Below are 144,179 nucleotides of genomic sequence, written 5' to 3'. Positions count from 1 at the left end.
CTACAAGAACTATACTAATGATTTTCAGAGGAGGCAGAAGGATGGCTTTTGTCCTGGGGAATATAAGACAGAATATATGTATAAGAATATAATAATTTCATCAGTGTTGCTTCTCTGCTGTAGATGGAAAATTAAACAAGTTGGTCTTGCACAGTTTGCGCTACTAAACTGCAAGTGGAAACTAGAGCAGCTCTAAAACAAGGGCTGTGAAGATCAGCAGATGTGCCAGTCATTGCTCTCTTCATCCTAATGCATTAGGAGAGTTGGATGTCTTTTGATCTGATACTTTACCACACTGAGGCTGGGTGGGGTTTGTGGTTACAGGAAAAGACATGAAACTGTAGAGCATGAAAGAATTGATTTGGAAGGAGGTTGAGTTTCAGTGTCCTGCCCATACTTCTGTATCTGGACAGTTTTACAGTTAAAGGAAGGCTTTTGTCACAGTTGTCTTTAACCATCTGTCTTATTTGCTCAGTTCCATTCAGTAATCCACCCACCCTCATATTATTTGGAAAAAACATTTCCAGGTTCAGCTACCTGTCTGAAGATGGGATGAATTACTCTGCAAAGTAGCCTTTTTCTAGATGACTACCTTATAAGAGTAGTCTGTTTTTCAGGTGAGTGGCATCAATCCCACCTAGAATGTCAACATCTAAGTCAGTTGTAGCCAACAAGAAATCTGTGGATTCCAGTGAGGACTGCTCCACCATCCAAATATCTGAAAAACTTCTCTCTGTATCTGGGCTTAAAATACTGATGTAGAGTATTCTTACAAATTTAAAAATTGGTACTAAATCCACCACTTGACAGGAAATATCTCTAATGGCAAGCAGAACTGGAAACAAGATGAATGAGATATGAAGTGAAAATATCATTTTTTAGGGTCAAGTCTGTGTCTTGTGCTAAAACGAAATCCTGCCCCTGGAAGTGGTAAAATTTTGCTCCTGAAAGGCCCATTTATTCACTGAAGAAGATAAAATCTCCATTGAGTCTGCTTTTTCCTTCACTTAACATCCTTGGAGTTCTGTTCCCACTGTGGGCATCTTCTGCAGCCCTTGGGCTGAGGGGTGGAATTCCTGTAAATCATTTCAACACCTAGAGAAGGCAGTTCTGCTCTCTGCAAGTACTGCACTGAGATGTCTCCAAGAAAGGAAAGAGACAAACAATAGGGTTCACAGGTGTTTTTTCCTTCCTCTGACTTCAAAGAAACAAAATAGCACTTGGCCAACTCAGCTGGGTACTGCATTCACCTCTCCCAGCACATCTTCATCCCACCTTCTGAGGTCCTGCAGGGTACCACTGTCTAAGGATGCAAGAGAACACAGCCACTGTGGCACATGCCTGGGACAGGAGGGGTGTGTAAGCTGCCCTTCAGCAAGCAGCTCCTGTTCCTACCTCCTCCCTCTTTCACATGCCTCAGCCTCCCACCATGAGCAATGCTCATACCTGGAATAAACCTCTTCTTGGCTTCAGGATCATCTTTCCAGCCTGATAAGCTGGTAGAGCTCATGCAGGAACAATTCTGCTGCCTGTAGCCTGTGCATTATGCCATATCTGAGTTTGAACCTGAGCCAGGACAAGAAACAGGGCAGGTTCTCTGCCCTGGCTGGCAGCAGGAAAGTAGCAGGACTTCCCTGATGAACTGGTCCCTCATCTCAGAGTACAAGTTTCTTACAAAAGTACCCTGAGTGTTTTTACCCTCTGCTTTATTGCATTTCTGCCTCCTTCCCATCCTTCCTATCTCTCCTTAATTTGACTAGGATTTTAATTTATTCAACTGTGCTTTTAAGTTCCAAAACTACATTTATAATACATGTACCATTTAAAAGTTCTGCTTGAATTTTTTATGTACACATTATTTAACAAGGCATAATATGACTTGTTTTTTTTTCCCTTGCAAGTACAAATATAAATCATTAGGTCTTCAGCCTTCTTTTCATGTTACAAATGAATGGGTGCTTTACCTAAGCTACAAGAATGTTATAAGATATCCTTGACTGTAAAATTTTCCGTCCCCAGTTTTATAAGAGATGTCATGAGCTTTTCAAACTGATCAGATATTGCACACTTGAAGAATATAAATCTTTAATATCCTTTGCTTTTAAAATCCATTTGGAGGTCATGTCTTTAACAGCTCTTAATTTGAGGGTAGGTAAGCAAGCTGACAGATAAACACTCTAGGGGCCTGCAGGATGCATTTTAATTAGTCATGAGCTGTCATGTTTCTACACAGAAATTATTTTATATTTGAAAAGACGTGTGAAGATTCTAGGAACTAAAATAACTTCTGCACACTGATTTCTGTTTTCATGCTTGCCTTTACCTCCATATTATCCCTGATGCACAGAGATTTTAGTGTCTTGGATATAAACACAGTAAGAACAATGGTAATTCAGCAGCTGTTCCTGAAGTCAGGAGGAAATTCTAAGCAAAAAGTGAGAATAATATTGCTGTTACACACAGACACACAGATAAACTAAAAGTAACACAAATGCAGAATTAAAGAAGAGAAAGGTAAAACTCCTCTGCCAACTTCAGAAAATCACGACAAAAGTACACATTTTTTCAAGAATGACTGCATTTTCAGTGTTCCATAATTAAATATATAGTAGATGTCTGATAATCAAGTAATGAAGACTGAAGTTTTCTTTTGAATGAGCAGCATCTTATGCTGAAGTGTGCAATAGAGTATCCAAGAGGCTTCATTGTCATCTGGAGTATTTGGCCAATCTTTTTTTTTATTTTTTAATTGAGTAAAAAAATGTTTGGGAGATTGTTTTGGTTACAGATACAGAATCTACATATTTAGGAATCTTATCACTTCTCTTCCATAAGATTCTTTGTCGTCTCTTCTGTGCACACTTCTGTATGATATGTGATCCTATATATAAATTTATCTTATAATAAAATGTGTAGTTTTACTAACATTTTTATTTAATACCTTCTGGCAGTAGAAAAGGAAAAGGGAACATGGTGAGGGACTAGAATAAAATTCATATTTTCATTAATATTAAAAGATAATCATTACATATCAGTTGGGTCAGTAGTATTACATGCTTCATCTGTACTTTATCTAGGCAAATAAATTTATTCATTGCACTGTGTTACACTTGTCAGCAGATACAAATGGAGAACATTTTCAACTGACAATATATAATTTTCAAATTTTTGGAAAACCTGTGACTGTGAAATCTGAGCTGTGACTCTGAAATCCCCTTTACTGAGAGCAGAAGTCCTGTACTCCTCTTCAGAAACAATAGGACCAGAATTCAGAAGGACTCTTCATAACTGAGTTAGAAGGAAAATGACTTGGATCTGATTTTATTACAATGTGTTTCTCCAGAGGAATGTGTTTTAGCCTGAGATGTGTTCCAACAAAGTATTCCTTCGACTTGGTTTAATTAATTGTTATAATTCTCTTCCAGTTACGTTTTTCCTTCTTTTCTTTTTTTTTTTTTTAACAGTATTTCCCATTTATCTTGGCCGCTAAAAAGTTGACTGTTCAAGTTTATAAATACTGCATTTACTCTGTGTGAAGATGAAATATGACAAAATAATTTGGGTAGATTCAAAAAAAAGATGTCTACTGAATTGGAGATATAAAGAGGAGTTGGCTACATTTTATGGAAAGATCATAATAAAAAACATTGGATAAAAATAAGATTCTAGCCAAAAAAGGGCAAGCCAAAATGTTCCTTCTGTTTTTTGAATATTTTTAATGACTTTTTACTCGCTCTGCATAAGTTTACAAGCACAAATCTGCTTTCCAAATACCAACCCTACAAACTCAGGACAAGATTAGAAAGTCAAGTTGTGGTATTTGTTGACTTCTATACTGTCAGGAATAAAATAATTCAAGCAAAATTAGTATTTTGCATTCTTGCACAGATCAGCATCTCTAAAATTCCAATACGATTTTTTACTCTGCGATGGCACTGACTTGGTAATACTGAAAGGAATAAAATACTATTATTGATGCTGCATTTTAGCCTCTTCGCAAAGCACTCAGAATTTCTACTTACCCTTTCTCATGCAATTTTTAAAAGTAATTTTGTTATTAACTGGTACATTATGCCATCTGTCATTGTTATAGAAAAAAACTCCACAGTAGTTAAAACAGTAAACCCTGTGGAGGTACAGACAAATAAATTTATATATTCAGTACTATGTTTTGCTCTCTCATACTACTTCAAAATTGCAGAAATGCACAGATTGTTTGGACTTCTAATCTCTATGTATGGGCACTTATTTTAACTATTAAATAGCTACAATATCTGTGTTTGTGCCTGGAAATTCATATGACTAAAAAAACTAAGTTTTATAAAATGGATAATGTATGAGGAGCCTAGTGGGCTGTTGTTTAAATAAAAACAGCACAAAACTGTATTCACTTCCTTGAAAATTCTTAATTTTTATTATTTGTCTTGGAGGCTGCAAAAACAGACATTCAAACATCTTTCATCGGTATATGTAGCTTTTGTGTAGTTAGGATAGGGTTAGATTGCTCTTGGTTTAGCTGTGATCAAAACTGAATTTTTGCCTGGCAAAAACCAAGTTGGTCGATATGATTGTTTAGAATCACTTTGCACCACTGAACCACCACTCTGACAACAGTCTCTCTTTTGTGATTATGCTCCTTCTGCCACTGAACCACCTCTATTCTTTTATTGCTGAATGTCTTCTACTGAGATATTTAACGTCAAGCAATTAACTTTAAACATGTTCCTGAAAATCTTGCCTTCCAATTCATGCCTTGAACATTTATGCGAGTCATAAGCTTTGAGTGGGTTTGACAGAGCTACTTCCCAGGGGTATAAAATATGCAAGAAAGATACTCTGTATTCAGAAACCCCTTTTCTATCTCTTAAACCAAAATTAGATTGGCTTTTATGTTGGCACCTACCCAAGCTTCCCAGATGCTGCTATGTTATTCATAATTAGATCTGCATACTCTTTTTCAGGGATTTCATTATAGTACTGTAATTCCTACGCACAGAACCACCAACATGAAGATAAACGAATTCCTAAATAACACCTCATTTATCAATATAAATTTGTAAATGGATTTTGCATCCACATTTACAACTGTGGTCTGAGAGATACTGAGAAAGCTGCAGGTTTCTTGATTTTCTTTTTCACCTATCAGAAAAGTGAAATAACAATGAATTCCACTCAGGAACAGTAGCACAAAGATTGCATGTGTGCCACACAGTTGATTATTGACCATATTGTTTATCAATACTATATAATGCTCAACATAATGGCTGAATATGCTTACTAGCTGTTTCTCCTCTCTAAAGACTAATTAAGAGATTAGCAGTGCATAAGACTAGGGGCCTAATTTATGAAAGCATTATAAATTTATAATGGAGGGAAGAAGAAGAAGAGGGGAAGGAAAAGAAAGCCAGCTATGACCATTGCTCACACAGATATGATGATACAGTTTTACTGTAATTGCAATTTTTCTGCAACAGAAAACTTTCTGGCACTCAAAACAGTTGAAAACTTCTTAATAAGCCAGAACATGTGCTAATAACCCAGAAAAAAAAATCATAGAAGTGCTGCAGTATATTTCTATGGCACTTTTAAAGTTAGACATTTTAAAGATTTATTTGTTTTTACATTCAGAAAGCTGTCTGTCTAGTGTATTGATCTTTAAGAACAAATTCAGATTTCTGCTTAAAAATGTCAACAAAATCACAAGGCTGGGGATTAAACCCCAGAAGAATGTGACCACCAAGAGATTCACTCTTTAAATAGATCTAAGATCTATTTAAATAGATTAAGATCTAACGTAACAGTGTGGGATACAAAGGAAATTTCCAGGCCACAGGTGAGCCCACAGCTGGCCAAAAGTTGGGGAATAGAAAATCATTAAATTCTTGCCAGTCTGCTTCTGCCACCAAGCTGTGAGCAGCCTGAAATAAGGGCATGGGACACTTCTGTACCCAGATATTCAATAGATCACACAAACGTGAGTCACTGTAGCTGTCGTTCCTTTGTTTGCACAAAACATTTTTGGGAACAGAGGAGTGAGAGGCATTCACATTCCTGTCCTGTCATACAAAACATGCTATCAAGGCATAGCTGCTGCTGAACTGCAAGTTCTGCACTCCTATCTCTCTGTTCCCCTGGTTCTCTCATCTGAAGTGTCTGATTTTTAAAGTGAAAAATAATCTCTGATTCCTATAGAAGCTGGAGTGGGGAACTTTTTAGATGAATTCATCCTGAAGAATTTATCACTTTTTTTTTTTTTTTTCCCTGTCACTGAAAACAGGTCTGGCTGACCTACTGCTTTTTTAACTTAGTTGAGCAAACATCTTCCAGATAATTCTGTATTCCTAACAGAATTCTTTCTCTCTCCTTGATGTGTGTGTGTATGTTTGGGTTTTATATGTTTGTTTGGTTTGTTGGTTATTGTTTGAGGTTTTTTTTTCTTTGGCTTCTTCCACACACTATTATTTTACTAACAGAATTCTCATTAAGTCAGTGATCTTCTCTCAAAATAGTTTTAATGTCACATATCTGATTTCCCTTTGGCACCCTCTTGCTGTCTCTACCTTTTCAAGACTATTTATCATGTCTTCCTTTTTAAAATTCAAAATGCATTGACAAGAAAGGAAAGCCTTATGGCTTTGGTGATGGATGAAAAAGACATAAACACACTTATTTTTCCAGATTTTTTTATCTTACAATTTCTTATTCACCTGAAAAAATGTTGCTTCACTTTAATTAGATACAGTTATTTAGATTATGATCATTTGTGATCATAAATAATTGTGCTTTCCTTTTTACATATTTGTCATTGGAAAATCTGAATTTCTGAGTGATAAACGGATGTTTTTCAACAGAAAATCATTGAAAAAATGGAAACAAACGAAAAAAGAAAACAAGGTGGAAGAAAAGGAAACTTCTTCAGAATCACTTGCATTCCAGGCCATGAGACAACTACACATGGATGGTTTGTCAAGACTTCCAAGTGTCCGAGTTTATGTAATCCCATAATTTTTACCAAATTATACCAAAGACTGAGTTTCCTCTCTGATGACTTTAACCACTTTAAAATTATGTATGTGAACTGAACTACCTTCCTAGACTCACTAGGAACAGGTAACTACTTCTGAGGACTGGTCATCTCACATTTAGGGATCTGAACTGTAAAAGTTCAGTCACCCTCTTGATACTCTGTCAACACTGAATAAAACCCTAAAAGTTCAAAGAGTTGAAAGAATATTATATGTTCAAATCACTGATAAAGAAGTTTTGTCTCAAGAATTGCTTTCTTCTGTCCAAGAAAAAAAAAAAAAGATTTCTGCAAATAATGGACTCGCTTAGAAATGGAAAATATTGCTCCCAGGAAACCACATTTGTTTTATGTCACTACTAAGGGAACAAATTATTTTCCATTATTGAATTAACCAGGGTGGATAAAGATCCCCATCAACCACCTGTTTACTCCTACTGTAAGAAATCACCCTCTCAGTCTCTGTGCAGAGAAAAAGCATCCCATGGATGGGCAGAAGGAGTAGGAATTGAGATGGTGGCACTCATAACAAAGCCACCACACAATTAAACCATGACCTGAAATGTTCCTTAGAGCTGCCCTGCCTGGTGTTTGATAAACTGTGAGATAAAATCTAACACTGGACTCAAAGCTGGGGAGCAAAAGCTTAATTGAGTTGACTAACCCAATTAATCCCTTTAATTCTCAGTACAAGAGACTTCATGACACTACAAGCTGCAGGGCTGGATACTGCTTGCATACAATTTTATGCTCTGCAGCAAAATGTCAAGTGTCTTGGATATTTCCATAAATTGAGTATGGTGCCAGTAGTGTCAGATGTATGTTAAGAATATATAAATATATTCACAGTCCTAAAGCACTGATGTTAATTTTGTTTATGCAGATAAAAGTCTGCAGTGATATAATTTTTGATGCTTACAGAGATTTTTCAAATTTAGGGGTTTTTATTACTCTACTGCTAGTCTGTGAATTATCATTCATCTAATTTACCAGTAGTGGCATATAACTTGTTCCCACCTGCTGGTTTTTTATTCACCACATGCACTTAATGTTTCCTTTTTGCCAGCATGTATATCTGTAAAAGCTCATATTTCAGACCTGAGTGGAAAGGTGATTTAATTTTGCTTTTTTCTTGGAACACAACAAACTTTTTAAAAATTAGGAGAGATCTTTCTTGGTAATTATTGATTGTTCATTTCTCTCAAGACAATGATAACTGATGTTATTAGTTTTCTTTAGAACATGCTGTTAGTACCTATAAGCAAGCACAAAAACTCATGCTGTAGCCATTGTAATGTCCTGTTTTTTCCTGGTGGCTTGTAAAATATGGAGCAGCACTAGAAGATGTACTTTGTATTCGGAAATCTAATATCTCTGCCATGTTTTCACTAATACTGTTTTTCTGAACAAAATTTAAATAATTATAAAAATGTGTATTTGATATGCAAAAAAATTTCCTTTTGTTTCACTGAATTACTGTCATAGTGACACAGAAATTACAATTCTACTCTGCTGCATGCTGTAAAATTAGTCAAGATGCTTGATTGTGGCCCTACATTATGAAGATCTGATTAGTATATATTTCCATTACATTCTTTAGGCTATAACCTTGGACTTGCACATTACATTTCAGTAACCAATACAGCATCAATCCTTTTCTCCATTGGCAGAAAATAAATCTTCCCAAGAGATATTGCTATAGTGGAAGCCTTGCAGAGTGTTTGTCAGATGTTTAGAAGACTGGGTTATATATCTGACTATTTTTACCACAGTGAGAGAAAAAATAATCAATTTTTGAACTTTGTAATAAGCATTGTCAGTCTAGGTCAGCATTTTTGACAGCTGAGAAGCTCTATTCAACACAAGGTGTTGAGATGAATATTCTCCTCTTAATAGGAAAAGGAAAGCAAAGGGCAAAGGAAAACAAAACAAAACAAAACAAAACAACAGAGGTTTGACGACCTCCTCTTGCAAAATGTGACATGAGCAACAAAGACAGCATTGTGCCTAGTAGGATTAACATCACTGTGCCAAATTACAATTCCCCAGGCAACTTCCTCCACATTTCAAAGGAATTTGCCTAGAAGTACTATCTTCTCAGAGTCTTTGGGGTAGTGATGTTTACAGACACATAAAGTATTCCCTCAAGTGGTGGTTAAACACTAACAATCCGTTAAGAACATGCACTGGCAAAACCTTTACAGATCATTACCATCACCCCTTGGCCTCTAAAAGACCTTTGAATACTACTCACAGTTAACCATCTCCAAAATGAATATTTACAAAGGAGGAAAAAGAGGAAAACTCACTCAAGATTCCCAGGGCATAGAAGGTTTTTTAGCCTCTTCTCTCACAGATCTTCAGTGAGAATTTTCCTTCATGGGAACAAAGCCACAAAAACCTTCCATGGGGCTGTTTGGTCTCAGAGATTCTGGGTCTCAGAGACACTGGAACACCTTCTATCTGACGGTGTCTGTCCATACTTGACTTCATATCAGCTTCTCTAGAGGCCTTACTGGAAAGTCAAAAGGATGTGGAGGAGTGGGGGCAGATCTTTCTGGTGCAATGCAGCAGATGCAGGGGGCCCAAGAGGCAGTTTGAGAACCAGAACCGGAGGACCTGCTTTATGAAGTAAGGCATGGTACTAATTGGTGTAAATTATAAACTCATGCTGCGGCACAGTGGTGAACAGGGACACATTACCTCTTTGAGCTCACCTCCAGAAGCTGAGACACAATTTCTTTCAGAATAATTAAAGAACCCGGCCACTCTAATTACTCTTTACTCCTTTCTGAAAAAGTCCTTTCAGGGGCCCTGCTTTACAAACTGTGGTGAAGAGATGATGTAATTTATACCTTTTCTCTTTGTGGTGCTCAGCATCTCTGAGGTGTTGCCACATGGAGGCTTTCTGCAAGAGGGACAGTTTTCTCTCCATCTGAATCTGAATAAAGGCATAATTTGTCACCCAGCATCCTTTTCATCCCTTGCATCTCTTAATTTCTTCTGAGGTGCTACACTTGGGGTGTTTATGAGCTTTTTCTTTCAATCTCTTCAGGATAGACCTCCTGCTGGAGACTTCCCATCAGGTAGAAGAGGATTCACAGCACTAATGGAAACCTCCCTTGGAGGGGCTTTGACTGCTTTTTAGGCTATGCGCTGTATAATCTTTCTGGGTGAACAGACAATCTTTTCAACAAGGGTATCCTGCAGTTTATGATGAATTAGAACATATCTCACATATTACCATCATGATTTGTAGTGTAATTTTGTGCCATGAAAAGGCCATCATTTGTCATAAAAAGAGGAAGCATTTGCAACTGAAAGTGTTTTAATTATTTCTTTTTGAAATTACTTGGTCATTCAGCATCTCACACTATGTTGCCTATTTGACAGAAGGAAATTAATAACATAAGTAAGATCTTAGGAAGCTAGATAATGAGCTCTCTAGGTATCAGTTCTTTAGTTACACTCATCTTACAATTTCTGATCTAATGTTTAAAGATCACCAGTTGGTCTCACTTCAACATCTCAGTGTTTGTAATAGATGATATACAGACCTTCAGAGTCTTAAAATGAGAGCTGCTGAATGCACCTCTATTTTTGTCTTAATAGTTCTCAAGGCCATTTGCATGGGAATAATTGAAGGTTACGGAAACTTTCACAGAAATGAACAAATTATTTTGATATCTTATTTAAAACTCTTGGTCTAACATGGTAATGTTTTACTGATTTGGAATGCATTTGAAGTAGATCTGTATGAAGATAAAGGCAGAAAAGTTGTTGCATGTCTACTTAGTACTGTCATAGAAACAATTGAACATGTCTATTTCCACCTTCTTCTGTTACCTCCTAAAGGGTCTGCAGAGTCATCCTCTCATTTCTTGTCGTTTTTTTTTCAAACCTGCCTACAAGACTCTGACACTTTGACAATTCTGATATTTCTTCTCCTGGCACTTTTTGAAGTTAATTATTTCAGCTCACTAACAAAAAAATATGATCAAGGGCAATCAAGCAATCCAAACAACAATTTAAAGTATCTTTACAGTCATAGACTGAATTTTTTTATTCCTGTCCCTTTTCCTTTGTAAGATATTTTCATGCTGTTCATTTGAAATGCAATCTGAGCAAGTTCTCATGCAGCTAAGGTCTGGAAACCAGACAACCTGCAGAAATGTGGTGACAGAGCAGAGGCCATTATCAGTGCCACCAAGCCACCTGTAGCTCAAACCTACGTGTGAGTCCAGATTCCCTGACTGGATGAATGAAACCATGGAGAATGGAGCTCTCCTGGCACAGCAGGATAATGCCGCTTGCAGCAAACACCTTTCTCTGCCATGTTCCTACAGCCAGAGCCTGAACCATTTCTTCTGAAGATTGAACCTCAAACTTCAGCACAATTGTCAAATGTGCTGTTCTCATATATTTCATGATACAATATATTATTCATATATTTCATAATATATTCTCATATATTTCAGCTTGTGCAGTATATGAGGGGAGGTGAGAGCAGCACTTTGTGTCCTCTGGAGACTGTGCATTGCTGGTCAGCCTGCAGGTAATATCCTGCAGAGGTATCAACATCTTTGTAAGAGAGACACCTGGGAATCTCTAAAACAGCTAACAGTGACAGGAAAAATATTTTTAGCCACTGTTTCCACCTATCCAACCAGGATTCTGGTTGTCTTGGTAAAATTCTGTCCCTCTGGTATTTGTGTGCAAAGTGTCTTTGCCAGGGAACCCTGGTCCCTCAGTAGAATCCTTAATTTTTTGCAGTTGAAATACCCATGCTGTGCACAAATAGGCTACAGGTGTCACACTGCATCCTCCTAATGGATTTTTTCAAATGCTGTAACAATCTTTTATTCTTTAACTGCTCTTTCATTTGTTAATTTTTTTCCTTGAAGCAAAATTTGCCAAGGAGACAATTGCAAAATGTATATCAGATATGAAAGCATTCATGTTTTATTTAAAACCCTGACTGTAAATTTACTTTTCCTAGTGGTGTTCCAACAGCCAATTGCCTCATTTTTTCCTTTCCTAGTGGAAGTTTTGTATTCGTTTGTAGCAGAGATTTGTGAGTCAAGTTTAGCAGTGGGAAAGCAGTAGCAGCCTGCAAACACAGCAAAGTGTATAATGGGCATATGTATCTGAACTATTACAACATTTAACAGTGATAATATTAGTATTTAAAAAAAAACTGAGCTTCCAAAAAATACCCCTGCCACAGATAAGAAAGGATCTTTCCCAGAAAATATTATACATAATAATATCCCAGAAAATATGCAATACAATGGTCATCACAAGCTATCTCTTCAGTATCTCTTAGAGGTATTTCCATGTCTCTCTCAGACAGAAGTGATGTTCTGATATCTGAGACTGGGACAGAGTGGTGATGAGAAGCTGTGGTAGTCGTGTGACCCCTGCTGGCAGGAAATAATTGAGAGTAAAACGTGAGAGGAAATGAGACTTTTGATTGTAATGAATGACATGCTGTGACTGAATCAGTAACCTATGTATAGAGTTGCAGTGCCAATAGAAGACATAAATAAAAGGTCCTGTTATTGTGAAACAGAAGACAAATGAGTAAAAGGCTCTTCATTTAAAATATCAATTTAGCATTTAACCAAGAGAGGATGAAAACCTCTGCCAGCCCACCTCTGCACTAGACTTGTCCTGATGCATTGTGCCTCACATACATCCCCAAGGGCCAAACCCATCTGTGATATATGATGTGCTGACCAAGTGTCCCCTCCTGAAACTAAAGCAGTGCTCAGAGCTTCCCTCCTGTCCCACTGACTGCAGCTAACCTGTGCCAGCATCCAGGCTGCTGCAGGAATGTCTGAGGCAAAAGAGAAGAGAATGTGTAAGTGCCAGTCTTGGGCATGGTTACTGGAGTTTTCTAATGATTTTGGCCACCACTACTGGCCACAACAAATCCAGGCCTCAGTGGCACAGAGTTGAGCGTGGTCCAGAACTAACACCTACTTCCCAGAGGGAACACACTGAAGTTAACAATATGCTGTAGTGTATTTCATACTGCACTTTTTCTTGAAGCCAAGTAAAGCTTAGGAGATACAGAAAGGAAAATGCTCCAACAGACTGTCTGTGATCTTATTCATTCCTGTTAGTATGTAACAAATACTTTAATTTGTATTACACATTATTCCCCGTTCAAAACAGAGTAGATTTCTAACACACTTTGACTAGTTCCATATCGATATGCTGTCATGTATTTTATTGGTAATTTGCATTACTAAGGCTAACACTGACTCATTACCCATCAGTCCAGTGCTCCAGACTTTCCCTTTTGGGCACAGCAACTGAGACATAATCCAAAGCTGAGGGCCTTTCCCACAGCTGGATGAGCTCTCTGCTAAAATTCACAGTTATTTTCTTTGAAATATCTATAGGGTAATGATGTTCACAAAAAGAAAAAGAAAGAAAAAAAAAAGGATGCAGGTGAAATAGAACAGCACAAATACAAGGAGTTTAGTTACATCTGCCATTTACATGGGAAGGAACAACCCCAGGTAGCATTACATAATGGGGGCCACCCAGTGATGAAAAGCAGATATGCAGAAAAGAACCTGGATGTCCTGGTGGTCGCTAAGTTCAAGCCAGACATATACCCTTGCCATGAAAAGCCCTTTGACATAAACCCTACAAAAGCTGCTTGCGGTAAATCATCAAAATTGAAAGCTCATAGTGTATAGCAAATACGTACAATTCTGGTATTGTTCATGCAGCTAATTAAAATTACTCCATATTTGCCAGACAAAATGCATATAAACAGTCCCCACATCCCAACCCCACCCCTTCCCTCAAGTCTGCCTATTTACAGACGGTCAGTTTTTCACAGTCTTCTGCTTGATTCACTGATCATTCCAAAACTCCATTTCATATACCAAGTCCATGTTACAGACAAACATACAAACAGTTTTTACACACCTTGCAATCCCAAATCACAAGGTGTTTCCCCACCAGGTACATGTTGGCACCTCCCATGGAGATATGGAATAAATGAGATGTATTTCCTGAAGAAGGTGTCCAAACAACAAGCTGAAATCAGCTATGTGGGAGTTAACAAGCAAGACTGCACAGGAGAGGACAGAAGAAATTGCAGGTTTTCCATGCAGGTGGGACACCCTACATGGCTTTGGCTTCCAGTGGTAATAGGAACAAACCTCTTTAACTCATTAGCCAAGGGCTGAACTTAGATAAAGAGTAATGAACTTGGGTGAACATTTTGGTCTATCAATTTTACTTTTACATTAGTTTTTTTTAAGTTTAGGGAAATTCAATACAACAAAGAAATCGAGTGCTGCCTGCTAGAAACTTGTGACTTAAAGCACTACAAGGCAAACACATACTGCAAGAAAGACTGGTAAAGGATCTCATTAAAGACATCATTCCTCAGGGGAGGCCCAAGAGCTGAACCAGAAATTTGGATGTAGTAATGACATTCAAAATTGAGCTAGCCCTTCACTCAATGAGCTGGGTAGGTCTTTTTCATTTCTTTCTCATGTATGCTCCTGTTTCTGCATCTGCACTCTAGAGATATAGACACTGAATATGTGCTTTCTATAAAAAACAGTGGACTCTTCAGGAAAATGGCAGTGAAGAATGACATTTATAATTGGTACTAATATGCATGGAAATTGCTGGTCTTAGGAAGCTAAGAGGGGTTTGGAAACATTACAGCATTTCTATTTGGTTGTGTGCATAACAAGATGTTGAATGCTGTTCTAACAGCATTTGCAGAGTAAATATTTCTTTGTCTTAAACACAGAAGCAAATATTCTGCAGGTTTGTGGGCTTGGAGGTTATGATTATTAATCACTATCCTCAGTATAACTTTTGGCACTGAATTTCTTAAGCATTTTAGTCCACAAAAATAAGCAAGCAGAATTTGTTTATTTTTAGACAAAACTAATATGAAACTTGAATTTAGCTAGCACTCACTGGACATATGTGGCTTGGCCACCCATAACAGTAGAGGAGATTCATTCTATAAAGAAAGTCTATAAAGGAAAAATTAATGCCTTATTTTAATTAATAAAGATATTACTGTTCTCAGTATAGCCTATTCCAGAGGAATTTAAAAGGCATGGCAGGTAAATTGATGGGCAGAGACAAACTAACAGCTGAGGTCACACAGACAGAAGCCTTCCCACCAGAAAGAATGTTTGCATTTGCACACATTATCATGTGTCAGGGTCACAACCAGCAGACAACACAGACACTGATGACCATAAAAGCATCGTGACAGGAATCAGCCAGACATGGTTTCTTTTGTCTCTTTTCACACTTTTCACATTGTGCTTTTACAAATGCCTCTACCCTTTTAGCTGTTTTCGCTGGTTTTAGCACTTCTCCTATCACAACACTTCATGCTGTCATTCCAAATCAATTCTACTCCTCTATGCTGGATTTTCTCCTTTCTGACCTTTTCTTTTCAGAATGAATGAAGATAAACACAAACAGGTTTACGACTGCAGCAGTATGTCCCCACATACAGCTAATCAGCAATAGCTGCAGTAGATTCAATTCACCTGGAAATAAAGGTAATTTAGATTGATTTGCAGGGAAATCTGTGTTTGGAAAACAGTAGACTTCCATTTTTGAAGATATAATAAATAGCTCATTACCACAGCTATTGTATTTTCCTTCCTCCCCCCAAAAATAAAAATTAAACAGTGCATTAAAATAGCCATCAGAGGGTGCATATACACCATGAGTTTGGCCTGATCCCTATTTTAGTGTTAGGCCCTGTTACCCTGGTTGATCATACACATTAAATGTGTCCATTTCACTTTTTGGACATAAAACTCCAATTGCTCCCCTGAGGATTCAGCCCCAGCCTAAAGGATGTGCCAGATCCCATTAATTAGCCCAAAGGAGCTCATAAAAATTGTATAAATGTACTCAAAGCATTCTTTTCCTAAAAGAGGAGGACTGACCCTTAAAATTTATAGACTGATCTGAATGTGAAGGATATTTCCATCTCAATAGATGATTTGAGAAAAGAATGCACTTGGAAGATGTAAATAATTTTTTTATTTCCTATTACATAGCCCATGAAAAATGAATCAGAGAAGAAGGACTTAAAATATAAATGGGATAGTTACAAATAAGTTATATTCAGATTTGTCTGTATAATGGTGCAGGTACCTCCCACTCATATGTTTCCAATTATAAATATAAAAAACTGCTACACTGAAATTAAGCAGAAACTTTAAACTATGACAAGAAGCAATCAGCCGGGAGAAAACCAAGAACTAATGCAAAAGTTACAATCACACATTTATGATTTTGTGTCTGTGGTTGTTCTCATGATTACTGATCTAGCCATGATGGTATTTCTGTGGCTACTAAAGAAACTCAAACTTGTCTCATTTTTCTACACTTCACTAAGAATGTCCAGAAATAAGGCAAAAGTTCTTCTACTACATAAAAAGAGATAGAAATTGTCTTTTGGAGAAACTCACTGGCATGTATGAGGATATATTTCATAATCCTTTTTCCCACGGTTCAGAATTTCACTTAGGTAAACAGGAAGGTGAAGCACCAAGTTTCATTTTCAAAATTTGGCTTTGCTTCATTTATGGCTGCAAAAAGAAATAAAAAGCAATATTGTTATGTTAGAGGGAGAAATTAAATTTTCCACTCCCCTCTTAAATAAAAAAAAAATGAGAGTTAGTCATGTTTTTTTAAAGCAAACAATTATCAGACTGAAACCAAGACAGAATGCCACAAACTGAGAAGTAACAATCTGAAAATCTGTTTGATCTTTTGTTCTTAATGCCAGTGGGGGCTCCACACTCTCACTTGAAATTATGTTCACTGAACACTGTTCAATACGTTATTTTGGACATCTTGAAGATAGATCTGCTCTGAAATGTTCTGATGAAAGGAAGTAATCACATGGCTTTGGCCTATACTAATAATTCAACAGCTTTATCTTGTTTTGCACATCCCCAGATCCACATGGTTTAGCACACATAGGTGTGCTATACATCCATGCATAGAGCAACATTTAGAGTATAGCCCCATCACAGCAAATGCCTCTTTTATGAAAACCATGAAATAGAGAACTTTATAATAATGGGTTAGTGTAAAGAATCTGAATAACAAATCATGGAATTGTTAAGGCTGAAGGCAGTGCTGGAGATCTTCTAATTCAATCCTCCAATCAAACCAGGGTCAACTAAAGCAACACTGACCAGGGAGGGAGACTCCAGAACCTCTCAGAGCAGAGCTTGATTACCTCCACTGATAAAAATACCAAACTTGTATTTAATTAACGTAATTTCCAGTATTTAGTTTTTATCCACTGCCTCTTGTCCTTCTACTGGCCATCACTTTGCAGAATCTTAACTGCTTCATTTTCTCTCTCAAATATTCATGCAATTGAAAAGGACTCCCTGAGCCTTCTCTTCTTAAGGTTGAACAATCCCAACTCTCTCAGCCCCTCCTCACACAAGAGATGCTCCAGTACCTTAATCATCTTACTGGCTCTAGGTGGACACAGTCGAGCCCATGTCTTTCTTTTACTAGGGAGCCTAGGACTGAACCTGGGATTCCAGATATGTTCACCAGAGCTGGGTAGAGAGGAAGAATCACCTCCCAAAATCTGCTGACAGTCCCCTTCCCAATTCAGCCCAGGATGGTGGAACTATTGTGCCAATTAAAAGCTTTAGCATCCTACAGAATCTATTCATAAAACTGGTGTCTTCACATGAATTTGATTTTTTTTATATGGAAAACCCCAACTGTTACATACATAACAGTTACAAAACAGAATATATCACTCAAGAATGTACAGCTTACAGAAAATCCAGTCTGCTTAGTAATGAAAAAATACTTTGTCTTGGAGTAACTGGGAAAAGACACAAGCTCTTTAGACAACACTAGCTCATAAAGCAAAAACATGAAAGTCAAAGCTATTTATAGTGACTAAAATTATACAACTTGAGGAAAAAAATTGTTTATGAAAACACTGCTCAGTTTCCCCAGACTGTTTCTGCAGTTGTTTGATCTAAATAAGAAAATAAATTTAATTATTTGAAATAAAATAATAAAACTTTAAGCATGATCAGAATTATCTTTCTTTCTTCAAGGTGCAGATAGGATGCAACATGCACAAATTAAAAGGGAATAATCACTTCCTGTGCTATATGAAAAGCTTTCTGTGTACTTTCTTGGGTATTTCTACTGCAATTGTCAATGGAGAAATATCCTAAAGTGTACCAGGGGCTGTAAAACCTTTGTCCTTATTAGTTTCAGGACCTGACAATGAAGTCCTAACAAATCTGGTTTTATCAGACAGCTGAGTCTTCTTTGAGAAAGTTGCTGGACTAACTACCCTCCAAGTTTTCTTACAACCTGAATAATTCCACGATTTGATGGTCCAGATTATTAGATTTCTTCTTTTGTGATATATATAGTGTTTGGACAGCTGAAAGGCTATGCAGTCCCATATGGAAAATAAGTTCTTTGCAAATTTGTTGTGCATTTCTTATTTTATTTGTACTGCGCTTCGTATGAAGCAGGAAGAATTATTCTAATTTGGAAGTGGAAATGCGCTCAGAAAATTCATTTATGTTACTTAAATTATAAGTAATTTCTTCTGTTCCTCAAAAGTGTCAACAAAAGACGAATAAACTCTAGTAAGTGAGGAGATTTGCAATCTGATGAAATAGGGGATGCAAAAATGTGCCAAAGACTTACTCTATTTAACCTTATCCCCAGATCTGAATGTCCTTTATGTGTTACAGAATTAGTCCCACTTCTCCTGACTTTCTGCAGACTCTGGTACTCAGAGAATTAGGTTCATCTTCCCCTGCATGATCCCCAAAGCAAGCATGATATGGAATATCTCCAGAATGAGAGGTACCTCTTTATCTTAAAACACATGTACTTCCTTGAATAAGCTTGTTTTTTAGATAATTTCACAAAGATGGAATGCAGAATTTCTCACTATACAAAAAATTTTATGAAGCAAACACAACTAAAAAGCTTTTGTCAATTGAAAGGAATATAAAGCTATTCTCTGTGGAGGAGAAGCTTTTAGAGGATAAAAAAAAAGCTTTTACAACACAATCCAAAGCCAAACAACATCCATTTCACTGCAAGTCTGTCCTCTCAAGTGTTTTGAAGAGCTTTACAAACCTAAAAATAAGTTTAGTTTGGTACAGAGTAACCTTGGGATAAAAACCCCAGATCCCGAGTTTAGAATCAAAATATCGCCACTGTTTTAATCACCTTTTAAACAAAATCTGTCAAAAGTGAAATTTGTAAAGAACTTTCCTCTAAATTCTCCCCTAAGAAAAAAAAAACAAACCAACCTGTTTTCTAATTTAAATCATTTAGATAAAGAATAAAAAAATCAAGAATTGTAGCCAGCTGAAACTGGTAAATTTCATACAACTTTGACTGTGAAGGTCTACTGACCTGGTATTCCTAGAGCATCCCTTTAAGATTTGCCAAGTAGCTCATCTCCAAAATAAGCAAAATAGTGAATCACACCAAGATACTGCAAGGAGTGAATTTAGACATAGCAGGATTAATTCAAAAGGAAATATAAAACTCAGTTTGATAACTACTAAAATTTCAAACAAATGGGTAAAGTTGGAGGTTTTTTTTTTCCCTTTGCTCTGCCTTCACACACACACACTTAGCACTGACCTTCTACTGCAACCTCCAGCTTCACAACTCTCTTCATTCTCCCCTCCCACACCTTCCCCCTGCAGACAAGACCCAAATTGTTCTACCCTGTGGGACCCCCACTTTGTTTGGTAACTTTGTGAATGTTGGAGCCACAGGCAGTGTCTGTACATGCCATAACCCGGGCAGGCTGAGAAGGATGTCTGTCCTGAGAAGGTGCCAAAAGAGGACAAACGTATTTACAGAACAAAATTTCCCTCCTTAATCTGTGTTTGCACAATGAGCTGTGCAGGGAGGATTCTCCATACCACCCTTTCAATGAACACAGCCCTTCTTTCAAATATAATTTTGAGGCAGAGCCATCACCCTTGCCTCCTGCCTCAGGCACCACAATTCCACCTTGGCAGCCTGTGTACGTCCATGTGCCAATCCATGGACATGCCAGTCAGTGTACGTGCCAGGGTGTATTATTTAAGGCCTTTTCTGCATGGAAGCTGGAGAAAGTGACTCAGGACTACACCCCTTAGCTCTCCAGGGCCAGACACCAGGAGGGCACACAGGTCCAGGTACTTAACAGGAGCAGAGGTCCCACAGGGCAAATGCAAAGAAACAGTTTTTAAAAATGGTTTGCAAAGTCTTTTTCTACTTATTTATTTATATCCTGAATGGCACTGGCTGAAGATTGAAAGACAGATGTGTCATTAGGGAGTGACAAGAGACAAATAAATATTCTGCATTAGAAAGCAAACAAGCCAAAACAAGGTGCTTTTTTGCTCTGTGGATATTCCCTCAAGGTCTCATTAACTGTCAGATATTAAGCAAAGTTCTAAACATTTTCCACTGTGGCTCTTGCTGCTGGGAACATTCATTTTGATGTCACCATTTCAGAAGTTATTCAGAGCAACTTGAAGGCAGAAGTCAGACAAACTTTCCACTGACAGTAATAACACTGGCTGCCATTTTACATTTTAATTTTGTTCCCTGTGCTGCAGCAGTGCTCAGTTCGTGTGACCTTCCTGGTACCAGAGTGTCAGACAAAAAGCTCAGGCATGGCTTTTATGTTTGTTTTTGATGAGTTTTCATAGTGACCTTGCTTGCCTTGGGAAGAAATGGACCAAAAGTTGCCCTTTGTTGTTGCTGCTCTTTAAACTCTGTCTTTGCTAACAGCTTTGGGAATCCCCAGGTAGACAGTGTTTTTAGGACTGTGCCATGCTCTTTTTCAGCTCAGCTCTTCTGGCACTGGGATAAGAGGGGAGTTATACCAGAACAGCTCTTTTTCTTCCTATTCTGTGCCCCTGAGGCACAGATACTCAAAAGCACATCAGCAGCTAATGCAGCCCCCATAGACACCCCAGCTGTCCCAGGAGGTGCCCAAATGTCTTTTTAAAATCCAAAAGAACTATAGAGGGAAACATACATGGGTCAAGTTGAACACAGCAATGGCTACAATAATCTATCTTCTGAATTCCCTCCCCCTGCACTTACATAATGAATGTGCTTAATAAAATTAAAAGTCTACCAGCCCAGCTGCGAAATAGCTCAACAATTTTGTTCTTAATGGCATTGAGCTCTTCTGCTTCTCACTGCACTTGGAATTGCTACTCCATATAGGAGCTGATCACAAATAGTTTTCATTAGTTAAAACAGAATAGCAAGATGAGGAACAATAATCTAGGGCAGAGTCACTGCAGATAAAATGAAACTAATTAAGTCAGTTGATGATTTGCCATTTCTCGTGTAATAAAAAGCATGAATTTTAATGATCTACACATTTTTAAAAGGAAATAAAATGCATACACTGAATTACATGACTGTGGCAGTAGCCCAAATAATATACCGTTTCTGCTAGATCATCTATTACAACTAATAGAACAATTTTATGTGTCGGATAAATATATTGAAGTCTATACATTAATTTTCACTACACTGTTCAAAGAACCTTTTAAACAGGGAAAAAGCTAAATCTGCAAAGGCCTGCTTTACTCTTGATGTGGGCATCATTGTCTCACCAATCCTTAAGAGAACAGTGTCCTACTGTTAACTTGGTTTCATTTAGCAGATACTGTCAGACATCACATTGTCAGGATCAGTAATACTTCTGCGAAGGAACAATTTAATAAAATTTGTCTAATTGGCTTTTACCTTGAAAGAGGGTATCTGAGTATTGCTGCAATGAGGAGCGTAGAGCAAATACCAAAAAAACCTCACAGCTTTGCCCATGATCTCCATTAGATGCTAGGGCATTGATCTTGGGTTTGCCTGTTTACAGCAATGAAGAACTGAGAAGCAAGAATTATCTGCTCTAAAAGATGTCTGCAGTCTAATTTTGTTTTCCAAATCCAAGCCAGAGTCTCATTCCTGCATGCCTTTATAAATAGCAGAGCTTTAGAAGTCCTGTAAGTTGCATTCTAAAATAGCTTGGAGTGATTTCTTTCAGAATGAAACATAATTGGATGTGTCAGATGTTCTATCATCATTTTCTTCAAGACAATGCAAACAGGTATGAAAAAAATCTTTGGGCTAGCACCTCAAAGCACAATGCATTACTGAAAATTAAAACATAAAGTTTAACTTGGTCACTCTTTTGCATCTAAATAGAAGACCTTGGGGTGAAGCAGGAAATCCCATGTTGTGGCTGAATGAAATCCAGACAAGTTTGCCTACATATAAGTTATGCAAAATGGAATTTAATTAATTCTTATCAACCAGCCTTAAATATATCAAACAGATGACATTTAAGATACTATTACCTATGTGGGAGGCATATTTTGGTCACCTCATCTATTATGGCAACACACTGCTCCTTCGTTCTCACTACACATAGATTCATGAGAAAGAGTGTTCATATACTGTTTCTAATCCAGGGGTTATAATGAGAGAATATATGTCTTAAAATACAACTGAAAACATATCAATTAAAACAGCAAAGATGCAAGACTTTCAGGTTTTCTTGGGGGTAGTGCTGGAAATGGTTATAATGAAATCTAGAGGTAGGAAAATGGAAATGCACATTATATTGTTTCCCCTCAGTGACAGGGTGTTAGAAGAAAAAGTCAATCCTGCCATATGCAATGTGTTATTCCAACACTGTCAGACTAGCATGTAGTTTTAGCAGTGAAAAATAACCTGGGTAGAAATAGAAATCAGTAGTATACAGGCACATGAATATGAAGGTGGCCATAAACAACTCTAATTTAGAAGTGTTACAGCAAAATTGTAGGGTTTTTTTAACACATCCACAGGGCTGTAACCTACATCACCAAGCAGAGCAGAACAGGAGGCACTGCAGAGTATGTGACAGCAGTTGTGCCTGGCTTCTTTTATAGGATGTGCCCTGGGGGGGTTGTTCTCTGTCACACATGAAACCAGAATACAGCAAAATGTGTAACCATAAGACATGAGGTCTTGTTTCAATATAGAAATGCACACCACAGTACAATGGGTTGGAATGGTCCTGCAGAATTTCCTACCCTTTTCCTTTCTTTCTTTAGGGTTCACTTGTCACACAGCTCTTTGTGTCATCTACTTACACACCAGAAGGACAGTATATCATTGCATATGCTGCCTCCAGAGAAAGAAGGTAGTAGAAATAATGATTTCACCAGGATCAAATTTTCATTATTTGGAAAACTGACATCAAAGCAAATTGGGAGAAGTGAAAGCAGATATAGCAGAAAGAATGACCCACTTTATAAGACTGGTGTCTCCCTCAGCAGCTAGCCACAGATTTCTTCTCAATGCATTCATCCCCATCTTTGTTCTTGCTGGGAGCTGGAAAAAAAGAAGGAAGCTGCTCTTAAAACACTTGTGCAGATGGAGGGATGATCAGTGCCACAGTCTAGTACCCAACACCTAATATCTATTTATTGACCACAGATGGAATGACTACTTTACTAGAAGTCCAGCATGACCCAGAGAGATAAGACCTGAGGTTACCAAACACTAAATTGTGGTGAGCCTTGTTTTGAACTTCTCTCTGCATTAAGTGGAAAGAGGGGGAGATCAAAAGAGATGTTTACAGATGACAATATGCATGGTTTTCAATGGGAAGATAGGAGGAATCACTAGAGGCATTTAGATCTCCCCAAACTCTGTCCAGTTCACGTAAGCAGTAAGATACTCCTCAGTTCTAGATTAATTAAACTATATGTGACAAATCTTACTCTAATTCCTGTTAATGTTTGCACGATCCCTTTGAAATTGTCTGTAGCTAAGCAACAAATAGCCAAAGATCTCTTTCATCCTCTTGTAGCCTGCAGTTGGATGGAAAACCATCCTTCAGGAAAACCTCCAGGAAAACCTGGACAGGAGAAAGGAATGGGCTGACTGGGATCTTCTGAAGTTCAACACAACCAAATGCAAGGTCTTGCATGTGGGACAGAACAACCCCTGCTCTATTGCAGGCTTGGGTCCAGCTGTCTGGGGAGCAGCTCTGCATAGAAGCTAACAAGGGGATTAGACTCAAAGACATCCAAAGGTCCCTTATAAACCAAAATATTTGGTGATTCCATGTTTTTTTTTTCTATGAAAAACTCTGTAAATAAGAATACTAGATGAGGATAGGGAAAACTTCCAGCTACTATGCAAAGCAAATTATGTAAATACAACTCCGTCAGGTCTGAAAAGAGCTGGAGAGAGAATACAAAAATTCAAGTGTTCTACATACCAGAGAAACACAAGATTTGGAGTAAAACATAGGACAGAATACAGATAAATGAGAAGAAAAAATTTGCTTTTAACTTCAGAAAATGAACAATATTTTGTCAAAATTTTCTTCAGCTACTGTCCTAGAACTGGACAAAAAAGGGAATACAGGGATACAGAAACCTAAAATGTGAGAAAGAATACCAAAAATACTTCTAGTGATAACTAAAAACATAAAACAAAAATTGGTCTAAGTGTCCCTTTTTGAGATATATGTCTTATTTCAAAGAAAACCTGTTTACAAATGGCCTAGGATTAATGATATTACATTGTTTTGTACAACAGCACTACTGACTTCTGCAGCTTTCAGCTAGCCATACATTTTTGCCAATGCAAACCCATAAAAATTAGTTTAATAACATATAGCTGTCATTTCTCTCAAAGATGACTTTTCAGTAAACAAAAAGGCAGACATACTAATATTTATAAAGTGGGAGCAGCATGAATTTGATACCCCTTTATCATACTGCTGTGACAAAATCTATTCTGTCATCTTGTTTTAAAAGACATACTGAAAGACAGCATTCCATTTCCTTTCAGATGAATGATGAAATGGTTCTGTTTAATGTCTTTTTGTACTCTGCCATGAAGCAGGTCACGATTCTCCTGCACACTTCTGAACCAGGATAAATACCTAATTATATGTAGTCAATATTTAAAAGTATGATATCTAATAGAGTAGAACAGATGTGACTCCTGCAGTACATGCTCTTTGCCACTAAGTGATGGTGAGACTGACCTGCAACTGTTACAGAAGCTAAATGCCAAATCTGCACATTATTCCAGAATATTCAGCAGGCAAATCCCTCAGGAACACTTGAAACCCCTGCCACATTTTCAGAAGTTCAGTCCTTTGCAGAAAATCAAAATAAAGACAGTGTTTGAGACAGTTATTATAAAAGAGGTCTGGTATTCAGTGACCCTTTAATATTTGCACAGCACATTGGCCAGAGATGCTAGAAGTAGAGATGAAGAAATAAAAGTAATTTCAAATGAAAATTATTCAAATGAAAACAGTAGAAAGCTGAAACACTGAAGAGTTTACAAAAGCAATAACAAAGAAATGCCAGTTATGCACAGTTTATACTCTCCATTTTTCCATCATTTGATTACTCTGGTTTATATACACTATATTTTCCAGTCATCACAGACTGGTGGAATGGGAAGTGAAGCTAGAAAACCCAGAAAAGAAGCTTGTCCAGAGATGTACCACAGTAGTTTGGATCAATGCTCTTTCCATTCAATGTCTGTAAAACAAAGAATAATTAAGGTGTTGTGTTTTAGAAGCTCTGATGCATTAAATACTCTTGGTTGGAAGGTTGTTAGTGGGATTACATTATAAGCTTTCCATTTGGTTCTGCAGAACCAAGCTCCTACATCTTTCAGCAAGTCTTGTTTATGTAAATATATCTTTGTCCTATAATTTCTTTGAATAGTATTATTAAAACTTTTAATATTTCTTTCTCTCTAAAATGTCTGGGTACAGCCCGAAGATAGCAAAAATGGAAAAACACATAGCAAAATGGAAAAACTAAAGACATTCAATGATTTAGCCATTCTGAAGAATATAAATTGCTACAGGTAAAACTGGCTGAAACAGCAAGAAAATCACATTCTAATTCAGACATCATCAATTTCCTTAGGCCCACAATATCCCAATGTTTTTTGGCTGCAATGCTAGGATTTTCTCTTTTGAGGTTGTTGTTTTTAAAATACCCTTTTGACTGGGTCTCCAGAATGTTGTTATGGTTACTGATATTTTGTTTTTGAAGAGCCTCATAATGAAAAGCAGCTCATTCTGTCATATGTGGAAGGACCATGCAGAGCTGGGGAAAATTATATATTGCGGTGGATTGTAAACAGAAGCCCAAAAAGATGTTGCTCTAGCACATAAGGACAATGACAAGGGAAACATGGGAATTAACTTGATCTAAAATAGGTGCTATTATTTTTGCCAGATTACTCTGGGCATTTGACCAACTATAAATGAACATACACAATCATTATAATCATTGTTCCCTAACTTTAAAACAGACTTAGAAAATCATCAAGAAATTAATTCAGTGTCATAGTAAGCAAAAAAAAAAAAAAAACCCAAACAAAAACCCCTACCTCTGAAAACATTTGATTCGCTTGTTAAAAAGACTGTCATACTTCTCAGAAAGACTTAATTGCTACCTTAGTGATATTTATCAGGATGAGCTATATGCTGAGCTGAGATCAGTGGGGTACATTTCCACTGACTTGACCAGAGCCATTTATGCTCGAAGACTTGAATCACTTTCTTTCTGATATTTATGGAAATATCAAACATTGGGACTCTCAGTGTAGCAAGCTTTTTTGAAACTAGTATGTATGCCAGCTGAGGAGCATTACATAGCAGCCTATGGTACCTTAATAATGCAAAATGCAGAGCTGAGTACTGTGAGCTGAAAGTAGGAATCATGATTACATAGGTCTTCATATCGGTTGATGGTGCTATATCTTGTGAAACAAGCTTTTTATAAATATTACTCCTCACAAAACATGCTGTTTAACCATGAAAGCTTAACTGTTCTCATTATTTGCAATAGACAGTTCATTACTTCATGTTATTACCCTAACAGCCATGCAAGGCAGAAATTACAGAGGTGCTTTACTCTCTGGTATTATAATCCTTCTATTTCAGATGCCAAAATCAATCACTCATGTGATCGCAACTTATTGACTTAGGTAGGAATTTTGAAAATGCATTCAAGAGCTAAGTTGAAAATAGATTTTAATGATATGCTGCTGAGTACTTTTCCCAGTTTTGAGGATGCTGTTCAAATTCCTTTATTGTAAAATATATTCAAAACAATCTTAAATACTCAAGCAAGTTTTAAATTTTGCCCTACAGACACTAAATTGATTCATTTGAAAAAGCCAATAAATTAAAAATTTTCATTAGGATAAAACCAAAACTTTAGCCAGATGTCACTCTGGTACTTCTTATGGAACAGATTTTCATAAGATGTACTTAAAGAACTTCAGTGCAGTGTGAATTACTACATATGCCAAGCAGAATTTGGTGACTGATGCTGAAGGCTGAACAGTATCTTGAGAATACAATCACAGAAGGATAGATTGAATCATAGAATCACAGTACAGTTTGGTTTCAAAGGGACCAATCGGGTTGGACTGATCACTCAGTTCCAGCCCTCCTGCCCATCTTCATGGCCCTTCTCCAGATTTTCTCCAACAGGTCCATGTCCTTCTTATTTTGGGAGTCCCAGATCTGGATGTTGCACTCCAGGTGGGATCTCATAGAAAGAAGTAGAGAGATAGAATTTCCTCCCTCAGTCTGCTGGCCATGCTGCTTTTGATACAGCCCAGGACAAGTTTGGCTTTCTGGGCAGTGAGCCCACAATAGTAAGTACAGGGCTTCCATTCTCCATCCTCAGTGCATCCTCTGGATTAAAAGCATGTGCTGCTTTTCACCCACTCTGCATTTTTAGACATAATATGCAAATTCTATTCCAAGTCTGACGCAAAGTTTCTTCCTCCAGTCCAGCTACTCGGATCTGCATTCTCTCAGTTGGCAAAAGAGACAGGATAGGAAATGGACGGTACCATGCCACTCCTTGGGATTCCCTGAAAGAAGGGTTTTGACTTATGTTTGTGAATGAAATAATACAGATTTCTTCTCATTGTTCATAAGACAATTTTAGTTGGGATAACAGCATGAACAGTGGATTTGTGAGAATAAAGGAGTGCAAAAGTCTCAGCTAATAAAATACAACAATGTACAGCAGAATACCAGAGCACCAACACTGGAGATGCTTAGTGAAGTGAAAGAATAAATTTCATAACCACAATCACAAACATTCTGTTTCTGTTCTTGTAGAAAATTATCTCTTTTCTTCCCTTCTCCCTTTGGATTATCATCTAGCAGTAGATACTAAGCAAAGTCTTCAAAACATGACATTATACAGAAATCATGCAAAAATTACAGCTCCAGTAAAACACAGGAATTTAAACAATATGAAATTATGTGAAATTAATCAAATGGAAGACAAATTAAAATTAATTCTTTCAGAACACAGACGCATTCATGCATTTCCGTCCTGACTGATGCTGAGAAATGTTAAGTTGCAAATTTTATTTGTTCTCTCATTTAGATCTGTTTATGGCTTCACCATACATATAGATTTTCCCAGGGAGAGAAAAACACTGCAAATGCATCTTTGAAGAGTTTAAATTTTAAATTATAAGCATATGTAAAACCAGAACAGTTTGCTGTGAGGTGGCTCTGAGATGCCTTATTGCATTAGAGGGTTAGGATTTTGTAACCAAGGCCATGGGGGCAGAGTTCTGTTCCTTGTAGGCTCCTTGTGGGCCGTGGGTTTGGTACCCAGTGATCAAGTCTTAGCAAGAACAGGAACAAAACAAAACAAACAAACAAAAAACCAAACCAAACCTGAACAAAAAAACAAACCAAAACAAAAAAAAAATACACAGTGAGATAAATTCCAAGATCTTTAGGCATGTAAACTCCCACCTGTAGGTCCCTTCAGAGAGCAGTGCAATGCTAGACTTCCACTGTTGTACATGAACAAAGATTAATGTTTTGGCAGTGTTTTTTCTTCCCCTAGTGCTGCCCTGGGTTATAGCTTGTAATCAATTTTTTAAACTTGGAAAGGGCCAATTTGTACTGTGGTTTTACAAAGAAATAAAGCTTGTGGAGTCATGTTTTGTATTTGGTGCTCCCATTAAGGAGTGGTTTTACTCTCTATTAAACACCAGAAGTTCCTCTAGTGGGGGTGAGGAAGCAGGGAATGGATGAAGAAAAAGAGATGCAGGCGGTTAGGCTACCTCAGTTCTGTTGTATTCCTTGCTTTTTATGTGTTCACTAACAGATGATCTTAGCAGACACAGTTTTCATCCTCAATGAGATGACTGTGACACCTATGCCTTTGAAGAGCTAATTAGAACTACCATCACAGAAAAACAACTTTTCCTGCGTCCCTTCAGAAACTGAACGACAACAGCTGCCTTTAGACCCTGTCCCTTGCTTTCTTAACCTTCAAACCATCCTGAAACTGCTATATTCTGCAGAAATTACAAGCTAAAGTGAAGGAAGAGCCATCACAGCACAAGTCAAACAAGACTATCTAGTCCCCTTAACTGATTTCTGACACGTCAGGGCAATAAAGTTATGTGCAGTTTGGGAGATAAGTGGTTACATTTCTGTTAGACTGTGTTGCCAAAATATGTCTAGAATGGTTGATTCCCTATGAAATCTTGAACCTCTGGTAAGAAAATTATTCCAACTTCACGTTGTATTTGTATACTCATCTTTTTACACAGTTTGTTTATTCAATCAATTAAATTCATTAGTTTTATGCAGAGCATAGTTCATAGAAGAAGACTTTAATCCTCTCTTATCCTCTATCACAGCCTAGACCCTCTGGAATTTCCCCAAAATACTATTTGCCAACTGTGCTATGTGCCACCTCACAAACAATACTTCTCTTTCCTTGTGCAGTAAAAGTGTACTTAGCTCAGCCCTTAGAAGTAACACCCTTTTAAAATACTTATCACTCATACACCATGGCCTGTATTTATTGCACCTTTGTTGCTGCTCTTCACTGGCAGAAAGACCACACTCCAGGAGCAAAGAGGTATTTCACCGTGAGGCAGCAGGGAGAGGTTTATTTCTTGTCAGTTTGTATGACAGTCCTCACTGCCTAACACACTGTTGCTGGCCATCTGAGAGGCACTTGTATTCTTGTTTTTGCAATTCCTATGGTTTACAAAAACTCTGCATCCCTTGGAAATAGAGAGTTAGTAATGAAATAAACTCATTTCAGTCTGCTTAGAAACACAGCTGAGCAGCCTTCCCAGCAATGCCAGAACACTTGCCCATTCCTGTTGCATTGCAGGTCTTACAAATTCCAGTGAAACCCCACTCAAGAGCATGAGAGTTACTTAGTTCTCCTTTTGTGTATCAAGCAGCAATTCCTTATCTGCAAGTACCAAATCTGTACAGAAGACACAGAAAGGCAAATGGGACAGCATCAATATGGGGTATGTCATACATTACCTAAAAAGAAATAAGAAATTAAATTTTCATCTTTATGATAACTGACTTGGTCCCTTGCTCATTTAAATGAAATTACATCACCCCTCTGCCTTGTTTTCCCTCTTACTTGTCTGCCCTTTTGACTCAAGATTCATTACTTTAAGTAGGGGAAAACATTCCAATGAAGCCACTCCACCTTCTCTGCCCTTTTTTCTCCCCCACCACACCATAATAGAAAGGCCACCTCAACCAGGACCTGAGAGAAGGAATGAAATTGATGGGACTGCTCCATTAATTTGCTCATCCTGCCAGCTCTGTTAAATCAAATCTGCATGCTGATACTTGCTTCCAAAACAGACGTTCCAAAATTATTTTTGCTACAGTTGATTTATAGCTACCAGATAAAACATTCATTTGCTCACAGTGTAGTTTACAGGGAATAGGGGTGGAGGGGGAAGTGTATACATATATATATACAGGTAATTTTTGGGGTTTACATGCTTATAAACACATTCAATATGTAAATAAACCATATGCTCAATTTAGTCACTGAATTAAAATTTTCTCATTAAAAATGAATTGAATAAGAGAATTGATAAGATTAGAACACAGGAAACAATTAAGCGTGGTAACAATTCAGAATAATAGCTAAGCCTTTGCATATCTTGAAAATACTGCCTTGAAAATACTGAAAATAAAGGGAGTATTCCATTGCCTTCAGTTAAAACTAGCTCAAGCCTAGCAATCACTTGCACTACAAGAAGAGTGGCAGTAATATTTATCTTAAAATCTTCTTTTAAGCAAAAAAAATAGATTAAGATGTAGATTTAGATTAGTTCAAGGAGCAAAGGTATATAAATAGCAAATGCCAGAGGTGACATGATGAAAATAAAATACAAAATTAGTCAAAATTCTTCATAACATAATATAAAAATGTTGTGCTAGCCAACTAATTACCATTTCATTTTTCCTGAATTGTTTTCCCACTCAGATTATCCATTTGTTTTTTTTTAAACTACTACTTCAAACACATTGAATTGCATGATTGCATTTGTAGCACATATAGTAATGCAATTGGCATTAAAGAGAAAATCATGTTCAGAACAAAAGCTTTAATTAGACCTAAATATAGAATTATAGTGCCACTAGTAATTTCAAAAGGCTTTTGAATCATCAGAGGTTAATTGCCAAGATAACACTGGCGTGATTAAAGGGAATAAATATGTCCCATTGATTTGTCTCAGCATTAACACACTAAGTAAATCCTAAATTACTGCACCCCCTCTAAATGAGACTACTGAAAGTATATTCTTTTAAAAACTATGAAATTATCTGCTTCCCTCCCAGGGATTATTGTTCTAGATAATTGGAATGCTATATGTCTGAACAAGCTGTCCATATATGAAGGTATTACACTGATTTAGCAAAGCAACTGTTAGACTGGGAAACCCCATGGGGTTTGAGCACTTTCTGAGTTATTTTGCTTACACTAATTTTTTAAAAATATTTTCAAAGATAGGAAAACAAAGAGGCATGTAAGAGTTGAAAGTGAAATGAGATTAAAATTTCATAGGAAGTGAAGGATCAGAGGCAACATCAATTTTAGCAAGTACTTGGGTGTGAAGTGGCTCAGCAGGGAAGTAGTCAGTGTTTGTCTTTTATAGCTGTACAAGACAGTACAGAACTTTTACCTTTTTCCACCCTTCTGGCAGCAGACTGAAGTTGTCCAAAGGACCATGATTGATTTAGACCCTTAGGTCTCTTAGGGGTTGGGGTGCACTTGATTCACAGCAGGAGCACAGATTCCTGTTTAATATTTATCAAAACAATATTTGAGTTTGTACATATCCAACTGTTCTACAAGTCAAAGCAGCGAACATGAAGCTAGAGATAGAGGAATTCACTACATGACTTTAGCTGTGTATCAAAGCAAAGTAATGTAAATGCAGCTATAGATCCCAACAACATGCTTCAGCAACTGGCAAGTAATATCTCCTATGACCTGCTTGACTTTACATCAGGATAATTAGTATGGAACAATTAAAAAATTAGAGACTGAAAAATAACTTTGAGATGTGCACATTAGTCTTTTGACATATTTGGTAGGCATGTGAAATATTCATGAAAATAAGAAATTTTAGGGGAGAGATTGTGGAAATGAATCCCACTATTTTGGTTAAAAATCACAATAAAACTAATACAACGCATTATTTCCTACTTCTTTTTGGACAGACAAAAAATCGTATATAATCTTACTTGATAAAAGGTTAACTAATCAGAACATTTTTTTTTTTTTAAGTAGAATAAATAGACTCTGAGAAACTGCACAATTCTTCAGGCAATGTTCTCCATGTGGAAAAGCTTTTGAGGCTACTTATTGCGCCTGTCAACAGTCTTGTCTTCACATTAAAAAATAAATAAATCACTTTTCTGCCATACAAAAACTTTTTCCAGCCTGAACTCCTTGCCTCCACAATTTCCTATGGAAATGGAATCCAAACTGTGATCCACTCTTTCTGTTACTAATTCCACGAAGTATGTTCTTGTTTAACTTCTCTTGGGACAGTTCTGGAAACTGCAGTGTATTATCAAGATAATAAATTAATAAAATAAAAATTCTCAAAATCTAAGTAGAGCTTGCAGAATTTCAGTTTCTTTGGGGGAGACAGCCTGTCAAAGTCCAAGTTTGTGTGCTTCTTGTTCTTTTTGTATGAGTTTGGGATCAGTGTATTGTTGCCCTTTATAGTCAGTATAAGGCTTTTTGGCCTTCATATGTTATATAGCAAATCCATTAATTTTGGTCTTAACAGTACTGGATTTAAATACATACATACCCGATTTTATAATTTCTGCTTCAATTTGACTAATCAGTCATCCCTAACTATAGTTTAAAATAAGTGTTTAAATTTTCTTCATCATTATCTGAAAAGTCTCAGAATAAAATTGCTTTGTAAGCACTGGGTAGAACACTGCCTTGAAAAATGAACAGAATGGGAAAGATGCATCAGGAACTGGAATTAATTGCTTTCTGTTCCCTTTCTGATTCAGCATGGCCAAACATGCTGAGCAGCTGATGACAAATGAATAATATCAAGAGGGAAAGGTGTAAAGTGGAAAATAATGACTAAGCAACCAGTCTATGCTTCAAAACATAATTCTTTTCTTATCACCTACCATGTGAAAAATTAGGTGTTATGATTTTCTCAATCTAATTCTTGGTCAACATGTTCTCCAACTATTTATTTACAAATGCAAGACAACCTTCCAGTTTAACTAATAGACTACACAAAAAGTCAGCATTGCTTACCATTACACTCATACTAAGAGCACAGAAGCAGGGAAGACAATATTCTAAGAAGCATTAAAAATCAGTTCTGTATTCATCATACATGCTTTCTGCTGACTAAACTCTTTAAATTTTGAAAAAAAACAGTTTTTAAAATTTTCAATTCAAAGTTTTCAGAATCATGAACACCAGCGAAACACACTTTTCTCCCTGAAAAAAAAGTGCAGAGAAATTTTCAAAAATATTTTTTTTTTCAGAAACCAAATACTTCAGTAATCAAAATTTTAGAATTCCTGCCATAAAACCTCATGAGAATTCATTGTCCCAAGTGTCCTTGTTTTCCTTAGATCAAAATCCCAAGCATGATTCAATTTTCCAGTATGGATTTCATATGGTACTCTTGGTGCAGACTCAGATGGTTTATCACACAGGAAAAACAGAAAACACAGCTTGGCTTCATTTGAGTCAAGGAATATCATCTATAAAGAAAAGCATGCCATGAGAAGCCTAAAAACAGTCCCTATGAGTACCTCTGAAATAGAGTTTTTTTTAAACTATTTTTCAATTTCTGAATTATTTTCTAATTCTTCCATAAGTAAGAAAAAAACTAAAAATATTTCCATTACATGATAAAAAACAAAATTAAATGTTCTCAAGGATTCATAGATTTCACAGTATCAAGTAGACACACATGAATTCCGGAGAAATGAATCTACTGTGGTTTCAGCTTTTAGTGGTGCAGTTTCATAATGGAGTTTAAAAGACACAAAACAGCAAATGAACAGTGTGTATTTTCTGTAGCACAAGAACCATTTTCCTTGACAAATATTCCCTTCTCAGTTGTTATCCAGGCAATATCTTAAATTCTGGTAAATTACAGAGCCTGCTACAAGACATGTTGACACATATACTACATTTTCTGCCAGTAATGGCTGGAGAGAAGAAGACATCTGATGAGGGAAATACCTCATGGTGGAAAAGAGATGATGGGCAATCTGTAGAAGAATGGGGCTGCTGAATGTTTTAATGTTACCTTCTCCATAATTTTTGATGTTACCTTGTCCACTTCACTGATGCTATAGTTCAAAAAGTTTTGAGAAATACAGAGCTGCAACCTGTGAATGAGATATAAGATTCCCTGTGATGGTAAACTTTGTTGGAAAATAATCTTTAAAGGTTATTTTAAAGGAGCAGCTAACACCCCTTGCAGAGAGCTTGTAATAACAAAATAATTGTTGTGTGACAAGCAATTCTGAAAAATATATGACCTACTCAAGTCCCACCCAACAATGAGTTGTTCTCCAGTCTGTAATGACTAGACCAAGTCAGTAAATAAGAAATAATTGCCAAGCTGCAATATATACCACAGCTGTCTGTGTTCTAGATGTCTGTGAGAGAGGGCTGAGGGGAGGATAGAGGACAGAGAAGAGTCACAGTGCACTAAGTAATTTTTTGCCATGTTCCTGGTGATTGCTGTAATTAACTTGCTGGGCATCTCAGCAACTTCTTAGCAAGTGAGTATTCCTAATTTGCCCATAATGCAGAGTATGGAAAGAGGAGCCAGTTTTCAATTCTTTCTATGCAGCAAAACTCAAATAGGTTTAAAAGAGAACAATTCCTTGTCACTGAAATTCTTGCCACTAGATACTTGTAGGATTTCTTATTTTTGCTTCTTCTTTCCAAAACTGTAGTACCACAAGATGCTGTGTGATCAGCTGTGCTGCCCTAGTGCAACTGATTTTCTGCTGATGGAATGACTGCCATTCCTGAAGTTTCTGAATCAACCCTTCCTTTCCAAAAATCAATCTTTATGGAAAGTATTTGGTTCAAGGGAAACATTGTCTTTCCTGATGTCATTTGGTGAAGAAATAAAAAGCATTTTGAAGAATCAAGCATACTGCAGACATAGTTTTCCCTTCCATTGAAGGAATGGGACTACTGCAGCAATTCCATACAGAGCTCAGAGTCCCTATTAGGTGCTCAGCAAATAATTCCCAGGAATGTAAGGCAGGGCAAGTGCATGGGTGAAACCTTAAGATTCTTTCCAACCCATTTCGTCACTACTCTGACAGCAATCCAGCATCCTCCAAAGCAGAGCAGATCTGAGACTTTGGTAGTCTTTAGTAGACTGCTTCCCTGTTTCATTGTCACCAGGACTGTCAGTGCTGCTGTTAACATTACTTCAGAAATTGCTGCTATTTTGAAATTCTCATGTGCTCCTATGTAAGAACTCTGGAAGGCTTCAGAAATTCTCAGCAGAGGTGTCATTATCAAACCAGCAACATCACAGTCACAACAGGAACCAACATGCTCAATTAGTTTTAATGTACTGTATTTCTGTTCCTAATTTAATAGCCTTGCAACCTTTTCTGCAGCATCTGTTAGCTGCAGCAAGGTCATCAACTCTTTCATTAGTGCTGAATGGCAGAAAGAACTGGCAACATGCAGAGTTTCCTCAGAACACCCAGTATTCCGGAGTGTCACTAATGCTTATTAGTACAGATAGCACTTCTTTCCTACAGAATCCCTCAGCCCTTCGATGGGGGTCGGAACTGGGTTAGTAATTGACAATTCTTCAAATTACAGTAATTACAAAGATGGGAAATACAGTGAAGGAAGAGTTAGAGCCAAAAGGTTTTTCAAAAGAGTCGGGAGTTTAATAATATGAACCTTACCTTTTCAGCAACAGGGAGAAAAAAAAGTCAGAGATGTGCAAACGTGTCAAAGGTACTGGTAGTAGCCACTTCTAACTAGCACTGTTAGAATTCAGTTGCCCATAAGAAATTCTTGAAAGAAGTGCAAAAGTAAAATAGTTCAATTAAAGCATCTAAAGCAGTAGAATAGGCAGGATAATCCAGAAGAAAATAGGTATCTTCTCTGGACTCATCATCTAAACTATAATAAATTGCTCTTTATTAATCTAACTGTTTTATATGTAGGCATAAATATATATATAGGACAAAAATAATGGAAACTAGAATTTCAAAATTCTGACGTACCCATAGGTTTTAAAGAAAACCGAGAGAAATGGCAGGGCTGAGATATGACATACCAAGGAAATCAGGCTCACCATGTAAACCAAATGAGATCAATATTTGGACTGTTTGAAACACCTCAATTGTGAAATTTGTTAGGGTTTAATTAGAGTTAGTTTACATTAATTTAATTAAATTATTCACAAGAAATACTACCTGTGTAAATCACTTAGCTGTTCTTTTAATTAACTTCTGAATAAATCTTTCAGCAAATGTGTAAGGGTCAAGGTTCCTGTTCCTGATATTTCTAACATTAGAGAACAAACCCAGAAAAAATTCTCTCTGAAGTGCTGATCATTCTTCAAACATGAGACCTTTTCTTCTTTTTTTTGTTTTTATTTTTTTTAAAGAGAACTGATAGATTTCTTTGCAGATGCCCTATAGTTAAATAGTAGATACGTTCTCACTTGTTGATTGAAAGTCAGACAAATTTGGACCAAGACCAGAGCACTAAATTATATTTTGTCTCTGTACAGCCACATAGAATGGTATATGGCATGCCAAGACTCAGTGCCACATGCCAATTTTGCAGATTAACCTTTCCAAAGCAACTAATATATCAATTTGTTCCAGCCATTTGATAAAAATGTTTTACTTTGTCTAGGTCAAGATAGAGCCATGGGGTTTTAAAAATTAGTTTATTCCCTTAATCTTAAACACATTTCATTTCTGTGACACTGAATAAGCATGCATAAAGCAAATATAAACAATTTTCATCAAGAATCATTCTTATCAGCTATTCCTTGCCAAAGGTTAATACCCTGCAAAGCACCTACACAAATAATGGCTTGTGTTTGCACATACATTCAATGAATATGCAGAGAAACTTAATGTTGATACCACTAGCTCTCCTGTTCCAAACCCTCTATTACCAGGCTTGTATTGCTTTGCTGTATTTCTTCTGTGCTGTGCATTTTTCGTTTTATTTCTGTTCCATCTCAGATCAACCAACAGAGAATACAGATTTCCAGGAGCTAATATCAATCTTCTAGTAAGCTGTGGTATGGTACCAGTAAAACACATCAAGAGGAAAAATATACTTACAGCGACATTTTTATGATTAGCCGCCAAAAAAAGAGGCAAAGAAGCAGGGAAATCAGCTCACTGTACTACAAAGCACATGCTGGTTGGCAGAATTAATTCCTTAATGACATTCTTATTAAATTATTGCTGCCAAATGCTGTTTGCTTTTGCTGTCAGAATTGTCTGCATTTATAATGAATAACTGCTTGGAAGCTACTTACATAAAGCACTGTTTTCATGTCATGGCCACAGATTGCATTTCTGGGCAGATGAGAGAGCACCTTGTGAATGAGTTCATTGAATAGACCTTTTCATCACATTTTTGCTGGGACAGTGTTTCTCTGGACACAGTCACATTGGTTTGGACCACAGCATCCTGAGGATGGAGACCTTCAGACCTAACGTACTCTTAATCTGAGTGATCTGATACAATATTTTCATTAAGTTTGCAGTTGGGTTAACTGTATTGTGAAGGCAGGCTATCAAGAGTAGTTATGAGAGTAGTGATGTGCAGTGGTTGTGGGAAACCCTCCAGATAAATGCAAATACACAGTATGCCAATGCCCTACTGTAATACAGTCCCAGAGGCAAAACCCTCTTGGCAGATGGTGAAGGATTGCAATACATAAATGAGCTTGCTGAGTAGTCTTGCAAAATCTTGCCAAAAATTACACTATTTACACAACAAATAAAGTAGAGGAAGATATCTCTTCCTTTCCACACACTGCACTTCCTACCTTTATTGTTTTACCTCAAATGTTTTATTTCCCCCTGGCTGACACCAGCTGTGTATGCAGAACACATAAAGAATGCATAATTTAGAGTGAATGTCTCACAGCGAAATTTCCACTATGGAACTGGTTTGCTTACAGTACTTTGTTACTGTGATGCTGTGGCCTGTGTGAATTCTGGAAACTGCTGGGAAGTTGCTAGAGTAAAACTCTTCCTTTGTGAATAATTTTGTGTATAAATGTAATCCAGTAATTGTTGATGGATCACTAATATGTCTTTTACAAATAAAGTCCTACACAGATTGAGCCCTGGACAACGAAACTGTTTTTGAAAACAGCCACCTAGACTTTTAACAATCAGCTATACATAGCATGCACTAGAGTCCTTCTCAGCTTTAAGAAGGTTTTACTAGAAAGAAGTTTTCTAATGTGGAAAAAAAAACATGTGGTGGCAGAAAGAATTTAAAGGAGAGAAAACTATAGGAGAAGCCTACAAACCTTCAAAAGGCAAGACAGTCAATCCTAAAATGCAGTAGTCAAAGTCATATAGAAGTGGTGCAGAGGCAGAAAACAGCCTTGTGTGCTGATGTAAATCCACAACTATTTACTTATCATCAGATATATAATCCATGCCTGCCCCCATCACATTGGCTCCAGTGTGATTTTATCACCTTATCACCTGCATGTTAGGTAGTTGTATTCATGCAGTGTAAAGAGTGACTGCAAACTTCTCAGAGACAAAAAGAAAAAGTTGTATGTGTACCTCTAAGCATCCTTGCATAGCATTATGGGACAATCTTTCTCACGTGCATGGATTTGACCTTACTGGTAAGGAACACAGAATCCTTGTTTGGATATATATACCAGCCAAATACCAGCCAAACCACATCAAAAGTAAAAATTGTAATCTAACACATATTTAAAATTTTGCCTATTTTAAATACAGAGGTGAAAAGGTGTATGATTAATTGATTTTTATTTTTTTTTGCCATATTGGAAAATTTTAAGTGCCATGTATTTCATGCAATCCAGAACACACTCCTGAGCCTTTCATAGTAAGTCAAATAGTAATGTTATTATCCTGCTGAGAGTATATCTCAGTGGGTGGGTGATGGAGGAACATAGAACTTTATTTCTGGCACAATTACAAAGGGAAAAACTGTCAAGTATAGACAATGTCTTAGCATTACTATTCCTTATCCTGCACAAGAGCCCTCTTCACCTCTCAAATGACTTTTCTTTCTTCAAGCAGGCATTGCACAGTATGATACTCAGGCTACAGCTAAAAATCATGCGGCTGCCATGAATTTCCCTGTCAGGAAGAAGCAAGGTCAACCGTGCCATAAGGGAAAGGCAGTGGGAAACCAAGGATGATGAAGCAGCTGGCAGACAAAGGGGTCATGACAGCAAGGGTCAAATCCCACAGGACCCGAGATAGAAGGTGTGGTGACAGTACTTGGCTGGGCTGAGAGTTCAGACCATGAGACAAGCTCATAGGAACAAAGTAGAACAACCAAGTCACAGAGTCAGGCCAACACATCCACATCAGAGTCTGGATCAACAGCGTCCACAGCTGGGGATGGGCATGACTGCGGCACAATTGCAAAGTAGCTCAGGTGGGGACAGGGGCAAGAAACTCAGCTTAAAAGCAACTCTGAAGGAAAAGAATGGATACCTTTAGAGAGAATCTTCCATCTCTTTTCCATAATAGGTCTTCTCAATGAGCCAGCCTGAACACAGACAGCTAAACCAGGCCCAGGCAGGCAAAATCCCAGGAGAGGAGGGGAATGTGCTGATACCTTCTGGAGTTCCAACATAAGCACTCAATATGGGTTCTCCTAAATGGTGATGATCTCTTGAAAGAAATGAGAACAGGACTCAAGTAGAATTATGTATTTTTAGAATGACTGTAATATACTTTTAGAGTAAATCTTACTGTTTGTTCTATGGTCAAAAAATACCTGTGGCTGTAAGAGAACTTGTCAACCACGCTATCTAAGGATACTGAATCTCAGAAAAATGAGAAAATAAACTGCCATCTGGTTGTGTTTAAAAATGGATAGAGATTGTTTTATTTTAGGTGACATGCATCCTACTTCTCAGTGACAGATGGAAAAAGCATATATACTCACACAATTTAACTCAGACAAGTCTTTTTTCTTAGTATTGAATTCAGACTCCTTGTCAATGAAAAACGTTGTATCAGAACGTGAGATTATAATTAGATAACAAGTTATCTGAGTAGCTGAACGACCAACTAATTTAGATGGAAAAATCAGTCAGAGGCTCAGATAAGTTCTTTATAAAACTCCCATGAATCAATAAAGTGAACATTTCTCCAAGCTCACAGAGACCACCTTTGTTAATTAAATCATGCATTACTGATTTTGTTAGATCTTGCACAACTACTCCAACCTGCAACCCCAGGGTATTATAAGCTGCCCTAGTTTTCATCTTTTTCACTATGAATAAGGGGGAAGATTTTTCATCTAGTCCCATGATGACAACTGGTGCAAGAAAGGGCCACTCAGGATGAAGGATGTTCAAAAGAGAACTAGCTCTTGTAGGAACCGGGTAGACATTTTGAGCTAGAGCCGATAAAGGAAAACCAGTTTCACCTGAAACTTGAATCCCACAATTGACTAATGCTCAGACAACTGACCCCAGAATTGAAGCTATACTCCTGTGCCTTGAATTATCTGCATAATGTATGAGGAGAAATGGCTATCTCATAGTAAAGTCCATCCAAACAATGAACTATAAAGTGACTCGTGTGGTCCTGGTGTCAAGTAAGTTGTGTTCCCAGCAGATTCAGAATCTGCAAGGAGTTCACCTATATTATCTGAACCATTTTTCTACAATGCTGTTGGGTGGGTGAAGATTCCACTCACATTTTTCGACTTAATAGATACCTTTAGCTTCTGCAACACAGTTAAAGCTGGAGTCGCAAAGAATTTAACACAATTGTAACACGTGCTTACATGTGAACTGCCAATACAGACTATAGGAAACAGAATAGAACTATCATTCTGCAAATATATTTTTTCCGTGGAAAAAAAAAGAAGAGTAGGGGGTTATGGAATTCATGTTTAGTTGCAGGTTTAGTGTCTCAATATTTGTTTTGGAAAATGTCTGCACAGAAGTGATGCAGTTTTTCAAAGAACAGCCAGACAAGATTCTGCTTCAGCCTCCATGGATCCTTTGTTATCAATCTCCCAATCCAGAGGTTAGTTTGGGACTCATACCACATTCAAAGAAGAGCAACAAAGCCAACAAAGAATCTAGAACACAAGTCCTGTGATAAAGAGCTGAGGGAACTCAGTCTCTGTCCTCAAGTGAAAAGCAATAGGACAACATGAAATGGCCTCTAGTAGAGCCAAGGGAGGTTTCGATTGAATATTAGGAAAAATTTATAGACTAAAGGGTCATCAAGCATTGGAATAGTGCGCCCAGAGAAGTCATGGAAGCCCCATCCCTGGGAATGTTCAAAAAACAAATGAATGAGGCACTTAGGAACATGGTTTAGTGGTAGGCTTGGCAGTTTTAGCTATATGATTTGACTTGAAATTATAAGGGTTTTTCCAACCTAAATCATTCTATGATATTGTTGTTAAACAAGTGGTTTAACTCTGTGTCTACAACAAATCACTTAATTATTTACCTTTTTGAAATATGCTTTCCTTACTTTCAACTCATTACTCAAGGAATTCATCTGGTTTCAGATATGAGGGTCTTCACAGACCTTTCAATGACCCACATTCATAAAAGGCATGTTTTGTATGTACAGCCCCCATTAAATTCACAGGGAATTTTAAAAGTGTATTCTGGAAGAAGGGCAACATATTAACATATATTGAATATTGAAGCCTCTGAGTAGCAGCCCCTTAGCAATTATCTTCCCTCTCCTTCAGTTAGCTTGCTCCTAGAGGACTGGAGTGAGACAGTGATATACACATATAAAATTATTCTTTTTTTGCAAACCAATCAGTGAGTAGGCAGAACATAAATAGGCATTTCTCAATTTTATCAGATTGAAGTAGATTTATATAAACTATAGGATTGCTTCTGCTGATGGAAGAAATTTTAAATAACATTTCTCCAGGCTTTATTTGGAAACTAGATGGTCAGATGATAATTACCCTATTTGCATTTCTAAATTACTACCAGCAGAGCCTTAGCTGTTGCAATCTAGCGGAGACCAACAGCTCATTGGACTCAAGAGGCAATTAAACCACTTAAATCTTAAAAATAATGGAAGCAAGAACAGTTTTTCAGTGTCTTGCATTAATTACTCAAAAGACTTTACTTACATTCTTGAGATTGCCTGAACTGTAAACTGGGATGATCATTTGCATTATGGTAATGAAAAGACTATATACATCAAAAGGATGAAAAAATCCCCTAACTGCCTCACTTTTAGTGACTGATTTCCAAAAGTAAACCTGAGTAGGTTCAAGGCAAAGGATCTCACCAGGTAAAGTGAAGATATGAGCTGCAGACTGAGCGCTTCCTCTGGCTTTACTGCAGGGATGCAAAAATTCTACATATCTTACTTCTCTATTTTCAGGGCTCTGCCTTTCCTCACTGTTCATGTATATATACAAAGAAAAGATATTTGAAGAAGGTAGTGTATGTATATTTGGGGGGAAATTAACAAATGAAAAGTTGAGGAGTAAAAAACTAAAAATCAACTCAAGCAGAAGCAATATCCAGGAACAGGCTCAGTCCTGAAAGAAGTGTTTTGCAGACAAAGTCAATGAAAGTAAAAATTTAAAGTAGAGAAAGCTGTTCCACTAAAACTCTTCCTAATATCCTCTTCCATTCCTTTCAGCCTGCATTTTTCCTATTTGATTAATGAATATTGATGCCCTGCTGAGTTTCCAGGCCAAGTGAACCAATAGCCAGATGCTGTTGTCATGTCCATGTACAAACCCAAGCTGGAAAGCCCCACTGAAGACCACAGAGCATGCTTTTGCACTCCCATTGTCTCAGTGGTCTACTCACATCTACAGACAGCATGGAATGTACTAGGCCATGATGCCTACGCTACAAGGCCAGCCAATATCCCACACTTTTCCTGGGCCCTTCTTCACACACTTGTTTGCCTATGTGTACTGGTTTGGGCTGGCACAGGGTTAATTTATTCTTCATACCACTTCATAGGGTGTTGTGTTTTGGATTTGTGGCCAAAAGACTGTTGGTAATTCAGGAGTACTTTTGCTATTGCTGACATGGCTTGCACAGTGTCAAAGCTTTTTCAGTTTCCCACCTCACCTCATCGGTGAGGGGGATGGGAGTGCACAAGGAATTGAGACAGGACACAGCTGGAACAGCTGACCACAGCTGACCAAAGGGATATCCCAGACCCTATGATGCTTTGCTCAGATATGAAAGCTGAGGGGAAAAGGGGGAGGAAGGAATATTTGGAGTTATGGCATTCATCTTTGCAAGTAACCCTTACCAAGATGGAGCCTGGCTTTCCTGGAGATGGCTGAACACCTTCCTGATCATGAGAAGCGTTGAATGAATTCCATATTTTGCTTTGCTTATGTGCAGCTTTTGCTTTACCTATTAGAGTGTTTTTTATCTCAGTCTACAAGTTTTCCCATTTTTATCTGTCTGATTTTTCCCCTTTCTCACAGGAAGGGGGTAGGTGACGGGAGGGCAGTTAGTGAACAACTAACTGCATGGGATTGAGCTATCCCCAGTGGTTAATCCACAACACCACAGCTGCTCTGCACCTCTCTTCATAAAGAGTTTTCACTTCTACTTACTTTGTCCAGTATCTTAGCTTAGCTTTACATAGGGAAGATGAACATTTTGTCAGGTTTTCATGTCTCTGGACTATTGCGATTCCCTACTGTTTGTCTGTGGTGTCCCCAGGACCAGCACATGGCCACTCTTCAGGTGGAGCTGTGAAAATTTGAACTCAAAGGAATCATCAAGACTAGCAGTAGGACATACTAGATGACACATTAAAGCTGGGGAGCACAAAGATTTTTGTGCTGTTGTAACAGCTGTTGAGCTCTAATGATGCTTTGATGCATGGTCTGACATGAAAACAGTGAGCAACAACAGGAATTTGGTAGTAGGTACTTCAGCTCCCAGCAAGAACAATAGTCCTAACAGACAGCATCTTACCTAATTGCAGGGTGCATTATAGACAGCAACTATAGCTAAAAAGAGAGGGGTTTTTGTTCTTGGTGATAAACTGTAACTATTTCCCAAAGTGCATGACTATGCTGAAGGGCATCAGAGGTCCTTAACAGCTGGGGTTTCAATAAATTTTTGGTTCAGGCATAGGTATTTCATTTGGCAACCACAAGAGTGCCTCAGCCCATACATGTATGAGCAAAGCCTTTACAAAAGCTACACAAATGTGAAGGGTGGCACTTCTAACAGTATTCCAGACTTTATAGTCTCACAAAATTAATTTAGGTGCTATAAACAATAAATCTACCCAGCTATAAACATTGAAATAAATTATAAAGGTAGTCAGGAATATCATGTTGGAATTTCTGGAGAAGAGCACACTAATTTCTAGACAAAGCTTCTTGATGTGATATTTCAGTATGGTCATTTTCTTTAAAAAATTAAAATGGAAAACAAGGCCTTCAAATGTGTTTTCTTTTGCACTGTGTTGACATGTGGAAACCATTCAGAAGACAAGTGAATGGCCTGACAGATGGAATACAAAACTGGTTTTACTTGCACTTGCTCTCTCTTTCTAAATCTCTGGATTTAGCAAATGGAGGCTGCATGAAATGAATGAGTAATTGCAGTTTGTACAGCCAAGTTCACTTTGGGTGAGAGTGGTTGGCTGAGCCAAGGCACACAAGTGCCATTCATGTGGACCCTTCATTCTACTATCCTCCCACAAACTCTTTTTTTTTTGTAAAGCCATGGGCTACTGGATGTGGAGAGAAAAAAAGGGATCAGAGATCTACTTTAGATTGTTATCATCTGACATTGTTCTCAAACTATTGAGAGAAACATGGGTAATTAAAGCCTTTATTTCAAGACATTTGGGCACAGCTCCAACAGGCTACTTTCCATTCCTTTCCCTCTTTCCATAGTACTTTCCATCTTTTGTAGATTTCTCTTTTTTTTGAGGGCTTATTACTTTCTTCCAGGAAGCTGTCACCGTGGACTTTGCTCTTAAGTTTTGCTACAAGGATTAGTAACTCCAGGAAGACAAAAGCTAATTAACCCTGATCTCCAAAGTATTTTTGTTTTGTGGTTGGATTGTTTAATACCTAACAAATCGTGAGATCTCATTGAAACTCTCATGGTCGAAGTGTTAATATGTGTCTTTCTCTGATATAGAATTTTTGCTGCTTAACAAGACTTAAGAATAACATATATACTTCCCATCTTCCTACCACAAATAAATGTATGGGGAAATTAACATCTCTAAGAGCTATGCTATTCAGATTAAATAAGCTGGTGGTTAAAAAATAACTGAGGGACCAGAGAGACAGAAGAGCAGGGAGAGAAACATAGAGAGACAGGAATGTATACATACATTTATACAGGCATGTACTTAGGTTAAAAAAATCACAGCCATCAGAGACATTAGGGCAAATTCTACATAAACAACTCATCTTAGCAATATTGTCCAGGTCTTTTCAGGGTACTAGTTTAAGTTATCTTGTCAGGGGAGTAATTTTCCAAAATAATTTATGCAGGCACATTTGTACTATCTGGAAGTGCACCTACCCAGTACTATCCAGTACAACTAGGTATACACAAAATGCTTTTGTATATACAGTAGACAAGTTCTTGAGCTGTGTATTTGCTGGAATTATAAATTACTTGATTCAACATAATTTTCTTTCAACATGCACTAGAGTTTGAGATCCTATTCCTACCTAGTCAATCTATCACATATGCACAGAAAAAAGGTTTCCAAACCTTTTTGTTCTACAGCTTCCCCAGACTTCAGATATAAATCTAACAACAGAATTTTTTTCTTTGCAGAATCTTTTGCAAAATGCTTCAAACACAGTCCACACATTGAAAGTTTGAGACCTAGGAATATTTCCTAAATGTTGTTTAGGTGTATGTTCCATCTCTGCCTTCATTGCATTCCTTCCTCAGTTCATGATTCACCTCACAGTATGGTTTCCATAGCTAAAAGTAGAAGGCTGAATAAACTGGTAAGGCCATATGCTTAGTCCAGGCCTGGCCTAATCCACTTAGTTTAAGTGCCCAGTGTGGAGCCTATGATAAATGTAAACTTGTTTATTTATAAAACCTTCCCATGGAAGCCTGGGCATAACACGGAAAGATAAATTTCTGATAATTATTTTTTATCTAATAATGCAAATGTTGTATACATCAGGCCTTTGTGGTCTTTTGCTGGTTGTTTTTAGTAAGCACTGCAGTAGTAAATCTTCAGTGCCAATGAAAGGCACAATATGTGCACATAAGAATTGTCATTTTTTCTATGAATAAGTTTCATACTCAAAAGTTCACACTACTTTTAGATGATTTGGGAATCTGTGGGTATTGCTTTCACCAGCGGTGAATTTATTCTCTGTATAACATGAAAATTCAAAGGTTCTTTAGCTAGGTTTGGTTGGTTGTTGGGCTGCAAAACTATTTCCAAATTCATTTAACTGGTAATCACCAGGGGAATTTACTGCTTATGTAAGACCATAATTTAACTTTGGAAAGCAGCAATGAAAATTTATTTGGTTAAATCTCACTATATACTGGAAAACCTATCTGGAAATTCCTAATCCTCCTTACTTCAAAACAGAAATTTGATACTGTAAATTACCTTGACTATAGGCTATAACTCCAAAGCCTATAATTGCAAATAAGTTTACACACAAGGCTGTTCATTACTATCCTTCCTCACAGGAATATTTTTACTGAGATAACTAAAGCTAGCTTATACAAAGGTAGGCACTTGCTTGGTTTTGTATCTATTCAGCTGTATCCTGGAAAAGAACAAAAGCCCACATCTAAGTAAAATATGTGGCTCTGTTCTTTTGTTTACTTTGTAAACACCAAATCACAAAATGTTTGAGGTTGGCAGACACTTGTGGAGGTCATTTAGTCCAATCCTCCAGCTCAAGCAAGGTTAGCCAGTTGCCTAGGTTCCCATTCAGATGGCTTTTGAATATCTCCAGAAATGGCTACCTCACAGCCTCCTTGGGTAAGTGCCTGTGCCAGTGCTCAGTCACCCTTGCAGTACAAAAGTGTTTATTGATTTCATAGGGAATCAAAAGGTTTCACTCTGTGTCCACTACCTCTGGTCTTGCCACTGAAAAGAGCCTGGCTCCATCCTCCTTATACTCTCCCTTCAGTTATTTGTACACATGGATGAGATCTCTCCTGAGCCTTCTCTTCTCCAGGTTGAAATGTCCCTCTCTGAGCTTTTCCTAATATAAGAGATGCTCCAGCCTGTTCATCATCTTAGGAGCCATTTACTGTGCTCTCTCCAGTATATCCATGTATCTCTTGTACTGGGAAGCTCAGAACTGGACCCAGCACTCCAGGTGTGGCATCACCAGTGCTGAGTAGAGGGGAAAGTTCATTTCATCCTTCATCTGCTGGCAGGACACCTTCTAATGAAGCCAAATATACCATTAGCCTTCTTCCCATCTGGGGACATGGCTAGTTCATGTTCAGCTTGGTGTCTAACAAGACCTCCAGCCTGTACTGCTGCCTGTGGCTGTTCCTCCCAAGGTGCAGCACTCTGCACTTCTCCTTGTTGAATTTTGAGAGGTTCCTGTGAGCCCATTTCTCCAGCCTGGCAAGGTTTGTCTGGATGTCAGCACAGCCCTCTGGAATATCAACCTCTTTTCCTGGTTTGGTGTCATCTGCAAATATGCTGAGGGTATACTTTGCCTCATCACTCAGATGATACATGATACACAATGTTCTTTTTGCAGCTGTCCTAGGTCCCTCTTCATAAGACCATAGACTGTCATAGCTAAGGACTACATAAACGTAATAATGCTTCTGTGCTACATTTCCAGAAATCTATGTGTGTACATGTCCCCTCTGTCATTCATCTAACTTCTCTGACACTACAGCTAGAGAAATTTGTGAAAGAGTAATAACATCAAACAGCAGTAGGAATGTTAGCACTCCAAATGCAATTCAACTGCACTGTGATACAGACGCTTCTCAGTAATGTCTTTCTATAAATTCAACTGTATAAGTTCTTGAACACTTTAATGACCTTGTTTAATTTCTGCTTGACAGCCTGAGAGAAGAGCACTAAGACTTTCCTTGCCTCAGAGGAGAAAACACCAATAGATAAACCTAGACTGCAGAGCAGATGTACTCTCCAGCATGTTGCAGACCTGCTCCTACATTTACTTAGCATCAGGTCCTTATTCCCAATTTAGATGATAATGTTCACATTGCTGTAACATAGATACACTACCACTAAAGTGGCTTTTAAGTCATCCACATGAGATTTGAACAAGGAAAGGAGTGGCAGACTGTTTACAAAGCACACCACTAGCATGGGTAAAGTCCCATCCAGCTAGCATTACTGCAAGTAAAGACGCAGAAGGAAAAGGGTTTTCCTCTTCCTAGTGCTACAATAACTGGCACAGATTTCCAGCATAAACTCCAAGTGGCTTTTCTTAACAAGGAGCAGTCCTCAGCCACTATGTCACATGCATACTACATGCATATACATCCCTAGCCCACCCCAGGCTAGGTTTAATTTTGTTCACTTTGTGAGCCAGTGATATAAAGGTAAACAGGGGCATACAGATTTGACTGCTGTATACCATCAGAGGAAGACATGGGCTTCCTCAGTACTTGTAATTCCATCTTAATTTGGATTGAATACAGCCCAAAATGGATGCATTCAAAGTTATTACTTCTAAAGTGCTCTAGGGTAGAGTGATACCAATTAAAAAGTTCCAGAGGGCTTGGGAAATTATGAAATGTAAAGCAGCAGTGAATGAGTAAATTGCTGACCCAGCCTAATAAACTAGCTTCTTTGATGGATGATAAAAGAACCTTGAGGAACAGTGGTTTTAACTGCTCACAAGTTTTCATGATCACTAATTTCATAATTACTATCTCTGCTATTTCATTCTGACCCAATCACCAAAGGATCTTGCATGTGGCCTTTGGCACTTTCAGAATAGATAATGTACCTTAAAATCTTTTCCTAGCTTTAAAAATGTACGCGGCCGCTTCCAGTTAACTCAGGGGAAAAATACATCATGGCGAACAAGTACTTTATGTAAGCGATGCTACCAGTCAATTTAAGAATGTTGTTTAATTTTTATTTTTTTAATTGAGCCAGTATATCAATTTGAACCCTGGAGCAACTTTTTTTGAGTAGTGTTGTGTCTTGGGTTTCTATACGCTTTATGTAAAAACAGAGCCTCAATTTTTACAGAATGAAATACTGGGACTACTCCCACATGAACAAAACTGCTTAACAAAATATACAGACTTCACTGTAGTCTGAAATACAATTACTTTCTCAGATATTATAATTCATTCTTTGCAAATAACTGTCTAAATAATTAAATGATTCATCTAATTTCTGCAAACCCATATTTAAGTAGTCATATTCATATTATACATTGACACTTACTTGTTTGCTTGCATTCACTGGATGATCTGTCTCTTAATTTGTATGTTTTCAATGGCAGGGATTGTCTCAATTCTGCCTAGAACTGTTATGACCCAGTTGTATTTGAAACTGTTCATTACCATTCAGATAATAAATAATAACTGTCTGAAGCACTTAGCAGTTTTCTTTTCCTTCAGAGATGTTAATATTAAAAAAATAGACTCTATTCCCAGAACTGCATGTTCTCTTTTCATTAGCCTTTATAAAAACCACAAACCCTCAAAAGTCTAACTTTTTCTGAAAAGAAACACTGCTAGTTTTAACTAATTTTTGTCTGAGTTCCCTTTCCCACTATGATCTGTTGTTAAAAGTAGAGCTAACCAAAACAAATAATCACATTACAATCTTTCTTTTTGTTTCTTTTAAATCACATTTTACAATATGTACATGCATGAATGCCATTAGTTTTTCAAGATTATCTTGGGCTTTGTATGTCTGAGTTGGTATGCCTGTGCAGTACAGCCGTGTAACTCTACCATATAAATTCATCTCCTTTTAGAGAAGGATAATGATAGCAGAACAATTCCTCCCAGGTAAGCATCACTAGATCTAGGATGCAGCTGAATGGTGAAGAAGCATACAAGTAGCTGAGAAGCTCTGTTACCTTCTTGGCCACACTGACCTTTCTAACTTAGAGACCAAAGTTACAAGAGATGAAAGTAGTGTGCTGGCAATGGCTTGGTTTTATTCTTGCATTTTCTTCAGAGCTTTGTGACTCATTTTGTTATCTTGTACACAGCAATTCTCTCTGCTCGGGTCTCACTGACCGGACTTATGTCTCCCACATCATACGGTGGAATGTCATCCCTTGCAGAAACATGAGTGGGACAGAAAGCCAAGATTTTCTTGGTATTTCCAAATGGCAGAAGAGTCTCCTGCATATGGAATCCCATGAAAATTCTGCAAATTGTAGCAGTTGGTTTGGTGTGGTTTTTTTTTTTTCCCTGATTCTGGAACAACAGCTGGGTAATTGAACAGCTTTGATCTGGTATCAAGGAAAAGTACATTGCAGGGTGGCTGTGAATTCTAAACTCATACTGGTTGTTCAGGTAGATATACCTGCATATTCACATTTTTAATCATTACCAGAAGTTATTTTAAAATCCCATCATTTAAAAGCCCCCACTGTGTTACAGGCCATGATTTAGTGAACAAAAAAACCCCAAAAGGTTCTTATAAAGCACATTGAGAACTAAAGCTGAAAACTGCAGTGTGGGGACAGGGTGTACTGTCTGTAAACCAGCTCAGTGAAGATTGCCATTACCTGATGTCATGAGATCAGCCTGAACAAGATAATGACCCAAAGGCAGATGGATGCCTGCTACCTGATTTATAGCACACTAAGATTCAGCACTCAAAACCGTATCACCCACCCCTGTCTTGGCATATTTAGCAGCCACTACATACCAGAACCTCTGCTATTGGTGCCAGTCCTTGGCACAAGGTTGTGAATATGACTAGCTGTATCCTGAAATAAGTGTTCCTGCTGTTTGCTGTCATGAGTCTGGAGAAATTTATAGTACTTGCAAGGTACGTATTTATAGATATAGTTGAGATGGGACAGACCCCCCTGCAGTTAAGCTAGACACATTCTGTCTCATTTGCAGTGACATAGACACAGCTGGGCCTGGTGTCATGCATGACAAACAGCTGGCCTTGTAGAGAGCACGGCCAGCCTGCCCCCTGTAGAGTTCAAGTCTCCTCCACCATGAAGTTCCATAATGCATCTTGCTCCTTTGCTCTCATTTTCCCATCTCACAGATTGCAGCCTGCCTGAACATGTTTCTGCAGCAAAACTGGCATGAAGCCTGAGCAAGGTGCCAAGCAAGGTGCCTTACAAAGGCAGCGTGATTGAGTCACAGACTAAGCAGCCCATCTTAGGGCAGGGCAACTGTTAAAAGTGTCTTGGGCACCCCTAAAAGGCTTGTGGATTTTGTATCATGCGGAATATTTTGTAATATTCTTTAGCTTTCATACAGCACTGTTCAGATATAGCTTTTTGATGGCCACATTTTCTGCAGGTATAAAACTCTGCTCCTTTTTGAGAGATTACTACTCAAGATGAATTTGGAGCTAGATCATGTGTTAACTGATGGTGATCTGTTATTCCCTTTACTCCATGTAGCCAGAAGCAATGGAATGAACTTGAAAGTTAGGTATAGCAAACACAAATAAAAGGAAACCAAAATCAAGAGGAAAGGAGTGGCCTTACAATCAGAGCTTAGGGTTAGGAAATCTCAATTCTCAAGGCTTCCTGGAAAAGTCCCTTTTGTTCCATGTGTCTCACAGAGGGGGATATTTTTAATCACCCTGCACGGCACCTTACTGCACTTACCCTTCTGATGCTAACACGTTTGTTTCACTGACTTTATTCCTTGTAATAAGGAGTTAACTCTTATTAACTGTGTGAGCCTCTGTTTGACTGAGGTCATAGTTTCTTGGTGTAAACAAGCTGCATTTCTGTACTGAAAAGTAGAATTCAATTCAAGAGCACTTGTTCTCACAGTCTTCTCCCGTGGGAGGCAAGTGTGAGAAAGAATATCCCTTACAAACTGTGTGGAGGCCACACTACTCAAGGGGAAGGTCAGGTTGTGGAGAGAGATTTCTCTCCAGATTAAAAGTATCTACTGGCAGGAGAACATGTTTTGACACATGAGGAAGGCATCTACTCTTCCAGGCAAATGTCAGTCTGCAGTTTGCAACAGGCTGCCAGGACTTCAGATAGAAGCTGCAGTAAAAATGTGATCTGTTTTAAACCAACTGCAATCTTGTTATCCTGAACAGAGGCAAAGTCAAAAACCACTGCTTGGCAGAGGTGTAGTGGAGAAGGGGAGAAATCCTCACATTTTTTATTTACATAATCACAGAAAGGGCAAAATTGGAAGGCACCAGAGCAGGTCATCTGGTCCAGCCTCTGTGCTCAGACAGGGTCATCCGACTGCACCCTGAAGGGAGACCTCATCACAGTCTACAGCTTCTCACATGGCGGAGGGGCACAATGACTTCCTTTCTCTGGCAGACAGGGACAGGACACAAGGGAACGGCCTGAACTTATGTCAGGGGTGGTTTAGATGGATATTACAAAAAGGTTTTTCACCCAAGAGGGTGGCCAGGCACTGGGACAGGCTCCCCAGGGAAGTGGTCACAGCACCGAGCCTAACAGTAGCATTTGGACAATGCACATTATGTAATTCTTGGGGGTGTCCTTTGATTATCCTTTTGGGTCCTTTCCAACTTAAGAATACTCTGTGATTCTGTAAAACTGCATTAAGGTGGTTCTCCTTACTATACAGACACCTGTGCAGATATGGAAAGCACATTGGTGATGAGACAAATGGTGCTGTCAAAGGACCGGGCACTGAAGGGGCCAGCGCGACACACGCGCTGTGTGCGCGAGTGCCCACGTCTGCCGGTTCCAACCGGCAGGTCACCGCCCCAGGACCACCACAGCGGGAGGCGACAGATGACCAAGCCCGTCTGACCCTGAAGGACCCTGAAAGCCCAGACGAGGGCCACGGGGAGGCGGCGGCCGCACTCCATCAGCCGGAGCACACAGGGGGGAAGCGGGCAAGCCGCGCAGAAGGCGCAGCCGGGAAGGCACCGCTCGCTGAGGGTAGCACGGGAACGCGCATGCGCGGCCCCCGCTGCGGCCTCGTCCGCGGTCAGGGAGGGAAGGGGCGGGCGGGGCAGCCAGCGCGCGCCGCCACTGCGCCTGCGCGGGCGGTTCCGGGGTAGGCGGAGCCGAGTCGAGCGGAGTCGTGGGTGGCCGCGGCCGTGCCCGGCGCTGTGCGTGCCGCTGCTGCGGGGCATGGTGAGCAAGGGGCCGCTGCTGCGCCTGCTGACCGCCATCAACCGCAGGAGGATGAAGCTGCTCATGGGGCTCGCCTTCGTCGCCTACGTCGCCTGTGAGTGAGCGGAGGTGGGGGCGGGTCTGGCACGGCGTCCCCCGTGCCCTCCGCCCGCCTTGGGGGAGAGAAGGAGGAGGAAGAAGAAGAAGAAGAAGATGTGGCGGCGCCGGCGCAGCCCGCACCCGTTGCTCTGCCCGGTTGCGGGCGCCCCGGAGCGCGGCCGCTCCGGCCCCAGCGAGGCAGGGGCTCCCTGAGGCTCCGGGCGGCGGGGCTCGGGGATCCCCCTTTCCCTGCTCTGCCGAAACTTTCCCGGGTGCGGCGGGCGGCCGTGCCGGGTGTCCCCCGTCAGTCGGGGCGCTCCCGAGCCCCGTCCCGAGGTTTGCGGGGAGCGGTGCGGGCGGGACGTGGCTCAGGGAGTGTTTCCGCAGCCGCTCTTCTCCTCGGACCGCGCTTTGTCCGCCCCGATCGCCACCTGGTAGCGGTGAGCAGCCCTCAGGGAAGTTTTTCCAGGGTAGGCCTCGTGTCTGGTTTTTGTAAGATCCTCCCAAGTCCTTTGGGGGCTAAATAGATGTTTGTTTATTAACTCGGCGCGTAGCTGAAGTCTTAAGAGCCGGGAGAGAGGCACAGAGGTACTTGAGAAAATCTTAGAATAGCCGATGATGGGGATGTTTATGACTTCACTTACTGGGAGTGAGTCAGATAGATTTAAAATGGATTTAAAACGTTGTCCTGTCAGCTCTCTTCCTTTACTTCTTTTTTCTGTTGCAATTCTAATTTATTTTATTTTAGCCTGTTTCGTTTTCAGAATCTGGTAGATTCTATGTGGACAGCAGGATGCCTTGTCAATTCAGTTAGGGAGCAAGCCGTTCTCTAGATGCTTGAAGGCACATACATATAGGTGAGCTAACTTTGGGGCTGACTGTGTGCATCACATTTCAGATCCTACCTTTGGATTTGGGAAGGTGGAGAGGTAACACGACAACACGAGTAATTTTGTCAGGGGGCGTGTTTCCTACCACAGAAACACAGCAATTCCCTTCATTGGACCTCACTATTTAGGTACTTCTGTTACCTTGAAGTTGTATTTCAGTTCTGACTTCCAGTTTGTTTGCCCAAATGGCTTCAGGTCTCTTGCATCCTGACAGCTTAATGTAAGTTCTTATTTTGAAAGGCTTACATGTTTTGCTAATAATGATAGCTTTCACAACGAAAGTTAATAGGCTGCTGTGAAAAGTGTATATGATTATATTCTGTGGACAGGCATTGCTGTTTGCTTTTTAACTTTGTGAATAAAAGTTAGCCTTAAGGTGAAGCCTTTTGACCGCTTGTTTTTTGGGATTTGGAAAAAAAGTGGAGGAGGAGAAGGACTGTAGGTCAGTGTGGCAAAAAAGTGGCTTGAAAAGGGAGTAAGTTGGTGTCTGATGGGAACGTTTGGTTTTTTGTTTGTGGTTTTTTTTTGGTTTTTTTTTTTTTTTTCAAATCTAATATGCTGTGCTTTTCCCTCTCTTGACTGCAGATCAAAAGTAGTGGAACCCTTTGGTGTCAGCTATATAGTATGGTATGGTACCAGATGTCACCGGTCTATCAGATTCTAGAGAGAGTATTTTTTGTTTGCTTTTCTCAGGAGTGATTATCTATGATCCCATTCACTTACCCAAAAGGGTACTCCTCATAATGTTGCTGAATCATCACTACACTCTGCTTGCAGTCAGATAATGCCCAAGTGAAGTAGCAGAGAATCTGAGAAAACTGAGTTGCTGGTGTAGGTGTTACGTGCTGGCACTTCTTACATTCCTTCTTTCTGAAGTACTCTCCAAATGACTAAGTGTTTTGAGGCTGTGTGCCTCCTTTCCATGAATTTCCATTCAGTATTAGGGCATGGGCATTCAGACTTGGAGCACATTTTACAGGGAATGAAATAGTTGGCAAATACATTATTTTTTTTTGTGAACTAGAGGGTAGGACCTTTTTAATAGTGTTATTTTGTCAGCCTGTGTGTGAAACCCTGAGCAAATGTATTGGGAGTATCACTTAAAAAAATGTCTTATTTCATAGGAATCTTTTACCTTTGAATGCAGATTTGTTGCAAAGGTGCCTGAAGATCTTCTCTGTGCAAGTTTGCGAAATAGAGAAAAAACTTTTTGTGTGCAGTTGAAAGGCTGTGAGCTGTTTCAGCAGTCATTGAGTGGCTGCCTTGGTCGTTTCACACAAGGGGGTGGATGGCTGGGCTGTCCTGGGTATCTCTGCTCCACATCCATACAATGCCTGATATTTTTTGTTGTGCACCAGATGAAGGAGTTGGTCTGGACTGAGATCACCCTTTTGTATCACAGCGATTTGGTAGTGTGGGTATTCAACAGCTGTTTTGGTCCAGCTTGAGGAGGTGGTGCACAGTGGTAAAATGGGATAAAAGCTGGCAGTGTTGCTGGCAGTGTTGTCATCACATGCTTTGCAGGTCTGCAATTGGGAGTCCTGTTTAATTTGGTTGAAGTATTGCCATGACATGAGATTCACTGTTTGTGTCATATTAAGGACTTTATGGACTTCACTTGGTTCCCTAGTAGCACTTAGAGCCAGAGAGATCCTTACTTTGGATTTGGATTTGAATTAAGGTAGTATTTGATGCCTCATTTCTGAAAATCTAATTTATATTAATTTAAAAAAAATTCACACAAAATATTGTGCTATGTATGATTTGTATGTATAAAAATATAAGTCAGAGCATTTCTGTGTAGCAGGCAATTAAAAGCTGTTGTAAATTAAGCAGCTGTTTCCTGGGAAAAGGAAGTGAATCAAGTTTAACATTTACCTTTACCTTTTCTATAGGCCCTGGATGAGAGAGGGGATGTTGTTCCCCATTGCCCAGGTGATGCATTTGGAGATACTGCAGCTAGCAAGCTGTCTGAATCACTCTGTAATATGTCAGACTGCTGCTCAGTTTTTTTTAAATACTCTTCATAATTAGTTTAGTTGTCTCACCTTCAGTGCTGTCTTCTGTGAACATTGCATGACTCTCTTGTGCTACTTAGAGTGGGGAAACCTTGCTCAGAGGTTGAATTTACATTGCCATTTTAAAGGGACAAACTCTTCTGCTCCAACTTTCCTCTGATTTAACTCCCAAAAAGTAGTGCAGGAGTGCTAATGCTAACCAAGTGGGGTGGAGGGGTGTGTGGAGCTGGACTGAAACAAATTCTTTCAGTCATGAGCTCCACTTACATAATTTTGAAGCTATTGTGAAACCACAGCTTCACAACATGAGGTGATTATAAACAGAGGTGAAGTTGGTTTAGTTTATTTTTGTTGTCTGTAATGAGAAATGTAGGCAGATCATAAGAGCAGTCAAATCAATAATGTTAAAGAACTTCAGTGTCACTACAATATGAATAACTTGTATGCAGGCTGAGAGTGTTCTGTTTTTAAAAATCCCACCTGTGTGTTGGAATGTCTATACGTAGGCACCTTAACTCACTCCCTTGGAAGTTTTAAATGTTTATTCAGCTTTATATGAACATGCAACCATGCTTCACTGGTACTGTCCTTGCAGTATCAGGACCTTATTTAAGTTGTTGGAAAAAGACTTGGAATCTTGTAGCCAGGATTTAAAGACCAGAGGTCATCAGTCTGCATGGTTTGCTTTAATCTTGATGCTACTGTAAAAAATCTGCTGATGTCTTGGTATGACAGGGAAGTGGCATGTTCTTAATTAAAAAGTTAAGAGCTCCCTTTCTGGTAAAGTTCTCATTTCTTATTTGTAGATCAAATGGTTCTCAGGAAGTATATCAGTAGTTTTGTTCCTTTTCCAAGGGGAAAATGGAGTACTAGGGTGCTGTCGTGAGGTCCAAGCTTAAGACCTCATTTCCTTTGTAAGATAAATTATAGCACAGCTATTAGAAGAACTTAAAAATGAAATGTCTAAATAATGTGAGGGAAGTACATCCTGTGGTGTAGTGGCTTGATTTTTCACAGTATTGTTAGTTTCCATGGTTGTTATCCTTTGTTTTATAAGATTAGCTATTTGTTTTTGTCAGATTTTCATCAGCTCGGAAGAATGCAATGTTCTTTTCTCAAAATACCAAGGTGTGAGTGAGCTTTTCAGTTTGAATCTTACCAGTCCCTCTCACGTTGCTTGTCTTGCATATGTTCAAAATGAAGGCTAAATGCTACTTAATGTTTTGTTTTGGTAAGCTTTTACTTCCATTTTTCATAATAGAAATGCAGTTATCAAGTTGGTCCTGCCCTATTGCTTCAGGGTTCTGCCCTATCTGTCTCAATGTTGCTCAGCATCAGAAATCTTCCTGCTCCAGCCATTTTATAACTGGATGTCAGGGTTGATTGGCCATGGAGAAGTTAGGAATGGTTGTGTAGGACATCAGACTTGCTTGCTTTTTTGTGTCAGCTTGCCATGGATTTTTCCAACAAAAAAAAAAATCAAACCCAAAACATTCGCTGGTTGGTTGCATTCACAGAGTTGCCTTTCATTTGTGGGTTTATGGAAAGAAGTATTAACAGCTTCCTGCTCATCAGGCTTGCAACTAGCTGTACTCGTGTAGCTTATGAAAATTTGTTCATGCTTCAGTTGTTTGTCAGGAATAGATGGACTCTGACTATGTCTTGCTAGCCATGATGTTTTAAAACAGTTTTTGGCATCCTAGATAAATTAATCTTGTGGTTCCTCTTATATATCCATTTAATATTTGTCTTTAATCTTTTACCTCCACTTAGTGTTTGTCTCTTCAGCAGTATGTGCAGGAGACAACACTGTCATCATTCTATTCAGAGACAAACACTTTTAGATCTTCTACCTCCTTTACCCTCTATTTTTGCAAAGGGGAATATTTCTGATGTTTATATTGCTTATTTCTTTTTTCTAAGGTTGGTTGACCAAAGCAGCTTTTGGTTGAAACTGGTAGTTTTCAGAATCTCATTTATGGACTGCAGAGAGGGAGAGGTGGGGGTTATTGCATCATTTTACCTGAAGGGGTGAAAGGTAGCTGGGAGAAGTGAGTTTGTTTCAGTTACAGTGCTGGCCATTGAAACATTCTGTGAGTCCACTGAAAACAATTTTAACTATCAGCAGATGGGTCAGTGGGCAATCAGTAGTAAAGAATGATATGCTGAAGATATGAGGCAGGAAGGAGTAGTAACAGTGAAATGGAAGAAAGACTTAATAGAAAATGTCAAGAGAATTTTCCATATGGGAAGCTAAGAACAAAATTCAGTCATAAAGTGATGATGCTAACTGAAATGTAAGAAAAAGTATCCTTGGCTACCTTCCCATGCAGTAGGAAGCTCCATTAATTCTTGTAAAGAAAGAAAATTTGCATAATGTTATATCTCACAGATGTGGGAGGATATTGGTTTGCCAAGGTTTAAGTGTTTGTTCTTAAGGGAGGATGGTGATAGTGTTGCCTTTGTTTTGCTGGTTGATGAATAGCTGAAGGGTTGACATAGAGTGGCAGTGGTGTTGTCCAAGATGCAGAGAGAGGATCATTCCCTTAGGAAACCTTGTGTCCCTGTAACTAGGATACTTCTCATGTGGGAAAAACTACAGTTCCTATCTCCTCTCTTTGATTTGGTGCAAGAACTTCACTGTTGAGCAAGGCATTAGTTCAGAAAATACAGTAAGAACTATTTGCTATTCAGAGATCTGTGTAGACTTACCAGAGGTGTATTTAAAAAAAATAAATCTTTTTTAATATTCAAGTTGTTGTACATTCCCTGAAGGCATAATCATAAACTTTACTAAGGAAGCTGACATGTCTTAATAGAAAGTCACGATTAGTAATTGTATGTTGTTATCTCCACTAATATTGTGAAATACTCCCATAAGTAAAATAATTTTCTAAAGCAAATTGATATACTGCTGGAATTACAGATGGGGTACAGTTGAGAGGGTTTTTTATTCTTAAGGAATCTAGACTGTAAAAGGCGGTTGGAAATATATTGTCCAAATCATAGAATGGTTTGCATTGGATGGAGCCTTTAAAGATCATCTAGTCCAGCCCCCTGCTGCCATGGGCAGGGACATCTTGCAGTAGAAAGGCTGCTTAGAGCCTTGTCCAACCTCACACCGTTTCTTGGTGTGGGCCATTCACAACTTTTCTGGGCAACTTGCTCGAGTAGCTTGCCACTCTCACAGTAAAGAATTGCTTCCTCGCATCTTACTTAAACCTACTCTCTTTCTGGCTAACACCATTGCTTCTTAAAGGTCTTGTCGCTACAGGCCTTGCTAGAAAGTTTTTCATCATTGTTCTTATAAGCCCTTTTTAAGTAAGGCCACAACAAGGTCTCTTCAGAGCCTTCTCTTCTCCAGGCTCTTCTAGCCAGCTCTCTCCAACAGTCCTCATAAAAGAGGTGTTCTATCCCTCTGATCATGTTTTGTGGCCTTCCTCTGGACCCTCTCTATCAGGTTGATGTGTTTATTGTCCTTGGAGCCCTAGAGCTGTATGCAGATGGTGTTTCATAAGAGTGGAATAGAGAGGAAGAATCACCTCAGTTGACAGGGTGACCACACTTCTTTTGGTGCAGCCCAGTGTATGATTTGTTTCCTGAGCTGGAAGTGCATGTTGCTGTTTCACATCCAACTTTTCCACCAGTACCCCCAGGACTTTCTTGACAGGGCTGCTCTCAGTCTTCTTGTAACCCAGTCTGGACTGATAGTGGTGGTTGCTCCAACTCAGGTGCAGGACCTCGCACTTTGCCTTGAACTTCATGAGGTTTGTGTTTGCCCACTCTTTAGGCTTGTCATTGTCCCTCTGGATGGTATCCCTTCCCTCAATAATACACTTACCAGCTCAGTGTCATCTGCAGACATGCTGACAATGCATTCAATGGCTATGTCTGTGTCATTAATAAAGATACTGAGAAGTGCTGGTACCACTACATCCCCCCGATGCTCACCAGTTGTTACTGATCTCCCTTTGGGCACTGAGCCCTGGATGCAGCCACCCAGCCGCCATCTCTTGAGTAGTCCATCAAAGTCATATTTCTCCAATTTAGCCAGAAAGTGTTGTGTGTGGAATAATCATTTTCTAAAGAAAATAATTGTTTTATTTACATTTTTAAATGTGCAAAGTAATTAAATTAAAACTTTAATTCAACTGTGTTAAAATGCATTTTATGATTTCCCTTTTTCTCAGGTTTGCATTTGGAAACAAAAACATTATTTCTTCTAGTATACTGAAGCTGCTGAGTGACTGTGGAGACTCAGATTTAAGCAAAAAACCCCCAAAACCTTCTTTTGAATGCTGTTGTATTCAAATTGGAAATGGAAAGTTTGACTGAAGCAATTCACTTTAGATGTTCAGAGCATACAACTTTGCTCTAGAAATTCTGGTTATGACTGTATATCAATTCATAGTGTTCCTACATGCTGTTTCTGTTGATAGTGAAATCTGTTTGTAACAAACATCATCTTGTAATCTTTCTATTCTGAGGAGCAGAAGTTGAAAGGAGGGTGATACAGGGAAAAATTCCTGTGTTTTCAGCTAAATCTATTTAAACAAAAGTTTGTATAAAAGTTTCTTTAACGTAGTGTCCTGAAAATGCAAACAATGAAACAATTGGGAAAAGATACAGTTTTAAGAGATTGGATCTGGTTTTGGTACAGTTGGTTCTCTATGGGCATCAAGGTTTTGCTTTTTAAAACATCTCTTTTAAAATGTATCTGATGCTGAAACTAGTCTTGTCACTAATAATTTCAGATTGAGTGTGTGTTACTGTTGTGGGCCTGTGAGTAGCTGTGACTTGATTTTAATGTCATTTAAAGAGACCCAAAGAAGACAGAAAAAGTTGCTGGCTTCTTTTAGGATTGTGTTTTTCCCACCTTCAGGCTGTGACAGTGTTATTTTTGTGGTTCCCTAGTCTATTGTGGATGAGTTTATTACAGCATGCAAGGTTGTCTTAGTATAGTAATCTGTATTTTATAGAAACCTGTATAAAAATATTATTGCAGATGACAAATTCAACGGATATCCAGATGAAAACATACATCCCATTCCCGTTCTGAGGATCTGGAAACAGCATTTGCCTGCTATGAAGTGCAGCTGGTTAGAGTTAGGCATGATGTTGAAGTGTCCATTTAATAGTAGATGCTTTGCAAAAGCCCAGCCAAGTGCTTGGGGTTTCTGTCATATTTTTCAAGTCTGATTTAACAGATTTTGCAGCTTTTGTTGGTTTTGTTTTTTTTTTTGTTTGGTTTTTTTTTTTAAAACTTAATGTAGGTAGGGTTGATTTGTATCCAAAGGATAGCTCCTGGAGTATTCCTTTGTCAGTATCCCAGTCATTGAAATCCTCTGCGTCCAGCATCATTTCAGAGCAGGGCTTCTCTAGGAAAGCTAAACAAACTTTTAAATTCCCAGGTATGTAAATATATTCAGCAGAAAAAAAAAAAAACAAACCCCAACACATTTTTTACTCTCATATGACTAATTGCCTTTTAAGGTAGGCTTGAGAAGTCTTGAAAATCTACAGTAATTTTACTGTAAGGCTGTGCCTGCCAAATAGTTACAGCTTAATCTCAGAGGCTGGGGAAAGAAACAAAAAAGCTTTGGGGTTTTCTAAAAACCCTGAATGATTAATTTTTAGTCAGATAAATTTAGATACCTCTTTAATAATGGTACTGTGATTAGGGCATTTAGAAACAAACCTTCTTTTCTAAAAGAGGCTCTTCTAGAAAGTTCTTCATAATTTCACTCAAGGCATGTTGTTCTTCTCTGGAAGCCTTCACTTTAAAGTGTAATGTCTGTGAGAATAATTAATGACTAATGTATTTTACTCTTCATGGTACTTGCAATTAATCCTTGCAAAAAAGCTGCAATACAAATTATTTCTCTCATTATTTTATGAAAAGTATGCAAAGGGGAAAAAACACCTCAAAACAGATAGGTGTAGTCCTATTTTTACTCCTCCTACAGGCCACTAAACCTGTCTGCAAGTCAGATATTCTGATCACTTCCCTGATGGCAGCTTACTATGACTTTCATCAGTCATTGGGTGAGGTTTACAATCAGTATTTGAAAGAAGTAGAACCTCTGTCTCTTTCTCTTATAGGTGAGTGTCTTAATTGTTAGGTTACAAGTCATGCTTCTGTCTAGTCCAATGAATCATGAATTCTTCCCTTGCACAGTTTCATTAGGTGGCAGGAAGATTGTTTATGAATATGCTCTGTTTGGATGAGTTGGAAGTTCTTCATAGACTGTGTTCTGTGTGGCTGTGGGGGGTGAGGTTGTTGAATTTTTACAGTCTGAGAATTGGCACAGGACTATTGTCCTGGATTTAATACCTTTTGGCTTAATAGATTCAGCTTTAGACTTGAATTTTTAAAATTGGCTTTTACAGTGAGGTTCTGGGTTGTGTTAATGTTTGCTCAAATTTGGTCCATTAGGAGTCTCATTTTGTAAGCTGGGTTTATATGTAGTGCCCAATTCATGACCTTGCTGATGTGGAAGATTTGTTTTAACCATCTGTGTTTGTAGCTTTTGGGGCCTGAACTTGATGGGCCTGTCAAGTGGTTTTGTGATGCCTGTAAAGATTTTCAGCTTGAATTTAGGCTTGTAATTTTCATCATTCTGCTTGTGGATTTGGACCTAATTACCTCTATGTTTCTATCATTCTTGCCTGAATGTCAAACCAGCCTTGACTTAACCTTTAGGGAAAGGAAATCCTCTGTGAGCCAGTCATGCTTCTGCTGCTGGGTAAGCCCACTGTGTAAACAGCTGTGTATTTGGAAGAAAAACAGTCAAACCTTATTTCCACTACAAAAATCTTAGCTCTGATCTCTTCAACCTTGGTGTAAACTCCATGTGGGCACCAGTAGCCAAAGAGATCCTTTTTAGAATTTTGCATTCAGAATCTTTTATGAGGGCAGTCAGTATGTTGAAGTGAGTTTTTGCAACATCTCTCTACACATGCAATACTTCAGGGTTCTTCAGACCTCTCTGTATGATACTTTCTGTGTGGTTAATTTTGCATTTTTTTCTTTTATTTTTTTTATGCCATATTGGTACCCAATATGCTTTGTAAAAGTTTAATACAGGGTCACGTACTCCTACAGAACTGGGATGTTAAAAACAGTGTTTCTGGAAGGATGTGAATGCCTTTTTGAGCTTCCCTTCCCTGCTGTGGACACTGAACACACACAAGTCTCATGTTTTCTTTAGGAAGCCAGTTCTTTGTATGCAGTGCGGCTTCACTGTCTTTGCAATGGAGGATGTTATTTTGTGTTGCAGCTGGCAACTCCTTTTTTTGTTTTGTTTTTTTTTTCCCCTCAATCAATTCCTACTTCACTAGTTAAACCCAGATGCTTCCTGCCTCTGCATAACCACTTAGATTATTTGTATGTGTTTCTGTAGCATAGAAAAATAGTTCTTTGTAGGTATAGCTCAGTCAGGTTTAACTGGAGAATTCTGTACCTGTAACTGCCAGATTGTCATCATTCATTGAAAGAAAACAAAGTCTTTTTCCATTAGTGTTATCATACATAATTCTAAAATCCTAGCCAGAAGGTAAATAATTTGAGTTTAACTGTGCTCAACACTGTATCTCATTTTCACCATACTAAATTTACTTTATCTAGTTATCACAAAATCCAGGTTATTTAAAAATTCAGTTGGATTTTATGGATCATTTGTTCTAATAAAATAAAGCTTCCCTGTCTTTTCCCCAGAAGATGGCAGGAGGTTTTATGGTATCACCACAGATAACGCAGGATCCTCCTACAGCTTGTTTTGTAGTCTGTCATGTATTCTTTTGAGTTACTCGTGAATTACTCAGCAGCACTCAGCAGTTAAAAACAGTTCAGTAGCTTTGCCATCCCCTGAAGGATAAAAAAACTGCATTACTGAATCCTCATTTGTGTCCTCCCCACTCCTCCTTCCTGGGAACGTTTCATTTCTCCTGCCTGGAAGGTGCCTGTGACTGTACCAGCAGTTTTTGTTTGGTTTCTGTAACACCTCAGTCTTCTTGAGCTCGTTGAGTAATAGTGATGGAAATATAAGTGAAAGCCTAAAGGTATGCAAAATACTTTACTAGCTGCTACCCAAGACCTGCAATATAGCTTACAAAATCTGTGGGTGCTTTAGAAGTTTTCTGTATGTGTGGTCATACTGCATATAGGCTACTCCTTAAGACCCTATTTTTTCTAGTAGAAAGTAGTTTAGGCAGCTGAATCTTTTCATGAACCTAAAAACATCTGTTAGATCTTTGATTTTATGATGTGATTTATCTTTCTATAAAACTCTTTCCATACAAAAAGTAATAAATTAGTTTTGTTTGCTTACTGAAGCATTTTAAGTTGGATTTCTTAGGTACCTTTTGTGTCTACATCACAATATATATGTATTTTGGCACAATTATATGTGTACACAAGCACTTGCTACCTTTGCAGGACTCTTCAGGCACCTCTTTGGACGGGTTCAGCTTTAACCTGTAGTGCCAGTCTTTTGTTACTCTGCAGTTTCCAGTGTATGTATGTGGTTCAGGTCTACAGGGCTCCTTTTGCTCTTATAATTTTTTCCAGTATCCCTAATAAACAAGTCAGGTGTTCTTGTTTATTTAATCTGCGTGCAGTGGTAAATTGCAGTTCAGGTAATTCCTACATATTTTTTTGCAGTCTCAAGTAATCTCATCAGAATTCCACCCATACTCTGAAACTTTGTTCTAGAACTTATATATGGGTGCTGTATATGTAACTAACTTACTTAGATAATTTGTGATTAATACACTTAATATTGTCTTAATTTCCTTCTGATGATAGTAGGAAAAAATTACCTCAGGTACTGCTATATGACATTGTAATGTTTTCTCTCTTCTTATTTTTCAGCTGTGTGGGGAAACTTTGTCAATATGAGGTAATGTATGTAATTTTTTTAATTGAATATCCTTATGTTTAATAAAATTAACTTACCTTTCCCATCAATATATATAAAGTAGGGAGAAAAACAGAAGCTCACACTGCTGTTTGGGTGGTTGCTAAGCAGCTGATACCTTTTTTTTCTTAAATACAAAGTGTTCAGTCTCAAAAATAGTTGTGTATTTGCTGTAGATCTCACCTGGGATTTTACTCACACTCCATCTGCTTTTCTTTGCACAAATTCATCTTCTAATTTTGGCCAGTTGGTTGGCGTGCCTGGTTGTATAGGCTTGGATTTTGCTTTTCCTCAGCACAGATGTGACTGTATCTCAGTGGAAATGTGGGCTTAAATACTGAAGAGCAGCACATTTCTCCACTGCTTATTATTATATTTTTGTACCTAGAATCAGAAATGTGCTTTGGAGAGTTTTTCTTCCTCCACAGTTAATTGGTAGAGAGTCTGATGTTTTAATTGCTGAAAAGCAGAAAATCCTGCATTGCCCCCTAGAATTTTTTCCTTTAAAGGTAGAAAGACAAACAATATGTATGCAAAGCATGCAGATTTTCACATTTCTGCTTGCATGTGAGTTTGTCCTGCAGGAAAATTCACCGGGAAGACACAGCTGCAAAAAAATTGAAGAGAATATGGGGACAGCTTGTTCCCTACAGCAAAGTCACTGTGTATACAGGACAAAATATTTTACCATGTTGTTTTCCTAGTAAAAGTTTTTGGCGTTTTGTTGCCACTCTTAGCAGCACATAGTAAGGGAAGTTTGAGACAAAATAAGAATAAAAATGAATTTTCTCTAGGCTCTCATTCATCCAGGACAGCTTACTGTGGGGTCTGTTCCTGTCCCAGGTGGTCTACTCTACTCCTCTTGGAGTTTCCCATCCTTGATGCAAAGAGTGCTCAGCTGTCAGGCAAACAGCTGCTGGTCTGCTGTGGCTTGCAGATGGAGGTATCAGTTAGATTACCGTGTTATTATGACCAGTGAACTATGGCATCTTAGCAGCTGTAACATGAGCAGCTGAGCATTTCTTAACAAAGGACAAGAACCTCAGAGAGGGGTTTGAGGAGGATGGAGGGGTGTGGGATCCAGGCTGTTTGTGTCCTGATAAGGTGTCCTTACATATTCTGCCTTTACCTGCCTCTGAATTCTTATTTGAGATGTCCTATATAGAGCTATTTAGGGGGAAATTATTTCTGAAAGACTTGAGTTGCAGGATTTGTGAGTAAAAAAACAGTAGGAACTATTTTTGAGGGGACTTTTCTTACTTGTGACGGAGGAAAGGCTATCTGTTCCACACTTGTTTGGATAGTTTTTTGTAAATTTCTATTACTTGGGAGAACATTTATTCAAAATCCACCAGGATAGCTTAATATGCTTCCTTATAGTAAATTCATTCTATGTTTGCTGCAGGGGTTTTATTTGCCACTAGTGCAATAGATGACAACATGGTTTGAACAGATGGTTCAGGGAATGTGTGTCTTAGAGTAGGAATTTACTGTATTCTTTAGAGATACAAATGAATCTGGTCAGTAAAGTCTTTGCTTTAGTAATAGACTGAGTTGACTTTTTTTTTAAAGTGAGACTTTTACAGAGGTTTATGAAGAGAATCGTTGCTTTGACTTCTAACAGTGTGGTGTGTATATATATATATATATATATATATGTGTGTGTGTGTGTGTGTGTGTGTGTATCTGCTTAACAAAGGATGTTCTGTTTCTCTAGGTGTAATGAGTTCAGGTCCCAAGTAAAGGAGCTCTGTTTTTCACTTGAAAGAACTGCATTTTATGTTGGATACCCCTGAATCCTCTAGTATGCAAAAATTCAACTACTGTGAGATAAATAATTCCCCTTTCAGGTTTAATTGAAAAGGAAAATATAATTGCACAAATGTAAGGAAAAATGCATAACTTTGATGCAAGAGGTAGAATTTAGACTTATTCTACACTTGTAAAACTTTACTCAAATGTGAACACAGCTGAGACACTTTACACAATCAGATGCTAAATAAGACGACATAGATTTGTGCAAGACATTGGCCTTTTAGACAGTATTCTGTTTTTACAAATTACCATGATGTACTTCATCCTTGGCCTCATTTCAAATTAGTAATACGTGTGTGAGAAGTCAGTATTGCCTATCAGGTGGTCACCAAAGACACATTTTAGTGCAGTTGGGGTTTTTTCCCATATGTTTGGAAAAGTTCAAAGTCAAACTGAGATACATTTGCCTAAGGGAAAATGTTTTGTTAGCATACAATAAGCAGAGACCCTAGAGATGTTTTGGGTCTTTGCACAGTAAAGTTACGCTCATGAAGTTAATTTTCTGTGTAAAATGACTGACATTTTTATTGATACTGTTCTTTCCTGTGAGCTTGGTTCAGTTTCTTCCAAAGTGATGGATTTCAATGGAAAATAGGTTATCCTCTTTAATTGATTCCAATTGCAGTTTTGAAATAATACTCAAGATGCTTTGAAGATACTGTTTTAATATGATTCAGGTGCAATGGAGTAGTTTTTGTTTAGGTGTGGGTTATTTTTTTTTCTTTTCTTGCCAACAGGTCTCTTCAAGAAAACGGGGATCAGAAGGTGGAAAGTAGAATAGAGGAGGTTAGTTTGCTAATAGTTGTAATCTGTTTTATTTTGAGCACTCCATTTCACTAATTTCGTATTGAAGTGGTATATTTAGTTTTATTTCTTTACTTCTTTATTTTTATTTACTTTCTTTATTTCTTGATTCTACTAAATGCAAAGCATTGGGTTTGTGTCTGTACCTAAGTTTTTGAAATGTTCTTCATTTGTGACTCCACTTTATTTTCATTAAAACTTTTCTTGAAAGTGATAGATATGCTGATAACATTTGCTGCAGAGGTTATGGTAGAATCCTCCCAAAAACTGTCCTGTTTGTTACTGAAAGGATGTACACAAATTCTTTCCTCTAACTGCCTTAAAAATGTGAAGTATATACAAGGTGCATTACAAATTTGAAGGTGCCCAAAATTGCTTTGGTTTGTTCTTAACTAATGAACAAATATAGCAACATTTGTGGCTGGGGAGGGTGTGCAGTGCCAAGGCTTTAAGCACAAATCCTGGCAATTTCTGGAGTAGATGTGGGGACTGAACATACTAGTGCTTCTGAGCTGCTGTACCAATACCTCTGAATTTCCACTTTAGCCTCAATTTCTTGTGAAATACTGAGACTGTGCAGCAGATCATTCTCCAAATGTTTCAGCCTTCCAGTCTAATACCAATAAAACAAAGTATTTAATAGAAGAAAAGTCCTTGAGGTTGATACCCCTTCCCCTTGTGTGGGTGTGTGTTCCTGTACTAGTGTAGTCTGGTCTACCTAGTGTCTTGTATTCCAGTAGCTTTATGCAGCAGTTGTTCCTCTGGACACAGTCATCAGCCCACTGAAGTTGCTTAAAATCAATGGGGAGCTTGTATTCTTAGTTTGTCTTTTGCATTCCTCTCTCTGTTTTTTTGATTGGTTTGTTTGGGTTTTTTAAAATGAATTCTGGTAAGTGTTGCAACAAGCACTGTGAAAATTCCAGTTGTTTAAGAATGGTGAAATACTTGAATTCAATGTGTAGATCAGAGTTATTTTAAGGTCTGAGAAGTTGGGCATTTCTGAATCTTATTTTTGAAGTTATGTAATGTCTTACATCATCAGAATAACTGTATCAAGAACTGTTTGCTGTTCCACAGAGCTAAATATTTAATGAATATAAATGACAATGTTATATTATTTCCTCTTAACATGAATATGTAGCTTTATTCAGTTTATGAAGTTCCTGAATTGTCTAGCTCTAACCAGAAGTATTTGTACAAAACAGATTAATGGTAGTTGCTGATGTGCTCCCACTTAGTACCAGTTAGAAAACTCTGACAGTTTCCAACTTATGTATAGCCCAAGAGGATAGATTATGTGACCAGGCTTTAGTAAACTTAAAAACAAGAGTTCAGGGACTCCTCTTGAAATTCAGCAAGACTGTTAGAAATTTGGGTCTTGTGATAAACTGAAACTGATGCCAGTTTAAGTGATTCGCTCTTCTAAAGCCATGAAAATGCAGACAGAAGTCTTGGTATGTGAACTACATTTTCTAGCAAATTTCCTTTTAATATTTTCCTACGCATAAATATAACCTCAGATCATGATGTAGAACATACTTGGAAATTTAAACATGGTGTATCTTTAAATTTGCATAGCATATTTTGCAGTCGTTTCAGTGGAGCTAATGTCCCTCTCTCTGTGTGTGTCCTCTGTATTCTTAGCTGTTGTCCATTTAAATAGTTGATGTTTAAATTACTGTCCCATTGTTCTGTTGCTGGATGTAGATTACCTTTGACAACCTCAGACAAGTCAACTTATGACTTCAGTTTGCCAAATAGGAATCATAACATTGGATGTCCTTGTTAAGGCTGTGGTACTCATAGCCTTGAGATGTTTTGTTATCAGTGGTACGTAAGGGATTTAATTTCACACTTTCTTAGGTGATTTGATTTTTGGTGGGAAAGGTTCAAAGTTCTTTTTTACATAAAGGAAGCTTTAAAATGTAAGTTTATTGGAGTGTCTTCAGTAAAGATCTGCATAGGAGACTGTTTGCCATGATTTTTGCTCTAAGGCAACTTCCTATATGCGTGTTTTGTGCTGTGAATCTTGTTTTATTCTTCAAAGGTTAAATGTTTTTCCTTTATTTTAGGCTGTTGCACCTCTAAGGGAGAAAATCAAAGATCTAGAAAAAAGGTATGTCATCTGCTGAACTTGGGAAGCAGCTCAAAGGCACAATTTCTTTTCTGTTGCAGTCAGTTCTGTAGTTGCAGGCTTGAAATAAGTTTTTGTGTGTACCTTCAGCACCTTTTGATTTGTTATCATATATAAGTGAGGACAGGACATTGAATGCTAATACAGTAATGGTTAAGGTATTCAGGCTGATTGATCCTGCTAAATCAACCTGGGGGTGCTGGACTCCCATCAGGTTCAAATCCTATGGAAGAATTTGCTCTTTGGAGTCCAGCTGATGAATGGATTACTGTGGTTTATGTCTGCTGAGATATGCTGGTTTCACCTTCAAGTGACTTAAAATATGTTTTACAACACTTTCCCCATACTTGTGATTGGGTACTCTGGTTCAGCTATTGTACAGTGATTTACTTGTGCATCTCAGCCTGTGTATTGCTTTGGATGAGTCTGACTGTCCTGCTTCTCTCAGGCTTTGTAATGGAACATGTTATCCCTCACTCTGCCTGTTCACCTTTGTGTCACATCAGTTCTCTGATCAGGGTGTCCTCATGGACAGATTATTTCATCACAAAATAAGGTCTGGTATGGCAGTGGGAAATGCCAGCTCTAATAAGGACATGCTGCTTTTGCAAGTGGTACTGTTTTGCAGGTGACATTGTTGGTGTCCCAGTCAAAGCAGAGAGGGCTGCATTGCAAAGGGCCAAGTCTGGATTTTCCAGACAGTACCAGTAAGCCCTCGTGGGGTATTGCATACTGGTGATAGTGTGCTCTTCCTCTGGAGAGGGGACAGAATACCATTGCTGCTGGCCAGAGGTGTGCTTGACACTGCAGCGCTTTGTTGTTCAGAGTTCTGTCTTGTCAATGAGCAGCTGCCCCTCCTCCTCCCACGCCTCCTGGGTTGTAAGGAAGAAAAAAAAGGAGAAAATAATTCAATTCTCTTTTTTACAATTGATTTGAAAGGTTCAGTGACCTGCCACATGTAGTTTATTTCAGTGAGAATACTGAGCTGGTTGCTCCTCTCTTAATGTGCTCATAAACTTCACAGGTTGAATTAGGTGTATATTGGTAACATGAAACAAATTGCAGATTGTGTCACCACCTTGTCAATTACAATATTAAATTGATTTATTCAATCTTTGATGACAGTCCAGTAAACCTTCAGCTTCAGTTGTGGGTAATTCAGGTATTTTCTTCTGCCACCCACAGAAGACCTTTGTGGGAGGGTATCCTGACTGGCTCTTTTTTATTTAATAATTGTTGTATTTTCCAAATGAGCAATGAGTTGTTGAGTAGAACCATTAAGTTAAAACTTTGCCCACAAAGCCATATAAATACCCTTGCCTTTTCATGTGTATTGAATAGTCTTATTTCAGACCTCTAGGAAAAAGAGGCAAGAATCAAAATATTTTTTTACCTCTGTATGAACCAATCTAGAAATTACATTTTCACAAAAGGGATGCTCTTACTATTTTCAAATAATGTAGCTGTTTATCTCTGGTGGTTCAGCTGAATGTGGGTTGTTGCAATTAATATTTTTTAATTTTTATGTCTGTGTGAAGTGGCAGTAAATGACTACTCAGTGTCAGATGCCTGAAAGCTGATCCTGCTTGCAAAGCTTATTCTAGTGTCAATGTTTTCTTACTGCATAAGCTGATAAAACCTGAAAGCAAGCCATCTTCATGCTTTTGAGAAGCAGGAAAGACAAGAATTCCTTAATGCTAGTCTCATGACAAGAGATTGTTTAACTGAAACTAGAGCTGTAAAGTTTTTATTAAGAATTTGCACGGCAAAAGCATTGCCATGTAGTCATCTAAGCAAGCATTATGTCAAGATAAACTCCATTTTGTTTCCAAAAGCTCATAATTTGGCAGCCAGATTCTGTCCCACTGCCTTTAAACTGCTACTGGTGTAATAGAAGTTGCAGAAATGGTTGCAAGGTCCTTTTGTCAGCAATATAACTCCAGACTGGATTACTACAACCTTAAAATGCCTAATGGAGGAGAGAGACTTGCCTTGCATCTAGTTATTTGGCACTTAAACTTATTTTGAACTCCATAAATCTCTTGTTATGAGTGAATTTTTCTCTGTCTCAGAAAGAATGTTTTACACATCTGCATTGTGCTTGTGCACTGCTGTCTTTCATTGCTTCAACACAAATCAAAGAAATTGTTAGTGACCTGTATAGTGATGTAAGGCAAGTGTATAGATAGCTTCTTTTTCAGTCTCCCTGTGTGGCTAACATTGGAAGGTTCTGTTGCCATATTTTCCCTATCCAAGAAACTGGAATCAGCTTTCATGCTATGCTGAAAATTGGATAAAGTACAGAAGCATCTATGCTCAGGTGCTGAAGAATTCCTGTTGAGCAAGTACCGCAGGTTAGAGGCAGAGGAGGAGTTGACCCTACAGTTGTAGGGTCAGTTCAATCAGCAGCTGTTTGTGAGTAGAAGAAAACACAACTCTTTTCATTTTTGGCTCCTGCATGTTACATTAGGGTATCTGTAGCCTGTGGACTTAGTGGAGGAGAAGAGTAACCATAGTTTAATTTTTTGTGCAGTGTCACACTGATACTTAGTTAAGGAAAACCTGAGCTATTAAATTGCCAAGACTATGAAGCTAACTACTGAAATAAATAAAGTTCACACCTTCTTTCAGAGGACTTTGTTGCTCTGTGCAGAATGCATGCCAGGGAGGGGGAGAAGTTCTTCTAAGGTTTGAACCATTGAGAGCTTGAGAAAGCACTTAAGATTCATATGTCACATAATTTTATTTTATGGCATTTATGATTTGATTAAGATCTTGTAAAGAAGGTGCAAAAATTGAATTACTAGCTTGAAGACCATCAAATAAATGGCAGTCAAGTACATCTAAGAAAATTAAGATTGGTTTTCATACTATATAAGCTCTCATGTAGAAATCGTGGAAATATCTTAAAATGTGGGGTTTTTTTCAACATTCTAAACTGCTTGTAAACTTTATATTGCTTTTTGTAAAACTTTAAGGAGAATTAAAATTTTATGTTGTAAGTTTCACATTGAAACTTCAAGGAAAAGTGTTCGAAGTCAATATGGTAAGTCAACAAAATTTGCTTTGTTTTCCAGAGTTTTTAAGAAGGTTGTTTGCCATTTAAAACTTTAGAAAGGAGTCCAGTCACTGCCCATGTTACATTGTTTTATTCTCTTGTGATGTCATGCCTGTCGCTAGCTCTGCTCTCAAAAGATAAAAGTCAAGTGATTCATTATAAAAAATCAGGCAGAAATTTTAAAAGCACTCTTTGCAGGTGAATTTTGATATTTCACCGTGCATAGGCATTGTCTTGTGTTGACCCAGATTCTCTTTTAGAATGAAGGACTAAATATACTCTTAGCAGAACATTAAGAACGGAAGGTTTTCAGAGCAGTTTCTCACATATCAAAGACCAGTATGTGAAAGAAACCAGGCTGGAACTTACTTACATTTTCTTCTTTGTTTTAAAATGTTCTGTAGTTTCACCCAGAAATACCCACCAGTGAAATTTTTATCAGAAAAGGATCGTAAAAGAATCTTGGTAAGTTTGTATTTACTCTGAGGTTGTCTTGGGGAAATAACAAAAAATCTTTGGAATGTTATCTGTTTTGAGGAGGGATGAAGGGAGTTACCTTGGACATCATATATGTTGCACACGTTTTAGGGTGCTGCTTCACTTATTTATGTTGATGTTCTTAATCTCAGCATATGAACAATACTCTTGGACTTTGCTTCTGAAGTTTGGCTTGTCAGCTAAACTGCTCTTCCCTGTAACTTGTCAGGATCACATTGCCAAAGTCTCTACGTGTGCTCCCAGGTGGCCTAAACTTGTGGAGAGTGGGAAACTTTTTAAGCACATCTTGACAGGTGTGACCAAGTTGGGCAAAATCTAGTCATAAGGCTAGAAAAGAAGTTGCTCTGGAGGGAGTGTTCATCTCTGTATCTTCTCTGTGGTTTCTGTTATTTTGAAGTGTCATAAGCAGTTGAGGGTGGAAGAGGACAGCAGGTTAAGTCAGGACAAGTACTTGTCCAGAGCATTCTTAAACTTAGTGAATTGTGCTGGAAACCAGCTTTCCACTTCTGTCTGCAAACACTTCTGAAGTTGTCTGTGACCTAGATTTTTCCTTGTTTCTGTTTGTTTGGGTGGGGGAAATTGTCCCCATTTTGAAGGCAGAGAAAGTATAGCTACTTGAGATGTGTAAACTATAGAGTATGAACTTCTGCTTCTGTAGTAGAAAGAAGTCTACAACAAAACCCTGCTGGTGCTTTTGTTTGCTTTGACTTCAAAATCTTGAAGAAGAAAATGAAAATATGCAGATAAAATTATTTTACTGCATTGTTAGGCAATACTCTCCATTGCTATTGCAAAATTTCACAAAGTATTACCAAAGAAGTTTAGTTCTGCAGTGGTGTTTTGTCATTTTTATGACAGTCTGAAGGAGGTAGACCTGTAGACTCCCGGTGCCCCTGTTGAATATAGAAAAGAAACTGAGGAAAATAGAGAGAGGTTTAATTTTAAAGAATCCTAAATTGTGTACTTCATATGTTTATAAGGATATAAAGTAACCTTAATGTCATGTTTTGTGTGTAAGCGAGAATGTACTTCCAACGAAAGTCTCAGTGAAAGCTGTTAACTGGCTGTGGAGCTTTTAATGTTCACTTCCAGACTTTGCCACTGAAAAATACTGGATATTTCATTGAAATCTATTGCTTCAACAGTGATGGCAAGTAGTTGGACTAGGAGTGTTTTCAGCTGACCTGGAGGTGAATAGCTTTTAGGTTCCCCTTGTATTTTGTAGAGTTAAATGACTACAGAGAAAGCTGCCCAAAAGGAGTGGCAGCTTGTTCTGACTAGTTTTGTGCCAACGGGGATGGGCATTCATAGGCCTCCTGCCCATGTGGGCAGTTCCCTTCTGTTACAGTGTTGCTGTCATTATCCTAGTGGAAGTAATCCATATTCTTTTGAGTAGCTGAAGTTCCCATAAAAATGTTTTATGACACTTGAAAATTCTCAAGAATTGGCCAGCCAAGTGAATTGTGCTCGATCATGTATTTTTACTTTGTATTTTCTTAATGCTACATCTTTTTCTAGAATTCGATCTTAATTTAACTTTTTTTTTTTTTTTTCATTTGGACCGCAGTCTCCAGCTCCAGACTGGAGAACCCCACAACACTGTCCTCATGGGACAATGTTCTAGCAGTTACTTTTTATTAGACAGCATCTCTTTGGAGATGATTTCTAGTAGTGGTGGTATCTCAGCTGAGACCAGATATCCTGTCACTTTCATGAAAAACAGATCTTCACCTTGTTGTGCATGATTTATCTATTTCCTGAGTTCTCTGAAGTGACTAGGCCACAGGCTTTCATATGCAAGAGGAGGAATTCTGTTACTGTGGAAGATAGTGTTGCTGTTGGTTCAGTCTATTGTGTGGGTTTTTCCTGAGTTGAATATAGTAAACTGATAAAAGCAGAAAACAAAAAAATAAATATCATTTCCTTATGGGGCATAAGATATTTTGAATCTGATTGCAGACAGCAGAAATATGTAATAAATAGACCAACTTGTAAGTGCCTCTAGTGAAGATAATTATCTGTAGTATTTGTGCCTTTTAATAGGTACTGAAGTTACCAGGCATACATGCACTACTAAGTAATTAAATATTTTCATTAATGTCTTCTTAATAAAAAATTCCTTTTTAAGACACAAGTGCTAGTGCTCCAGTTCTTATATGGATATGATTCATGTACAACTGTGATTATGTAGATTAATATGTCATTGTGATTTGCAGGAAGTAATATTTAGAAGTGGTGCTTTTATGAGTAATTACAGGAAGGTTGTTCAAAGAACTTCAGTGATAAATCATCTTTTCTTTTTTTTTAGTGTTGCCTCAAGTAATGATAAAACCCATAATTTACATAGTTTTTTTTTTTTACTTTTCCAGGGGAAATTCAACTCCTTTTTCAATGATTTCTTAAGTTCATTGTCTAATACCCATGGAAGTGATATGTTAATAAAGCCAATTTAGATTCATCATAAAAACTACTTTTAGGTTTAAAGTAATTGGAAACTTCTTTCCAGACAGAATTGGTTTGTGCTTTTTTTCTTCATGTTATGTTGCACCATAATGTGAGCTTCGAGATTCTTTCTTTTATTCCAGAGGGGATTTCTCCAAAATCCTGTTTCTCCTTCAGGTTTGTCAGGGAACTGAATAAGATGTTGAATCTGCAACAAGGAAGCCCTGACAAACTCAGAAGAATACTAAATAGAACAACTAAATGATTCTTTTGTAAACTTACAGTTGTTTTCACACACTGGTGCCCCAGAATTTTTAATAAGAAAAGGAAGGATGAAAATACAAGAAATGGACACTCAAGTTTTTACAGAAGAAAACAGATGTAGTTTTTGTATGGCTTTTTTTCCTTCTCAATCTTTGGAGGTTTTCCTTTTTTTTTTTTTTTTCCTAGTTTAAAAACAAATCTGCTAATCATGCTTTTTAAAACAGTGGATGGCATGTTAGTGGACAAGATAAATGTTCAGCCCTTGACTAACCCAAATTAAAAGAACTTCAGTCATCTCATCCTTTTCCACACAGCACTTGGTCATTGCAGTACAGCATCCGTTCATTTGATTCCTGCTTGTTTCCACTTTGTCCTTTCATTGTTTAGTTAGTTGTCACTGCAGCTGAAGAATGGACATCAACTTTCAAATTGTGAATTCGACCATGGAGATATATTATATAGCTGATAGCACACAGGTCTTTTGCAAGTCTACTTTTTGGATGTTGTGGTATATTGTGTCTTGGTTCTTGAAAACAGTTTATGAAATGCAGAGAAAATAATTGCTTCTGTAGATAGGTCTGGATGTGTCACACAGCTTGCAGTTCTGCTTATTGTGCTGACTGCTTCAGTACTGAAGGGGTGATTTTTGTTAGCTTGTTTACTGTTAAAGTCTGTGGTGCAAAAAGGGAAAAATTAATGAACTTACTTGTTTCTTCAATGAAATGGGAGTACAGGGTTTTAAATATTTTATTTCTGCTTGTTTCTTTGCAGCAGAATATCAAGAGTTTCAAGACAGGCAAATGCTGCATGTCAGAGCTAATGATATAGAATAGAGTTTTTTCAGTTGTAAGGGACCTGCAAAGATCATCTAATCCAACTGACTGACCACCTCAGGCCAGGATGATGTAAGCTATGGATGCATTAAAACACAGAAAGAATTATTTTGGTTTTAGCAGATATTTCAAATAAATGGTCTTCAGAGAATTCCCTTCCTGCTTTCTGGGTGAAAACTTACAGTACTTACTTAAAACACCCAACATGTCTTCCATGCAAACCTGACAGAAGCTGGATTTGACATGTCTGATCAGTCTGACAAGAAAATAACCTGGCATTCTGTCATACCCTTTTTTTTTTTTTCTGAGAAATGGGATTTTCAGGAATTTCTCCTATAACCTTTCTGCATCTTTTTAGACTTCACTATCACAAAAAAAGCACAATCCAGTTTGAAGGGAAAAAAAGGAAAATAATATAATCTGAAAAAGAGATTTTGTTGATGTGAATAGGTAGCTGACCTTCTAGCCTGATAGTGATGACACATGTCAAGTATGTCTCTCGAAATTTTAGAAGCTGTAAATCTTGGGGAAAAAAAAATATACACAGAAATGGAGTTGTTTCCCCTGGAGCAAGCAAAGATCTGAAACCTACTGTTCTGTCTTCATGTTTATAGACTTTGTCTAGTGTTTCTGTAAAAAGAAAAAGAAATTTATACCAACTGTCCTAACGCAGATAACTGGAGGAGCAGGGTTTGTGGGTTCTCATCTTACTGACAAACTAATGATGGATGGCCATGAGGTTACAGTTGTGGACAACTTCTTTACGGGCAGGAAAAGAAATGTGGAGCACTGGATTGGTCATGAGAACTTTGAACTGATAAATCATGATGTCGTTGAGCCCCTGTACATTGAAGGTAGGTAGTCTCTGCTTTGGTATTTGCACTTTTTTGTGCCTTTCCCTTCTAAGTGTGTGTGTGTCTGTAAAGAACTTAATGTGCTGAGTTCTGGGTTGATGTATGTAATATCTGTATGTTTTTTTTTATTATTAGCCTGTTTTCTGTGACCAGTATGGAGTAAGATGTTCAGAGCACTTTTGTCTTTAAAATCAGTTCTTTCCTGAGTGGAAGGAAAGAGACCCTAAAAACATCCTGATACATCCGATTTTGTGAGAAAGCAAGATGGCAATGGGTCAGTTTCTGTCCCATCCATTGTCCCACTTTCCTATGTGCCTGCACAGGCATACATGCACAGAGTCTGTGGTCCAGATATTTAATGAACTGAAGTTTGAGGGCTGCAGTTACACTAGACATGCATCCTGCAACTGTATGGTCAATTAAGAGGAAATTAACTTTCCATAATTGCTTTCATTGTCTTGTGTAGGAAACATTGCTCCTGCTTTAGGTACAGACATTCTACAACCTGAAGGAAAAAAACAGCACTGAATTTCCCTAGTTTTCAACAAAAAAACAAAAAAAAATTACACCAATCCAAAAGAAAGAAGCAAACAAATAAAAATATATTCTGCTTTAAAGCAGTAGCTCAACATCTGAACTGTCATAAACTTCAAGCTATTAAATAGTCAGATTTTAAGGCACCATTAACATGGTTGTATTTGAGAGAGACATGCATTTATAGACTTCTATGGGAGTATCTAGCCCTACAAAGAGTAAGTGGAAGCATTGCTCAAATTACACTGCAGTTCTGGTGGGTGTGCTCCCTCCTTTTAAAACAGTGTAGCAATGTACTTGTTCATTTTGAGGGAAAAAAAACAAGACAATCAGTTTGTATTTTTTTAATTCCTGCCGAATTGTAATGTGTGGAAATTCACAGGAAATAGCCCTAGTAATTGCATCTCTTGTATTATTGCTTATGATTAATTCCTGGCAACAGTACTGAAAGAGTCCTGCAAAAACACGTGCTCCTGCTCTGTTCTGACAATGCACTGGTTCGGTTACTGCCTTTTATTTTACTTCAAATTTCTGCTTCTACTGACAGGATAATGGAACAAGGATCTTATTAACAGACTCCAGGTGCTGGTAGCTCATACCTCAGCCAGATCAATTTGTCAGCTTTTCTAATCTTTTCCATGCATTAACTTTTTCCTGACTGACTACACTTGAGACTCTCAGGCAATTATCATCATTGCTAATATTGTTGCCCAGCTAACTAGGCACTAATGAATGGAAATTCTGAGATCCTTCAGCTACCTTTCCTATGGCCTATGTAATTAAGACACCAATTCCCTATTTAGTACTGACAGCTAATTATTACGTGTTATTCAGTAAGTAGTTTATTGAATGTCTTTTCATCTTCCAGCAGTATAAATTGAGGTTGGCATGGTTTAGTGTTAAAATAGCTTTCATACACAAAGAACATGATAAAATTTTATTTCGCTCCAGTGAGGCAATGAGGGGATAGTTTTTGTAACAGTTCAGCAAGTTGGCATACAGATCAGATACTTCTTTTTAGTCCCTGTTTCTCCTCTTTAGTTGTAAATAGAAGTTGGAATGACTGTGTAGTCATGATAAAAAGTAGGTTTGTGTCTAAAGAATTTCTCTGTATTTGCTGTCCTGTTTAAACCAGGTTATATAAGGTTGTTTGACAGTTCAGTTCGAGAGGATAATCGGTGCTTTATTTCTGAAAGAGACCTTATTTTTAGTCTGGAAAAAACACTGCTTTCACTTTGGATATGGAAAAGTGAATTTAGTCTCAAGATGTGTAGCTTTCAGCTTCACAGTGATGCCTGCGCACAATCTGCCTTGGCTGCGTCATTATCTTTGATCCATGACACAAAGTGGGACTCAGCATTCTTGGATCTGAGGCTGGCCAGAGACAATAATAAATCACCAAAACACACATTTTATTTTTTAGCCCTGTGACAACTATAGTTATCTCTAGTGCTAAATGTCTTTCTCCTCTACTAGGATTTTATTTGCTTTAGCATTTGGAAATGTCAGTGGGAAATGCACAAGTTTCCACTGTGTTTTTTTCAAGCAGAAGAAAAAGGGGCTTGAATTCTTCAGTGGAAGGAAAATAGTTCAATAATCTTGAAACATGAAAAATACTAAAAAAAATAAAAGGTCTGAAATAGCTATATTAACCCTTTTTTTTTTTCCTATTATAGTTCAGTTCTGTGTTTCTAAAGATATTTTTATTTTGGCCTGACCCTCACGTAGAGCTTTAATACTCTATTAAATGGGCACTTTTTAATTCAGGAAGGCAGTGGGTTTTTTTTTTTTTTCTGAAAGCTGGTCTAGAAAGAGAAGAATCTATTAACACTTTTTTTTTTTAAATTATCAGGAAAAAGAAATATAAAAATACTCCTTTACTTCTTTCCTGCCTAATTCTCTACATTCATTAAGAATATAAGTGCCCCAAGTTAGTCACTTGAGAGTACTGTGGCTTGTGCTCCTACAAAACCATATTGTAAAGACACACAGATGTTAATTGGAAAACAGTGGAAATTAATGCTTCATATTGTGTTACTGTGATGTACCCCACTTTAGGGTAATGGATAAAATTGCGTTAGAAAATGCCAAAGGAAATTCTGTATTGAATGTATGTTATTGGTAATGTACTTGATTTACAAAATTACATAAGCATGAGTGCTGTCTTGTTGTGAATTGTCTTGTCAATTCACCTTGGCATTAGAGTTGACTGTGTGTTTGTAGTAAAAAATAAGGGTTTGTTTTTATATCACTTCAAGCCACCAAAATCTGTATTTCTCGTGTGAAAAAAAAAAAACAAACAACCAACAAAACAACCAAACAAAAAAGAACCCCAATCTAAAAACACAGATACCTGGAAACAATAAAATAAAAACCAAAACCACACACATGGAAAACCAAGCCACTTCCAAGGTGATGTCATAAGATGGCACATGATTATTCCACACTGGAGTTTTCCTAAACAGGAAAAAATGCCTCTCAGTTTTCAGTCCTGAGGTCTGGTTTTCAACTACCTTTAGGTACACACAGCAGTTGAATAAATCTGGAAGAAAGCGTGAGAGAGTTATATGTAGCCCAGATCTTTCTCCCACTGGCATTTCTTCTTCCTATTTCCTCAATAATTTTTGGAAGCCTTAAAGTGATCTGTAAAGTGATAGGTGCACATTTCCTTTAAACCCAGCTATCTCCTGTATCTGAAAGATGTCCTCAGCTGAACTGTCTCTCAGTTCACAGGAACACACTTTGGCCTTTTTTTCTTTTTGGTCACTTGGTAGTGTTGTTCTATTTTGTTTTTACCACACCTTTCACGAATTTGGAACAAAAACAGGCCTGAAAATGACACAGATTTACAGTCAACAGTGGAAACAGTTGAGTCAATTGAACTGATTTCAGTTCCCTAATCAAAGATTCACAGTGTGTTTTGAAAAATATTATATGATACTTCTAAAATTGCAGTCTGTGGCAGCTGAAACTGCTGCCCAAACTCTTTTTGGTCAGAGCAGTGAAGAATAGTTCCACTCTGATGCTCAAAAACTTTTATTTAAAACAAGTGCATGTGCACTACCTAAGTAAAATAATAAGAAATAAAAGAGAAGTAAAGTGTGAGTGGTAGGTAATGATAAGCTGTTTCATGGTTTATGTTTGAGATTAATCTTCAGTTGACTAAAGCTCTTCGGTTTTGGTCATGGTTGTTGTTCTGTTCTAATTCTTCATGCCAGCAGTCCAGTTTCTGGAAAAACATTTCTTAAATGTTTGCTCTAATTTCAGTGACTGATGTGAACACAAAGGTAGTTTTGGCTCTTTTTGACTCTCACTGAAAAAGCTTTTAAAATTACATAATAAAAAGCACATTTTGCTAATTGAGAGACGGGGTGTAAGCATGTGATATGCATAGCAACAAGGATATTGGCTTTCAAAGTTTGCAGGAGGTGTTATAGTTGCTAGTTACACACACGTAGGTAAGTAAAGTAACAGTCTTTATAGAATTTCAATAAATCATTTGCTTGACTAGGACTAAAAAACCCTTTCATTTTTAAGGACCTTGCTGGCTTGTAGGTCTGAGTTGATTTTTAAGGCTAAGACCAACAGTCTCACAGAACTGGTCAAAAGAATAGTCTATAGCCTTCTTGTGAATAGCAGACTTCCATATGTCAAGATGGTAACATTTTACTGAACGGTGTTTTACAGTATCCCAAAATTGTTCAGTCTCCCAGGTTCTCTCACAGGTAAATTAAAGCACGTGCAAATACAGAGTCAAAGAGTGTCTTTAATACATGCTTTTTGATTTTTGTTTTTTTACTTCCATCCCAGGTTTTTCCCTTCCTAGTCTTTGTTTTCTGTGCTTAATGCATTCTGCCTGCTGGTTTTAAATTGTATGGTCAGGAAAGTCTATGGCAAGGCAGAGGGTAACAAATGCTACTTTATTTTGTTTGTCCAGAGCCAAGTGCAATGGTGCCTTGATCTTGGTTTCTTGTGTAAGGCTCTCCAAAACTGCTCCAGTATGAGCAATATGGTAAATCTTTATGAATTTGTTCCAGTTTGCCTGACATTACAGACAACATGTTTAGCATCAGGTAAATGAACTTCTATTTGTAGTCCTTTTTAGTTCAGGGCACTAGAAATGTCTCATTTCATTGTGTCAGCTTCTCTGGCCTGACCTCCAATAATTAAATGGCACAGCTGTTTGTTTTTTTCATAAGAAAAGTCCATACATTCAAGCTGTAGAAACTTAATTTTACGCTTCTGATCAAAGCTTTTCTGCTCAGTGCTTCCCGAGTAGCAAATAAAATGATGGATGCAGGTACTTACTGGACTTAGTGACCTGTTCAGTCCTTTCTGGGACCGTGACACATGTTGAAGGCAGAAGTTGAAGATAAAGGTAATTTCCTGTCATAGAAAAAGTGGTAGATTTCCATGGAGAACATGCGCAGTATTAGGGCTAGAAAATGGAAAGTAGTTTTATGGCAGTGTTTTGGACTTACATGGAGTATTTCATCTTGGTCACCCTGGGACAAGTGGTTTTACTGATCATTCTTGTTTAGCATTAAGGAAAACACAAGATTGAAGGTCCATATCCAAATTTAGGTGTTGCAGATTCCATGTATGCTAAATTTTCAGGATTTTTTTTAGTTTTTCCCATAGAAAAAGGCATAATTAGCAAACATTAGTTGCTGTTTATCTTGCAATATGTTACTTAAACTTTATGTTGAGCACAGACTTCTGTATTTGCCACAGTGTACCTTGTGTACCTGGCTTGAATGTTTGTCAGCTTTTGTGTCTGTGCTATTTTGAAATGAATTTGGGTTTTTTGGCCTCTTTTTTCAGTAAAATTGTAACATAAGAAATTTGTTTAATGTTTGTTTATCAGTAGTCTACAGTCCTGTGCTTGGTAAACTACTTGCTGCCGTCTTCACGATTAACAAAGTTGTACTCTCCCATATGAGTTACACACAAAAGTTGCAGAATTCAGTGTTATCATTTGTTCTTCTGTGTTGGTACTTAATGTAGCACTTTGCACACACCATTATTTTCAAATAATTGTGCTATGACTTTATTGCAAAGGTTGCTCAAGACTTTGTATTAAATGTTGCAAAACTTCTTTATGTAACAAGAAAGAGCTGTGGAGGTCAATTACTAGATGTATTTCTTTATTTCCCTCAGAGATATTGTCCTAGGCATCCAAATAGTTAATCCTTTGAAAAGCTGTAGCTTGGATAGCTTTCCACAGCTCTGGCTGGAACAGAGTTAAGTTGCCTGCTTTCTTAAATAACTATTAACTTTGTGCTACAACACACAAGGTCGTCAGCCAAGCTGAGTAGATGGCTTTGTCTAGCTGGCCTGCTGAAATTCTGAGGGGGAAAAAAAATAAAGTAGGTATTTTTCAGACCTGACAGTTAATAGAGGGAAGGTAGAATAAGAAACAATTACACTTATTTCAGTATTGTCAGCTTGATGGATCAAATATGAAAAGTTTATGGTAGAAATTTTGCACCCTACTGAAATGTACAGTATTCTCCAAATGTTTTGGAAAAAAGATGCTGTTTTTCATTGGTGTGAGGCTTGATATACGAAAGATTCTTTCCCAGGCAAGAGGCAGAGGTCCTGTAGCTGCCTGGTTGCCTGTCCTTCTGATCCAGAAGATGGCCATCTGACACTTGGCAAATTCCCTATCTTCCATCTCTCTGCCAGCTCTGCTCTTGCTGAACCTTTTCCATGCAAGGGTTGATTTTTGCCTTTATGCATGGGGGGGAAGTACATTGAGGCAAATGAGACAGGAAAGACTGTACATCTGTCAAGGAAAAAAACCCTTTTTTTTCCCCCCAGCTCCTTCTTGTTTCATTTAAAACAATTGCTAGCTGGGAAGCGAAGAATGAAGGACTAAAAGAAGGAGAGTTCTTTCTTGCTTGCTTTCCTGCTTGCTTTCTACTTTCTATCTTTTGCACTGTTTTTCACACTTAGTTTCATGTTTAAAAATAATTAAATAAACTTGAATATTATAAGGAGTTTTGGGAGTTTTGTATTTTATAGGCATTTGTTTCTGGCTAACCATTATATGACCACTACAGGCCTAGCTGTATCCTTGTGGAGAGAAAGGAATGGTAGCTTTTGACCTTCTGTAACTGAATTGGTATATGCTATTAAAGGGATTGTTCCTATAGGACCTGCTGTGTGTCAAAAATCAGCAATATTAAAAAAAAAAAAACCTCACAAAATTAAGTAGATGAAGGGGAAGGCAGGAAAGAGTTAATTTCTGCTTTGACAGAGTAGGGTTGGGCAGTAAATTACTTACAGACTGAAGTGCTTTTGAAGTGACATTTTCCGTTTCTAAAAATTTCCAAAAACCTGGTTTACACAGGGTTATGAAGGAATAGGTAGAAGGAAATAGCATGAAACTCAGGTCAGAGTTCAGCTTTGAGTTGGCTGTAGGTGACTTCAGCAACTGCTTTGTTAATTTTTCTGCACCACTGTGCCTGAGTTACCTGCTGCTTGCAAGCATCAGTCAGCATCTTTACAGAGCATTCCTTTTGCCATCTTCCAGTCTACCCATTGTCTTTGGTTTTATGACAGTGGCATGCTGTGGGAAAGGGATACTTAAAGCAAAACTTGAGGCAGTCATATATTTTATTCATGTTCAGAACTCATCTGTAGGAATTGTGTCATAGTTCAACAAGCCATTTAAAATTTTTGCATTATTTCCCCAGCATGTGACCAAAGTATGGAGTAGTTATTCCATGTCACACTTCATCATGCAAAACAATTAACTAGCTTCATGTTGCAAACAGTTTCAAAAGTTTCAGTTGCATTAGCAATGCAGGTAGAGCTTGGAATGGAGCCTGAGCTGGGAACTTTCTTCTGCCATCTCTCTCTGCATCAGGTCATCTTTGGATGCTATTTGTGTTGCTATTAGAGGTGCTTTGTGTGACAAGCTCTCTCTTGATGCTGCACCAGAGTTGATAGTGGTTGGATGTACTATTTCCTGATCATTCAAGAACAAATAGCAGAGAACCTGCTACATGAAATTTTACTTCTCTACGCCTTTTTATGTGAAAATAAATATGCAGCAGCATCACACATCTGCCAAAACTGTCTCTCTAGCTTTCTGGGCTGTTTTGATATCTTCTAGTCAGCAGTTCATCCCTGCTGTAGAGCTAAACAGCTGTAGACCAAAGAGAGCATGGCAATGTATAAGTAGATATATTTTGTGGCATCTGCCTGAGCGTACTGTCAAATATCATTACTCTGTCACGACAGTAAAACTTGCAGTAGCAGTCATGAAGTTTGCCTTAGGAGCTCATCTTATGCTTATGTTGATAGTTAATTGTTCTCTGGGGTGAGGTATGACCTGAAATAATTTCTCCTTATTTTGGCCATTTGACATGGTGAGTTTAATCAGTGAATATTTTGCAGGATTTCTTGTGTTGCAGTGATAATGCAGGGCTGCAGTATTGGGTAAACTTTAAAATGCTTCCTCCAGATGATCCAGTGTGTGCTTATCCAAGATGTGTTACATAGAAATCAGGACCTGAGCTTGCCCAGTAGACAATAGACACAACAGTTAATCTAGAAAAACTTGACTTATATGCAAGTGCACTTCATTAGGGATTCAGAAAGAAAGTATGTTGAATATTTTACCATGCCAATATTTCTGGTATTTTTAAAGGGTTATTACCAGAACACATGTTTATCTTGAAAAGAGTGTAATGTTTTAATGTGAAGGAGATGCTTGTGCTTTGAAGACTTGCCTACTTTTCATTTTTTCATTGTTCAATAGACTGTTGAAAAGTAAGAGACTACTTTCACATGGATAATTCAAGCCACTTGTGTATGTTCTTGCCTTACTAGTCTGCTTTTTTATATATATGTATATATCTTGGAGGTCAGAAAGCAAGGGTATGCATACTTGCTTTGTCAAATGAAATTTGAGAATGGGAAGGAAGTTTAAAACAGGAGGCACATTCTTCTAACATTTCAGTGTTCTTGGCTAGTTGAAAGTAGGTGATAACTTCATAGTTGATATTTTATTTTTTTCATATATGGATAGGACAAGGGGGAATTGCTTTAAACTGTAAGAAGGTAGGTTTAGATTAGAGGCAGGAAACACAATCTCTACTGTGAGGGTGGTGAGGCACCAGAACAGGTTGACCAGAGAAGCTGTGGATGCCTCATTACTGAAAGTGTTCAAGTCCAGGCTGGATGGGGCTTTGGTCAGCCTGGTCTAGTGGAATGTGTGGTAAGATGTAGGTGATCTTGAAGGTCTCTTCCAACTCAAACAATTTCTGATTTTTTTTTTTTCCCTACTAGATTGTAACTCGTATACAGCATGTGCTGTTTAAGCAAATATAGTTGTATTTAAATGGAGGAAAAGAATTGTTTTGGTTTTGTTGTTTCGTTTTGGTTTTTTTTTTTCAATTTGAATGTCAAGGGTGCTTTTACCCTGTTTTAAGTAGGAAAAGTAATTGAACTGGAAGAAAAAGTTCATTATGCTGCAGATAACTGTGAAAGTTAAAGCCCCCAACAGAAAGCTATGAGAAATCAGTATGTGGTCAAAGTACAGATTTTTTTTAATGCTGTCATTTGTTATTGCTTTTTAATAATAAAACAGCTAAGGAAATAAAAAGAAAACATTTGTTTGACCAGTAGTGTTCTCTTCTAGGGCAAGACAGCCTTATGCCATGCAGTATTTTCTTCTGTCAGAATAGCAACTAACCTTGACTTGCAGCTTCTTACTGGTTTCAACTTCAAGTCTTCTTAAAAAAAAATAAAACACCTAACTTTTCTTTTGAAACACAAAGAAGATATTTTCCTTTTCTTTTATCAGGCCATTCTAATTATTACCTCCCCTTTTGTTTGCTTTTCTCAAATTACCTTGATGTAGGGGATTTGTTCTTCCTTAAGCATCTCATTTGAGCTGATGTTTAATTTTTGCTTCTGCAGTTGCTTATCCATAGGTGGGTTATTTTTACAAAGTTCTGGCTTGGTGTGATTCAAGTTACATGGAAGAGAGAAAGGCATTTACATGTTTACAAACAGTCATATTATGAAAGGCTTGCAGGTTGATCTTTTAAGTATGATATACTGCCTATGAAAATTAATCTAGTTTTCATTGCTTTGTTTTTTATTGTAATTTAACAGATTTGGTTCCAGCAGTCTTTTGTTACTAATACCTCCAACTTTCAATCATTTCAGGCAATGGATTTTGACTAGTTCTTTGGTTAATTGTATTTCATAATAGGGAGTTGGAGAAGTGTGCTGAAATCTCTGTATTGGGTTTTGATCTGTTTGTTTTTCTAATTAAATCTAAAATACTGTATTACCAAAGCATTCCATATATGTAACAAAAGTAACAGGAAAAAAAACCAAACAAAAGGTGCATGCTTGTATCTTGCCATTTATATTTAATATGTAAATGATGCAAAGCCAATTAATGTTTCATTGACAGATGTTCTAGAAATAAAAATACTATATTTAATTTTCCCAGAAAGTTTCTCCTCATATTGAAACATGTTTCTACCATTTTTATTTCATAGTCTGTTTTAGAAAAATACTCTGAAGCTTGTAACCACTTAAAAACTTGAGGGTGACAAAATGTTGCAAATACTTTTACAGCTTCTAAACATTTCTGAAGTATTCAGCTAAGTTTTTTATAAGTAGAAAAGTGTGAGCACCAGCACAGATATCTGCATCCATATCAACAGTGTTGATACATTGTATTATGCTCTAGGTTTTACTTTATTAAAAATTAAGTCTTTCTTAGAGCTACAACAGGTTTGTGTACATATCATCTTTAGGTAGCAATACAGGAAATGCTGGGTTCCCGTGCCAGGAAGTGCACAAAGGAATACTTATTTCTTGACTTTTAATGCTTTCTTATTTAATATCTTATGTGGGAAGTTAATAATGCTGTTCCCTCCATTTTCCTGTAGTGGATCAGATCTATCATCTAGCATCTCCTGCTTCTCCTCCAAATTACATGTATAATCCTATAAAAACATTGAAGACCAACACTATTGGGACATTAAACATGCTGGGTAAGTGGAATTTTTTTATTACTTAATTTGGTTAGACATACAATCCTGATAGAGTTGCTGGGGAGGGGGAAGGATGAAGCAAATTAGTTGTACATTTTAAAAAGATGTTTCTTTAAGCAAAATAAAGTTGGAGTATTTTTACCCTCTTTGAAGATTTTTGTCCTTTTCCTTAATTATATCTGCAGATGAACACTGACAACATGGCTTTCAAAGCACAAGAACTTTGTGCCTGTAAGTTGGCTATGGAGTGTGCAGTAATTACAGAAGTAATAGGAACAATTTAGAGCATAGGATTTTTATAGCACAGTTGTGTGCAGTCATGACTGCAGTTTTCACTTTGGTGACTGTGGAACATTCTCACGATTACCGTAAGTGTTCCTTTCCACCTCAGCAAACACTGAACTAGGTGGAACTGTGCTGGTTTAAACTCCAGACACCAGGAGTACTGCACCCTCTTGTGCATGCCTTGGCTAGCAAACTCTTGAAAGAGTGTATAATGTCTAGCTTCGTGCTGGATAATTACAAGGCAGTTTTTTTCAGCTTTGTCTGTTAGTTTTGCTGGGGAATGGGTCTGTGAAAAGAAGACCTCAGGCCTTCACTACTTTTTCCTCCCATCTTTGTGCTGTTTGGTATGATGCAGAATGATCGGAGTGTCAGTGACCCTAAGAATTGTTATGAGTTAGAAAAACTCCTAGGCATTTAGCATAGCTGAGTTTCTTATTTGAGTGGTACTCCAGAGAATACAGTTCAGAGAATTGGGTGATTCAGAAGCTGTTGGGGTGGCAGAATGGCACAGGTGAGAAATTTGTTTGATTTGCCATGCCAGTTTGAAGACCAGAAAGTCATTGAAATGGAATGCAGGATAATCTCCAGTGATGAGTGGGATTATCCAAGCAGTTTAAAAGGGCATAATAAAGGAGAAATGATTGATTTTTTTGTCATACAACATGTATAAGTTTCTTTACATAGCTTGTCTTTAATCTGTATAAAGAAGGATTTGGTAATCATAATATACTACGTTGTTTCAAGATCCTGATATCCTAAGTGGAATGCTTCCTTGGCCTTTATTTAGATGGTAATAGATTAAGTTCTTGGATCTTGATTCAGTGCAACTGCTAGTCACAGAAGCAAACACATCCCATGGAGGTGTTGCTCTGCTGTTTCTTAAATTTTCTAGTTTGGAAGTGGGAGCTGTGGATGTGATTTGCAGCTAAATTTGCCCTGTGAGAGAGATTGAATTCTATTTAAAAACATGTAAAACAGGATCACACTAAAACAGCTAACATGAGTGAAAGATTCTTGCACTTGTTGTAATTATGTTCTTCTTTCCCCATTTCCCAACATCTAGGTTTAGCTAAACGTGTTGGAGCACGGCTGCTGCTGGCCTCTACATCAGAAGTCTATGGAGGTAAGAAGAATAAAACAGTATTTAGAGCTCTTCAGATGTGACGGTGTAAAAGGATATTTACATATTTTTCAGATACCAGAATGATAGATTTTCATCACTGTCTTATCTTGCTTTTTTAGGAGATATTCTTCTTACAGTTTAAAATGTGAGAAGGGCATTTACATATATACCTAAGAAAGATAATTTCAATAGTAAATATGTATATCTTTTTCCCATCACATAGGAATTGTATTGTTAAGATGTAGCAATTGCCCTGCTGTGTAAAACAAAGGACGTAACCTCCAAGCTAAGAAAATAGTGGTTGTGCATGCAGGTTCTTCTGGTTTCTCTTAAAATGTAATATTTGGCAGTGCTCTCCATCTTCCTCTTACTTTTAGAAGTGAAGGAGGGAAAGAATGATGGATAGAATGGTGGCTGGATGCAGCAAGAATGTTTAGTACTTCCTTGGGTGTGTAACAGACCCTGTGCCTGCTACAGAAACTTCTCTCTATTCTGAACTATTGCATAATTGATAATAGCAGTGTTGCAAGATTAGTGGAGATACACGGGCACAGTTCCCTGCTCAGTGGGAGTAGATTTAAGTCTCAGCTGAAAAGCATAAGCAGAAATTGTCTCCTGTGGCACACGATAGAAAACTTTGTGAGCAAAAAGTGAGGAAGAGCAAAGAACACACCTGTAGATGTACACTTTTGGTGGAGCAGCTTCAGAAGATTCAAAATAAAAGCCCAAGCAAGAGATCCCTTAAGATGATTGGCCAGCCAAAGTGGCCTCAAGCATGTGCAGCATTCCTTCTGCCTCCCAAACCTTAGATTATCTGTGGTCAGGCTCTACAGAGAAAAATGGTAGCCCCAAGGACTCTTCTGTAACTGAACAAACTCCCTTCTGGAGTATCTCCTTTCCCACAGCATCTTTTCAGGCCTTCTTAAGATTGCTATGGGCTTTTATAATTATGTAAAACTTCTATGCATTTACCATTGCTCTATGGCTTTCATATGGCACCAATTCACCCATAATCATGTTTGAGCAGCGTATAATGTGAAAGGCTTAATCAGAGCTGACGGTCAAGGTTGTTTCAAAAATTAGCTTTCAACACTAGGAAGTTCTGTAGTAATGTATGCAAACTTTAAACCCAGTAGAAATTATACCATTCTAAAAACAACAGAGGGGGAGATTTAAAAACCAAGTGTTTGTATTTTTTCAAGCATGTAGAGCACACGCCATAATAGTTCCTAGGTGACTGTTGTTTAGTTGTTAGTTTTTTATAATCAAGAACTTCTATGCTGGATCAAACCAAAAGATTGTCTAATATTGTGCCTAGTGATAGCTAGTAAAAATCCTCAGGATAAAAGAAGAAATCTAAGTACTTTGTGGTACATAACTCTTTACGCCACTGTAAGAAATGCAGTGCATCGCTATTTTCTCCATTTTTTTCCCTCGTTTCCTATTTTATGAAATTTGAATATGCTTTACTTTCCTGCATAAACTGTAATGCCTCCTACATAACTGCTGCCTACATAACCTGTAATGTTTCCTCTGAAGCACCTTAGGTAAAAGTTGTATTTATGCCCTTGAGGTAGTGTTGTCTTTGCAGGGAAGAGTTGAATTTAACCCTCTATTAACACACTCTTTTGGGGAAAACAGTTGTTGGCTGTTGTTTGCTTTTACTCAGTTATTTTACTGGTCTTTCATCTTCTGCCACTGCCATTTTTCATGGTTCCAGTGATTGCACTTTAAAGACATGGTGTTAAAATGTAAGATTTTCTAAAATGCAGAATTCAGAGAGAAGCTATGCTGACTTGCATAACAGAAATGCTCTACTGAAAGTTTCATCATGCATAGTCATCTTCTGATACATCATAATCTAAGGTGGTTGTTTTTTTTATTTCCCATAGATCCTGAAGTTCACCCTCAAAATGAGGATTATTGGGGGCATGTGAATCCCATTGGTCCAAGAGCCTGCTATGATGAAGGAAAGCGAGTTGCAGAGACCATGTGTTATGCATATATGAAGCAGGTATTAAACTTGCATCAGATGTGGTGGTGTTTCTGTCATTATTAAAGGCAAGACTGAAATATGCATATTTAGGGGTAGGAGGGCAAAAAAGAACGTTTTGGGTAGGAACACTTATCCTTTTGTTGCAAAATCTGTTTTCTTTAATGGGAGGGTTTTATTGCTCCCATCTGTCGTGTGTTTTCAGATGAGCAGTCTTCTTGTAGAAAATGTGCTTTAGTCTTCTTAATAGGTATGATATGTCTTTCAGTATAGTAAATAGTTTTTAGACAGATTAAACTGAGGTGACCTTAGTGTGCTGAGAAGTCAATGGGATTGAATAGAGCCAGTACTGTTAAATGTGGAATGTTGAAGGAGAATAATCAAAATCAGAATATACAGATGATATTCAATTAGCAGATGTGACACACTAAAGAGAATGGTATCAGTATTTCTTGTTATTTGCAGCCTTAATATACAGAAGTATAAATCAAACATAGTATATTGTATAGAATTTTAAACCTCTAAATTATTAAATTTGAAGTGCTTTTATAAACCTTGAAAACAGAATTAAGCTTAAGTGGTAAGACTTAAAGAGATGGTATTTTAGTATAGAGTAGTAATTTTGTCTTATCTCTTCTACCAGACAGAGAAGGCAGAGGTTCTGTCTCCTTTGTTCTCTTTTAAATCATTTGAAGTCCAACATGATGATACTGCTCTCGTTCAGGATGATGTCTCCGGTATTTCACTGTAGCAAAATATTCCTTATCAGTCTGGAAACCCATTTGCAGTTGAAGATTACAGTTTTTATGAGAAATTCTTGAGCTGTAGGTTGTTGCATTTTTTGCAGGTTTGTGTACACACTGCAGTCTTCTTTTAGAAGGTCATGAGTAGGTAATTTTTAAAATAATGGGCTGTATTTGGAATGAGCCATGATAGCATCTCGTAAATTTTATGAAGGATTTACAATGAATAGGAAAGGTATGGTGGTATTGCAGTGCACACATAGATCAAGTAAAAACTCATTATGCAAATGAGCTGTCTGTCCTAGGGGAAGCTCTGTGACATATTTCTTATACTTCTTACAGGTTAGTGAAGTCTGCCCAAGCTTGTCCTATGTTCAGATGTGTTCTGAAACACTGTTGAGCTGGTGTGGGGAAAGGAGAGGGGTGAGTGGTGGTTGGGTGATATGCTGTTACTAGTGAAGGAAACCTTAGGTTTTGAAGAGGTCTGATTTCCTCAAATAATGCAAATAAGCATTGTGCTTTTAACAGGATTTTCAGTGGGAGTGACCTAGGCCCAAACAGTAGGATTTGCAGTATTTCAGGTTAAAATATTTCCAGAATCTCTCAGCTTCAATAAAAAGAGGAAACATGTAAAGTTGTTTTGCATTTTTTGGTAATTTTTTACAAAGATTTCCATCATTATGCACATTGCTAGGTACCATAAATGCCCAATAGTGTTTCCAAAAAATGTGAAGTAGAACTGGAGGACTGCATTATACTTCCAGACAGCCTGTTTGAATCAGAATGGTTTTTGAATCTGGTCAAAGTTGACTATTTGCTGTCATCAGAGTTCCTCAGTAGTCCTGACCAAGGCATTTTTAGTGCATTCTTTTCTGCTGGAGGTGTTGTTTTGTTTGCTTATTTTGACCCTGTGAATGAAACAGTTCTTGACTTTATCACCTGAAAAAGCGGTGGGTGGGGAGTTTCAGCACACAGTATTGCAGTGTGAATTTTGTGCATTGTTCAGGACTTCCCATTCAGTTTTCTGCTCAACCTTAAAAAAATGGCTTTTGGCATTATGGAGCTACCTGGAAGTCTAGGTATTAATGTTTGTTTCAATACTCCGGATTAATTTAAATACTGACTAGAATCTGAAACTCCCTTCATGGCAGGGATTTGCATCATCTGCATAGGTGTGTTGTGAATAAAAACACACAGATGTTTAAATGCTGTGCATATTAAGGGATTCTGTGTGAACTAGATTTCTTTCTTTTCTTGTATTACTGACCTGTAAGGAAATTCTCCAGAGCTGAAGCAACACTTCAGGTCACTAGGGACTGTTAACAGGAAAACATTTCTTCTCCTTCAACTTTATTAATCCATTTTTCATAGCAGCTGTGTGACTCTGAAAGTTTTGGTGGTAAAAATGGGCTTTATTGTGATATAACTATCACATTAAGTGATAGTTTTGGACTTGCCTTAGAATAGCTGAAGTGTTGAACTATAAGCACGGTAACATTTCAGCTTTAAAATTGTAGGTTGTGTTCAGGGACCTGCATTATGCCCAAAGTACACAGTCAGATGACTGAGGCTTGATTCATAGCTTGTTTAGGAGCTTTAGTATTTATGAAATTCAGGTCTCAGCATCACTGTATTTGCAAAATAATGCTAAAAAGCTATTAGTAACAGAGTATTAATGGCATTTTTTTATACAAGTGACAGCACATATAAGTAGAATTCCTTGGGCCCAGCCTCATTGTAGAGTATTGCAGCTTAAACACATCATAGATGGATCCAGTGTACATAGTGCTAGCAACTCTTCTGTGATTGCAATTCAGCGGTTTGGGAACAATTTTGAGAGTTAATGATCTGTGAAATACTTGAGAAAGAGTATGAATCAGAAAGAAAGTAACTATTAGAGCAAGGAAAGCAGTCAAGAATCTAAGTAATTTTGGCGGAGACATTAGTAAAGATTTGTATCAGGTCACTGTGATACCCCTGCTACTGTCTGGACTTCTCCAACAGATTTTTTTAATTCTGTTTGTCTGCTGGAGAGCAGAGGTTTGTAGCTTTTCCTTTCCTCATCTTTTCCACAGGGAGGCCTAACACATACTTGCTGTTCAGATAGAACCACAGACTTTGAATAGAAGGAAGCACTGGTGTAATAGGAGAAGCATGTGTGATATCCTTGTGAATTACAGCCACAACATACCATGTTTAAATTACTAGTTGTTAATTGTAAATTGTTAAATTGTTTTGGTTAAAAGAAGCTTGTTGTTTGAATTGTACTGATCTGTTTTCTAAGACAGTCAACAGAAGGATATGCCTGTTCTTATAAAACTAAAATACATCTTTTTAAATTATGGAGTTATCATAGCATCCTTGAGACCCTTGATAGTTTCTAGACCTGGGATCTCTAAAACTAAATCACTGGCAAAGACTCATGCTGAACACCATGGACAGCTTTGTTTTGCAGACTGGATAATGCTACATTTTGACTGACAGCTATAGAACAATTTTAAGTACTTATTCTCCATAAGCCATAACAATCTTTCCTGTTCTTTACTGTTTCTTTTTACCTGTACAGGCACAGTCTCTATGAAGAAATTCATACTTACAAATAATAGAGTGAACTGAAGTGTTTTGCTAGTCCACAATCCTGTGCGTTATGATCTTGCTCTCAGGGTGTGTTTTTTGGATTGCTTAAGGAATTTTCTTTTTGATCAATCTGCTGTGGGAAGGCATTGTCTTAAACTGTGAGGACAGAAGGAAGTTGATTGCATTTTATCTCAGCATTAGGGATAAATCTCTTACATTTAGCAGTATAAATATGAGGCAAATAGGTTTTTTTTCCCTTTCTCTAGGATGTAATAAAGTACTGTATGTGACTTACTGCTGCAAACCTGGGAATAATGGTAGAGGTAGTTAGTCATTGCTACATGTTATTGATAATATTCAGAGTAATGGGACATAGCTAAGACATAGACAATTAATACAAAAAGGGATAGAGTTACTCAACATATAAAAAGGATCACTTCAAATGAGATGTTCGTGAAACAGCAAAATGAGAGTTATGACAGTTTTTAAGTAAGTGACTGGCTCCAAGAGCTCTTTGTCTGTGGAGGTTTCTTTTGAGAAGACAGATTCCAGGTTTTAAGGGGCAGAAGAAAAATTAATTGCATAGAAAATAGATTTTTCAAAGCACTAGGCTGAAAAGTTTTTGCAAGATGATACTATAAATGTTACTCATTTTAAAAGACAACATTACTGTGGGGTGAGGGGAAAAAATAGAAGGGAGAAGAAATAATGGATTCTTGTTTCTATGAGTAAGTGCCTGTAGCGGATGTTCTTTTTCTTTTCTAGATCCCTTGCTAGTTTCCAACCAATACTGGAAAACAAGGCTACTGCTGTAGCTTGTGCAGTGCAAGAGAGTCTTTCTGGTCAGCATTGTTGAATGACTCGTTTTTATTTTGAATACTAGCTTCCAGGTGCCTTGTTTTCTGCACTGGTTATTAATGGCAGTATGTGGAAAGCCCACGTAAAATACAACCCCTTCCTCATGGAGTCAGTGGCCTTCTTAAGATGAGATGCTGGGCAAAAGAAACCAAGGAGAGGAGCAGCTCTGTAAGAGTTTGTCTTTGAAAATGCAGTTAAGGCTTTGGGAATGGTTCTGTAATGTGCTGCTGTAATGTGTAACATTTGAAATGTTACACTGCTATACTTTTTTAGCTAACGAGAAATAAAGAGTATGTTCCCAGCTGATTCATTTTGCATGGAAAGGGACTTGTGCTCCTTCCAGAGTCTGTCTCAGCAGAAAGGACACAGTGGATGTTGTGAGGCTGGTTTTGGCTCTGTTGTGGATACAAGCTTGTTGGACAAAGACTGTGTATCTTTTCCTGTGGCACAATAGTTACCTCCCTTGTTAGTTTACCATTTAGTTACAGTTGCAAACAAGGTTTGATCATGACAAATGAAGTCTTACCTGCAGCAAAATGGAATTGAATGTTGTTTGACTTTCTCCATACTGGGAGGTGTTAGGCTTTACCTGTACTACTTGGTGTTTCTGATTTCTCAACACCAAGTAATAGCTGATGTATTGAATGTCCCTTTTGCCTTTCTCTCACCTGTAAAAAGCTAGTTTTACTGCTTTCACAGAACATCTTTGAGGATTCATTTGTTTATGAATCACTTGGAGATCTAAAAGAGAAGGTCACATTTTCCTGCAGGTGTCTCTTGTACATGAAACTGTATTTATTTACAAGAAAAATGTGTTTCCAGGTCTCTTCTGAGTGAAGTGTGTGTGAGCTGCAGCTTTCAGCCACAGATGTACTGACAATATACTTCTTCCACATACACCCTCTTCCAAGACAAGAGCAAGCATTGGTCTAAGCCTTAGACATGGAAATACATGGAAAATGCAAGATGTTCTGTGTATTCTCTGAAGGAATGGTTAGGGCAGGAATGTTTGCAACCCCAGAACACTGTGGTTGTGACATCAGTTGAATCAGTTGTTTGCATTACAAATACTGTGAACTAGTATAAATTACCTTGCTATATACACTACTTTTTTCAGAAGGACTTAAGAGATATTAAGTGTTTCATTATTAGAAAATAATGCATGTTAAAGCTGAAAGAGGGATTCTTAAAAAGCTTTTTGACAGGGGTGAGTTTACACTTTTAGGGAGAAAGGCAGTTTTGTTAAGGAAGTAACCATTCTTTTTTTCTTTGGCTACAGGAAGGAGTTGAAGTGAGGGTTGCCAGAATATTCAATACCTTTGGTCCTCGAATGCATATGAATGATGGAAGAGTTGTCAGTAATTTTATCTTACAAGCTCTCCAGGGAGAACCACTAACAGTAAGTGATTGCTTCCTGGTGATAGGAAGAACCATTTATCTTTCTATCCTGTCCTGATGTGTTGCAAATGAGGATAGATTTTAGAAAATAGTGATGTTCCCCTCCTCCAAAATGTAGTGTTCCAGTATACCAAACTCAGATTTATGGAATGACATTTCTGAAGGTGTCTTCTGTCGATGGCGTTCATCTTTCTTTCCCAGAAAGAAAGTTGCACTCTGCAGTTGCAATCTGCAGAAGCATTTGAGCATTCTTTCTATTTGGGATATAACCAAAATCCAGAGTTCCATCAGAAATATCTTTAAGAAGAAGCAGATTATCCAAGGAGAAAAAGGATGAAAGTTTTGTGGCGACTCCCACAACTGTAATTATTGCAGAGAAAAATCCGAAACTGGACAGAAAATGGAAGAGTTTAGGCCAGGGAATAAGTCATGCCAAGCAAGATGAAGCTTGGTGTCCTGTGATAAATCTCATCTAACTTTAATCTTTTTCAAATAATGTGCCAAGGCATGGCTACCCCTTGCAAAATTTTGGTGGTAGATACTACCCTACTGACAGAGTGAAATCTAGAACTCTTTCCAAAGAAGGAAAATTTAAGGAGTTCAAATTACATAGGATCTGCAAAGCAATGTACATCACCTTACTTAAGTATACTGATAATTCTTGAAAAATCAAAGGTCTTCCCTGGAGGGCAGCATTTGCTTACTTGCCTGCTATTTAACAGTGATTGGTCACTTAGGCAATTTGTTACTATTTTTTAATGTCATCAGTGACAAATCTTGGCTCCTCTGATGTTCCTAGCCTTTGCTAAATTTCCAGTTAAGGCTTGTGGTAATTTCAGAGTAACAAGCCTGCAGTAATGCTATGTTCACCACTTCTAAAGATTTCCCCCCCTCCCCCAGATATTTACTCCTTTTGTAGAAATTGCTGTTAGTGCTTAGTGTATGGTAGCTATTGTGTGATGCTGACTGTAACTTACTGGCCAGTGTTTACTGGGGCATATGGCATTTAGTCTGCCATATAAGTCAGCATTAATAGTGCAGATCTTCAGAGCTTAGTCTTGAGTAGCTTACTAAACCAGTGAGCCCAGCTTACCAAGCCTTTGATAGGAATCCTTTCAACACTACATAGACAGCACAACCTTGTGGTTCATTGCTATTTTCCTATCAAAACATTAAAAAAAAGGGAACAGAAATTCCTGCAGAAAGAGTTTTAGTTTCTTACCCAGGTATCTCCCCAAACTTGTTTATTGAAACTAAGCAAATAGAAGTAGACAAGAAGGTGGAGCTTCTTGTTTTGGTACTTCTGATCCTTGTAGGACTTGCTTGTATCAAAATATAAGTGTGGCCATGTGGTGATTTTTGAGTGTTGATGTTCCCAGGATGGCATCCTTGGGCATAAAGTCTGAGCCTCTAAATGCTGTTTAGGAAATCTACTGGCTTTTAGAGGATCAAAAGGTATTTGCATTTTTTGGGTTTGGTCCCCAGAGCATGTAGAAAAGCTATTGCTATATTTGGCCTGTCCATTTTTTTTTTTTTTTTTATTCATTCATAGTTCCTCAAGTTTTATTGGCAGTAGTACTGCAGTCTTTTATAAGAACAGAGTAAGAACATTAACTGGAAGTTCTGTGAAGCCTTATGAAATATGAAGCACTTACCTTGTTTTAAACCATACAGTCCCTGGAATATTTCAGAGCATCAATAAGAGAAGTCTGGAGTCCATGTTCTTCTGTGGGAGGGGACACTGGAAACTTTTATTTCTATAATTGCCATGCTGTCTAAACTTTAGCAAGAATGTAATTGTAATGGGGTTAAAATAGAATGTTCTGCCCAGCATCACTGTTTTGTAGGAAATAACTGTCTGATGTTGAAAATTACTGGATCTGAGAAGAGAGGGGAGGGGAGAGTTCTTTAGCTGACCAGGTAAAAAAAAATTAATTATCAGCAAGAAGCAGTGTCTGAGACCTACAAAAAAAAAAATCATCACTCTCATATCATCACAGAGTTTGGCTGATAGGAATACCAAGTGTGTTGATCTCTTTAGAAACTCTATGTATTCAGTCTCTCAGTTCAGAATACTTGTTCAAACGGAATAAATCATTTCTTGAGAGAACAGTGTCACTGAGTTGTAGAAATTGTGGCGTATGCAAACATGGCAGTTGTTTGCTGTTGTTTAAGAGAAATTGGAAAATATAAACTATATTGTATTTTCCAGCCATTGCCTGTACGTGGGAAAGATAGCCACATGGGTGACTTTGCAAAAATCATCTACAAATATTTAGTAATGTAAAACTTATCCCATACACTAAAAGTAAAGCTAAATGCAGGAAGCTCTACATAAATGCATAAATATGCTTCCTGTTTGTTTGGGCGTCCATGAGGCTGTCATTGTGCTCCTGATGTAATTGTGCTCCTCTCTGAATCAGTTTTTGGGTAAACTCTTAGACCCCTAATCTTACCCAATGTGTAGTGAAATGTGAATTCTTTTGAACTCTGAATCAGTCTTGGAGAGCACAAGGCTTACTGAGTAACAGATAGCCTATGTACCACTGTACTGCCCTTTCTGTCCTCGAGGAAAACAAGTATGCTTTCTTTTCTGTCCTTCCAAAAGCCTTTCTGTTGCAGCAGATTGATAGTAAAATGTGTGCGTCCCCAGTTTAACTGAAATGTTTTTACCACTTAAATGTGCCTACTAATAGCTTTCAGAATGTACGTATTCATGTTCTAGAGACTTTAGTACTGCACTTGGTTAAACTGTGAAAAAAATAATGGTATCCAATACCATTCTGTACACTTCAAGTATTCATTGTCTGAACTTCAGCAGCTTGCTCCAAAGTACCAGTATGTAACCTGCGGAGACTTCTTTTCCTCCCATCTAAGGTTTTGATACAGATCTGTACAGGTGACTGTGAGTTGTATCTAGAAATTACTCTGCTTCCCATTTCCCTAAATAATAATATTTAGAGCCACATGACCTTTGATTTTTATTTTTATTTTGGTCCAGATTGCTTTAAGCAAAGTGTTTATCAAAAAATTTTTTAGGGACCACTAACATTTAGTGGCCTCTTTGAAGCTGGCTGTTAATGAGCAAATCAAAACTGCTTGTCATAACCACATCTTAGTAGTTTGAAGTTTGCTTTAAATGTTTGGCACTCTTTTCTGGCTGAGTGCAGGCTGCACCTTCTTTTGGTGTTCCAGGAGAGGACAAAGCATCACTCTGTCCTACACCCCGAGAAGGTTTCCTTCTTGCAGAGTTCTGGTTAACAAAATGCCTAGGGATATATTTACTGGAGACAGATCCAAGAGGAAGGCAACCTTCAATGAACTGATACTTTGCCAGAGGCTCTTCAAGCACATCTTTTTTTATTCCTGTGACATTGAGCTTGTGTCTCAAGTCTTTCTCCTTGAGACATTTTTCTAGAATGGTAAGGAAAAGATAATTGGGCTTGAGAGGGCTTCTGTATTTATTAACTTTCCTATTTTTCATATGGTTTTAGGTCTATGGATCTGGAACTCAGACAAGAGCTTTCCAGTATGTCAGGTAAGCCTTGTTTGTTCTGGCTGATAATTTACTTCATGGTTCTGGTTTGCTTTGTATTCATGTTCATTTGCTTTACTTCTTTTAAATTATTTTTTTAATACAAGCACTCAAAAAAACATGTACCCATTGAAATCTGATTTCAGTATTTCTCAGCTGCCTGATCTGCTTTACTGGAGCTCTTGGACCCAGCTTTACTTTCAGAAGGGAGATATGGAAGTTTTTTAAAATATCAAGGAGAAAAACATCAATTGGTTTAGAATTTTACTTGTGATACTAACATGCTCTTCCCTTTCAGAAACAGCAAGTGACAGACAAGTTTTTAGTGCTGAACAGTTTGTCACTCCTTGCGTTTTAATGCAATGCTGCCACCTTGCGTCCTTGGGATTGCTGTGGTTGCTGTGCTGTGCACAAATTTAAAAAAAAAAAAGCTTTAAAAACCCATATCGGATTTATGGGTTGTTTAAAGTATTCTTTGCTTGGAAATGTTCTTTCCCTCTGCTGAAAATAGTAAAAGCAGTAATAGATGTTAAAGAAACCCCATCAGGTCAAAGTACCCATTCCTTTCCTGATTATAAGTAGTAATGAAAAGGATCTGGATTTCTGTGTCTAGGACCAAGGTGCTACATCTATGGCTAATAATCCAGAATAACTTTGGTTATATTGCTGGGGGAAAATAATACCAAGATACTGATTTTTAAAAAACTTGGTTTAAGAATTTTTGAAAATGAGAAGACAATTCAAACAACAGGCTGCAAAATAGGTGTAGTGTCATGTGCCTCTGTATTACAACTTGCTCTGTTCTGTTTGAAATGTGTTGGAAATCAGCCTCCAGATATGTTTGGATGCTGGAGAGAAGAGGAAATATTAATCATCTTTTCAGTACAAACACTCAAGGGAACATGCACCCATATAATGTGATTTCAGCATTCCTCAGCTGCCTGATCTGCTTTACTGGAGCTCTTAGGAGTCAGCTCTCTTTTTAGACCAAGAATATTATTTATAGAGAAGTGGAAATTGCCCCAATCTGTTCCTCCCTCTTTTACAGTGATCTTGTGAATGGGTTGGTGGCATTGATGAACAGCAATGTCAGCAGTCCTGTCAACTTGGTGAGTATGAGTGCTCCACTCTCCTAAGTTACAGTGCACTGGTCAACACTACCTCTGTTTAACTCCTTGTCACTGATACTGATTTACAGAAAAAAAATAAATGGAACAGAAAAGGTATTTCCATTATGAAGAATGTATTCTGCCATGTACTCTCTTTATAAATAAGAAGACCAAGCCCCTAGATATTGAGATCTTACAGTTCCAAGAATAGGATACATTTGCTGGAGTTTTACATTTGTTCTAGCAAGATGTATGCAATTAGAATATGAAGGAAAAAAATGTGTGGGGGACACATGCAGAGTGCACCAAGAAAATGATTGAAGACTGATTTTAGTGAAAAAATGCACTGAAGGAATGCTTAGCTCTAGATAATTAGAAATAATTTCATACTCCCTGGAATCAAGGAAAATGTGATAGTATTTTATGGTATTGTTCTCCAATGTTGTTTAAAATGCTTGGAACTTAACTTGTCTAGTAGGATTTTTGTTCTGCTCTGTTTGTTGTCATCTTATTCTTAGTAGTGGACTTAAGAATAGAAAAAATGTGTATCCCAAGTCATTTCTTGTGCATGCCAGCTTTTGCCAAATCAGATACCCAGCTGTTTATTAGATTTTCCTTTTCTCCTGTGGCCATGAATTAATGTATGTGTTTCTATCCAAATGCTGATGTGTTTAAATTCTGTAATGTGCTTTGTCTTCAGAAAACTAGGTATTTAAATCTATATGTATCTTAAGTGCTCAGCTTGAGGTCAAACAAGATGTGGTAAAGAAGAGTTTTGAAACAAGGAAAGATAGGGATGGAGGGAGTTGAGTCTGATGAAGGTGGGCTAATGCTATAATGCTAGCAGAAAGTGTTCAGCATGTGATTGTGAAATGTTGATCAGGAAATTATATGCAAATTGGTAAAAAAAAAAGAATATTGTATAGGAAAGCAAGTAGCCCTTATGTATTGATATGTAAGCTGTAGTAGATTCAGAAGCAATTGCTTGCAGCTAAATGAGTCTGGATTCCTAACTGAATGAACCAAGAACTTAGCATACTTCTTCATGATACCTGTCCTCAACTGGGCACTGAAAATCCAGTCCTTGAATCCAGATTTCCAAGTGATGCGGCTGTCTGGGCTGCTATGTGACATAGACCTTTACTGTGATTGCCAGCTCTATACAGACTGACTTTTTTTTTGGGGGGGGGGGGGCGAGGAGGGGAAGGGGACAACACTTCTCTACATACACTGAATTACCAATGTGAATATAATGGAGAAAAAAATTTCTAATGAGTAAGGATCTTATCAAAGTTGCTTTTTTCTTTTTTCAACAAAGGAGAAGTTTAGCTTTTTCAGAGTTTAGCATGCCCCTCTTGTGTCTAGCATGTTGTAAGGTGTTTAATTGTTATTGAAATGAGCATCTCTTATGTTTGTAGGGAAACCCAGAAGAGCACACTATCCTAGAGTTTGCCCAGTTAATTAAAAAACTTGTTGGTGAGTACGATTAGTAATTCTCTGTAAAGTTTATGAAGTACTTATTGTCATTAGATAATTATTACTTGATTAGTGTGTGTAATATGTGGATAATTCAATTAGACTTTGGATTTCTTAATTTTATCAAAGGCATTTAACCATATCATTAAATATTAATAAGATAATCCAAATCCTCTCAATTATCTGTAAACTATTGCATGAAGAGTAGAATGAATACATTTTCTGTATATCTGTGCAATCTATACCCATTAATTTTTATCATGTTTAGACAGTTTTTTAGGTGTGTTTTGGCACAAGGACAATACATAAATGAAATGTAATGTGAATGAAAATGTCCTGCATAATTTCTCAGCTGCAGTAGGGATACTTCAGGAAGGTGATTCTTCACAGTTGTTCAACCTATGGTCCTTCAACTGCCATTAAAATACTCATGGTGTAGCAATAGTCTTTCTCTGTTCTTTTCACTGTTTCCAACAATGATTCTTGAAAGGGTTGACAGCACCTGGGAAGAAACACAGTGGCTTCCCCTTCATTCTTGCTCTGGCACCTGTAGCAAATCAGAGCTCTCAAGAATGGAAGGAAGTGATTGTGCTTGGTCTTCTAGTGTGGCTCCCTAATGAGATGAAACATCCTGCTGCCATTAGCCAAGGGCTTTTAGTCTGTACCTTTCAGAAGTGCTTCTGACATATCTGAAAAAGACGACTTCCAACATTTAAACAGAAGCTGATGCATGTGTTGTTTCTAATAAGACTGTTCCCTCTGGAAAACTTTTGTGAATCCACAGATCAGGGAAGGAAGTGGAAAAATCACAGCACCAAACACATCAGACACATAAGATTGTCGCCTCTGTTTGTCTGTTCACAAACAACTTGATGTGTTCAGTGCACTCTGGGAGGCGGTTTAGTTCTAAAATGCATGTAAAGTATTTGCTGGATTCTGCTATTCTGAGGAAAGGCAAGTACTTGGTTATTTAAATTGCACTGGAGATTATGGGCAAAGAGAACCTGATGCCCTTTTGTAATGTCAAAGTGCTAACAATCTTGGAAGGGTTGAGGTTGGAAAGGACCTCTGGAGGTCACTTGGTCCAGCCCCTCAGCTCAGGCAAGACAGTCTACAACCAGCAGTGGCCCAGAACCATGTCCAGATGGCTTTTAAATATCTCCAAGGGTAGAGACTCCACATCCTTCTTGGGCCATCTGTGTTTCAGTTTGTGCCCACTGTCTCTGATCCTGTCACTGGGCACCACTGAAAAAAGCCTAGTTTCCTCTTCTTAATCCCTCCCATCTGGTATTTATACACATGGATTAAATTCCCCATAGCCTTTTCTTCTCCAGATTGAAGGCCCCCAGGTCTTTCAGCCTCTCCTCATACTCAGTCCCTTCATCATCACCATGGCCCCTTTGTTGCACTTGCTCTGTATGTCTCTGTTTCTCTTTTACTGGGGAGCCTAGAACTGGACCCAGTTTGCCATATGGATTTCATCAGTGCTAATTAGTGGGAAAGCTGATCTCCCTTGTCCTGCTGGCAGCACTTCCGCAGCCCAGGATGTCATTTGCCTTCTTTATGGCAGGTGCACACGATGGGTTCATACTCAGCTTGGTGCCCACTGGGACCCTCAGTCCTTTCCTGCCAAGTTGTATTCCAGCTGGTTGGCCTCCAGCCTGTACTCCTCCAGATTCAGGACTTTGAACTTACTGAATTAATGAGATTCCTGTGAGCCCTTTCTCCAGCCTCCTTTCTCGATGTCTGGATGGCAGCACAGTGCTCTGGTGTATCAACAGTTCTGTATTGATCCAATGTTGACCCTTGGGATACAGCATGAGTTACCAGTCTCTAATTGATCACCACCCTCTGGGCCTGGCCACACAATTTTCAGTCCTCCTCACTGCTCATCCAGCACTCAGTGGGGTTGTTATGGGAGACAGTGTCAAAAGTATCACTGAAGTCAAAGCAGGTGATATCCACTGCTCTGCCCTTGTCATTTCTTCATAGGAGGTTAATAGACTAAGTGTAACTTAATTTTTGTGAATCCATGCTGAAATCTTTGTGAAATGCTTTATGAACCCATGTTGCTCTGGGGCAGGTGGATCACCCAGCTGTTGTATGCAGTGCACCTGTGACTGTGCAAAGCATTTCAGTGGCTGAATTATGAAGCAGAGAGCTGCAGAAAGACCTGCTGCTCCGGTTTGTAGAAAAGATGTAAATGCAAAGAATAGTGAATTACAGGTAATGAATCACAGTATCTTGTTTAATAGGCAGTGGGAGTGAAATCCAGTTTCTCTCAGAAGCACAGGATGACCCTCAGAAACGAAAACCTGACATCAGAAAAGCCAAGTTACTGCTTGGCTGGGAACCCGTGGTATGTACAAATGAATTACTGTTGCTGTGTGGTAAAGCACCAGGAAGCAGAGGGGGTCTGAGGGAGGGCCACATGATAACAATACATTTCCCATACTGGAATATCTGCCTAACACCATCTCCAAAACAGTTTTAACATTTTAAGTTTTTCACTTGCATGTTAAGAGATGCTTACTGTTCTGTAAGCCTGATGAATTATTTGAAGTATATGGTACATACTTACTTAGTTACTGAGCCCGTAGCTAATGGGTTTGCTGGTGTTGCTGCAATCCTCGTTCCTGTCACTGGCAATAGGAGTTAGTTTGCTTGGAGAGGTAAGATCTGCCTAATTCCCAGGAGAAGTGTGACTTTCTTAGCCAGCTCCCCATTCTAACTTGCACAGTGGTTTGTAACCTTTTTTAAATTTGCAGACAAAAATCATTCCAGGAAACGTGTGAGCCTACCTAGTAAATGTAAGCCTAATAGTAGAAAAAGATCCAGATGCTTCTGAAGGGATTCACAGAGGCACCTGGTATTGATAACCATGTCTGACAACACAAGGGTGGTAGCAAATTGTTGCAAAAACAGAAGGTTTAACTTTTGTATTTCTGGCCTTCTGTGTTTGGCACAGGCAGTAACAAAACTTGCTCTGAAGTACAGGACCACTACAGAGTTGGTCCAGCAAGGCAAGCAGTTTCTGTGCTGCTGTTTTTTATCGTCCTGTATTGGTGATGGTGTCAGCAAGCATGTGAGAGCATATGGCTTCTGAGAAAACAAATCCTCTGTTATTCCTGTCTCCACAGTCTATGCCTGTATTTAAACACTGCAATTTGTAGGATTACAATTATTTGTATAGGATTTAAGAATATCAAATGAGATAGTGGATGCCAGCTTTATACCATGCTGCGAAAGAGGATCTTTAATCCTTATAAACAGAAGGGGCTTAAATGCTGGGTGTTTGTCTCTTTCAGTGCATTAGGAATTGAAAGTAGAATTATGCATGTCTGTTTTGATATTAAACAGACCCATCATAACAATGTGTGAGATTTAAATTTGCTGGCTTTTCCTACATATGTCAGAAAATACATGTGCTGGTTTTTAGCTCAGCTGCATCAGCAGTGAGGAGATGTAGCCAGCATGTGGTGCTGTTAATACTTAGATTGGCTAAGAGTGAGACTCCCTGGGTCCCTTGTGATAGCTGTTTTATAAAAGATACGGTTGTGAAATGAGCTGATGTGAACCTAGAGTGATACGATTCTCTCCTCACTTTTGGGAACAGGTCCCATTGGAAGAAGGTTTGAATAAAGCAATTCATTACTTCCGTAAAGAGCTTGAGTATCAGGCGAACAATCAGTATATTCCCAAACCAAAACCTGCAAGGATGAAAAAAGGAAGAACAAGACATAACTGAAGACTATTAGTTGGACAGGAAATTCCCTGCTTGACATTTGACGGATGTATTTTTTTTAAATTTTTTTTTAATTTTTTTTTTTTCACGAGAGACTTTAAAACAGGTATCATGAAGAACGAACTGGAATTTCATTCTGAAGCTTGCTTTAAAGAAGTGGATGTGCCTAAAAATAACATAAATATTCCCTTTCCCTGCAAATCTTGCCTTGCACTTTTTAAATCTGTCTTTTTATGTAAAATAGAGTAGGAGCATCTTTTAGTATCTTCAAGTTTTATATCTTGATGTGAGATCATTTTGTTGTGACTGTCCTTGACAGTTTTATTTACTGGTTTCTTTGTGAAGCTGATGATAAACACAAACAGGATGGAAAATGCCAATTTATTTATAAAATGGGTACTATAAAATATGAGATGTTCTACTATGCATAAGAAAATAACTAGTGGTATTGTCAGGTGAGAGACACTGACATCTGCATATAGAAGAGTTTAAAAGAATTCTGTATGAGAGCTTTATGTATTCTTTAAAGGAGAGATTTTTTTCAAAGTTTAGTTTTAGTTGTACACTTGAATTTGAGCTATTTTCATTGATTACCATGGATAAGGATATTTTGAATCACTACTGTGTTGTGCGTACTCTGGGAATAAAGTTAATGTATTATTGGTTACAGTGGTTGAATATGCTATTTTAATAAAATACTGAAACTTCTGTTTACTAGTTTCAAGGTTTCACTGTGGGCATTTCTCTGGATTTGCACATCTGTGGATTTATTATATGATAATTATAAAGTAACAGTCTGTAAATAATCCACTCAAAGTTAATAACTTTGGTCTTGCATTGCTTGCCTCTTAACAGATGTATAGTAAGGGTTTGCAGGATGTCTGCTGAAATAGATCAGACAAAACCATCCTGATTTATTTCAGTTCTGGTAGTTGATAGTGATGCAGGAGTGTAATAGTCTAACTTCAGCCTTCCTGAGGAAATATTGAGGAAGTGTTTCTGTTTTAAGCAGTTAATAAATTGCCAGTAAATGCTTTCAACTTTAGTAACTATGCCTGTCATCTTAGAAAAAAAAAACAAAACAAACAACAACAACAAAAAAGAACTTTAATTCTCCTTATTTTAATAATTCCCCTATTTTTTAAAAGGTATTTTGGCTTCGTGCCACACAAAATTGAAAATCCTACATTTCATCAAGCAAAAATGACTTGACTTTATCTCATTAAAGCTTGATGTTTTTATTAGCTTTTGAGTATCTTCAGGTTAATGGTGAATTGGGAGCTACCAGTAGCAGTGGTGTTATGCTCAGCCCTGGGAAGACTCTGAGAGCAGTGTGGCATTTTGGTCCCTTTGTCTGAGCTGTCTGCCAGAGCCTCACAGTGCTTGCATGGCTTGGAGTCCCATCCTGTCTGTCTGGTAAAGTTCCCAGTGACTCCAGCAGTGGTGGGCTTGCATTCATTGCTGTGCCCTGCCTGGAGTGGGGCTGCAGGGATCCTTTTAAGACTAATGGGATTTTTTTTTGCTCACAAGCGCACATTTTCTCCCGTTGGAAATCTGCCATGCAGCTGAGATGGGGAGCCAGGGTGCATTTTCCTGTCTGGATTCAGAGGTGGAATTTAGATATTATACATTACCCCCACCTTTTCATAGCCAAGCAGCTTGAGATCTGCTTTTTTTTTTGTGTGAAGTCTTTTTCTAAGTCCTTGATCTGGGCATTTATTCCATAATATATTGCCTGAAAAGCATACCTTGGTGTGCTGCTCCAAATGTGCCTGTAACCTGTCATTACTGAAACACAAAGCACAGCCTCTCCCTGTACTCGAAGGCACAGCTGGACATGTGAAAGTAGTGCCCACTTCCTCAATAGTTCTTTGGAGAGAAGTGGTAATCAGCTCCCAGAATGGTGGTTTTAACCCTTAAAACCCTTAGGCTGGAGATAGTATTTGGGGGATGATGCTCTTCTTAGGTTTCACTCCTCATGCAGACTGCCACTGAATGCCAAAGTGAAGAGATGGGACACAGGTGCAACCCTGGTCCAGCATTCAGTGCAGCCATAGAGGGTAAATGGGAGCTCTGGCTACCAGCTGTTACTTCCAGGGCTGTTTTTTATTTAATCCAGTGACTTCAGTGCAAAGGATGTGGATTTGTACAGGCACAAACATGCTACTACAGACCAGCACAAAATGTGTATGTTCAAAAAAAATAATCCCTCAGGAAGTCTGAACCTTTAGATACAAGAAAAAAAGATTTAAAAGCTCTTTAGGTTACTTCACAGCCTGACTGCCTTCATGAACAAATTGGAGAGGGCAAGTAGCTGGTACCAGTACAACCCATCTTTGTGTGTGATGCCTCCCACTGTGCCCAAACCACAAGAATGTGGATTTGTTACTTTCCTCCCACTATTTCTGTTTTTTGTTTCAGAGGTTCAAGATTAAGCTCCCATATTCTTTTTTAATAGTATCTTCCAGCAACAGGAGCTAAGGCAGCAGTTGCCCTTAGGTTTTGATGCCAGTGAATGGCCATGGAGCTGATTCAAAAGGCATGAATTACATTAAGAGTCTGCTGATGCTTCAGACTGAAAGTCTGGGGTACTTTGAAGTTGTCTGGTCTGAACTGAGTCTTCAAGAGGGCAGATGGAGGTTTGCATGTCAGTGCTCTGCTTCCTTCTGGGGTTAGACATCTCAGCAGAACAAAGAAGCATCAATTGTGTTGGGAACCACAGGTAAGAAAGCTGCTGCCTCTCCAGAAGAGCCTATTTTGGTGGAGGGTAGTAGAATACAGCACTGAAGGCTTAGAAATACAGGATTTGGGAGTAAATGAAGCTGAGACATGCTCTCAGGATTATTTTTTTTTTCAACTAGAAAATTTGAGAATTGGAATTTTCTGCTGCCATCTGGTCAGGCAGACAAGGTAAAACTAACGTGACCAAACTTGAGGTGCCTATTTACTCACAGTGATCTGTACAAATGGGCAGCTCAGCTGGTGCTGGGTGCAAGTGCTCACATCAGTGGGAAATACAAAATGCAGCAGGGGGAGCTGGCCAGCTTGGTGCTGCTGAGTGAGACCAGCTTTCCAGAAGGAAAGGTGTGCAAGGCACCTGCTGCTGTGTATCCTTTGGTCCTCACAAGGGGGACCACTCCTGCTGCTGCAGGTTACTACAGCATGAGATCCACAGTTGGATTTTATTTTTTTTTTTCAAGAATTATGTATTTTTCCTTTATTTGTCTATGTAGGCTGCATTGTCAGCATATTGCTCCTTATACTGTAATATAAGGAGCATTATCAGCCATATTGCTAGTCTACAAACAAGCTACAGAGCAGATTGCAGACCTAATTTATTTTAAGTGGTTCCATGAATATGTAGTCTAGAGAAGCTTCATGCCTGACTTTTTGCTGTATTTGGAAATAATGATCTAGTTTGTGTCGAAGGTGTTTGCAGCCTCTCTTAACCTATACAGACTGGTGGGTTTAGTAGCCAGTGAGTTCACTGCCATCTAGGTATTAATGTGTCTTAATCTATTTTTTCAATAAAGTTTTTAGAAAGGTAATATACTGAGAAAAAAAGCTTCACTTTTTGCTAGGGTTTGAATTGAGTTTCAAAGTTGAAAGGGACATAATTGCCTTAGAGAACAGGCTACAGAGGGCAAAACAAGCCTTTGATTAGTTTGATGGATTGAGCTAGTCCCCAGCCTTGCTAGTACTGAGTTTAATGCTACTTGAGGCCAGGAAGTCTCTGAGGGTTGTTAGAGGCTGGTCAGGGGTTGGTCCACAGGAAGAAGATGCTTTGTTAACAGCAAGTGTATGCTCAACACTGCTAGCCCTAACAATCATACATTTATTCGCTGAAGCTGCTGGGAATGTAGTGGCCACAAATCCATAGTTCCTCTGTAGTGAACATTTCCCTGTGTGGGGATTTCAGGGGGCCGAAGGAAATACCTTATATGCAGCTCTTGACTCCTTAGAGCTACCATGAAGAGCAGCAATAGTTCTGAAAAGCAAAGGAAGGCTCTTTCTGTGTGGCAGGAGGCTCCTGAGTGCAATTCTGTATCAACAGGGAGGCTTTGCTAAAATAACAATATTTCTTGCACAAAAACCCCAGATTTTGGTTCTCTGATCCTTGTCTCAGTCCTTCTCTCACTTGCTTATTTCATAGTAGCAGATCTGACAAGTCTTTGTCCATCTTGGTTTGTTGCCATTTACAGCCTGGAACAAGCCCCAGCTTGTTTATGCTTGCAGTGTTTTTCCTAGATACCGTCACGCTCTTCAGCAAGGAGCAGGATCCTCTGAATACTCTGGTCCATAACTTAGTTGAAAGAGCTGGAAGGTCCAAAGCATAAAACCACAGGGAACAGTGGCCTTAAGTGCTGTCAGAGCCACACACAGCAATCTGCAGAGAAAGGTGTTTTAGGTAAGGAAGGCTGCATCTTCCACCTGGGAAACAGTCCTGGAATAGAAGTGTTCAATTCCCCATCCCCAACAAGTTCATGTCACAAATAGGAACTTGAAAGGAATGATGACCTGTCCTCCTCCAAAAAAAAAAAATAAAAAAAAAAAAAAGGACACAGCAGTAATTCCATTTTGGCAGAAGGGTTTGCTGGCAGGTGTTACCAGCAAAGGAGGCAGCACTGCTCTGTGAATCTGATGGATCTGCCTGGCTGACACCGACAAACTAGGGGATGTTGCAGCATCAGGCTTTGAAACATGAAGCACTGGAGCATGGCCAAGCTGTTCCTGCTCTGAAGGGAGCCACAATGAACAATTGCTGCTCTTCTGTCTCGCTGGAGAGGTTATGTTATGTCAGTGCTGGGATGGCTGAGGGTGATGGTGATGTGCTCTGTGCTGTCTGCACAGCAGAATGGAAATGCTGAGAGGAGGTGCACCATTCTGTCTATGTTTTGGGACAGAAGTAGACAAGGGAAATCAAATTTTTAAGCACTCCATGCATATCTGATGATTTATTTTTTTTCCCCCAGTAATCCTGCTTTTGCCCAACAATGGCTCATCCTTGCTTGCTTTCCATCATTGTAACTGCTTCACTGCAAGGCAGGTGCACCCCTCCGCAAGAAAGAGGGTGCTCTCACCTCAGAGCTATTGCTTTGTTGTGAGTGACCCCAGCCAGCAGCAAAGTGCCCTCATGGCTGTTCCCTCCTCCTGCCCCAGTGGGTGAAAATTGGACAATGAGGATGAGTACTCTTGAGGGCTGAGGTACGAGCAGTTTAATGAGAGAAGTAAAGAAGAAGAAAACCCAAGTGATGCAAAGGCCACTCGCTATCTCTCCCAAGCAAGCCTGGTGCTGACTCAGTCTGAGAAATGGCTTCCCTGGAAGGCAAAGCCCCCATCCTCTTTTTCTTCTTCCCACCTATTAGTGTTGACCAGTTCATTACATCATTTGGACTTTGGGTCAGCTCTCTCAGCTGTGTATCCTCCTAGCCTGCCTGCTGGGGGCAGTGTGGAAAATAGGCTGTGCAGGCACTGTTCACCCAAAGCAAAAACAGTTGTGTTCTGCCTACACTGGTTTAGTCACAAATCTAAAACATGTTATCATACATGTTGTTATGTAGAAAGTTAACCCTGTCCCACTCCTTAACCTTGCAACACAATATTTTTTTTTTTCCTCTTAGAAAATTCAGAAGACAGAGACCATGGATTTGGTTGTGAGCCTGCAAGGCACAGGAAGCTGCTAGACTGAGTCAGCCTGCTGGAATGGACAAAGGCCTATGGAGAGATGGTCTTTATTTACAGCATTTGTTTTATTCTTCCTTATTCAGCTAGTCTGAATTCCCAATTGTGAATTCTGGGAAATAATTCTGTAATTCTGGGAAATTACCAGCATGGTTCAAACATTGCCAAATTCAGTGCACTTCTTGGATAATACGCAAAATGGAAGTATTCTTCTAGGAATAGGTGTTTTCCAGCTGTGCAAAAGAGTCTGTGCTTGACTCAGAATGTGATTATTCAGTATTTGGAATAAAGGCTCTTCTACCAAGGAAACACACCAGTCTAAACCAGTTAAACTGGCAAGGATTCTGCAGAGGGAAGGCTGAGGGTTTGGAGCATGTTAGGCCAGTGTGGGTCTGTGTGTTCAGAGAAGTGACCAACATGTTCGTTCAGTTTGGCTCCCTCAGCTAAGAGCTGCATCCTGGGAAGTGTTCCTGCAGGGAGCTGTGTAATGCTGGGCTGCATCTCCTAGACACCAGTCCACCACACAACAATGGCTTTAGGCAAAATACTAGGAAATACAAATTCAGAGTTAAGAAAAAAGTGAAGTATAAAGAATGGTGTTGCCATCGTCCCTGCTTTGGAAATTTCTTTTAAGCTTTAGATGAGAGAAATCTAAAGCATCCATGCTGTCTTCTCTGACTGCTGCAGTTGGTAGAACATATTTAATCTCTCTTTATCCTGATTCTTCACTTCTATAAGTCATGGACAGCCAGCTTTCCTCACCTGCCCCTTCCCATTCCTCTACCTTTGTCAGGTACCAGCAGTGTTTTCCTCTGCCCAGCTCCTCCTGAAGCCCCTGACAGCTGAAATCTCCCTCCCAGGCTGATATTACTGTGATACAAGAATTGGTTGTGTTTCAGGATTCTTAGCATACATGATGACCAACAATCCCCCTTTAATCCACTGTGTTTCACTAACAGATGCCTGTTCTCTGATATATTTTGTTGCTCAGCCTAACGTGCATGTTTCAGTCTGAAGTGGGGTAGAGGGAATTTTGCAGTAGGAAATTATGATGTCAGGGGATTGTGTTGGATGCTGTCTGACACTAACTTAATTTTAAATAGCTTGCTTTGTTGTTTTATTCCCTGTTTTGAGCTAGGCTGAAAGCTTGACGCTAAGTGGAATGGACACAAAGGGGAGTATTCAGCAAAGATAACCTTTGGGTTATCATGCCTGGGAGGGGTTGGGGCCGCTCAGGTTGGATGCTCAGCGCCTCGGCAATTACTGCTGAAGTCAAATTCCTGCCTTGAGCCCGTTCCCTGGAGGTTCCTTTCAAAGGCTTTGTAGGTAGGCAAGCTCATCTGCACTGAATTTAACTTTTGTATCTGTGTCCTTGACCCAACAGGAGCTGCAGAAGTGCCATGTCAGGCTTGAGGGCTGCACGCTGTAGGTATGGAAACAGCAGAGGAGGCAAGAAGGCAGCACTTCAATTGACAGGAAACCTTTTTTTTCTTTTCTCATAGGAATAATTGGATTTATTTATTAATAGAAATGTGAATGGGCAAGCACATCTTAAATGTACTGGCTTATATTATGTATTCTATATGCCAAAGTGAATGATATAATGTAATTTTGCAATTGATTGTAGGACAACAGATGAAAAAGCCCTTTAAAAAAGAAACTGTAGTAATACAGTTGGAATTAAACTTACTGTTATGAAGTCCTCTAAATAATGGCAACCTGATTATCAAAAAAGCTTTATTTCTATAACACTATATATATATATAGTGTACTACTAAGTAATGATAGTTTAAAAAATTTGCTTTCATCAAAGCCTGGCAGTTCCTTTACTCTTATTGTTTGACACCAATACAAGAAAAAGTGGGGTCATTCTGACTGAGGGAGGGCTCAGCCTCGCCCAGTGCAGCCCTACAGAGCAGGATTAATGGCATTAGTAATCGTCGTAGTTGACGCCTGCTCCGTGCCTGAAGGTGTGTGGGTTTCGTGGGCCAATCGGAGAATCTTCATCGTAGTGGTGCTGGTAGTAGCCACCGTAGTATTCATTACGAGCACGCCCCAAGTTTGTCCAGTAGGAGATGTCATCTTCAAATTTCTGCCAGAGGAAAAAGAGAGCATTTGCTTTCCAGCCTGAAACTGCAGTGATGAGATGAAACAGAAGTGGTGCAAGAGCCTCTTTCAGAAATTTGGATCCTTTGCATATTTGTCATAAATGCATCTTTAAAGGGTTTTGTGACTTGTACCCACCTTTTCTATGGGATTGTCAGGGTGCTGTGTGCAGGAATTGTCCTGCCCAGCCCCACACACCCTGCCCACTGCAAAGTGCTTAAACTCAGAGCACCTTCATCGGAAATGTGCACCAAACACCTTTAATATTTTGATTACCCTGTCAATGGTGGACTGTAAAATTATATCAGTATTTTGCAGTTAAAAATCTAAAGGTTTAGTTCTCCCTTGCCCTGTGCCTTTAGTTGTAATGTCCCTGACTGGGGTGCAACAGGCTTTTGCTTTCTGTCTGTGATCTCTCACTCTCACCTTGCACGGGTGAAAACAATGGTACAATGCAGCCTTCCAGCTATGGAAATGCAATAAGCACTTCAGTTCTGCTCAGAACAGCAGAGGAAAAATAGTGTGCAAGGATATCAAATACTTGCCAAGTCAAAGCCTTTCCATCTGAATGACTCTTTGGAAATATTTTTGGCTGAGATTTGGGGGGGAAAAAAAAAGAAGTTTTGCAAATACACAATGGCTAAGTATGGACCAAGTCCTTTGCTGGAACAAACAGTTATTTCTTTGTTAAGACCGTGTCTTAATACTCAAGAAAACCTACTAAGTGGATTCATTGTATCCCATAACAGGCCTCATTTCAGTTCTTGAAATGCATACAGGAACTCAGAGGAGAATTCACTTTATCTGCAGGGTTTGTCCTTGTTCCTTTTAATATTTCCCCCAGTCTTCAGTTTCTGATGTATAAAACCACTTTTCCTATTTTTCCTATTCCTATTAGTGAAGGGGGATGTAGCCATACTATTGAGAAAGTGACTTTTATCCACATAATATCCAGGAGAATTTAGAAAAAAAAGTACCTTTCATTATTTCAGCTCAAGCAAAGGATTATTTTTCTAATTGTTACAGCTTTGAAAATGAGGGCATTCATCTTCCAAGCAATCCACATAGCATGAACGTTTAAAATGTACTCCAATTTGCCTGTGCCAATGCAATCTCATTAAACATATTCATGCAGCTGACAGAAGCCAAGAATTCAGCATCTATAACTATTCTTACCTCTTATTAAAAGCAGAAATTATTCTAGGTGTGGGACTCCAACCAAATGCACAATTTTTTGCCCTATTCCAGCATCTATTTAGTAGAGCTTTGTGCAGAGCTTGATTCCATTCCAGTGTTTTTACAAATAAAATGTTTTTTAAAAATGTGTCATTCTCATTTGAAGGGAGGCTGACTGAATATTATCCAATGGTTTTCCTTTCTCATATAGAGTGGAGGCACAGCTGCCAGTGTTCATGATGGTCAGGAGCTTCCCACACTGTGGAGGCACAAGTGTGCATTAGGTGCACAATATCAGTGCCATTTCACTGAGGAGTGCCAATCACAGCCAGCTTGGTGTGGATTTCTTAGCATGTTTAAAAGGTGATTAGGTTGACAAATTACTTTCCTGAAATATGAGTGATTGATTTGAGTCTGGCCACCTATTCCATCCACAAAGCAAACTTTGTTCATATGTCCACTTACAATAGATTAAGATTAAGTTTGATTGCAGACACTCCATACAAGACCTTAATGTAATTTTTTTCCTACTAATAAAATAAGGTAACGATCTCTAACATGTAACAGAAGTTATATTTCTGTGTGACATTTGCCACTTTAAAGAAGAAATCTGGGCAGGGGCACCTTCTACTCGACCAGGTTGCTCAAAGCCCTATCAAACCTGGCTTTCAACACTTAGAGGAATGGGGCATTACCTGCTTCTCTGACATCTTGTTCCAGTGCCTCACCACCATCACAGTAAAGAATTTCTTCTTAATATCGAATCTATTTTTTTTTCCCATTTAAACCAATCCCCCTGGTTCTATCCCTGTCTGTTCTCCCTCTTTTTTATAATCCCTCTCCACTGTACACTCACCTGCTCATCAAAGCCCAGGTACAGGAACTGCTGGTACCACTGCTGCACGTCAGGCTGGCTTCTGTCCCACAGCTGGCGCCGCTGGCGTCTCAGGCTGCTCAGGAACTCCTTGGCTGCTGTTTCTTTCACTGACACCTCAGGCTTCGCAGCAGCAGAGGCTGAAATTAATTCCCCCCACAAAAGGCATGCCAGGAAATTTTTTGGTCAGCCTGAATCGTACTGCTTGCAGCAAGTAAGAAAATGATTCTCACATCATGCCATTACCTTTGTGCTTGCCAGTGCAATGCCTGTAGCAGAATAACAGTAATAAACCCCGGAATCACCGATGTAATAGGATTTCTCTGCTGCCCTCATTCTCCTGGATTCTTGAAAAGTATTCCTGAGCTCAAGTACAGCAGCTAACTGAGGAATTTAGATAAAAACATGCAAACTCAACGAGCATATACACTATGTGCTTGTGCTTTCAGGAGAGAACAGGAAATTGGCCCTAAATGCTACAGTTGCAGAAATCTGGTTGAAGAAGAGAGGTGAAGTTAAAAAGACTGAGGAAGCTGGAGGAAACACTGCTAATGTATTATAGTGAAGGGAGAAACATTTAAAATGACGGATTTTTGAGTCTGATGTGTAAGATAGTAGCATTTAGGTGAGTGCTACTAAATGTCCTGTATGCGTAAAAATAAAAGCCCGTCAGGTTTTCATAGCAACCTGTGTGAGGGATGCATGGAAATGCCCTCAACCTGCTGGACCCAGAAGAGCCATCTGGCTTGCTGCATGCCTAAAAGCAGCTTGCTGCAGCTGCTAGAAGAATTGATGCACTTCCCAAAGGCATGGATGAGAGGACTACACAGGATGAGAAGGAATGGCTTCAAGGTGTGCCACAGAAAGTTTCAATTGGATGTTAGGAAAAATTCCTTAATGAGTGGTTAAGCTTTGGAACAAGCTGCCTAGGGAAGTGATGGGAATTGCCATCCCTGGAAGTGTTCAAAAAACACATAGATGTGGCACTTGGGGACATGGCTTAGTGGTGAACGTGGCTCTGCTGGGTAAATGGTTGGACTTAAACTTAGATGTCTTTTCTAATCTAACAGTTCTATGATTCTGTGACTGGCCAGTCCCTGGCCACACACAGAAATGATAAAACATGGTATTGATCTGGCTGTGAAACAAGAAGTGTGTAGGAGTAGGAGAAGTTTTGCCTTCAGATGGTTCATTTCAATGAGGGAGAAATCAGGAAAACAGGTGTACATGGGATTTTTGGAGGATGTGAGGGAAGACTGGGGTAGGCAGGTGGAGATGTAAAAACCTCTGAAGTAGGAGTTGGGCAGACCCACAGAGGAAGGCAAAGGACTGCAGAGAGAAGGAGATTTTGAAGATAAAAGTGGTAGATGAGTTGTTGCAGTAAGTGAGAATCAGTAGGCTGTCCTACAGTGACGAGCTGGAAACTGATAACTCACCATGAGCTTGAACTGGGTGTTATTATTGGGAAGAGGGACAGCTGAGCAAGGGTCCCATGAATGAGCCCTCACACAAGGGACACTGCCAGCAAGAGAAGCAGTACTACTTACTTTAGAAACCAACCAGAAAAGGATAGAATTAAAGAGGCTGCATATTCCTTCCATCATCTATTTTGCAGTGCTTCTTGATCTAAGCCATGTTGTCTGCATGCCCCAAGAGCTCTGCCCAGGCAGTCCCTCTCCCCAGGGAATCTGAGCAAACAAGTGGCCTCTGCTGTGGTGCAGGAAGGTCACTCCTATCTTCACAGAAGCACTGCAGAATGGTGACATAAGGAACCCACACGCAAGGAAAACAGAGGTGGGTGGGATATATATTTTAGTTCTGGTAAGAGGTGCGGGGTGATCCCAGAAAAAAAAAAAAAGTATGAAATAAGAATGCCTGGCAGAAAGTGGGAGTCCCTTCTGTGGGGTTATAAATTCTTTGCTTCAGCCATAGACCAGGCTGAGGGGAGCTAGCCAAAACTTCTGGGATGTTTCATCTGCTGTGGTGCAGCTTGTTCCCAGCTGGCTTCTTTTCTACCACTTTCCCTCAACCAGCAAGCCATTCCATGCTTCTGACTGCTGGGCCTTTGGCCATCATCTCTCCCGCAAGAGAGCAGTCTTCCAAAAAGGAAGCATGCGTAGAGCCAAAAAGACAAAAAGAACAAGTCAAGGCATCATAGGCAAAACCAGGTTTGCACGTATTCTTCCCTGCTGAGCCAGCAGTATTTCCATGCATTATAATTCCTTGGAAAAGTTTGTGACTTCCCCAGATAAACCAGATAGATGCCACGTCTGCCATGCACACATTAGAAAAGCCCAGTGCTGTGCTCTGTGCAGAGCAAAAGGCAGGTGTGCAGCCTGAGGCTGGAACCCCAGATTTCAGAGGGAGCTGTGGTAGGCAGAGCCTCCAGCCCAACATCCCAAACAGGCAGAGGCTCTGCCTGAGCAGATGTTGGTGTGGCCCATAGTGAGTGTGGCCCTGTGCTTGTAGCCTCCTGTTCTGCCTGCACGGCTGGAGCTGGAGGTACAGGGACAACTCATCCACTGACAGCAGCCAACTCCGAGGAAAAACAAAGGAATGCACTTTGCTGTCTCTTTACTTACCTTCTCGTTTCTGAAGCATCAGTTTCAGCTTATTTCCCCTTGAAGCATCTAGGCAAATAAAAACAAAACACATACATTTACTGAGAAGGAAATAATAATAACAAAAGATTATTTCTCAAAAACTGCCAGGAGTATTTCTGTCATAGCTATAGTTTGACAGGCAAAGCAGACAAGTTTCTCCCAGGAGAAACTTGCTCTCCTTGCTCCTCTTTCCACACTTGAGCTCAATATACACCGCAGAGAAGCTTTTGACACTCCAGCATCCTCTCCCCAGCTCTCTTGGCAAGGGAAACCCTATACTGGCCTTCTTCGCCAACTAAATAATTATATTTTTCATCAGAAAATTGCAGCTGGTGTCAGTACCAGCGCCCAGGGCAGCGTGGTAACGCTGGAAACCCCTGGTCGCTGGGTGAGGGCTGTGCTAACAATCAGACTGCTCCAAAATTGTGCCTGGCATCCTGCCCCAAAGCACATCGAAGCAGTCATCCTGCTGATCCCCAAACCGGCAGCGCAACGGGAGACCTGCAAGCGCTCGGCTGCTCCGAAACGCTTCAGCCGCTGGCAAACAAGCGCCTTTTCAAAAAGGTGCGCAACTTGCACAAGGCTTGGAGCAAGGTCCGAAGGCTCTCACCTGCGCGGGATGCCAGGGAAGTTTTTTGCCGTGCCGGGTTATGCTTTCCCCGCGTCCCGCGTCCCGCATCCCGCACGCCGCGCTCACTCACCGGGGGCCGCGCAGAGCAGCGGCAGGAGGAGGAAGAGGAGGAGGAGGAGGAGGGGGGTCCCGGGCAGGGCCCCGCGGGGACACGGCGGAGGCATGGGCGGCCAGGAGAGGGTCCCACCTGTGCGGGAGGAGAAGGAGAGGATGGAGGTGGAGGCAGGGACGAGGAGCGGGAGCGGAGGGAAGGGCCCGTCCCTCGCCGCGCCGGGCGGGGAGGGGCGGGGCAGGGAAACAGCCGGGCCGGGGGCCAGGGCAGCGCTCCCGGCACCGGCACCGGCACCGGCACCGGCACCGGCACCGCATTCCCGGATCCATCCCCTGGGACTGCGCACCCCGCGCTCCGAGCGGGCGGGATTCCCAAGGCAGGACCAGGTCACCTCCCCAGAAGAACTTTGGTTTTGGAGTTACGCCCAGTTAATCCGGTGAATATTGGTAAAGACCTTTCAGCGGCTCGTGAAGGTTTTTCTGACAGGGGTGTTAAAAAAAAAAAAGTGGCTGTAGCGTGTCATTTCGCATTGCTCTCGATATAAACCCTGTTTGCCAGATCCTTGTAACAGTACATGGAAATGGAAACATTGTCCTAATGGAAAAAATAAACAAAATCAACCAAAGGTGACTTAGTTCAGGGCTTTCTCTGTCTCCCTTCCTCCGACCACCCAAACCTACAGAAAATCCCAATGCATTTTAGCAGATTAGCTTTAAAAAATAATTTGGACTTTTTTCTTTCTACACATGGACAGTTTTAGTTTATTGTAAGAACTCGGGGACCAAAAGCCAAATTCACAAACTGTGAGCCCTTGCCCAGAGCAGTTTCATAACTCTAATGGTGCCTAAACTTACTCTTGCCTTTTCCTAATTTGGATATACACCTTCCCTTGGTGAATTAATCTTCTACCAGTTCCTTCCCCTGCAGATGCCAGAAACACCCCAGATGAATTCCTAATGAATTCCTTACTCATCCTCAGACACAAACCTCTCTCTTCCCTCGCAGCAGAGACCCACAGCACGCAGGAGACCATAAAGAGCATCTCACCTCCTGCTGAACCTGTGCCAGCAGAGAGCAAGGGAGAGCTGGGCTCCATCTGTAAACTACTTGTGAGAAATCTGGCAAGCGCTGGAGCCTTGGCTCCGTGATAGAAGGATTGGTTCCAGATCAGTTGCAGATGAATACACACACACAGAGTGCATACTCGATATATTGCAATTGTATATAAATATGTACATTGAATATGTATGTGTATACATATACGTAGCCATGCGTGCATGGTGGGGGAGCTGTGCAGTGGTGTGGCAAGTGTGAGATGTGGAACCCACACAGGTACAGCAGATTGTGGGGGTGGGACCAGGCCTCATGGCTGAAAAATGAAGAAGAATCACTCACTGAAAAATGCAGAAGAATCACCAGAGTGGGCAGGTCCCTCAGCAGTGTCCCAGCCCCAGCCTGAAAGCTGCTTCAGGAAATTGCTCCTGTTTGTCCCACACACCTTTCCTCTTCTGAAAAAAGAAACCCACTTGTATCTGCGGTCAAAGCTTTTCCCTTGCTGCCCTTCATCTCCCAACACCCCTGAACCAAAGCTTGGGCATCTCTGCTCCAAAACTTGGGCATCTCTGCTCCAAAACTTGGGCATCTCTGCTCCAAAACTTGGGCATCTCTGCTCATCCTTTTTGTAAGGACTTGTTACAAGGCCATGAAGTGATGGGATAAGGGATAAGGGCTTCAAACTGAAAGAGGCTTAGTTTAGATATTAGGAAGAAATTCTTTGCTGTCAGGGTGGTGAGACCCTGGAACTTCTTGCCCAGAGAAGTCCTGGATATCCCATCCTGGAAATATTGAAGGCTAGGTTGGATGGGGCTGTCTGAGCAACCTGGTCTCTGGGAAGGTGTCCCTGCTTATGGTGGGGAGAGGTTGGAACAAGATCATCTTTAATGTCGCTTCCAACCTAAACTATTCTATGATTCTGTTATCCCAGTCCAAGTGTCAGTGTCAAAGTCGAACAACAGCTGCATCCAAAGTGCCTCTTGCCCTCTGCAGGAGCCACATCTTCCCACAGAGAGACAGCGGAAGGGAGCAGCACCTTCCCGATCCCTGTGATGGAAGCACTTCCATAGGAGGCTGGGATCCCAGCTCAACTCCCATGCAAATGTGAACCTGAACTTGTTCATCTTTTCTGTCATTCTTTTAGAGTTGTTTTCCCCTGTAGCCCCACTCTACAAGTGTGAGCAAACAGCACTGTGTGTTGGAGCAAAGGCCCCTTCTCCTGAATCAATGCACTCTTTCATCAGGTTATTGCTGACAGGCTGTTTGCTAAAACCACCAGAGCTTTTGGGATAGTTATTTGCAGAATATAGCTGGAAGGGACAGAAGTGAAGAGCACATATGCAAGACTACATGGAAAAGCTGTGATGGAGTTAATTTATAAAACCAGGGCAATAACTCATGAATATTCATGGTTTACTGCTATACTGGTAATGGCAAAGGGTGTTTTGTTCAGCTGGTTGGTTTGTAACAAGCCTTGTGTGGGATCTGGGGCTCTGCAGAACTTCAGGTGCTTTGTGCCTCTTGGCCAAGGAAATACAGAGCACAGACCTCTTATGGAAGAAACTACTGGGATAAAATGCAATCTTGTGAAACCCAGAGAAGAGATTGACTCAAGTACAAGGTTATACTAGAAATTCATTGGTCTAGTAATGGAAGAAGTGATTGACAGAACAGTCTAATGCTCGGGTTTAAACTGAGTGCAGTGTCTTTGAGAAGAGATCATTTTCTCAGTTCAGGGGACTGAAGTTTTTGCCATAAAGTATAAAAAACCCAACCAACCAACCAACCAAACAAAAAAACACGTAGCAGCACTTCTTTTCAATGGGAAGAGTGAAAGGTGACTGATGTTTTCCCAGTAGCAATCTCTATTTCTTTTCAGATTGGTTTAAAGACTTTAGGCAGTGTTGCCCTAATATTGTAGTAAGACACATTTTTCTATTGAGCTTGCAACTACTGCATTGTTAATCCAAGTATTTACCCCCAGTGAATATCTGAGTTGATTGACATGCCTGCAGTACCCCTTTCTGTTATTTACCATGAAAAACTGCAGTTGCTGTGTGTACAGCTGGAATACTGCATCTTTTTCCTGGGGTCTCTCCAGTGACACTGCTCTCTTCAAAACTTCCCTTTCTTCAGCATTACCAGGATCACCAACCCTTGTTCTTGTAGGTGACTTTAACCTGCCAGACATCTGCTGGGAACTTAATGCAGCAGAAAAGAGGCAGTACAGGAGGTTCTTACAGTGTTTGGAGGACAATATTTTGCCACAGCTGGTGAGTGAGCCCACCAGGGAATGTTAGATCTGTTGTTTGTAAATAGAGATGAGCTGATGGGAGATGTGGTGGATGGAGACTGCTTGGGGCACAATGATCATAAAATGATAAAGTTCTCAATATTTGGTGAAATAAGAAGGAGCATCAATAAAACATTCACACTAGTCTTCCAGAGGGCAGACTTTGGCCTACTTAGGAGACTCATTGAAAGAGTTCCTTGGGAAGCAGCCCTTAAAAAGAAAGGAGTCCAGGAAAGGTGGGTGTGCTTCAAAACAGAGATCTTGAGGGCACAGGAACAGACTGTCCCTGTGTGCTGAAAGATGAGTCGACGAGGCAAACTCCCAGCCTGGATGGACAATGAGGTTTTGAAAGAAGTTAGTAATTAAAAGAGGATGTATCATCTTTGGAAGGAGGGTCAGGTGTCTCAGAAAATATTTAAGGAGGGTGTTAGGGCATGTAGGAAAAAAATAAAAGAAGTCAAAGCTCAGTTAAAACTTAATTTGGCAACTTTTGTAAAGGATAATTAAAAATGTTTTTACAAATATATTAATGGCAAAAGGAAGGGTGAGACTAACCTTTGATCTCTACTGGAGGAGGGAGGGAACTTAGTAACTGCATATGAGAAAGCAGAAGTGCTTAACACCTTCTTTGCATCAGTCTTTAGTGGGAAGATGGCTCTTCCTCAGGACAGCTGTCCTCCTGGGATGGTAAATGGTGTCAGGGAGCAGAATGGTCCCCATGTTGTCCAGGAGGAGGCAGTCAGAGAACTGCTGAGCTGCTTGGATGTTCATAAATCTATGGGACAAGATGGTATCCATCCCAGGGTGATGAGAGCTGGCAGATGAGCTTATGATTTGCTCTCCATCATTTTCCACCAGTCCTGGATCACTGGTGAGGTTCCAGATGACTGGAAGCTGGCCAGTGTGGCTCCCATTCACAAGAAGGGTAGGAAGGAGGATCCTGGTAATTATAGGCCAGTTAGCCTGATTTCAGTACCTGGTAAGGTAATGGAACAGTTTATATTGAGTGTCAACACACAGCGCTTACAGGATGGTATCAGGGTATCAGACCCAGCCAGAAGGGGTTTAGGAGGGGTAGGTCAAGTTTGACCAACCTGGTCTCCTTTTATGACCAGGTGACCTGCCTGGTGGATGCAGGAAGGGCTGTGGATGTTGTGTACCTCGATTTCAGCAAGGCCTTAGACACTGTCTCCCACAGCAAACTCCTGGAAAAGCTGGCAGTCCATGGCTTGGACAGGAAGACTCTTTGCTGGGTTAAGAACTGACTGGATGGCCAGGACCAGAGAGTGGTGAAAACAGTGCTGCATCCAGCTGGGGATCAGTCACCAGTGGTATCCCTCAGGGGTCTGTGCTGGGACCAGTCCTGTTCAATATTTTATTGATGACATGGATGAGGGTATTGAATCTTTCATTAGTAAATTTGCAGATGACACTAAGCTGGAACACGTGTCCATCTGTTGGAAGGCTCTGCAGAGAGACCTGGAATGACTGGATGGATGGGCAGAGTTCGATGGGATGAAGTGTAATAAATCCATGTGTCAAGTGCTGCATTTTGGCCACAATAATCCCCTGCAGTGTTATAGACTGGGGACAGTGTGGCTGGACAGTGCCCAGGCAGAAAGGGACCTGGGGGTGCTGGTGAACAGCTGACTGAACATGAGCCAGCAGTGTGCCCTGGTGGCCAAGAAGGCCAATGGCCTCCTGGCCTGGATCAGGAATGGTGTGGCCAGCAGGAGCAGGGAGATCATTCTTCCCCTGTGCTCAGCACTGGTGAGGTCACACCTTGAGTGCTGTGTCCAGTTCTGGCCCCTCAGTTTAGGGAGGACGTTGAGAAGCTTGAGCACATCCAGAGGAGGCAACAAGGCTGGTGAGGGGCTTGGAACACAAACCCTGTGAGAAATGGCTGAGGGAGCTGGGGTTGTTCATCCTGGAGAAAAGGAGACTCAGGGGTGACCTTATCACTCTCTACAAATTCCTGAAAGGTGTTTGTAGTCAGGTGGGGGTTGGTCTCTTTCTCCAGGCAGCAACTGACAGAACCAGAGGACACAGTCTTAAGCTGTGCCAGGGGAGATGTAGGTTAGATATTAGGAAAAAGTTTTTTACAGAAAGAGTGATAAATTACTGGAATTGTCTGCCTGGAGAGGTGGTGGAGTCACCATCTCTGGATGTGTTTAGGAAAAGACTGGATGTGGCACTCGATGCCATGGTTTAGCTGAGGTGTTAGACCATGGGTAGGACTCGATGATCTCAAAGGTCTTTTCCAACCCAGTGATGCTGTGATTCTGTGTGTGGAGGCATTTATGGCTTGTTTTAGGGCCTGATTTGCCTCCATTGGCACACCAGTGCTGGAAGGTCTCTGGTGTTGTGGTTGGGCAGCATCCTCAAGGGCATTAGGTAATCAAGTCTGCACCAATGATGTCATTTGGTTAAATATCTTTCATCACCACTGGTGACAGTAGCAGATCCCCGATGTTGAAATTTTGTTGAAAGATGTCAATTAATGCTGTCAGCAGGACTGTTCCCCAGACAGCTCTGGAATGAGGAGCAGGGCCCCTTTTGTACATGGTGTAAAGTCCATCAAGTCCCTCAGCAAAACAAAGACCATGAATTGGAGGGATGCCTGCAGCAGGATAGCAGGATGAAGCTGGTGGGTTCATTACTTTCCCAGCATGGGGTTAGACTGAGGGCTACAGTACTGCAGGCTTGAAGCAAAAGACTGAGAGCAATCCAATGGAAACCACTCTGAACCTGACTTCAAGAATATACAGGCAGGAGCAAGGGAAAGAGCTCACGGAATAAATTCTGGTATCTGAATCTGCTACTTGCCAGATTTGTCTTTGGAGCCTGCAGGACTTAGTGTTTGATTTTCAGACTAAGCAAAGAAGGCCCTAGATTTTTAAATAGCTCTTCAACTTGCAGCAGGTTTGATGACTTCTCAGGCAACCTCATTTCATCTCTGTGATCTCTGAGTTTAGGTATACTGGTTTTAAGCTCAGCAGTTTAAACTTAAGATGCCTGAAATGGTGTGGACATGTGTAGCTCTTTAACAGATACAAATTTTTTAAGTGTTTTACTTTATATAATTATATTATTATTATTATTATTATTATTATTAATAATAATAATAATAGTAGTATTTTATATTTTACCTAAAATTTTGTACAAAGAGAACTCTGAATAGCAGAGACTCCTCTGCTTTTGTATCTCAACACAGTATCTGTTGAGAGAGCTGTGGTTTATTCATTAAAATGTAAGAGATAGTATCCATAATGGCTGTTCAAGGATATTCAGTAATTCCAAGCACAAGAAAAAATATACTAAAAAGATTGATCTTGGTTTCTTTCCCTCTTTCTTTATTAGGATTCATGATTTTAAGTGTTTCTTCACCTTAACATTCTTAAATACAGCGTAGATTAAATGCTTATATAATCACAGGACTCCCAAAGTTGGATTTCCAAGAAACCCTCCCCCACCAAATATAATGAGGCTTAAGATAAAATAATGAGGCTCAACATCAGAATAACTTAATAGCCAAATAGATAAATTAGAAATTGGCCAGGGAGTGCAGGAGATGACACTCCATCTTTTGCAAATAAGTACCATGTAGATTTTAACAATCCACTAAAATGGTGATCCTTTTGATCAAGAACACAACTAGCACTGAACAGTGTTCCTAACACCCAGAAAATTATTACTTTCTGCTAATAAGGTTTTTATAAATCTTGCAGCCATATTGTCCAGGCAGAGGCTTGCCTTAGGGTAGAGGCACTTGGCACTCCAAATCATTTTCTGCAGCCTGTTCCAAGAAAACTGCAGGAGCTGTGTTTTCCTTCCAAACAGAAGGAAGAATATTTAATCATCAGCCAGTTCTTTTCAAAATATTTTGAATTTCATACTACTTTTTCCACTGCCCCAGAGATGCCCTGACAGTGACAGGACCAGTCCCAAGTCCTAGGGCAAACACCATTTCTTTAGGAAAAAGTTTATTTGTTGTCAGCTGTGAGTCTCATTGTCCTTGGCACATGGTTTGGGACGCATTTCAGCCATTGTATCTCAACTGGTTGCATTATTTCTTTGGTCCATTTTAGTAATAAATATTAGAGCTCATATTTTTCATACGAAATAACTTAAACTAACCTTTTTTTCCCTCCTGCTTGGCTACTGCTGATATTTTTCTCAGCTTCTGTCTGAACCTGCCAGATAAGAAATGGTGTCTGTTGGTCTCCTCCCTTCACTGACTGACAGCACTTTCCTGCCCTTACTGCAGAATTTACCTTACTGCTCTGGTGATAAGCACAGTGAGAAGCAGATTAGTTCAGCAATATTATCAGATCATGACTGCTTTCTTTCCACAGAGGGATAAAAAACATTCTCTCTCTAAGAAATCTTTCTCCTTTTTCTCTTCCACTGCCTCCAGCATACTTTTAGGATAAACCTGGAAGCATATAGCAAGCCTGCATGTCAGATTTAACAGGAAGGGAGATGGAGAGGGACTGTAGTACATTAATAATTGTCTTTCTGACATGGCCTGACTTCATTCAAATCATTTTTTCCTTTACTACTGTCATTTGGGACATATATTTTTTGTGCTTCCAAATATTTTTTAAAACTTATTTTGAGCAACTTTTTTACTTGTGTTCATTGCCTGACTATTCACATCCAGAATGCATACACAATCACACGAAAAACCCCTGAGCAAGCAAAGAAACAACAAAAAAAAAAACATAGACCCACCCAATAAAGAAGCTCCACCTACTCAAAGATTAGGAAATGCAAAAAAATCTTAAATCTTAGTGATGACACCAGTTAAATGTAGGCATGTTCTAGAGTGGATTTCAGCCTGTGCAAGGAAGTTTGCTAGCTGAACAGTTTGCCTTCTGAGGAGCAAAGAGCCTGAGAGAGTGACAGGGGAATATGTAGTAGGTCAACCCAAGGTTTCCCTCGCTGTGCCTCAGCCCCCACAGAGCCAGGAGCCAGCAGCAATGCTGGACAGCCTGGGCAAGCCCTGAGCATCTCCACTGCAACCTCACCAGCACAGCCAGGAGCCTCAGAGACCTGCAGGGACACAGCATGTGCTGTAAAAATGTGTGGGTTTTATTTGAAATGGGAGAAAGTGTGTGCAGTTTCATGGGGAGGGAAAAGGGGAACATCCCAAAGAGCTGCTGCCACCCTTGGCTCAGTTTGAAGCCTTCAGTTTGAAGGTGAGGAGCAGGAATGTTGCCCGGAGTGTGCCAGGCATTTTCAGCATAAACAAAACAATCTTCTTTCCCCTGCCTGCCTTCTCAGGCAGGTGGGAATCACTTGGGCTGCAGTTTTCAGCAGCACTGCCAGCCTGCCCGAGGTAGGCCCATGGGATACAAAACATCTGCCCAAGCAGTCGAAATACAAAATACAGCAGAGTCACCTGCAGCAGAGGGCAGGTGACTGCTCCCTCCTCTGGTCAAAAACGAACCCTTGGGAGCCTTAGGAACATGCAGTGCATCACAGCTTGGAGCATGATTCTCAGGTTATTAGAGCAGAAACCTCACTCATCCTCCTGACTTTATCTCATATGACCTTACACCTCTCTTGATCTGCTCTGTGGCTTCTCTTGCTGGCTCTGCTTTGTATCTGTGCTTCCCAGTTCCACCAATGTCCTGCCTGTGAACAAACCCATGTTCCTGCTCATCTGATGTTGGATTACCTATCTGATTTACAGTTCAGTTTGTTTCCAGGAAAATGCACTCTTTGTACTCTCTCTGTGCTGCTGCTGAGTAAGAGATCATGACATCTTTAATCTTCCCCTGTGAAGCCCCGCTGCACCCAGCTGTCCTTGGATGCCAGCGACTTCAAAGGGAGGGTGCCGGCGGGCTATGGAAATTTGAGGGGAGGGTCTTTGTCCGTTGTGATCATTTAGGCACCCGCCCTGCAATATTCATGCACACATGCATTTTTAATCACAAGAGCCCTATGGAATCCCATTATATTTCAGAAAGATTAAATCCCACTCTATGCCTGGAATTCCCAAAACACCGTTATACAGAAATGTGGCTCTGCTGGAAAGGTGGGCATTTCATCCCCAGCTCTTTTCTCTTCTGGGCCTGTGTTTGGTGAGTGACAGAAAGGAAGGCTGCTGGTCTCTGATCCTGAATCACAGCATGGGGCCTGACACAGCTCACATTAGCTCTCCCTGTGCTAGCAGGACTGCACAACTGCTGAACTCCACCACCCAAGCAGAAGAACCTTCCTGCATTTGTCAGTGTAGACAGGCCTCCAGAGTCCCTGCTTGCTCCTCAAGGCATTGGCATAATTGCTCTTTTGCCCTGGAGCTCCTGCCACAGAGGACATAAGATGCTGACATCTAGCTCCAGCATGTTGTTTCCCTTCCATCAAAAATGTCCTGGTAGGAAAGACAGTCACTGTTTGGGTCAGATCACTCAGTTTCTGGGCCAGACCAGATATCAACTTTAATGTGAAAGTTAATCAGCTTCAGAGAGATGAATTCTGAGGATGTAATTCTTTAAGCTGGAATGAGCAATTCATTTGCTTATTTTCACCAAAACCAACACAAAATTCTTCTTCTCCTCCTCTCTCAAAACCTGCCATTACAAATCATTATGTCGGACTCCTTTTGTATTTTAAAGAGGACCACAGTAGTTTTTGCTTTAAAGAACCTTGTCCTGGTTTAGTGCATTTTCACATCCTGCATGGCAGATCTGAAGTTCCTGAGTGAAGGATAATGACTGCCATTTTATTAGGTAATGTTACAACCCAATGGCTACAATGAAAAGATGCTTTCACCTGGTAGTTATTTGCTAGAATGGGCTGCAAGTGTAGTACAGATTCCTGAATGGTATTTGGAACTGGGGAGGACCTGAGCTGGGTAATGCCCTGATGCCACCAATCACTTTCTCTCTTGTGTGAGTCCAAGTTAGGGTTTAGCCACACAGCACTGAGTAAACACACAGGCAAACCTTTGAGGATTTCTTTTACCTTACAGAAATGGCACAGGCACACTAATGACTCTGTGATAGACTGGGAGAGGCCACACAGTGGTATTAGATTGTTTATTTTTACTCAAGTTATAACTGGAATAGAAACATCTTCATAAAGACAGTCACTTAAAATTTTAATTTTTATATTGATTAATGTAGATGCAGGGACAGCAATATAACTTTGATGTTGGTAATCACACAGAGCCATTTAGGTTGGAAAAGACATCCAAGATCAGCAAGTCCAATCATTGACCAATCACCACCTGGTCAACAAGATCATGGCATGCAGTGTCACATCCAGTTGTTCCTTGAACACTTCCATGGATGGCGACTCTACCATCTCCATAAGGAGTGCATTCCAGTGTTATTAACTTTTCTCTGAGGAAGTCCTTTGGGAATTTCAGTTCTTGATAGTCACTCGTTAACCAGAGATGGTAGTGATAGAAACATTTAGTAGGGAAAGACCTTTAAGACCATGGAGTCCAACAACAAACCTTCACTATCGAGTCCACCACTAAACGATGTCTCTAAGAGCCAAATACATGCATCCTTTTAAAACCTCCAGGGATGTTGACTCCAATGCTTCCCTGGACAGCAGGGAGGAGATTGGAGCAGATAGGAAGCTTTCTGCTGTTTAGTCTTTTTCAATCAAGAGAAAATGACAGATCAGTCATACTCTGAAGAACTCTGTACCCATCATGGGACCACAATTTTCAGAGACTTGCTGGCTACTGTACAAAGTTCAGGCACCTGGATAAGAAAAGTCCTGGTTCTGCTAATTTAAATACAAAAGTTGTCCTTAGGTTAAGCAAAGCCAACCCTTTACCCTTGATAATTTAATATGAAAAGTTTTGTCATGAGGTTTGAGTTGGTCATGTCATGAGAAATAATTTTACACTTAAAAAACCCAAACACCAAAAGCAACCAAATCACCGAATTATTACAAAGGCACTAAATATGTCCATGGAAAAGCTTTTCCATAAGACTAATCTTACATGATTTACTAATTTTGTTTTGTACTTAATCCTTGTTGAGATGTTTGAAGAGGAAGGAGAGAAATACACAAAAAAATTATGAAAAATACACAGCAGAAAGAAGAGAGAATTACACAGTGGAGAGAGAACTTTTTATCTGATGAGAAGGAACATATGTTTTAAGGTATCTATTTTAGTAAAGAAACCAAAACCCTCAAATCTCCACTGCTGTCACCATTCCTATAGAATTCCCATCAAACCTACAGTCTCAATATATGAAACAATCAATCAGTCTCCCTAGCCATGGAGAGATCCCACTGCCCAAGACATAGATTGATTTCCCTGTGAGTGCATAGACAACTCCAGACAAGGCTAAAAAGAGAAACAGATTAAAACAAAAGCTGAGAGAATATCTTCATTTTGGTTTGATTATGAACAAATTCCAACTCTTATTATTTCATCGAAGCTGTCTCTCCCCTGTTCATGTCCATTCTCCAATTAAACATCATATATTTTCATTTAAAAATAAGCTCTCATTACAGAGGACTAAACTTTTAAATGTAAATAAACAATACAAACTAGGAATATTAATCAAAGATCTAAGCATGTTTTCTGCATACCAAATATTCCTATTCCCTTCCCCGATTATGTGGGCAGCTTCAGGAACAAAGCCAAAGTGATCTGAAGCTGAGTTTATTAACTTATGAAACATAAGTATTTTGCTTATTGATATCTGAATTCTGTGCAGGGAAAATGCATGTGTGAGTATTGGAGCACTTTTAACCCAATTGGATGTGTAATGGGCTCAGAGTCTAACTTCTAAGGGGAAACATCAGATGGATGTTAACAATACTGGAACAACTTCTAAAGAGTTGTCTTGGACTATGTGGATCTTTCTTAACCAAGGAGAGTTTTGGTTTGTTTTGTTTGTTTTTTTTCTCATTGTCAAAAGACAGTCTCTGTCACAGGTACTCTTCTTGATCCTGAAACATGACTTTATACAGGAATATCAGAGGACCTGAATTATGCATTTGGTCAGCCCAGGGTGATGTCATCTAGCCTTATAATCAATGTACCTCTCTTGAATGTGAAAAGAAGGAGAAGACAGGTGGTAGTGTAGAGTTAGTACATTTACAAGTCACCTATGAAATGGATTTCTGCAAATTTATACAAAAATGCCAGCTGAAGTCAACTTTCCTCCAACCTAACCAATATTGTTTTCCCATCAATCACTCAGCAGAGGTTTCAGTCAATACTTGAAAAAGGTTGGTGTCTGATGACAGCACTTCAAGAGAGGCTGCAATTAAGAGGCAGAGGAGGCAAAGGGCAGCGGTGTAACCCTAGCAAGACCAACATGCAAGGGTGATTTTACAAGACCTTGACAAATTCCATTTACTCACCAAAGTTAAAGACTTATGCTTGTGCCTCCTGCTGAGAATGAAAACTCATCCTCCTGCTGAGGATGAAATCTGTATGGTGAGTGGTAAGAATATTCACTGTAAGCACAACCTTCACAAAGCAAGGGAACACAGATGTGCATTTTCCTGTAGCTACACTGAGACCCAACCACCAGAATTGGTTGCCACAGGGCAGGACTGACATAAGGGCTTATCCTTCCTATAACTGAAAACCCAGGTTTGATGCATGGTCTGTGAACTGGTCAATTCCAAAGGCTTCAGCATCTTTTCTCAGTACCCACACTCGGCAGTCAATATTTCCAGAGGCCACTGACACAGCCTTAAAGGCCTCCCATCTGTCTGTCAGTGGAAAGCTTCTCATCTCTGCATATCTGCATTAATATTCACAGGGAATGAAGTAGTATTAAAAAAATACATTGAGTATGAGGCCTTTAAAAAATGCCGTGGTGGATTTATTACAGTGCCAGTGCATTGCAAAACCCTAAGGAACATTCACATGAGAAGCCCCAGAAAACAGCAGACCCCACACAGTTTCTTACAGACAACCCCTCTGTACATCATTAAATCTTCCCTACAGTAAATCAAGCCACACACAGCATGCAAACATTTCTGTATTTCAGTCTGTGCTAAATAAATGCTTTTTCCTATTGTTTTTTAATGACAGATGTTTCCCTTTGAATTTTCAAGTGCTAGCACAGATAATTCTACACTCACCTTAAAATTCTACATGAATGTATGTGAGTAAACTGCCATAGTAAAATATGCAGAACCTCTGCATGACAATTTTTTTAAACATTATTTGTCCATCCCTGCATTTGCTAAGGGATGGTGTTCTTCCACCCTACTAAAACTTCCCTAAACAAGACAAATTCTTTTAAAGTCCAAAGTAAGACTTATTCATGAGAACTGTTATCTTTATAAGGTACTTGTTTGAGGCCAAGAATATAGCTTGGCTGAAACCAAGACCTTAGGAGGTCTTAGCAAAATTTCAGTTCAAATAGTTTAGGAGCAGCCCATGCCTGATTTAACCACATGCCTTCAAACAGCATACACAGAGCAGGCTGCGTTGCCCCAGGACCTCTTACCCAGCCTGCAGCACAGCACTTTCCTGCAGGACTGTGGTGAGCTGTCACTTCTGACCATTTTAATCAGTCCAGCTCTAGGCGTGATGCGGCTGGGTTAGGACATATGTGCCCTTGGAGCCCTGTGGCTACAACTGTATCACTGAGTTTTTAATGTCTTCTGCAAACCTGGCTCAAGTCTTTGGGCTATCTGGACTATGAGCTGGTAAAATCCAGCCTGAGAAGGTGGGGAAACCAAGCCTTTACAAACATATTAACTGATGATCAGATTTGAAGATTAAAAGTACACTGTGGCTGCTGCCTTCAGCTTGCTTTCAGGAGTCGCACTGAAGCTGAGCCACTCAATTGTCAAGCTGCCTTTTGTTGCAAATACTCTCCCTTTATTCCCCAAACATGGCATTCTTAATTGTACCAAGAAATTACTTCAGTCCTCTTGTGTAGCAGCATGAAAAGCAAGTTTTAACATTGAATGTGACAAATCTGCAGAAGTACACAAACCATAAGACATCTGTGTTACAAACTGCACATTTCATCAAAGAAGTTATATTTAAGTTGTTTTCTCATTGGTCAGCTGCAACAAAGAAAGCAATAACAAACAAACAATAGATTTCCCAGAAACTGTGCTAATATCCCCTCTATGTCCACTCACTTTTAATGCTTTCAGTCATTTCCTCCACTGCAGAGCGTGCATTCACACGCCAGTGTGTACACATGCAGTCATGCACAGAGGGACAAAGAGCATCCTCCCAGCAAAGAAAATGCCCTGCATGAGGCTACAGACCACTGAAGCCTAAAACATTTCTTTATGACACCCCACAGTTGTTGTCAGGGAAGGAGTAAGACACCACAATAACTTTTTCTAAAGAACACTGACATGTTTTTGACATTCCTCCCCTTCCTCCAGCAGACAAATATTTTATCAGTTTACCTTTAATGTAATTTGCTTCCTGTCTCCTTCCCAGGATGGGAATGCCTGGCCAGAAGAAATGACCTTTCCTGCCACAGAACAAGTTTCTCTTTATTTCAGCATGCCTTGCCTCCTGCAAGCAGGGCAAGAAGCAGCCAGGGCTGAGAGCGCGGGAGCCACGGGACTGGTGGGGATGCCGGGCGTGAAAGGCGCGTTTATTCTGCCTCTCCCAAATCCCAGCCCCTTGGCTGTAGGCGTCCACCCAGCACTCCTTGGACCAAGTGTGGAGAGTCACATTTCTCCTTGATCAGGCCGGCTGCCTGGAGGAAGATGATTGCAAGCAGATGTACCCGTGTGCTCATGTGAAAGGAATTTCAGCTTTTGTGTCAGCTCTACTGTATATGAGCACCCAGACCCAGGGAGCATTTTAGTGCTCTTTAATTTCTTGCAGGTGCTGGGAACCAGCATGTGTTGGTACAGCAGAGCTGACACACAGGAGGGACAGCACACCTGGGGTCAGCAGGAGGGCCAGAGGCCAAAGACATGACCAGCAGGCTCTCCTTACAGCAGGGAACAAGGCTGGGTTCATAAAGAAGCATTTTCCTGGTAAACACCCATTATGCTTAAAAATTCACTAGGCTGTGGCAACAAAACTGTGTTTTACCACAAGTGCAGTGGCTTCAAACTCCTTTTACAGATGATCCAGGAGGAATAAACAAGATGGACATCAATAAGATCAAATTAACTTATCTGAATATGTATTTAATGAGGAACAGAAAATGAGTGTGGCATCTGTATATTAAAAGCTCTTTCTTATTCAGTGGGCTATCCCAGTAATGCTGCAAATGGCCTAAGGACATCACAATCAATTTAAAGAAACACCTGATGCAGTGACAGCTGCATTTTGGAGGCACATTATGTATTTTTGGTGCCAGAATGGCTATGATACATATCTAGACATTCAGTGGAAATAGATGTACCCTTTGGATCATACTTCAGGATGTCTGGCCACGTCAGGGTGAATATTCCTGCTCATGGGACATAGCTGACATACAGTGGCAAAGCAGCTGTAAGCAGTCCATAAGGACCCAGACACTGGACATGGGGCTCACCTACAGGTAGCCAGCCACATGTCCACCTTCATGTAGGGGTACTGGGAAGAGAGGCTTTGATTACTGCCACCACTTGGAAATAATATGATGATACAAACCTCAAAAGTACCACCACCGTGGCTTGCTATTTACTCAGCAAAACCCACCTGGAACAGATTTTTAAAACTAAAGGAACAGCACCTGGAAGCCACCACAAGTCTTTTCATTTCTTTTCTTTGCTGTCTGCACAGAAAACATTGCTGCTTTCTTGAGGAGATGTCTTCTTAGAAAAATAAAACTTCACTTTTGTGAAGCTCCGATGCAGTGAATGCTTTTTTAACAGCAAAAGTGGGTTAAGCAAACTCTGTCCTGCTTTTCCCCACATTGCTGTGTCTGCCTACACGGCCCTGCATAGAGTCATTCAGTAGTCCAGATCAGGGAAGCAGCTTTGGCAGCAAATACCTCAAGGGAAAAGAGATAAAAAACTTCCCCATAGTTTTGCTTGATCTCTGGATTCACCCTCTCACTGACTGAATTAGACACAGCACAGGGGATGGGGAAACACCATGCAATGTTGAGAGTCAAGTCAGATGAGACTGAGACACACTGTGATGTCTCACCACCAAGAAGAGCCTCTCTTCTCCCTTCATCCCTTCCAGGAGCTACTCTCAGTGCCTATGCCACCATGACTACAACATCATGTCTTCACCTGCACAGTTTAACTTATTAAATCACCAAAATAATAATCTGGCAGAAGAATAATCCAGCAAAGACTAACGCAGCAGTAATGGAGGATTCACCCCTGCTTAAACTACATAGTGGCAGCAGCAAGATACTTCGTGATAAGGGTTGTACCAACACATAAGGAGTCTTGCTTGCTTCCTTAAGAAGCTCTCCTAACATTTCAGCCTGTTTTCCTGGAAAATGAAGAAGTCTCTGCAGAGAAACCTGCTGAAAAACCACCCAGATGACAACCCCCTCTAGTCTTTTGTCCTGCAAGGGCTTTAAAATCCCTATCCCTCCATCCAGCCCAAAGGTCTTGTTTTTTGTGAGTCATTTCCCCGAAGTAGGTGAAGGGCTGCCAATCAGAGTAATCTGGGAGAGAAATCCAGTGCCTGGGACAATTTTGGGCTGGGAGGTGGAGGAACAAATCTGCCACTAGTATTACTTTTACAGCAACAGGAACAAAAAGGGACTCCAGTGGCTTGATTACTTTTTATCACCCTGCTGGCTCCAACTTCTGCAGCAAGAAGAGAGTGCATGTCCTTGCTTGTCCCCAGGCACTCATCTTCATGCAGGTTTCTGTCTGCACACACCTTGCTGGCTATTTAGAGACTGAAACATGTGCCAAGGAGTTGCCTCCATGGGTGTTTTGCCCCACTGCCCACACGCAGCTTGTAGCACCCTGAACCTCATTGTCCAGGTGCCACAGAGCAGGGGATGCTGAGGGCACCCAGCCCTTTTCCACAGGCCCTCATGGAGGTGTAGCTGACGTCACACTTGTGGCTGAAAGCCACTCATGGGGGAGCTTTGCTGCTCCCTCTTCCCAGCTGCCACGATCCATGGCTATCCATGACAGTCCATGACTGTCCTCCAGCTGGAAGGGCCCAATGATGCCCCAGTGTGCCACTGCCAAGGGTGAAGTGAGGTGGCAGCTACACCAGAAAGGCACCTCGGCGAAGCTCATGAGCAAGAGCAATCCTGCCAAATGGCCTAATCCAGGCTCCTTCTGCAGGCTGCATTTCCCAACCTGAACATTGAGCACATGGATGATACAACAAATCACCAGACAGAAGTCTAATTCCCTGTCTGTCTGGTAAAACACTGATAGGTAGCAACTCTGGGACAAGCCTCCCATAATGCAGAAACTGGAATTTCAGCTAAGCAAAAACTGCATGAAAGGTTTTCTGATCTTGTTCACAGCCACCTTTCCTATAGCCTGTGACTCTAAGTCTGCATTTTTTGTAATTAAAACTTTCCTGCATAAACCAGAGGAACAGACCAGTTCAGAAGTACAAATCTGCATATGCTAGAACTAGTTGCTCAGATAATATTTTTCATAAACAGAAAAATAAGGATTAGGAAAACAATCATGAGACAAATCAAGTAAGACTGGGTGAGAATTTTGCCTCGGTACATAGCCTTGTGTTATTAAACCAGTAACTGGAGCAGAAAGCTCCTTCTAGACAGATGCAAAAGAAAAAAAAAGGGGGGTGTTGATGAGTCATTAGTCTGAATTACTGGAAAGTGGGCAGCAAACTGACAGGTAGCTTCCAGCAAATTTCTGTGTAAATGTTTAGTAGAACGTTCCCAACCAAAGCTTTGAGACTTTCAGGACTTTCACTCCTGATTACTAAGAAAGGCTTAGACATTACCCTGAGGAAGCTTCAATATTTAGAAATCTGATAATGCACATATGATGGGGAAATATCAACAAAAGGTGGCTACTTTTAGCACTGTGGGAGATGGATAGAAGGGAAGAATTCTGTTCATGAACATATTTTATTTCAGATTGCTTGACCCATATTATTTAAATAGCACATCAGCCTAAATCAGAAGGAAAGTTTCCTTTTTTACATTTGTGATTTTGCTTTGTGTTGTCTGTAACTGCTCTAAATGGATCCTGCAGTTACTGGGCTATATAGTAATTAATCATTTCTCTTAGGGAAATTCCTGCTGTTCTCTTGCCGATTCTGCCTCTTTTGGCTGCCCCCCTACACCCTGACATTCCAGTCATGGCTCTGTTTATACTCCTGTATTTTTTACAGTACCAGTAGCTCAGACTGGAACATATTTGCACCTCTGTCCCATATGCTAATGGACCTTGCTATGAATGGCCCCTTCTGTGAGGACACACGTGAGCTCTCAGAGCTCAGCAGCATTTTGTTGAAGGCATTGACACAGAGGTGCCCTGCTGCCGGCTTTATTCCATAAATAACTACAGTATCATTTTTTTGGAGTGGGGTGGAGAGAGTGGTGATAAGCCACAGAGTCTCCTCCACCATCACCCTGTCCCAATTAAATGAGTGAATTCCATCAAAACCCTGCTCCCCTTCAGACTTCAACGCTTGTCTAAAGCAGATGGCCCCATAAATAATACATCCTAGGAAACCCGATCAGTCACCTCTGAGATATACTTGAGCTCCTGTCTCTCATCATATCATCACTAGATTAGCTCTGAGAATTCTTTCAATGTAATCCTTTTAACAGGTCATGTGTGCAAGAAGCAGTGACTGGAAAATTAGATGCATTTGATTGGGCTGCATTGTTGGTAGTCTGAAGTCAGCAGGTCCCCATTCACTGCTTTTGGGGTTTTTTGGGGACTGCACTCAGGTGCTGACCCCTCACTAACCGATCCCAAGGCAACAAGGCCCAGGACTGATGTGGCTGAATGTGGGGAAGCCAGGAAAAAGGGGCCAGGGGCCAGAGTATCTGAGCACCAACACATGTGGCCAGAGTGTTCTCAGCAGCAAGACTTTGACTCTTCCACTGGGAATGGAAAATGTAATATTTATTTCAGACTGTAAGACAGAAATCTGTAAATTCCATTGTCTTTGTCTTTAGTCCCCTATACTTATTCAAATTACTGGATTTTAGCAGGGGCTCAGAGACATCCCACAGGATTTATTCTCACGTTTATGCAAACCTCACTTCAGCTAAGTGGGAAGAAATTCTGGGTACCAGTGATGAGGTTACTGCCATGGTGACACCAGTCTCAGGGTGTCCTGCCCTCCTGCCCTCCCTACCCTGCTACAGCCCCAACTTCACACATGCTGGCAAAATGTCCCAGCTCTGTTTGTGTTACCTTCATTGCAATGCTGCAAGGATGGGTGTGCAGGGTGAAGCTGGGGGACATACAGGGTCTGTTCACATGGGGAACAGAGGCAAGAACAGGAACGATTTCCATGCCTCCATGCCTGTGGAACCACAGCCTGGTCCCTGTGGTCACACAGGCTGCATCAGGCAAGCTCAAAGTTCCATTTCCAAATGGCTTGGAAACCACTCTGCTTTTTTTAAAAAAAAAAATTGGTACCGGAATAGAAAAGCTGGGCTTGAGTCCTTATCTGGAAATGCCTGCAGGATGCAAATATTTGAAAGTAGCATTGCTAAGTCAGAATGACTTTTAAATCATAACAAATCATATCTTGCATTTCTGCAATGCCTTTCATCCTATGTTCTCTTCACAAACATAAACACATGAAGTTCAACAACACATCTGGCAAAGCATTGTGCTGTGTGGGAGCTTTCACATCCCAGTTTGGTAGATGAGCAAACATGTGGGGTCAGTGGTGACTGCCCACCCCACATCAGACAGGATATCTGCAGCAGTGGTTGGAACATGGCCAACATTTCAGCTCAAGTTGGGAGAAATCTTTCCCTGGTAGCTCTGGGGATTTATTTGTCAAGAGAAATGGTCATAGATCCAGAAAATGAAATCTTGAAGACTGCAGGGGACATAACAAACTCAGCTTTTCCAGCTATTTTTTTTGAGCTTTTCTCTGTCCATCCAATGCATTGGCAATGTGGAAATGTCACCCCATTTAGGTTTCTGTCTCCTGCATGCCCGGTTGATATTCTGCTGGAAACTGATTATCAAGAAACACATTTACTGTGTGGCGAATCAGAATTTGTTATTATCACCACCCCATTAATTTCCACACACATCTGCTAGAGTACTTGTTTCTGCCTGTGTCTCACATTTATCTTCATCTAATCCACTTTTTACTGCCCTTGTCTTAGTGCCAGTAACTATCATGATCCGCTGTAAACACTTGTTAGTTAACCATTTATGATTGCCAGCTCTTCAAACTACACGTTACATTGGTTGGAGTTTAGTGAGTTTAAAAGATCTTCCATATCATTATTATTTTGCTACATTATGAAATAAGTCACAAGTAAGCACACTGAGATGGTCCCAGCCCCTCAGGGGCAGGAGGGGAGAGGAAGTTTGGGATTTTCAAAGAGGTCCAGGAGCTGAGAAGCCCAGTTCCTCCTGGATACTGGTGGGGCTGAGCTGAGCTCAGTCTGTGCCAACTTCTTCTAGAAAGTTAAACCTAAATCCTTTGATTAGCAAATAAGTCGAGGTTTTGCACTTCCTAAGCCTTCTTCAGGTCCAACACCAGCCTAAATGTGCCCTGGCAGATTGCACCTCACTGGGTGCTGCCACCCCTCTGATGCAGCAGGAAGGTGGAGTGGTGCCAGCTGTTGGGAAATGTCAGGCTCAGCAGCCTTTCATCTGTCTTTCAACCACTGTCCAAATAGGACACGTCTCCAGTGAAGCGGGAATGTTTCTGAAAAGACCACATGTCCTGCTTTCAGAAATATCTGCGCCTACTTCTTACACCTCAGGTTAAAATGACTTCTGCTAAATCAAAATTAATTTTTCCCATACTACTTGACAGCCTCTTCCTCTGTCACATGCAATTATTTCCCACTAATTAAAGGGCTGAACCCAGGCTCAACAGAAAGCCAGAGGAGTTCAGCTCTCAACTGAAAACTCTTAATTTCTGCTCAGCATTCAGGTAGCCAAAGGGCAGGAAACCCAGGCTGACTCCCTCCATGGCACCTCCCCTCCTTGGAGACAGAAGCAAAGCCTGGGCTCCATCAGCTGAGGAGGCTGTGGTGGTGTCAGATGGGAGTGGGCAGCAGGAGTCAGCATGCCCATGGTGGCCTCTCCTCAGCGTGGTGGACACCAACAGCTGTTACCCAAAGGTTTCTTCTGGCCCAATTCTGTATCTGCCAATGGGTTAATAAAATGCAAAAAAGGTCTTGATATCATCTCCCAGTACCAAACAATTCCCTATCTGTGCTGTGATCCATCCTGTTTGTATTTACTGTGCCCCATTGAAGTTAAATTTCCTCTTTCTGCCTTTCTCTGAAATACATATACAGTAGGCAAACACTGGCAGGATAAAAACCTCCCCCCCAGAACCTCACAGGCAACTGCACGAAACCTGGATGCAGGGAGTTTCATTGCACTAATGACCTTATCAAGATGTGCTGACACTGCCTCTGGACCTGCAGCATTCCCCAGACTCTCTGTGAAGAAAGGAGGCACTGCATTTTCATCCATACAGCCACCCACAGCAGTGCAAATAACAATTATGTGCCTGTACCAGATCTAATCTGCCCCAATATTCCCTCTGCACCTGATCCCCTATGCCTTGGTCCCTCCTGCCTGCTCGCCACTCTGTGACTCTGTATGGATAATGTGCAGGTGATCCAAAGAGAGCAGCATGTTGTAAAGGGCGTGTGCTATCACAAACTGATAGAGGACTCATATTCTTTCCTCTTCAGGCTCTGCAACATCCCATTAACTTTAGCAGTAGGAGTTTAGTTCTTGTTAAATTTGAACTCACCTGACTTAAGTTCCTACCCACTGGATCTTGTTATCCCCTTGTCTGTAACTTTATACCACCCCACCATTCCCTTATCAGACAGATTTTTCTGTCTGCAAGAACATAAGTCTGCTAAGATTTCTCCTAGGTGAGAATGACAACTTTTCTGCCTCATGTCATACCTGTCTCCAGGCCAAAGGTCACCTGGACTGTTTTCCTGCAGCTCTTCCCAGTATTTCCTCATTTTTCATGCAGCATGGACCACATAACTGGCCATCTCTCTCCAGACTGGTCTTGTGCATGCTGCACAGACTAACAGCAATGCGACTGCTTCTGTTTGATGCTTCTCTTGTGCAATATTGCCCTGAGAAGCTGTGTTGAGGAGGTTATTCATAATCACTCTCATGGCCTTCCTGGGACAGATTCTCCTGTCTTACAGGTACTCCTTATATTTTCCAAGCTGGAATGTGCCTCTATTTTAGAAATATTTGAACATGTTTTGGATAGTGACTATTAACCATTCTATTATTCTTTCTCAGTAACCTGTCATTATCACTGTAGTTTCATCCCCTAACTTTCCCAGAATGCATTTTTTTCTAATAGCACAAGTTGATTATACCACTTAGCACTTTAAGTACTAAATGAAATTTTGGTAGTCAGAGTTCTTTAATGTTTTTCTCTTTGCACAGGTCTTTTTGACTATACGGATCTCTTCCTCTTGAAATCTGTTTCTGGTGGTGTCTTGGAGTATAATGATGCCTGCCAGAATCCTGCTCCAGACTCCTGTAGTGTAGAAGACAAGAATACTGTTGATCTCCATGCCAAAAATAAATCCCAGGAGCTTATTTAGAAGCAATTTAGCTCCTAAAGTGAAATTATTAAAGTATCTGAAGTTTTACCAGATTAATTAAACTGGATCAGCAAAATCTCATTCAGATGTAGTGATTTCCTCATTTCCATTTAGATATG

General features: G+C 39.5%; 2 protein-coding genes across 7 annotated transcripts; one reads left to right on the top strand and one right to left on the bottom strand.

Annotated features, from left to right (window-relative positions):
* Positions 1-53,907: 53,907 nt before the first annotated feature.
* Positions 53,908-108,658, top strand: UXS1 (UDP-glucuronate decarboxylase 1). Of its 6 annotated transcripts, none has more exons than XM_062515059.1 (15): positions 53,908-54,040; positions 65,805-65,830; positions 68,386-68,451; positions 70,542-70,585; positions 74,066-74,126; positions 78,372-78,552; positions 89,010-89,114; positions 90,463-90,522; positions 92,415-92,536; positions 97,973-98,092; positions 101,586-101,629; positions 102,675-102,735; positions 104,154-104,211; positions 106,467-106,570; positions 107,828-108,658. In XM_062515059.1, exons 1-15 carry the CDS (start codon positions 53,944-53,946, stop codon positions 107,957-107,959), a joined length of 1,281 nt encoding a protein of 426 aa, XP_062371043.1. In that variant the 5' UTR covers positions 53,908-53,943; the 3' UTR covers positions 107,960-108,658. The 6 variants fall into 6 exon arrangements, with proteins under 6 accessions (XP_062371043.1, XP_062371042.1, XP_062371047.1 ...); XM_062515058.1 differs by having other exon boundaries at positions 65,805-65,832; positions 68,403-68,451; XM_062515063.1 differs by lacking the exon at positions 106,467-106,570.
* A 6,910-nt stretch (positions 108,659-115,568) lies between these two features.
* ECRG4 (ECRG4 augurin precursor) lies at positions 115,569-121,202 on the bottom strand. Its single transcript, XM_062515056.1, has 4 exons — positions 121,099-121,202; positions 120,377-120,424; positions 117,777-117,934; positions 115,569-115,730 (listed from the first exon to the last, which is right to left on the bottom strand). Exons 1-4 carry the CDS (start codon positions 121,190-121,192, stop codon positions 115,569-115,571), a joined length of 462 nt encoding a protein of 153 aa, XP_062371040.1. The 5' UTR covers positions 121,193-121,202.
* Positions 121,203-144,179: the final 22,977 nt, after the last annotated feature.

Source organism: Cinclus cinclus, chromosome 2 (genome assembly GCF_963662255.1).
Source record: "Cinclus cinclus chromosome 2, bCinCin1.1, whole genome shotgun sequence".
Lineage (NCBI taxonomy): Eukaryota > Metazoa > Chordata > Aves > Passeriformes > Cinclidae > Cinclus > Cinclus cinclus.
Note: the sequence above shows the minus strand (reverse complement) of the source record. Positions and strands in the feature narration are given on the sequence as shown.

What these genes read in the sequence shown, in the direction of transcription:
- UXS1 (XM_062515059.1), top strand. Translation starts at nt 53,944, where the DNA reads ATGGTGAGCAAGGGGCCGCTGCTGCGCCTGCTGACCGCCATCAACCGC. An exon ending in GTTATGCATATATGAAGCAG is followed by an intron (nt 92,537 to 97,972) that starts GTATTAAACTTG and finishes CTTTGGCTACAG; the next exon opens with GAAGGAGTTGAAGTGAGGGT. An exon ending in GTTAATTAAAAAACTTGTTG is followed by an intron (nt 104,212 to 106,466) that starts GTGAGTACGATT and finishes CTTGTTTAATAG; the next exon opens with GCAGTGGGAGTGAAATCCAG.
- ECRG4 (XM_062515056.1), bottom strand. Translation starts at nt 121,192, where the DNA reads ATGCCTCCGCCGTGTCCCCGCGGGGCCCTGCCCGGGACCCCCCTCCTC. An exon ending in GATGCTTCAGAAACGAGAAG is followed by an intron (nt 117,935 to 120,376) that starts GTAAGTAAAGAG and finishes AATTAATTTCAG; the next exon opens with CCTCTGCTGCTGCGAAGCCT. An exon ending in ACCTGGGCTTTGATGAGCAG is followed by an intron (nt 115,731 to 117,776) that starts GTGAGTGTACAG and finishes TTCCTCTGGCAG; the next exon opens with AAATTTGAAGATGACATCTC.